Raw genomic sequence first — 144,179 nt, 5'->3', positions numbered from 1 at the left:
TCTCGTGAACAGGTATCGACAAGAGGTCCATGAACTTATATATATATATATATATATATATATATATATTCCTTACTGTCATTTCTTGTTAACAGTATTAGCTTATTTCCAAGAATAAGCAGCTTTCATTCGGTGAATACTCGGCAGAAATGAAACCAGCATTTTGATCGGACTTCCTTAACTCTTGTGCAAAAGGCGAGTAGCATACTGCTGCCTCCATTTTCAATAAGCTACCGCTCGAATTCAAAAATCTTAGCAGTAATCCAGGCGCTGTCAAATCGAAACTGTAGAGTTTTCTCATGGCCCACTCCTTCTATTCTGCGGAGGAGTTCCTTGAAAAATTAAGCTGACTCTTGTTGTATTGTTGATTGTGTTTACTTAAACTTATGGCTTGACTTTTTTCGGGTTCATAAGCATTTTATATTTATCTGTTTTTACGTTTATTTTGTAATTTAATGTACTGACATGTTCCATGACCTTGGAGATTTGCTCCTCAATTAGGTCCTACGGGACATGACACGTAAATAATTAAATAAATTAAATGCTCTTATCAGATGGCTGTCAGTGATAGAGCTCACACATATAAGAATACTCAATGACAAATACTACGAAAGGTATCAAAACACACACACACACAAACACACACACACACAGTCACACACAGACTCGGTCACACTGACACACACACACACACACACACACACACACACACACACAGACACCGTCACACACACAGACACACACACAGACATGGTCACACACACACAGACACGGTCACACACACACAGTCTCTCTCACACACACACACACACACGGTCACACAGAGACACGGTCACACACAGACACGGTCACACACGCAGACACAGACACACACACATACACACACACACACACACACACACACACACACACACACACACACACACAGTCACACACACAGTCTCACACACACACACACACACACACACACACACACACACACACACACAGTCACACACACACACACACAGTCACACACAGACATGATCACACACAGACATGATCACACACACACACGCAGACACGGTGCCGGCCGGAGTGGCCGAGCGGTTAAAGGCGCTACAGTACGGAACCGCACGACCGCTACAGTCGCAGGTTCGAATCCTGCCTCGGGCATGGATGTGTGTGATGTCCTTGGGTTAGTTAGGTTTAGGTAGTTCTAAGTTCTAGGGGACTTATGACCACAGCAGTTGAGCCCCATAATGCTCAGAGCCATTTGAACCATTTGAACCACAGACACGGTCACACACACACACACACACACACACACACATACACACGGTCACACAGACAGACACGGTCACACACACACACACACGGTCACACAGACAGACACGGTCACACACACAGACACACACACAGACATGGTCACACACACACACACTCACACACACACAGAGACAGACACATACACACACACACAGACACGGTCACACACACACACACACACACACACAGACAGACACGGTCACACACACACACACACACACACACACACACACACACAGACACGGTCACACAGACAGACACGGTCACACACACAGACACACACACAGACACGGTCACACACACACAGTCACACACACACACACACCCACGGTCACACACAGACACGGTCACACACGCAGTCGCAGACACACATGCAGACGCGCACACACACACACACACACACACACACACACACACAGACACGGTGCCAGCCGGAGTGGCCGAGCGGTTAAAGGCGCTACAGTCCGGAACCGCACGACTGCTACGGTCGCAGGTTCGAATCCTGCCTCGGGCATGGATGTGTGTGATGTCCTTGGGTTAGTTAGGTTTAGGTAGTTCTAAGTTCTAGGGACTTATGACCACAGCAGTTGAGTCCCATAGTGCTCAGAGCCATTTGAACTATTTGAACCATTTGAACCACAGACACGGTCACACACACACACACACACACACACACACACACACACACACGGTCACACAGACAGACACGGTCACGCACAGACATGGTGACACACACACACACACACACACACACACACAGAGAGACAGACACCTACACACACACACTTACACACACACACACACACACACACACACACACACACGGTCACACACACACACACACACACACAGACACAGACACGGTCACACACACACACACACACACACACACACACACACACACACACGGTCACACAGACAGACACGGTCACGCACAGACATGGTGACACACACACACACACACGCACACACACACACACAGACACACACACACACACACAGAGACAGACACCTACACACACACACACACACAGACACACACAGTCGCTCAAACGCACACACACACACACACACACACTGACACACACACACAAACACACACACACACGGGACTGGGAAACACACACGACTGGCTTGTCTCGTGCTTACCTGGTTTCTACTGTTGGCTTCGACAGCAGGCTAGTCAGTTCGTCCATAACATTGGGATGGGAGCGCCACGCGTCAGACCAGCTCCGTGACGCCATCACCTGGACGGAGTGGGCCTTTATGAAGTCAACGGTGGCCTGCCTCAGGTTGACATAGGAGTTGCTGATCGCGAGAACCGCAGTGGCGGCTGCAGTCTCGACGGACAGCTCGGCGGCCACTTGCTGCTCGCACTGCGCCCTCAGGCCCGGCAGGCCGAACTTCTCAGCTGCTGCCAGCAGCTGCTGGGCCGTGCCGGGCACCCGGGGGGCCTGCAGCGTGTACAGGTAGGCCAGCAGCTGGCGCAGCACAGGGCCCTCCACACCCGAGACCGCGACCCGGCCGCCGGTGGCCTCCAGGGAGAAGCGGCGGAAGGTGTCTGCGAAGACGGGGCTCCTGGCCGCGAGGACGGCTCTGTGCGCCGCCAGCCGGGTCCCGCCCGCAACCAGGGTCACCACGGCGTCGGGCCCGGCGTCCAGCAGAGCGGCCAGGCCATCGGCTGCGGTGTCCTCAGCCTTCTGGTCTTGTCTCATTGTGGACGAATCTGAAACACCGTCGGTGCCCTGAGCAGCCCTTGGCCTTACACACTACCCTGCATTCTTGTATGAGACAAAGGTTGATCTGTACCCAGCAAACAACTGATATACAGTATGTGATCAAAATTATCCACACACCTGGCGGCTCCCTCCATCGGTTCAAAATGGTTCAAATGGCTCTAAGCACTATGGGACTTAACATCTGAGGTCATCAGTCAAATTGGTCAATTGCCTCTGAGCACTATGGGACTTAACATCTGACGTCATCAGTCCCCTAGAACTTAGAACTACTTAAACCTAACTAACCTAAGGACATCACACACATCCAAGCCCGAGGCAGGATTCGAACCTGCGACCGTAGCAGCAGCGCTGTTCCGGACTGAAGCGCCTAGAACCGCTCGGTCACAACGGCCATCTACCGCCTACGAATTTTACTATTGGCACTACACACGCTGGCAGATAATCTTCACCGGCCATTCGCCATACCCGCATCGGATCGCCACATTGTGCATCGTGATTCGTCACTCCACACAACGTTTTTCACTGTTCAGTCGTCCAATGTTTACGCTCCTTACACCGAGCGAGGCATCGTTTGGCATTTACCGGCGCGATGTGTGGCTTATGAGCAGCCGCTCGACCACGAAATCCAAGTTTTCTCACCTCCCGCCTAACTGTGATAGTTCTTGCAGTGGATCCTCATGCAGTTTGGAATTCCTGTGTGACGGTCTCGATAGATGTCTGCCTACTATATATTACTACCCTCTTCAACTGTCGGCGTTTCTGTCTGTTAACAGACGAGGTCGGCCTGTACGCTTTTGTACTGTACATGTCCCTTCGCATTTCCACTTCACTATCACATCGGAAGCAGTGGACCTACGGATCTTTAGGAGTGAGGAAATATCGCGTACAGACATATGACACAAGTGACAGCCAAATCACCTGACCAAGTTCGAGGTCCGTGAGTTCCGCGGAGCGCCCGATTCTCCTCTCTCACGATATCTAATGACTATTGAGGTCGCTGATATGGAGTACCTGACGGTAGGTGGCAGCACAATGTACGTAATATGAAAAACGTGTGTTTTTGGGGGTATCCAGATACTTTTGATCACATGTTGTTGTTGTGGTCTTCAGTCCTGAGACTGGTTTGATGCAGCTCTCCATGCTACTCTATCCTGTGCAAGCTTCTTCATCTCCCAGTACTTACTGCAACCTACATCCATCTGAATCTGTTTAGTGTATTCATCTCTTGGTCTACCTCTATGATTTTTACCCTCTACCCTGCCCTCCAATACTAAATTTATTCTCGTCAAGTTGTGCCACAAACTCCTCTTCTCCCCAATTCTATTCAGTACCTCCTCATTAGTTATGTGATCTATCCATCTAATCTTCAGCATTCTTATGTAGCACCACATTTCAAAAGCTTCTATTCTCTTCTTGTCCAAACTATTTATCGCCCATGTTTCACTTCCATACATGACTACACTCCATACAAATACTATCAGAAACGACTTCCTGACACTTAAATCTATACTCGATGTTAACAAATTTCTCTTCTTCAGAAACGCTTTCCTTGCCATTCCCAGTCTACATTTTGTATCCTCTCTACTTCGACCATCATCAGTTATTTTGCTCCCCAAATAGCAAAACTCCTTTACTACTTTAAGTGTCTCATTTCCTAATCTCATTCCCTCAGCATCACCCGACTTAATTCGGCTACATTCCATTATCCTCGTTTTGCTTTTATTGATGTTCACCTAATATCCTCCTTTCAAGACACTGTCCATTCCGTTCAGCTGCTCTTCCAAGTCCTTTGCTGTCTCTGACGGAATTACAATGTCATCGCCGAGCCTCAAAGTTTTTATTTCTTCTCCACGGATTTTAATACCTACTCCGAATTTTTCTTTTGTTTGCTTTACTGCTTGCTCTATATACAGATCGAATAACATTGGGGAGAGGCTACAACCCTGTCTCACTCCCTTCCCAACCACTGCTTCCCTTTCATGCCCCTCGACTCTTATAACTGTCATCTGGTTTCTGTACAAATTGTAAATAACCCTTCGCTCCCTGTATTTTACCCCTCCCACCTTCAGAATTTGAAAGAGAGTATTCCAGTCAACGTAATCAAAAGCTTTCTCTAAGTCTACAAATACTAGAAACGTAGGATTGCCTTTCCTCAATCTTTCTTCTAAGATAAGTGGTAAGGTCAGTATTGCCTCATGTGTTCCAACATTTCTACGGAATCCAAACTGATCTTCCCCGAGGCGGCTTCTACCAAATTTTTCCATTCGTTCCGAAAGAATTCGCGTTAGTATTTTGCAGCGGTGACTTATTTAACTGATAGTTCGGTAATTTTCACATCTGTCAATACCTGCCTTCTTTGGGATTGGACTCCTAGACTTAGAACTACTTAAACCTAACGAACCTAAGGACATCACACACACCCATGCCCGAGGCAGGATTCGAACCTGCGACCGTAGCAGCAGCGCGGTTCCGGACTGAGGCGCCTAGAACCTCTCGGCCACAGCGGCCGGCCTCTCCATCGGTAATACTCGAATTCAATATGGTTTTGGCCCCCCTTAGCCTTGATGACAGCTTCCACTCTCGCAGGCATACGTTCAGTCAGGTACTGGAAGGTTTCTTGGGGAATGGTAACCCATTCTTCACGGAGTGTTGCACTGAGGAGAGGTATCGATGTCGGTCGTGAGACCTGGCACGAAGTCGGCGTTCCAAAACATCCCAAAGGTATTCTGTAGGATACAGTTTACGAATCTGTGCAGTTCAGTCCAATACAGGGATGTTATTGTCGTGTAACCACTCCTCCACAGGCCGTGCATTATGAGCAGGTGCTCGATCATGTTGAAAGGTGCAATCGCCATCCCTGAATTGCTCTTCAACAGTGGGAAGCAAAAAGGTGCTTATAACATCAATGTAGACCTGTGCTGTGATAGTGCTACTCAAAACAACAAGGGGTGCAAGCCCCCACCATGAAAAACACGACCACACCATAACACCACCGCCTCCGAATGGTTCAAATGGCTCTAAGCACTATGGGATATCATCTGAGGTCATCAGTCCCCTAGACATAGAACTACTTAAACCTAACTAACCTAAGGACATCACACACATCCATGTCCGAGGCAGGATTCGAACCTGCGATCGTAGGAGCAGGGCGGTTCCGGACTGAAGCGCCTAGAACCCCTCGGTCACAGCGGCCGGCTACCGCCTCCGAATTTTACTGTTTGCACTACACACGCTGGCAAATGACGTTCATCGGGCATTCGCCATACCCACACCCTGCCATCGGATCGCCACATTGTGTACCGTAATTCGTCACTCCACACAACGTTTTTCCACTGTTCAGTAGTCCAATATTTACGCTCCTTACACCGAGTTAGGCGTCGTTTGGTATTTAACGTTGCGATGTGTGGCTTATGACCATGAAATCCAAGTTTTCTCTCCTCCTACCTGTCATAGTACTTGCAGTGTATCCTCATGCAGTTTGAAATTCCTGTATGATGGTCTGGATAGATGTCTGCCTATTACACATTACGACCCCTTTCAACTGTCGGCGGTCTCTGTCAGTCAACAGACGAACTCGGTGAACCGTAGTTGTGTCCGGCTCTTGGAAAAGTGCGCCAGGCGGAGTGCTTTCGCTTCGCGTCTAGTGTTTGCGGTGGCGCTTTCGGCTTGGCGCGCTGTTTGGATCGCTACCGCCCTCTGGCGGGAGGTGGAGCAAGTGTACGGTCACGTGACGATCGAAGAGTACAGACAGGGCGGTGCCCAAGAGAGGTGGTGGCGCGAGCGGGGCCCTGCTGTTTGGGGTCGTCTACTGCTTTGGCCGTCCTCTTGGCTGTCAGGGGCTGAGTCTGCTTTACCCACATGTACGTGGCTTACGAAGCTTAGAAGCCGTGGTGCAGGAGATCAGCGCGTGGGACCGTATGTCTCCTTATCGGCCGTTGAAGTCACTGGCAGCGGTTGGCTCTGACGAGCATCTGGAAGTGCTACGTGTTCCCGGCGCTGTGGTGGAGTGTGGGAAGTTGAGTACTGTATATATAAAGGGGTTTTTCAAGTTCTAGTGAAGTGTATGAGTTTCTTCACCAGTGGTTTTGTTGGGGTCTTCCCACCACAGTTTTCGTTTGCCTGTCCACGGGAATGTGGTAATTGCTTCTTGGTCGGGCCGTTTCATTCATTGGGTGATTTAGGGTCGGTGTCGCGTGTCTCTGTGGTTCGGAGTCTGTGCAGGCACCGCCCTTGCTACATCTTCTGGTTTTGGGTAACTCGGGGAGGTGGTGGCTTGTAATGGACGTTTTGGGGCTGATCTGCTGTGGCCCTGTAGACCACCAGTAACTATTCCGCATATTGTGATTTGGGCCTGTTTAGGCGTGTCACTCCCTCACCGAGCTAAGGTAATTTTTTTTTTTTTTTTTTTTTGTCAACTGCCTTTAATGTGAAGGTTTGTGTGCTGGCTTATTCACATTATTTATCTTGTAACAACTGACAGGTGTAATATTAGTTATTTAACTGGCGGTAGAAAACTATTTTAGCTTTAGTACAAACTAGCTACTTAAAGGTGTTTTTTTAGGAATTGTCTCATAGATATAACAAGTTTAAAAGCTTATTATGGGGAAGTTGTTAACGTCATACTTTGCAATAGCCTTTACATAGAGAAAATTTGCCATCTATTTAAAAGAGTTTTTTTTAATTCTTATCTAGTTAAAATCTTACTATTGGGAAGCTGTTAACGTCATACCTGGCAATCTCCTTTTCATAAAGAAAATTTGTCAGCTATTCGAAATTGTTTTTCAAATTGTTTTTTTAAATGCCAGATTTTAAAATTTATTATTGAGAACGCCTTTTAAAATAAAAAGCTAACCTTAGCAGTGTGTGTTATTTCACCAGCACCCTCTGACGGTAACGTTTTTGGAATAACATGTGTACTTGAGTTGTTGTTTGTGAACTGACGGTTCAACTATCTCACACAAGCAACATCTCTCACAAGCAACGATGTATGAGCAGGTGTACTGTCGTGATGCAAAAGCGATGAATTCTTTTTCCACAATTCCGGATCTTTTTTGCGAATTGCTCCTCACAAACGGCGCATAACGTCAACGAAATACTCCTTATTGACCGTACGACCTTGAGGCAAAAATTCATGATGCACTACGATGCAGTGATTGAAAAAAAAACAGTGAGGAAAACTTTGACATTTGATCGAACTTGGCGTGCTTTAATCGGTCTTGGCTCCCCGGGATGCTTCCATTGGGCCGATTGCGCTTTGGTTTCGACGTCATAACAGCAGAAGGAGACCCATGTTTCGTCACCATTTATCACCCCTTTTGAGCAAATCAGGATCATCACTGACGTCATTCAATATCTCCTCAGCGACGCTCATGCGACGTTTCTTCTGATCAAAACTGAGAAGTTTTAGATCAAACTTCACTGACTCTCATCTCATGCCCAAAACATCCGACAAAATTGCGTGACACGAGCCGACCGATATGCCAACATCCTCAGCAACTTTTCTTACGGTCATTCGACGATTTTCCAAAACAATTTTCTTCACAGCTTCGACGTTATCGTCTGTTGTTGATGTGTTGCGGCGTCATTGGCATCTTATCGACCATCTCGGAAGAGCTTATCCCACTTGCAAACTATTGTTTACTTAGAAAAGACTCACCGTATGCTACTGTCAACGTTCCAAGTGTTTTATAGCACCTGATTCCATTTTTCACACAAAATCTGATGTAAATTCTTTGCACCATTTTTTATAATAATCGAAAATCGCTGAGCACACTAAAACACGTCTAATCTTCCTATCTGTCAAAAACAAATGAAGTATGCTGTACACGAAACTGTGAACATATGTTCGGCTCAAGTGTACCAACATAACAAAAAAAGATCGATAATCGAATGCACGTTGCCAGCGCGATTTGGAAAGTCGCCTTACTTTCTGAACAGTCCTCCTACTTCACTAAAGGGAACTAAGTGGTTTCGGTTTTTCCCTGATTTTTTATCGTTATTGAGCACGAAGTCATTATGCGTACCGACGGTTCAATCCCGCGTCCGGCCATCCTGATTTAGGTTTTCCGTGATTTCCCTAAATCTCTTCAGGCAAATGTCGGGATGGTTCCTTTGAAAAGTGAACGGCCAACTTCCTTACTCATCCTTCCCTAATCCGATGAGACCGATGACCTCACAGTTTGGTCTCTTTCCCCAAAACAGCCCCAACCCATAATGCATACACATTCCATTGTGAGCTATTTAACTAATTTTAAAGGTAACTTTCTCAAATTATCTGTCATAATCTAGGAATAGTAACAAGTTCAGTTGTTGACTGTTCATGTATACACCGTATATGGGAATCTTTGTGACAATGGTACTGATACATTCCAAAACCAGGCTATGATTATTGCTTTAATGATCTGTGGAATACGTATGCAACAGATAAAAGAGATAATTACATGATTACACTATCACACAAGCCAGTTACTAAATCAAGGAATTATACTACCAGAGGGAAATAAGCGAGAGACACTTCCTGGCAGATTAAAACTGTGTGCCGGACCGAGACTCGAACTCGGGACCTTTGCCTTTCGCGGGCAAGTGCTCCACCAACTAAGCTACCCAAGCACGACTCACTTCGCACTTTTTCCAAAGCTGTTTTACAAAATGGTAAATATCGAAATAGACAACAGAGGGATAGAGAAACAATTAAAATCGCTCAAAAGAGGAAAGGCCGCTGGACCTGATGGGATACCAGTTCGATTTTACACAGAGACGCGAAGGAACTTGCCCCCCTTCTTGCAGCGGTGTACCGTAGGTCTCTAGAAGAGCGTAGCGTTCCAAAGGATTGGAAAAGGGCACAGGTCATCCCCGTTTTCAAGAAGGGACGTCGAACAGATGTGCAGAACTATAGACCTATATCTCTAACGTCGATCAGTTGTAGAATTTTGGAACACGTATTATGTTCGAGTATAATGACTTTTCTGGAGACTAGAAATCTACTCTGTAGGAATCAGCATGGGTTTCGAAAAAGACGGTCGTGTGAAACTCAGCTCGCGCTATTCGTCCACGAGACTCAGAGGGCCATAGACACGGGTTCACAGGTAGATGCCGTGTTTCTTGACTTCCGCAAGGCGTTCGATACAGTTCCCCACAGTCGTTCAATGAACAAAGTAAGAGCATATGGACTATCAGACCAATTGTGTGATTGGATTGAAGAGTTGCTAGATAACAGAACGCAGCACGTCATTCTCAATGGAGAGAAGTCTTCCGAAGTAAGAGTTATTTCAGGTGTGCCTCAGGGGAGTGTCATAGGACCGTTGCTATTCACAATATACATAAATGACCTTGTGGATGACATCGGAAGTTCACTGAGGCTTTTTGCAGATGATGCTGTGGTGTATCGAGAGGTTGTAACATTGGAAAATTGTACTTAAATGTAGGAGGATCTGCAGCGAATTGACGCATGGTGCAGGGAATGGCAATTCAATCTCAATGTAGACAAGTGTAATGTGCTGCGAATACATAGAAAGATAGATCCCTTATCATTTAGCTACAAAATAGCAGGTCAGAAACTGGAAGCAGTTAATTACATAAATTATCTGGGAGTACGCATTAGGAGTGATTTAAAATGGAATGATCATTGATCGTCGGTAAAGCAGATGCCAGACAGATTCATTGGAAGAATCCTAAGGAAATGCATTCCGAAAACAAAGGAAGTAGGTTACAGTACGCTTGTTCGCCCACTGCCTGAATACTGCTCAGCAGTGTGGGATCCGTACCAGATAGGGTTGATAGAAGAGGTAGAGAAGATCCAACGGAGAGCAGCGCGCTTCATTACAGGATCATTTAGTAATCGCGAAAGCGTTACGGAGATGATAGATAAACTCCAGTGGAAGACTCTGTAGGAGAGACGCTCAGTAGCTCGGTACGGGCTTTTGTTTAAGTTTCGAGAACATACCTTCACCGAAAAGTCAAGCAGTATATTGCTCCCTCCTACGTGTATCTCGTGAAGAGACCTTGAGGATAAAACCAGAGAGATTAGAGCCCATACAGAAGCATACCGAAAATCCTCCTTTCCACGAACAATACGAGACTGGAATAAAAGTGAGAACCGATAGAGGTACTCAAGGTACCCTCCGTCACGCACCGTCAGGTGGCTTGCGGAGTATGGATGTAGATGTAGAGCTTTTGTGAAGTTTGGAAGGTAGGGGACGAGGTACTGGCGGAATTAAAGCTGTGAGGACGGGGCGTGAGTCGTGCTTGGGTAGCTCAGTTGGTAGAGCACTTCCCCGCGAAAGGCAAAGGTCCCGAGTTCGAGTCTCGGTCCGGAAGTTTCACATCAGCGCACACTCCGCTGTAGATTGAAAATTTCATTCTAGAAGCGAGAGACAATTTCTTGAAACGTGAAATGTTTCTAAAAATAATGGAAAAATTTTTTACCTCGACTGTCGGTTCTTAACGGTGAGACTGTGACTTCTACACCGGATCCTAAAAAGAAATTCATACAGATCAAATGAATAAACTGAACACGTACTCCATTACATACTATAAAACAGTTATTATATCCGCACTTGTATCAGCTGAAAACAGTAAAGCTTTTACCTTCAGTAGAATCTCGGCCAGTGTGGTCAGCAGCTACGACTACTGCCACAAAAACGCAAATGAGCCAACCAATGCCCCCGCGGAACATAACGGAAGGACGGAGGCGTCTGGTCAAGTAATGGAATTTTCCCTTAAAATATCTTCAGCACTGTTGGAGACTGTCGAATAACCTGTAATTTTATGAAAGAATATAGTTACAAAACTCATTCCCTTCCAATAACATATACAGGGTGAGTCACATAACGTTACCGCTGGATATATTTCGTAAACCACATCAAATACTGACAAACCGATTCCACAGACCGAACGCGAGGAGAGGGGCTAGTGTAATTGGTTAATACAAACCATACAAAAATGCGCGGAAGTATGTTTTTTAACACAAACCTACGTTTTTTTTAAAATGGAACCACGGTAGTTTTGTTAGCACATCTGAACATATAAACAAACACGTAATCAGTGCCGTTTGTTGCACTGTAAAATGTTAACTACATTCGGAGATATTGTAACCTAAAGTTGACGCTTGAGTACCACTCCTCCGCTGATCTGACAACGTCGCTCGAAAATGTCCCACTGGAAACGTGTCGACGTATGTGGTATCAGCATGATGGTGCACCTGCACATCCCGCAATTAACACTAGGCTGACCCTTGACAGGATGTTCGACGGGCGTTTCATAGGATGTGGAGGACGCATAAATTGGCCAGCCCGTTCTCCTGATCTTACACCTCTGGACTTCTTTCTGTGTGGTACGTTAAAGGAGAATGTGTACCGTGATGTGCCTACAACCCCAGAGGATATGAAACAACGTATTGTGGCAGCCTGCGGCGACATTACACCAGATGTACTGCGGCGTGTACGACATTCATTACGCCAGAGATTGCAATTGTGTGCAGCAAATGATGGCCACCACATTGAACATCTATTGGCCTGACATGTCGGGACACACTCTATTCCACTCCGTAATTGAAAACGGAAACCACGTGTGTACGTGTACCTCGCCCCTCATGGTAATGTACACGTGCGTCAGTGAAAAAGACCAATAAAAAAGGTGTTAGCATGTGGACGTAATGTGCTGCTCCAGTCTCTTCTGTACCTAAGGTCATTCACCGTTCCCTTTGGATCCCTACGTAATTCGGTGCTCTCCGATACACACGATCGAACAGCGGAGGAGTGGTACTCAAGCGTCAACTTTAGGTTACAATATCTCCGGATGTAATTAACATTTTACAATGCAACAAACGGCACTGATTACGTATTTGTTTATATGTTCAGATGTGCTAACAAAACTAACGTGGTTCCATTCAAAAAATGTAGGTTTGTGTTAAAAAACATACTTCCGTGCATTTTTGTATGGTTTGTATTAAACAATTACACTAGCCCCTCTCCTCACGTTCGGTCTGTGGAATCGGTTCGTCAGTATTTGATGTGGTTTACGAAATATATCCAGCGGTAACGTTAGGTGACTCACCCTGTATACCAAACTAACAACTCTTAATTAATTTTCACACTAACTTGAGCTACATCAGTGTATTAGATTAATATCACTTCGTCCCGATTCAGCTAAGCTAGTTAGGGTGCGCACGGAGAGAACGTGGGCCACCTACGCAGGCAGGTTCAGCTCGAGGCAGCGCCATCCGGCGCAGAAAACATCCCCTTGCTATCTAATGAGGAGCAGCCCGCAGTTCGTGGTCTCGGGGTCGCGTTCTCCCTTCCAGAGCACGGGGTCCGGGTTCGTCCCCGCGGGGTCAGGCAGTTTCACCTGTCACAAGGTGACTGGGTGTTTGTGTCGTCCTCATCATTTCATCATCATTCATGAAAGTGGCGAGATTGGACTGAGCAAAGGTTGGGAATTTGTACGGGTCCTGATTACCGCGCAGTTGAGCGCCCCACAAACCAAACATCATCATCGTCATCACTTAATTAGGAGCAGACATTGGCGACGACTGGTGTGGCCCCGCATCTCCCGGCGAGACATTCTTTGCCCACTTTCGGCAGGCCAGTTTGATATACGCTGTGTTCGCACCCTGCTGTTTTTCTCAAATGATTTTACAGCAACTAATTGGTTTAATAAAATTGATTTCCACTTTACTTATAACTTTAATTGTCAGCTACATGATGAAGTGCCCAGAATTTCAATAATGGGCAGACATAACGAGATATTTCTGTTCAAATACGATCATAGCTAACACTTGGTTCGAGAATCATAAAAGAAGGTTGTATACATGGAAGAATCCTGGAGATACTAGAAGGTACCAGATAGATTATATAATGATAAGACAGATTTAGGTTCAAAATGGCTCTGAGCACTATGGGACTTAACATCTGAGGTCATCAGTCCCCTAGAACTTAGAACTACTTAAACCTAACTAACCTAAGGACATCACACATACATCCATGCCCAAGGCAGGATTCGAACCTGCGACCATAGCGGTTGCGCGGTTCCGGACTGAAGCGCCTAGAACAGAGACTTAGGAACCAGGTTTTAAATCGTAAGACATTTCCAGGGGCAGATGTGGACTCTGACCACAATCTATTGGTTATGAATTGTAGATTAAAACTGAGGAAACCGCAAAAAGGTGGGAATTTAGGGAGATGGGACCTGGATAAATTGACTAAACCAGAGGTTGTACAGAGTTTCAGGGAGAGCATAAGGGAACAATTGACAGGAATGGGGGAAAGAAATACAGTAGAAGAAGAATGGGTAGCTCTGAGGGATGAAGTAGTGAAGGCATCAGAGGATCAAGTAGGTAAAAAGACGAGGGCTAGTAGAAATCCTTGGGTAACAGAAGAAATATTGAATTTGACTGATGAAAGGAGAAAATATAAAAATGCAGTAAATGAAGCAGGCAAGAAAGAATATAAACGTCTCAAAAATGAGATCGACAGGAAGTGCAAAATGGCTAAGCAGGGATGGCTAGAGGAAAAATGTAAGCTTCAAATGGCTCTGAGCACTATGCGACTCAACTTCGAGGTCATCAGTCACCTAGAACTTAGAACTAATTAAACCTAATGACATCACACACATCCATGCCCGAGGCAGGTTTCGAACCTGCGACAGTAGCGGTCGCTCGGCTCCAGACTGTAGCGCCTCGAACCGCACGGCCACTCCGGCAGGCACAAATGTAAGGATGTAGAGGCTTAGCTCACTGGGGGTAACATATATACCGCCTACAGGAAAATTAAAGATACCTTTGGAGGAAAGAGAACCACTTGTATGAATATCAAGAGCTCAGATGGAAACCCAGTTCTAAGCAAAGAAGGGAAAGCAGAAAGATGGAAGGAGTATATAGAGGGTCTATACAAGGGCGATGTACTTGAGAACAATATTATGGAAATGGAAGAGGATGTAGATGGAGATCAAATGGGAGATACGATACTGCGTGGAGAGTTTGACAGAGCACTGAAAGACCTGAGTCGAAACAAGGCCCCGGGAGTAGACAACATTCCATTGGAACTACTGATAGCCTTGGGAGAGCCAGTCCTGACAAAACTCTACCATCTCGTAAGCAAGATGTATGAGACAGGCGAAATACCCCTCAGACTTCAAGAAGAATATTGTTGTGGTTGGCGGGAGAGCCAACACCGTGTTACTAGAGGAAGCCGAAAGGCACGCGTTTTAGCTCACGCAGTCTGGCGTGAGGTCTGGAACAGGACAAGGAAATAAGAATTTAGAAAAAACGGACGTAGCTGGTGGAATACTTAACTTTAATCCATTAATGGTGAACGTCGCTCTTGACGTTACATGATTCACAGTATCAATAGTAACTGGTAATGGCGCCTTGCTAGGTCGTAGCAAATGACGTAGCTGAAGGCTATGCTAACTATCGTCTAGGCAAATGAGAGCGTAGTTTGTCAGTGTAGCATCGCTAGCGAAGTCGGCTGTACAACTGGGGCGAGTGCTAGGACGTCTCTCTAGACCTGCCGTGTGGCGGCGCTCGGTCTGCAATCACTGATAGTGGCGATACGCGGTTCCGACGTATACTAACGGACCGCGGCCGATTTCAAGGCTACCACCTAGCAAGTGTGGTGTCTGGCGGTGACACCACAAATATAATAATTCCAATCCCAAATAAAGCAGGTGTTGACAGATGTGAAAATTACCGAACTATCAGTTTAATAAGTCACAGCTGTAAAATATTAACACGAGTTCTTTACAGACGAATGGAAAAAACTGGTCGAAGCCGACCTCGGGGAAGATCCGTTTGGATTCCGTAGAAATGTTGGAACACGTAAGGCAATACTGACCCTACGACTTATCTTAGAAAATACATTAAGGAAAGGCATTTGTAGACTTAGAGAAAGCTTTTGACAATGTTGACTGGAATACTCTTTCAAATTCTAAAAGTGGCAGGGGTAAAATACAGGGAGGGAAAGGCTATTTACAATTTATACAGAAACCAGATGGCAGTTATAAGAGTCGACGGACGTGAAAGGGAAGCAGTGGTTGGGAAGGGAGTGAGACAGGGTTGTAGCCAATCCCCGATGTTATTGGCTCAAATAGCTCTGAGCACTATGGGACTTAACATCTATGGTCATCAGTCCCCTAGAACTTAGAACTACTTAAACCTAACTAACCCAAGGACATCACACACATCCATGCCCGAGGCAGGAATCGAACCTGCGACCGTAGCGGTCACACGGTTCCAGACTGAAGCGCCTAGAACCGCACGGCTACACCAGCCGGCCCCGATGTTATTCAATCTGTATATTGATCAAGCAGTAAAGGAAACAAAAGAAAAATTCGGAGTAGGTATTAAAATCCATGGAGGAGAAATAAAAAATTTGAGGTTCGCTGATGACGTTGTGGTTCTGTAAGAACTTGGAAGAGCAGCTGAACGGAATGGACAGTGTCTTGAAAGGAGGATATAAGATGGACATCAACAAAAGCAAAACGAGGATAATGGATTATAGTCGAATTAAGTCGGGTGATGCTGAGGGAATGAGATTAGGAAATGAGACACTTAAAGTAGTAAAGTAGTTTTGCTGTTTGGGGAGCAAAATAACTGATGATGGTCGAAGTAGAGAGGATATAAAATGTAGACTGGCAATGGCAAGGAAAGCGTTTCTGAAGAAGAAAAATTTGTTAACATCGAGTATTGATTTAAGTGTCAGGAAGTCTTTTCTGAAAGTATTTGTATGGAGTGTAGCCATGATGGAAGTGAAACATGGACGATAAATAGTTTGGACAAGAAGAGAATAGAAGCTTTCGAAATGTGGTGCTACAGAAGAATGCTGAAGATTAGATGGGTAGATCACATAACTAATGAGGAGGTATTGAATAGAATTGGGGAGAAGAGGAGTTTGTGGGACAACTTGACAAGAGGAAGGGACCGGTTGGTAGGACATGTTCTGAGGCATCAAGGGATCACAAATTTAGTATTGGAGGGTAGCGTGGAGGGTAAAAATCGTAGAGGCAGACCAAGAGATGAATACACGAAACAGATTCAGAAGGATGTAGGTTGCAGTAAGTACTGGGAGATGAAGAAGCTTGCACAGGATAGAGTAGCATGGAGAGCCGCATCAAACCAGTCTCACGACTGAAAACCACAACAACAACAACGATACTGCGCTCAATTCGAGGCGTTTGCTATGAAAAATAGGTGGCGCTATGATTTTGCGTTTGGTGCGTATTACGTGATATGTTGCTGCAAAGGAAACTGAGCTGAGATACTGAATTTTTCTTCAGGCTTGGGAGGTGGGCTTTGTCCATGTCCAGTCTAGAAATTTGAATTTATGTAGCATTTTCGCTTCCGACCGCGTGTTTGTAAGAATAAAATATTTACAATATGCCCCATACACCCAAAACCATTCGAGATATCGATAACAGATTTTGGCAAGTGATAACACACAAAGAGGAGAGTATTTGGCTCTATAGTTAACATACACGATTTTCCTATCTACGTCGATACAGCAGAAGCTATAAATATATTTTTTTAATTTTTTTTCCAATCTAGTATTGTAATTTTTTAAGTCTTCGACAGCTATCGAAAAGAGCATGAGAATTAACCTGGAATTTCTCCTCTTATGTTAGTGCAAACCAAAAGAATAAGACTTTCTGTAAGCTACTGACATCTCTGGTCACCAGTTGCTTGTTTAATGTAGCAGTGTTTCAGAATTATATATCAATAGTTATTGTGAGTCGACTTTGTCCAAACTATACTGTGTTTTGGCAAAAGAAGCAACATTAAGCATGTCAACAAGAGAAATCTAACCATACTCATAAATGCATCTTCAAATGAGAAAAGTTTAACAATTCAGACAAAAATAACTCGCAAATTCTGATGCAACTTTTCTAGAATCCATAACTCATCTTCTCTGCCTCGTGATGACTGGGTGTTGTGTGTTGTCCTTAGGTTACTTAGGTTTAAGTACTTCTAAGTTCTAGGGGACTGATGACCATAGATGTTAAGTCCCATAGTGCTCAGAGCCATTTGAACCATAACTCATCGTATTGTTGATAGTGAACGATGAGAACAGAGGCGTACCAAAGGATTTTCTTCCTGTTCTTCATCAGAGAAAAGTCGCAACGCTGAAAAATTGTAGTGAAACGCAGGACCTGCAGGCAGTGCCAACTGACCTTCAACACGACAAATGTAACGTACAACGAGTCCACGGACAGAAATATCCTTTACTGCATCACTACACGATTCCAGAACACGCACTGGAAGCAGTTACTTCCACAATACATCTAGGAGTGTGCGTTAAGGGCAGTTTGAAGTGGACCGGTCACATAAGATTAATCGCAGGTAAGGCACATACCAGACAGATTCTATGGTAGAGCTCTCGAGAAACGTGATCCGTCAACAAAGGAAGTAGTCTCTAATACATTCGTGTGACCAATACTTGAATATCGCTCGTCTGTCTGTCCGTACTAGATAGTTTTGACAGCGGAAACAAAGGAGAGCCAAAGAAGAAAAAAATTGGAAATTTGTGGTAAGGACTACGGGACCAAACAGCCAAAGAAGAACAGCACGTTTTGTTACAGGTTCATTTAATAAGGAGCCATCTGCGGTGACGGACGCTGCAGGAGTGGCTTTCTACGACACGGCGTGGTTTACTGCTAAAATTCCGGCAACGTTCGTTCCTATAGGAGTCAACCCATATAGGCCTCTGGGTTCCTTCTACGTACATTCTGCGAAACCACAGTTATCCGTCTAACTTCACTTACAATGTGTGCAGAAAAACTCATCATAGCACGATATACCGTGTGATCAAAAAGTCAGTATAAATTTGAAAACTTAATAAACCACTGAATAATGTAGATAGTGGGGTAAAAATTGACACACATGCTTGGAATGACATGGGGTTTCATTAGAAGCAAAAAAAAAAAACACAAAGTTCATAAAATGTCCGACAGATGGCGCTGGACAGCAAAACGTCAGTGACTACGCATGACAATCGTGTATAAAAGGAGCTGTAATGAGAGAGAGAATCAGATGCGCCAGCAGTCGCAGCATGTTGACGTTACCCGAAAAGACGCTTTTAGTGAAGCTGTATTATCAGAATGGGGAATGTGCTAGTTCAGCGTTACGATCCTATCGCCATAGGAAGGGGATTCGAACGGGTAAAGGTCCGTTGACAAATGCAGCTGTGGCGAGAATGATTTCGAAGTTCGAAGCCACGGGTTGTTTAGACGATAGACCCCATAGTGGCCGACCGAGCACAAGACGTAATGCTGCTGAGACAGTTCAGGAGCCGGCCGTGGTGGCCGAGCGGTTCTAGGCTCTACAGTCTGGAACCGCGCGACTGCTACGGTCGCAGGTTCGAATCCTGCCTCGGTCATGGATGCGTGTGATGTTCTTGGGTTAGTTAGGTTTAAGTAGTTCTAAGTTCTAGGGGATTGATGACCACAGCAGTTAAGTCCCATAGTGCTCAGAGCCACAGTTCAGGAAGAAGTGGAGACGGGGAAGTCAGCGCTCGTGCAGTCGCACGTCGCACCGGCATTCCGTACACTACTGTTTGGTTGGCACTGAGGCGTACCCTCCGATGCTATCCGTACAAAATCCATCGGCATCATGAACTGTTACCTGGCGATTTATTGAAGCGGAGGGCATTTGCGGTGTGGGCGTTTCAAAAGATGGCGGAAGATGACGATTGGTTGAGTGACGTGTTGTGGAACGACGAAGCTCATTTCACGCTCCAAGGGTCTGTCAACGCCCATAACTGCAAAATTTGGGCTACCGAAAATCCTAGAACTGTCGTGGAAACTCCATTGCACGACGAGAAAATACATTATTCCTCGACTACAGCTATTGTTGAGGAATGATGGTGGACATATTGAGCATTTCCTGTAAAGAACATCATCTTTGCTTTGTCTTACATTGTTATGCTAATTATTGCTATTCTTGTCAGATGAAGCGCCATCTGTCGGACATTTTCTGAACTTTTGTATTTTTTGGTTCTAATAAAACCTCATGTCATTCCAAGCATGAGTGTCAATTTGTACCTCTCTATCTACATTATTCCGCAATTTATTCAGTTTTCAAATTTATACTGATTTTTTGATCACCCGGTAGCTCTTGTTTTAATATGTTACACACTATCGCGTAGTTTGTATCTTGTGATGCAACAGAAGGACTGTGATGAATACAAGATTATTTTAATGCAATGGATGAATGAGAGAATAGCTTTAATTCTGAATGCTGGTGAGCATTACACTTGGATTCACTGGTACTTCAGGGAGTATTTAGGGCCGCATATTGGCGTGCGCATGTCCCTTGCGTCTTACGGATTTTCGTGCTATCTCGAGCGGGTTCGGCAGCTTTCTTTCTTGGTGAGCCGTTCCAGTGAATATTGTTGGCTGTCTAGTCGGCAGGTCAGACGCACGAGTTAACACCAACTTCCTCTTTGTGTAAAACACTACACTTCGCATAATTCAACTGAGCTAAGGCATACATGAGGTCGCCATTCGCTGATACTTCCTTCAGTAATGTCGTTAAATATGAATGAGTTTAGGATTATAGTCCTATCGTCTCAGTCAACATTATTAGCCTTATCGTATTTACCTGTTGAATCCAATTTTCAACAGTTCGCTAACCTGTCTATAAATTATTAGGCCTATAGATACGAGAGTAAGTCAATTATTACCGCACAGTAGTTATAAAATTTTATTATAATCACATAGGAAACTTACAAGAACATCATTTTTCTACATTGTCTCCTTGCGTTTCAACGCACTTGGTCCATCATTGTACAAGCTTCCTAATGCCCTCATGAAATATTCAAATGTGTGTGAAATGGTATGGGACTTAACTGCTGAGGTCATCAGTCCCTAAGCTTACACACTACTTAACCTAAATTATCCTAAGGACAAACATACACACCCATGCCCGAGGGAGGACTCGAACCTCCGCCGGGACCAGACGCACAGACCATGACTGCAGCGCCTGAGACCGCTCGGCTAATCCCGCGTGGCTGCCCTCATAAAAGAAGGTTCTCTGTTGAGCTGCGAGCCAGGAATGCACCCCTTCTTTCACCGCTCGTCCGAGGCAAGGCGACGGCCTCTTAATGCCCGGACTATATGGAGGATGATCCAGTGCTTCAGATTTGAGTTTCTGGAGCGTTTCAGCAGTATGGGCAGCAGTATGCGGACGGGCATTGTCGTGCAACAACACAACACCGCCGGCCGGTGTGGCCGAGTGGTTCTAGGCGCTTCAGTCTGAAACCGCGCGACCGCTACGGTCGCAGGTTCGAACCCTGCCTCGGGCATGGATGTGTGTGATGTCCTTAGCTTGGTTAGGTTTAAGTAGTTCTAAGTTCTAGGGGACTGATGACCTCAGATGTTAAGCCCCATAGTGATCAGAGCCATTTGAACCATTTGAACACACCTTTCGACAGTAATCCTCGGCGTTTGCTTCGAATTGCAGGCTTTAGGCTGGCAGTAAGCATCTCACTGCAACGTACGCTGTTTATTGTTGTGCCCCTCTCCCCATAATGTTCCAGTACTGGACCTTGTGCGTCCCAAAAAAACCGTAAGCAACAGTTTTCCTGCGGACGGTTTTTCAGGCACGGCGAATTTGGATTTTCCATACTTTGCCGTTGATTCTCCGGCTCGTAATGGTGGATCCATGTTTCGTCACCAGTAGTGATCCTGTCTAAGAAGTTGTCCCATTCCTTACCATAGCGATCCAATTTTTTTTTTTTGCGGGTGTCCAAGCTCGTTTGTTTATGCAAGTGTGTGAGTTGTTTTGGGACCCATCTTGCACAAACTTTATGAAACCCAAGTCTGTTGTGGATGATTTCGTAGGCAGAACCGTGACTAATTTGCAGACGATGTGCCACTTCGTGAGCAGTTAATCGTCTGTCCAAGAGAATCATTTCACGTGAACGCTCAATGGTTTCTTGATTAGTGGCGGTAAACGGTCGTTCGGCTCCTTTATCGTGCGTAACACTTGTGCGACCATTTCGGAATATTTCAATCCATTCGTAGACACTCCGCTGTGGCAAAACACTGTTCGCGTACTGTACCGAAAGTTTTCGATGAATTTCGGCCCCTGATACGCCTTCCGAGCACCACTGAACGTTGCTCTGCTTCGGTGCAAATAGATAGCGGAGCAGCCATGAGTAACAGCACGGAGCGATAACGAAACTAACCTACCAGCTTGAACATTTCAAGGATACAACAACAAACAAATCATGCGTCATCAACATAAAACTACAGTGCTACTAAAATAAACAAAAATATAACTAAATTGCTGATAATAATGGACTTACCCTCGTAGTTTCGTATGTGTATGCAAGCGCATTATTTAAAGCACTAGTGAACGACCATCCTCCAAGACACACAAAGGCGAACCAGCCGCTGCTGGAAGTCATACGTTTGCCCACTCTGTCTCATTACCTGGTCTCACTACATCCAGACACTGTTTCCAGAGGACAAGGTGACAGTGTAATGCAAATAATGTTTAGAGCTTACGATTTCTCTCTTTGAAACCGACTGCTTTCTTATACGTAAATTCGTGAATCCACTCGAAAACAAGGAAATACGAAGGTTTATACTCTGACAGAATAGAGTTAAATAGTTTGAAAAAAGAAAGTTATTTCAGGATGAAGAGAAAATAAATCGTCTACTTTCTGAGAGATCTATGGACAAATGAGGCTAAACTGTGAGGTTCAACGAATTCAAGAAAAAAATTCATATACTAACATGACCCTAAGAAAATTTCGTCTTATATTGGATCAGTATACGGATTGAAACCATCTGTCCAGACACATTGCGACGATAATGGCATCGAAACGGATGACAAGAGAGGATTAAAAAACCAAAATGGAGCAAAAGTGTATCGCCTATAATTATAGATATTATTACAGAAGTCTTACAAATAAACGAACAGGAGTAGTAAGAAATTTCTTGTTGATTCCAGGGCACAGTGGCATCTTTCGAAACGAAACAGTAGACAGCTTAGTGAAGCGGCCAATGAACTTAGGCGACATCCTAGATGAGATACTGCCTTATCAATGTAAATACTGAGCATAATCAACGAAATGTTAGTAACGACAGGCAGACGCAATGGGATTCGACCATGACATCAAAACGAGAACAATATGGCCAGATGGACCCTAAAATAGTTTTCTCTCCTCGGTTTACTGACTGTGGTAGGGCGCTTCATCACAACTTCGTGCACGCGCTTAAATCGTGGCAAATTCGCAACCCACCTGATCCTAATAGAATTGAAGGAACTCCGTTATGTGATTAGTGCAATGAAGAAGGAACGGGAACCATCTACTGTTCTCCTGTACCAGATGCAAGACAACTAAAGTCCTTTATTAACGCGTTGGTTAACGAAAATATTCCCCTTTCAAAGTCGACTGTAGTGTTGTTGTCAACGCAAGATAGTGCACTGGTTTTAAGTGTGATGTTCAGTCACTCAAATACGTGTGACCTACCTATATAAACACTGTGTACATGTGTGGATTTTTATAAGTTATGTTTTCCGTTTTTATTATTTTGGTATAATCATTTTATGAGTACTTCATGGATTGACATGTTTCAACCATTTATTCATACCCTAAATGCTTTTGTCAATAGCAATTCACGAATTGTGTAGTAGAATAACCATTAAGAAAGATACTTTCAAAATGTGATGGATGGATCTATGGTGATGGCCTAGTGCCAGTTAAAATAAATAAATAAAGCAAAAGAAAGAGTGTGAGAGAGAAGAAGAGGGTCGAAATACTAAACACTGTTATTTCCAAAGTCGTTTCACTAAGGGAGATCGTACCGTGTTTCATCCTTTAAACTGTCGCACGAACACCTAATAAGCGACGACTTTTTCTTCAAGAGTTGGGACTACAGCTCACGAAACCATACATTGAAGAAAGGGCTACGAATATTTGAGGGCTACCAAAGCCTGCAGTTTCAAGTATGGAAGGTATTCTCGAGCGGAAGATCAAGCAGAATTTCGGTGCAAAGGAAGCTCATGGAGGTAAAGACCGATGTCATTTGTGTGTTAGTGAAAACGTTCAAAAGCAGGAAAGTACAACACTGTGAACAAAACCACAATAATCGGCAACAGTTGTGTAAGAGATACACATGTGGTAATAACAGCAAAAAAAACTGTTGTACGTTCCAAGTGTGAGGTAGATTCCGAAGAAAGTGGTGAATAATTCTTCTAACAAAACTACACTCCTGGAAATTGAAATAAGAACACCGTGAATTCATTGTCCCAGGAAGGGGAAACTTTATTGACACATTCATGGGGTCAGATACATCACATGATCACACTGACAGAACCACAGGCACATAGACACAGGCAACAGAGCATGCACAATGTCGGCACTAGTACAGTGTATGTCCACCTTTCGCAGCAATGCAGGCTGCTATTCTCCCATGGAGACGATCGTAGAGATGCTGGATGTAGTCCTGTGGAACGGCTTGCCATGCCATTTCCACCTGGCGCCTCAGTTGGACCAGCGTTCGTGCTGGACGTGCAGACCGCGTGAGACGACGCTTCATCCAGTCCCAAACATGCTCAATGGGGGACAGATCCGGAGATCTTGCTGGCCAGGGTAGTTGACTTACACCTTCTAGAGCACGTTTCGTGGCACGGGATACATGCGGACGTGCATTGTCCTGTTGGAACAGCAAGTTCCCTTGCCGGTCTAGGAATGGTAGAACGATGGGTTCGATGACGGTTTGGATGTACCGTGCACTATTCAGTGTCCCCTCGACGATCACCAGTGGTGTACGGCCAGTGTAGGAGATCGCTCCCCACACCATGATGCCGGGTGTTGGCCCTGTGTGCCTCGGTCGTATGCAGTCCTGATTGTGGCGCTCACCTGCACGGCGCCAAACACGCATACGACCATCATTGGCACCAAGGCAGAAGCGACTCTCATCGCTGAAGACGACACGTCTACATTCGTCCCTCCATTCACGCCTGTCGCGACAGCACTGGAGGCGGGCTGCACGATGTTGGGGCGTGAGCGGAAGACGGCCTAACGGTGTGCGGGACCGTAGCCCAGCTTCATGGAGACGGTTGCGAATGGTCCTCGCCGATACCCCAGGAGCAACAATGTCCCTAATTTGCTGGGAAGTGGCCGTGCGGTCCCCTACGGCACTGCGTAGGATCCTACGGTCTTGGCGTGCATCCGTGCGTCGCTGCGGTCCGGTCCCAGGTCGACGGGCACGTGCACCTTCCGCCGACCACTGGCGACAACATCGATGTACTGTGGAGACCTCACGCCCCACGTGTTGAGCAATTCGGCGGTACGTCCACCCGGCCTCCCGCATGCCCACTATACGCCCACGCTCAAAGTCCGTCAACTGCACATACGGTTCACGTCCACGCTGTCGCGGCATGCTACCAGTGTTAAAGACTGCGATGGAGCTCCGTATGCCACGGCAAACTGGCTGACACTGACGGCGGCGGTGCACAAATGCTGCGCAGCTAGCGCCATTCGACGGCCAACACCGCGGTTCCTGGTGTGTCCGCTGTGCCGTGCGTGTGATCATTGCTTGTACAGCCCTCTCGCAGTGTCCGGAGCAAGTATGGTGGGTCTGACACACCGGTGTCAATGTGTTCTTTTTTCCATATCCAGGAGTGTATGTTATGTACATATGCTATTTGTATATTACCTCAAGTTTTTGTAATATTTTTTAATTATAGGAACAGTACTATAACGACTTTGACTACTCTTTTTTTTCAAGATAATTAGACTTAGTAAACTTAAATGACGAAGTGAGTGAAAGATATTAAATGCATTTCTGAAAATAGTTTTAAAAGAAATATTCAGGTTCTGGATCCTGGTTATGCACCAACAGATCTTTCAAAAGTATGTTATTAATGTAATTCAAGAACAATTAAATAATTTTATTTATTTTTTAAATATATTTATGATGGGCACAAAGTAATCCACACCCCCTCGGCAGTACACGTTACTGAAAATGGCTTGGTATTGCGAGGGTTAAAGTAAATGAAGTGTTTATTTAGAAGATCGTAGAATTCTTTTGTGGTTGCTGGAATTCTTGCTCACTTTCCAACACCTTTACTCCTTAATGGTTTCTGTCTAGATCTACATCTACAAGGATACCCTGGAAATCACATTTAAGTGCCTGGCAGAGGGTTCATCGAACCACCTTCACAATTCTCTGTTATTCCAGTTTCGTATAGGGGGTTGGGTTGTTTGGGGAAAGAGACCAGACAGCGAAGTCATCGGTCTCATCGGATTATGCAAGGACGGGGAAGGAAATCGGCTGTGCCCTTTCAAAGGAACCATCCCGGCATTTGCCTGGAGCGATTTTAGGGAAATCACGGAAAACCTAAATCACGATGGCCGGACGCGGGATTGAACCGTCGTCCTCCCGAATGCGACCAATCTCGTATAGCGCACGGAAAGAACAAACACCTATATCTTTCCGTACGAGCTCTGATTTCCCTTATTTTATCGTGGTGATCGTTTTCCCTATGTAGGTCGGTGCCAACAAAATATTTTCGCATTCGGAGGAGAAAGTTGGTGATTGAAATTTCGTGAGAAGATTCTGTCGCACCGAAAACCGCGTTTCTTTTAATGGTGTCCAGCCCAAATCCTGTATCATTCCTGTGACACTCTCTCCCATATTTCGCTATAACACAAAACGTGCTGCCCTTCTTTGAACTTTTGTGATGTACTCCGTCAGCCCTGTCTGGTAAGGATCCCACACCACGCAGCAGTATTCTAAAGACGGACAAGCGTAGTGTAGGCAGTCTCCTTAGTAGATCTGTTACATGTTCTAAGTGTCCTGCCAATAAAACGCAGTCTTTCGTTAGCCTTCCCCACAGATGTCCCATGCAATGAAAGGCGGTATCAGCTGATTTGCGATTTACACAATGACGACACAAGATACAAAAAAATTATGTTCATCTGGAGTTTGATTCCTCGTCCACGGCTCAGAATTGAGTTAAGAATTCTGGTGAGAAAATATTCAACATTTTTCCGTCTAACAAAAACCAGAGAACTGGGAAACGCTTCCATAATTTCAAAACACTTTTCATGAGCCAGCCGTTCTACATGCTGTCGGATGTCTATATTCAAGAATTAAAAAGCAGCGTCAGTTACATTAGTTGTAGTAGCGATCGCTGAAATGTTGCTTGATAGGTAGTAGCGTGCTATAAATAGCACTCAGTAGTTACAGGTGTTGCTAAATAAGGGTTTTGAGAAAAAAAAACTCTGTGGGGAAGCAAATTTTAAGCTTTCAATAGCAGAAAAACAACAGCTGTCTGAATGAGATTTTCACTCTGCAGCAGAGTGTGCGCTGATATGAAACTTCCTGGCAGATTAAAACTGTGTGCCCGACCGAGACTCGAACTCGGGACCTTCCGCGGGCAAGCGCTCTACCATCTGAGCTACCGAAGCACGACTCACGTCCGGTACTCACAGCTTTACTTCTGCCAGTATCTCGTCTCCTACCTTCCAAACTTTACAGAAGCTGTCCCGCGAACCTTTCAGTTCTGCAAGGTTCGCAGGACAGCTTCTGTAAAGTTTGGAAGGTAGGAGACGAGATACTGGCAGAACAGCTGTCTGGTGTAACTGAGGTGGCTGCATCTTTTTCCAAAGTAGCCGCATTCTCTCCGATTTACTCGATTAAATTTAGATGCCACGAGAGTGAAAGCATTAAGCAGTATAGTGATATTTCTGTGAGTTTCCTGTCTTCTGTTCAAAATGGTTCAAATGGCTCTGAGCACTATGGGACTCAACTGCTGAGGTCATTAGTCCCCTAGAACTTAGAACTAGTTAAACCTAACTACCTAAGGACATCACAAACATCCATGCCCGAGGCAGGATTCGAACCTGCGACCGTAGCGGTCTTGCGGTTCCAGACTGCAGCGCCTTTAACCGCACGGCCACTTCGGCCGGCTGTCTTCTGTTAACGTATACCTTAACTCATCCAACACCCCGGTAGGTTCACTTTCCTGACGCGGAAGCTGCATAAATGTGTACAAGTTGTCAGTGGCTGTGGTGGTGGTGGTGGTTAGTGTTTAACGTCCCGTCGACAACGAGGTCATTAGAGACGGAGCGCAAGCTCGGGTTAGGGAAGAATTGGGAAGGAAATCGGCCGTGCCCTTTCAAAGGAACCATCCCGGCATTTGCCTGAAACGATTTAGGGAAATCACGGAAAACCTAAATCAGGATGGCCGGAGACGGGATTGAACCGTCGTCCTTCCGAATGCGAGTCCAGTGTTGTCAGTGGCTGTAAACGTGCAAGAGGTCTAGAGACCCTGGAAGATGGACAAACAGGGACCTGCTGCCTAGAACAATCATCGTGATCGGGAGACAATAGTACATACTATTTTTCTGTCTGCCATGCACATTCTATTATATGTAAATACTTCCTACACTCTCTTTTTTATAGTTTTCGACTTGCAAAGTAAAACGTGGAAGAAAGAAATAGTACGTTCAAATTTCCTCCACATTCTTACTTACAAGGGGAGGTCACGACGTTTGGAACGCGGATTTACTGCAAACTTCGCACACTCTTAGTACTCCATGAGGATAACAGAATGTGTAAGCAGTAGCGCGTACTTTTCAACCGTTATTGAGAAAATCATAAGATAATTTCGGTCGCCCAATATATATATATATGTGCGTGGCCATTTTTACCATGAAGCGGTGGCAGCCGAGTGGTTAGCGTTCAAGCCCCGTAATCGATGGATCGAGTCCCGTTCGTCAGTTTTTTTTTGTTTTTTTTCTGGTTCAAATGGCTCTGAGCACTATGCGACTTAACTTCTGAGGTCATCAGTCCCCTAGAACTTAGAACTACTTAACCCTAACTAACCTAAGGACATCACACACAGCCATGCCCGAGGCAGGATTCGAACCTGCGACCGTAGCGGTCACGCGGTTCCAGACTGTAGCGCCTAGAACCGCTCGGCCACCCTGGCCGGCTTTTATTTCTAACACAGTTATTATCTTTACTATCTATATTACAATTAATATAATGCGAAAAATACGTGTAATCGGATGAACTTTTACTAAATTTACAATTTTATTTGGCAATCTAAACACTTTAATTATCACAAACAATATAATTTTCATAACTATCGACTAAGAAACGACCAAACGTATAAAGTGATACTGAAAATATATGCTTGTTCGTGATTTGAGAAATCCCTTATACCTGGATGGAGCCCTAAACGACTTGTTACCTCCAAGTTTTGACTGGCACGGACTGCTTTCGAAAGATGTACAATTAATCGTCGCTTTCGACATTACAAGTTTCAGATGGTATTTTTCGTAAAAACATGGAAAACATAAACGACACCAGCTGAATAAATACTATTTTTCCGCATTCACAAGGTCTTTTGAGGTTTTCAAAAATGGTTCAAATGGCTCTGAGCACTATGGGACTCAACTTCTAAGGTCATCAGTCCCCTAGAACTTAGAACTACTTAAACCTAACTAACCTAAGGACATCACACACATCCAGGCCAGAGGCAGGATTCGAACCTGCGACCGTAGCGTTTTGAGGTTTTCCTTGGAAAAACACCTCGCTAACATTTTCAAAAACCTCCCTTTCAGACGATAATTTGGAAGCAAACCTTGCATAACGCAGCATTTCCTTAAATATCGGCGCTGATGATTGGTCATGCAGTATCGACTGTATTTTAATAGCGTCTTCACGAGAAGCAATTTCTCGATCTCTTTTGATTTAATACGAACAATTTTTAAGACGCGGACAAGCATTCATTTTCAGTATCACTTTATGCGTTTGGTCGTTTCTTAGTCGATAGCTGTGAACATTATATTATTTGTGATAATTAAAATTGTTAGACTGCCAAATAAGATTGTAAATTTAATAAAAGTTAGACGTATTTTTCGGATTATATCAATTGTAATATAAATAGTAAAGAAAATAACTGTGTTAGAAATAAAAAAAACTGACGAACGGGACTCGATCCATCGATTACGGGACTTGAACGCTAACCACTCGGCTGCCGCCGCTTCATGATAAAAATGGCCACGCACAGGTATATATATTGGTCGACCGAAATTATCTTGCGATTTTCTCAATAACGCCTGAGAAGTACGCGCTACTGCTTACACATTTTGTTGTCCTCATGGAGTACTAAGAGTGTGCGAAGTTTGCAGTAAATCCGTGTTCCAAACGTCGTGGCCTCCTCTTGTTAGTGTAGCAAAAAATATTGTTGTTCCCTGGGTACCTAAAGTTCTGCCAACTAGCATATGAGGCTAACGTATATTGCCAATTCAAAGAAGTCTGCACTGTTGCCATTGTCATTCGGATCTGACAAGCTTCCTGCAATAACAGCATTCTTCCTGGAACCTGTTTCAAATACATACAACATACCGCAATAATAAATCATCAGACGATCAATTCCAATTACAAAATGATCTAGAGAGAATTTCTGTATGATGCGAAAAGTGGCAATTGACACTAAACAAAGAAAAGTGCGAGGTCATCCACATGGGTACTAGAAGAAATCCGATAAATTTTGGGTATACGATAAATCGCACAAATTTAAGGGCTGTCAATTCGACTAAATGCCTAGGAATTACAATTACGAGCAACTTAAATTGGAAATACCACATAGATAATATTGTGGGGAAGGCGAAACAAAGACTGCGCTTTGTTGGCAGAACACTTAGAAGATGCGACAAACCCACTAAAGACACAGCCTACATTACAATTGTCCGTCCTCTGCTGGAATATTGCTGCGCGGTATGGGATCCTTACCAGGTAGGATTGACGGAGGACATCGAAAAAGTGCAAATATGGGCAGCCCGTTTCGTGTTATCGCGCAATAGGGGTGAGAGTGTCACTGATATGATACGCGAGTTGGGGTGGCAGTCACTGATACAAAGGCGGTTTTCTTTGCGGCGAGATCTATTTACGAAATTTCAATCACCAACTTTCTCTTTCGAATGCGAAAATATTTTGTTTGACAGCCACCAACTACGTAGGGAGAAATGATCATGATAATAAAATAAGAGAAATCAGAGCTCGAACGGAAAGATTTGCGTGTTCCTTTTTCCCACGTGCCATTTGATTGTGGAATGGTAGAGAAGTAGTGTGAAAATGGTTCGATGCACCCTCTGCCAGGCACTTAAGTGTGAATTGCAGAGTAACCATGTAGATGTAGATGTAAGTACTACTAGTAGCGCTATTATTAAATTATCCTGTAAGGAGCAGTAGTCTGCTAAAACGCAGAGATGACGCGAACAGATACAGCAATGCGTGCCACATGTCGCGGAAAATAGTTGAGAAAAGGAAAGGAAAACTTCGTTTCACTAGTTTTCTCAAACATTTTTATGAATTAGTAACACTGAGAACAGGAGACTGTCACTTTGAGAAAAGTGTATGCACAGCTCACCGCACGGTGACGGAAGACTTACCAAACACGTTCCGTTCCACGCCGTAGCAGCCTCTCCAGTACTGTCTCTGAACTCCAGACCGTCTTATCGTGGAGGCGGCTGGGCTGGACTCTGTCCACAGTCTCCCCCTGCTCCAGAACCCCCTGATCCCGTAATGTTTGCACACGTCTGACGTTCAAAGTACTGCTCCGTGACGTTTACTGTGTCGCAAGATACGCCCTGTGTCTGTTGAAAACGACTCCCCTTCTTCCCAGTATAAATTTTAATTACTGCACGGACAGGCAATCTTAAGCAATATAACGTCTGATGCGTACATGTACGAAATAAATTTCAGGTTACTTTTAAGAGATTGCTTGTACGTGTATTACTTTATCTAGTCCTATTAAAAGTAAATTAACGTCGAAGTGTATAGATACACAGTATTGCAATGTAATATGGGCCAACACAGTTCACGTAAATACGGTAAAACCTGTAAGCATATAATAACATTCACTGCTTTTTATACGTTAATGTAACATCAGCTATACTGGCTGCTAATTCCGATGATTATTATAACTCTGTAATATACAGTAAGAGCAACTACACAGTTCAAGAGATTGCAGCTTTTACTTCATCGCTGTGTACTTCGTAAGCCTAGATCAGTTAAATACATTTACTAATACATATGCACCACTACGAACTTGGAAGTCTGATCGCCCCAGGAAATGGAAAAATAAATACTTTTACTGCTCATTTACAGGTCCTGAACTCAAAACATTACGTCGCTTAAGCGTACCAAAACAATAATTATATCTTTGGCTTTGATTTGTAGTTACATTTTTCTGCGTTTTTCCTTCTTAAACACCTTATAGTTTTATTACCAAATGAAATGGTTATCGTAGACATAAGTCTACTATAGTAATTAAGTCGTCACTCGATGACTAACGTCAAAACTCTTACTTGCCTATTTTTTTCTGCAATGTTGCTATCAAGAAAGCAGAGACTATCTAATTGCAACTTGAGCTATACAATTTTGCAATCCGTTAATCTATTACTAAGTACGGTAAATATCTTTTTCTTTATGTTCCCTTCCTTCTTTTGCTTACTTTTTTTAATAATGATTTTTATAGGGAAAAGATTCAAAATTATTAAATATTTTTCGTTCTTTAAGGTTCTGTAGAAAAACAGGTACATCAATGTATGCTGTCTTGACGATAAAATTAAATTTAATGTTAGAAATAATCTACGTTTTTCTTCTAAACATTTTAAGTAATAATGGAGCTAATAAAAGTATCTTTTTCCTTCATGCAATTACGAAGTTTGCTTTAATACTGGTCACAAACCATTCGGATTAAGTACGATATAAAATGAAAAGCCGGGAACTAAATTTTGACTTTTATGTAACAAAGGTATATTCATGAAATTTTATAGTTCTGTACATAGCGCAGCTGCTGTGAACGAAGGCCAGTGTAACCCAAACTAACAAACAAATCTGACAGGCCAGAAAGAAAAAAAATTAATAGTGCTATCGCCACTTTTAACCTAACATTAAAAATATGCCAACTAAGCTATTCGGGTTTTGGTGGCCAGCTATCGCTATAGGCCTATATTACAGTATGTAGTGGTCAGTTGAGAGTATGGTAACACTGAACTCTGACCAGTAACTGGAGAATTTGTATTACCTGGTCGAATCTTTACTTTAAGATCTCTCGCTGTGCAACAAGTCTCACTGGGCTCTACCCTACGATCTCAATGCAATTCGCCAACCAATCTCAAACACAATAAACAGCTACTCTTCCTCACGAGAGGCTTCGGCATGGGTCCACTAGTATTGAGTGTTTCAAAAAGAATATACGTATTACAAACTATTATTTTGTCCAAACATACGATCGCTGCGCCTCGGCTCGGCTATTGAACAAACGAATACATAGTCGAGTTGGTATTAATAGCCGCTAGATGCATAGAGTAAAATCTCTGGAGTGAGCATTGCGTTCTGCGCATGTTGTCAACATTAAACCAGGGTTGTCACGTGTTTTCGGGACTTCGCTGTGCGCGTGTGCTTTCTGCAGCGTTTGAAGTTTATAATATCAAGAGTTTTTGTTGTGTTTCACCGTTTATTGATAGTGTAAGAGCGAGGGTGAATTACTGTTGTTGCTACGGATGCAAAGAAAAATATGTGAAAGGAGGGATAGTAACTTTTCAAGGGTACATACCATGTAGCTGTAATTATAGTTATCATATTAGTAAGAGACACTGTATGTGTTTAAAAATTTCGAGACGCCGTATAATTAAGGCTTGATTCTGTAGACCAATTTTTCTGCGATTTTATGACTATATAACAGATATTACGGCTCGTACAAAAGCTTAAAAACAATCGCCTCCTCTCGTAAATTTACTAGTGGAACAGGAAAGGGAATGGTTAGTTGTTTCAGTAAATACTATCCTCCATGCATTTATCAGTGACTTGTCGATTATGTATATAGATTACTCAGTCTACTATTTATTTAATAAGCTGGGAGTAAGTACTTAAAATGCGTTAAATAAATGCCTCAAAGCGCCACCAGTAAGAAAAATTGTGCTTTAGGTCGCAAAAACGAGATAACAAATACGCAGAAGTACAAGAAAAAAGGACGAATTAGTAGGGATATGGTCGCTAATGTGTGGCAAATTCGGTGTTTTTCGGACACTTGCGAAAGTACTAGTGTACTGTCAAGTCGTTTTGCAAGACTATCACTGCAAAAATATACGTCAGGCTCTGTAATACTATAAAGTGCCGTATCATACCGAAAACTACCAAAAATCGAGTGACACCTATCGCAAAGAAGCAGAATGTAATATCACTTGCCCTTAAAAGTTACGTAGCTGGTTTATTCCCGGTATCAAATGGCTACTGTTAAAATGTCTGCGCAACATATATAAATATTCCACGACACGTACGAAAAGAATCCGTCTGTAAAGAGATGTAGTGACATTGTAAATATATAGGGCGCTATACGGACAAAAACACGACGTCCCGAGATCACGTGACCAGGCCGGCAATGTATGTTGACAATACAAAATCTGTTCTGCGCATGTGAATGCTCACTCCAGAGATATTTACTCTATGGCTAGATGTCAGTTTTCTTCTGTTTTGCTTGGTAACCGTCATAAGTTCAAAATGGCTACTCCGCAGCATAAATAATTTTATGTTCTAGAGTTTGCGAAGTGCAATTCCGTGATTACAGTGCAAAGACATCAGGTTGAGGTACTAAATTGATCCTCCGAATGGGCGGAAGATTCGTAGATACAGGATGTGTATGTAGAAGAAAGAGTTCTGGCCGCCCTCGTGTTCCTGATAACACTTTCACACAACGCACCGTGTTCAGTGATGAAGCGACTTTCCATGTTAGTGGTCATGTAAACAAACTCAGGGTCCTACTTTGGGACCTACAGAACCCACATGCAGCCATTGAACATGTACGAGATTCGCCCAAAGACAATGTGTTTTGTGCGATGTCCCGATCATCTGTTTATGGCCTATTCTTCGTTTTTTCAAAGAAAATTCCGCACTGGCTGTATGAATTATTTTTATTAAATCTGCGACCGGTTTCACACCACTTATCGGTGCATCCTCAGGCAATCTGTACAAAATATAATAAGAGCTCACATAAACTATTCGATCCCCCAATTCTGAGGTGTAAATTAAACTTTTAAACAGCTAGTTTTTGAATGAAACAAGAAAGTACTCACATACATATTTATAACATAGTAACGTTTAACATTGCCCTGTAGCCACTCCCCACCATTCACGTCAAATATACCGTCATCTGGTGAAAGCGGTAATTAAAGTTTAAAAATCTTTTTTAAAAAAGTTTTAAATGATGGGAGCGGCAATGACCTCGAAAATAAAAATAAAATACGATGCTGATAAACCTCCCTTAACAGTTGCATACCAATGATGTATGTTGCACTGGCCAATGCCAATGGGAGGGGTCAGTCGCTGACTGACCCCACAACCGTCACACATTCTCTATCTAGGATAAATCACATTACTTATGTGTTTCCATAATTTTGCCAGATTAGAAGATTAAAATGTTGATTATTATTACTGGGAAAGGGTTCCTGGGTCATTTTTAGTAAAAAATAAATAGTTTTTTACATTTATTTGTATTAATTTCACAATTACAAGGAATACTCAGATTCACATCCAGAACACTTTACAATACGAACTACTTCGTTCTTGGTGTGTGCAGGGCATATATATTTCCTGCAAGAAGTGCAAGCCTTCATGTACTTACGGTCTTTGCTTCTGGCAGATTATGCACAGCTGCACGTGCTACTTTCCGTCGCGGCTCCGTAACGTTGTTTCCTCGGCTCACAGCACCTTGATTTTGATTACACTCATACCCAAAAGTTGATAACGCTGTAGTGTATTTTGAGTGTAGTCCTACAGCATTTTCAGCGCATCTTTTCATGTTAAGGTCACAAAGTTCACGAGCAAGATCTTTCAGGTACTTCTTTCGAATGGTTCAAATGGCTCTGAGCACCATGGGACTTAACATCTATGGTCATCAGTCTCCTAGAACTTACAAGGGAACCTCCCCATCGCACCCCCCTCAGATTTAGTTATAAGTTGGCACAGTGGATAGGCCTTGAAAAACTGAACAAAGATCAATCGAGAAAACAGGAAGAAGTTATGTGGAACTATGAAAAAATAAGCAAAATATACAAACTGAGTAGTCCATGTGCAACATTGGTTCAAGTCTTCCCTCAAGTGAAAATTTTAATATCTTTATTTTCGCGAAGTTATGATCTGTCCGTTCGTTCATTGACGTCTCTGTTCACTGTAATAAGTTTAGTGTCTGTGTTTTGCGACCGCACCGCAAAACCGTGCGATTAGTAGACGAAAGGACGTGCCTCTCCAATGGGAACCGAAAACATTTGATCGCAAGGTCATAGGTCAACCGATTCCTCCACAGGAAAACACGTCTGATATATTCTATACAACACTGGTGACGGCATGTGCGTCACATGACAGGAATTTGTTGTCGACTCACGTAACTTGTACAGTTGGCGAATGGGTAAAAAGATTCTTCTACTTTGCCCGATTTAGGTTTTCTTGTGGATGTGATAATCACTCCCAAAAAACTGATGAGAACATAATAGTTTGTCACATAAACTGAAAATAAAAAATTAAACTTTTCCCTCAAGGGAAGACTTGAACCAAGGACGTCTCGCTCCGCAGCTGCTCACACTAACCACGGGACCACGACGCTGCGGTGCTTATATTATCCTTGATGTTGCCTATCTTCCGCATGGACTACTCAGTTTATATATTTTGCTCATTTTTTCATAGTTCCACACAACTTCTTCCTGTTTTCTCGATTGGTCTGTGTTCAGTTTTTCAAGGCCTATCCACTGTGCCAACTTATAACTAAATCTGAGGGGGGTGCGATGGGGAGGTTCCCTTATTAGAACTACTTAAACCTAACTAACCTAAGGACATCACACGACACCCAGCCATCACGAGGCAGAGAAAATCCCTAACCCCGCCGGGACTCGAACCCGGGAACCCGGGCGCGGGAAGCGAGAACGCTACCGCACGACCACGAGCTGCGGACAGGCTACTTCTTTCTTGTAGAACTCTCGGAGGTTTCGGATAGTTCACCACTAAATTCATTGTCTGAACTCTCAAGCAAATTTTTAATTTCGTCATCTGTCAATCTCATCTTCTTGTACATTGTGTCAAATGCCACAAAGACATTACCTTACACTCACCACACTGTTTACCGGTTGATTGCGAGTGGTGATTGTTGACCCGCTACACCTTCAGTTATAACAATCGCTATAACAGTGAGTGTAAACCGAAAGCTGTTCTTATTGTCGATTGTAGCAATTATAATTACGATAAATGTCGTGTATTTATTAAATAAACTACTGAACACGACAGGAGTTTTAGCCTAAAAACTTCTTTGGGGTCAGTTACTGACCCCACCCATTGGTATGGAGGAGGAGGAGGAGATTAGTGTTTAACGTCCCGTCGACAACGAGGTCATTAGAGACGGAGCGCAAGCTCGGGTGAGGGAAGGATGGGGAAGGAAATCGGCCGTGCCCTTTCAAAGGAACCATCCCGGCATTTGCCTGAAGCGATTTAGGGAAATCATGGAAAACCTAAATCAGGATGGCCGGAGACGGGATTGAACCGTCGTCCCCATTGGTATGCAACTGTTAAATACGAACGACGAAGAGCGGAACATTAGCATGAACAAACAGCGAAATCAGGGCCATGTAAACATATCAGAACATACCGTGCAAGCAGGGAGGAACAGCGCGGCAGCGGACACGGCCTGACTGACTGGCCGAAACCCGAAAAGCGCTCACGCAGTGGCGCGACTATCAAATGGTTCAAATGGCTCTGAGCACTATGGGACTTAACTGCTGTGGTCATCAGTCCCCTAGAACTTAGAACTACTTAAACCTAACTAACCTAAGGACATCACACACACCCATGCCCGAGGCAGGATTCGAACCTGCGACCGTAGCGGTCGCGCGGTTCCAGACTGTAGCGCCTAGAACCGCTCGGCCACACCGGCCGTCGCGCGATTACCGCCAGAGGCCAGGTACTAGGTGTGAAGAGTGGGGGTTATTGAACATAAAATAAAAATCATTCATACAGCCAGTGCGGAAATTTCTTTGAAAAATGTCGAGGTCTGACTGCGGTTGCCCGCCCTACAAAACAACATGTTACCATTCTTCTTTGATGGAAACACGGTTAATGGTCAGCAGTATCTCGCTATGTTACAAAACTGGTTGTTTCCGAGGCTGCACGAAGACAACTTCAGTTTTCAACAAGACGGGTCACCCCCTCATTGGAGTCGCCAACTGCGTGAATATCTGAATGAAACTCAACCGAACCGTTGGATTGTTTCTCAAGGAACTGGCGACTTAGCATGTCTCAGCTGGGCAACACGGTCACCAGATTTGACACCCTCTGACTTCTTCCTGTGGAGTTTCGTTAAAGACAACGCTTATGTACCTCTACTCCCATAGAACCTGGAAGAGTAGAAGAACCGGATCCATACTGACATAGCATCAGTGACTAAGGACATGCTTGCCCGAGTATGGGAGGAATTTGAGTGTCGATGTGATACTGTTCGTGTCGCTGATGGAGGACATATTGAACATTTGTAATCTGAACTTGAGAGGTTCGTAAATATGTGTGTTAAGTTTCATATTCGTATCTCTTAAAGTTTGATAAATATATGCATTCGAAATACTCATATTCTTTTTGAAACGCCCTGTATAATAACCCGGAACAAAATCGGAACCACTTTCCGAATGGTCATCACACGAAATATCCGCAAAGAACTGATTTGTTGATGTACAGCAATCAACATACAGTCCCTCCCCGCATTCAACGACTCATTCAAACCTTCTAAATAGTATCGCATTAACGAGCATCTCCAGCTCCATCCACCTCCGACTCGCCGTTGAACCAAACTCTTCATGTACCCCCGTGTTCCTGTCCCACTATCTTTCGAAGGCAGCAGCAGTACAGTTATTGAACTACGATATCCACCAGCAATGAATCCATCCCGTTGACTTAACAACCTCGAACAATCAAGCCCGACTCTGAGTTAACAAACATCCAAGATCAGATAATGTTACTACACTCTCGTCAAAATTGTACTTCCCATTAGAACCATGTTAAACACTTCTGGGGCCGGCCGGAGTGGCCAAGCGGTTCTAGCGCTACAGTCTGGAACCGCGCGACCGCTACGGTCGCAGGTTTGAATCCTGCCTCGGGCATGGATGTGTGTGATGTCCTCACATTAGTTAGGTTTAAGTAGTTCTAAGTTCTAGGGGACTGCTGACCTCAGAAGTTAAGTCCCATAGTGCTCAGAGCCATTTGAATCATTTTTAACACTTCTGGGACAGCGCCTAAAAAGTTAATGCATAGTGTGAATTTGCTGTCGTATCCGCCTCCAGCGAACAGCTCCAGTTCGATGCAATCTTTCTTCCTCTCAGGATGTTGCTTGGCTGTAGACACCCGATACAATTAATAAAATATTCCAGTCTATTATACCGAGGTCGAAGCGATTTCACTTTAAAACCCCGATGTTGCAGGATTGTTTAAAATTGCCCCACAACCACATATATCATATAGAACGAAGAGTTGTATGAACGGACTGATGGTGTCGCTATGGGGATCACCATAAGCCCCGTTATAGCGAATTTCTTTATGGAAAAATTCGAGGAACAGTCATTGAAAACTGTGAACAAGAAAACGAATATTTGGTTCCGTTACATGGACGATAAGTTTGCTTTGTGGCATCACAGCATGGTGGAACTGGATCGTTTTCACAGACATCTGAACGGGATGGACATCTTAAATCGTTGGAAAAAGCACTGTTGAATTGCACTTCTACTGCCGCTGGAGACTTTCTCAAACATGTCCCACAGCAACTTCCACAATCCTGGATGGTTGATCCTCCAACTTTTCAAGAATTCAGCAAGGCACTCTACAGGGTGGTCCATTGTTCGTGACCGGGCCAAATATCTCACGAAATAAGCGACAAACGAAAAAACTACAAAGAACGAAACTTGTCTAGTTTGAAGGGGGAAACCAGATGGCGCTATTGTTTGCCGGCTAGATGGCACTGTCATAGGTCAAACGGATATCAACAGCGTTTTTTTTAAAACAGAAACCCCAATTTTTTATTACACATTCGTGTAGTATGTAAAGAAATATGAATGTTTTAGTTGGACCACTTTTTTCGCTTTGTGATGGATCGCGCAGTAATAGTCACAAACATATGGCTCACAATTTTACACGAACAGTTGGTAACCGGAAGGTTTTTTAAATTAAAATACAGAACGTAGGTACGTTTGAACATTTTATTTCGGTTGTTCCAATGTGATACATGTACCTTTGTGAACTTATCATTTCTGAGAACGCATGCTGTTACAGCGTGATAACCTGTAAATACCACATTAATGGAATAAATACTCAAATTGATGTCCGTCAGCCTCAATGCATTTGGCAATACGTGTAACGACATTCCTCTCAACAGCGAGTAGCTCGCCTTCCGTAATGTTCGCACATGCATTGACAATGCGCTGACGCATGTTGTCAGGCGTTGTCGGTGGATCACGATAGCAAATATCCTTCAACTTTCCCCACAGAAGGAAATCTGGAGACGTCAGATCCGGTAAACGTGCGGGCCACGGTATGGTGCTTCGACGACCAATCCACCTGTCATGAAATATCTTATTCAATACCGCTTCAACCGCACGCGAGCTATGTGCCGGACATCCGTCATGTTGGAAGTACATCGCCATTCTGTCATGCAGTAAAACATCTTGTAGTAACATCGGTAGAACATTACGTAGGAAATCAGCATACATTGCACCATTTAGATTGCCATCGATAAAATGGGGGCCAATTATTCTTCCTTCCATAATGCCGCACCATGCATTAACCCGCCAAGGTCGCTGATGTCCCAATTGTCGCAGCCATCGTGGATTTTCCGTTGCCCAATAGTGCATATTATGCCGGTTTACGTTACCGCTGTTGGTGAAACACTTCGTCACTAAATAGATCGCGTGAAAAAATCTGTCATCGTCCCGTAATTTCTCTTGTGCCCAGTGGCAGAACTGTACACGTCGTTCAAAGTCGTCGCCATGCAATTCCTGGTGCATAGAAATATAGTACGGGTGAAATCGATGCTGATGTAGCATCTTCAACACCGACGTTTTTGAGATTCCCGATTCTCGCGCAACTTGTCTGCTACTGATGTGCGGATTAGCCCGACAGCAGCTAAAACACCTACTTGGGCATCATCGTTTGTTGCAGGTCGTGGTTGACGTTTCACACGTGGCTGAATAGTTCCTGTTTAATTAAATAATGTAACTATCCTGCGAACGGTCCGGACACTTGGATGATGTCGTCCAGGATACCGAGCAGCATACAAAGCACACGCCCGGTGGGCATTTTGATCACAATAGCCATACATCAACACGATATTGGTCCATTTTAACACGGGTAATGTATCACGAAGCAAATACAGTCCGCACTGGCGGAATGTTACGTGATACCACGTACTTATACGTTTGTGACTATTACAGCGCTATCTATCACAAAGCGAAAAATGTGGGCCAACTAAAACTTTCATATTTCTTTACGTACTACACGAATATGTAATAAAAATGGGTGTCCCTATTTTAAAAAAACGCAGTTGATTTCCGTTTGACCTATGGCAGCGCCATCTAGTGGGACAACCACAGCGCCATCTGGTTTCCCCCTTCAAGCTAGACAAGTTTCGTTCTTTGTAGTTTTTTCGTTTGATGCTTATTTCGTGAGATATTTGGCCCGGTCACGATCAATGTACCACCCTGTATAGTATGAAACCTTTGGGCTTGACAACATCCCGTTGGATGTTACAGGTTGGCTCTTCTCACTCATACTTTCAATGTGGGAAACACACAAGGCACCAGCCGACATGAAGAACTTCGTCCCCTCTCCCCCTTCACTTTTCCTCTCCTTCCCCCCCTTTTTTTCCCGTCATCTGACCAGTTTCCCCCCACGTGCTCTCGGGTGTGGTATGTCATATTTGTGCCAACTTTTTAGTGCAGTGTTTAAGTGAGTGTTCAGTGTTGTGCGTCTTTCCACAGTGCTGCGAACAGAAATCATGCTGTTGCTGGGTGTGCATTTTATATCTCTTGCGAACAGAACCCAGACTGTCGCCGTGTTTTTTAATTGTCTGTCTACTATTTTTCTGCTTCCTGTGTATTTTATTAGCATCATCAACCCTGTGTTTTATGTTTTAAGCTCCAGAACTTTCTGCCATTTTACCTTAAGTCACCGATTTTACCGCCAACTGTTATTATTTTTTATTATCTTCATGTTTTTAAACCAAATTCTGTAGGCTGAAGAGCGGCGTAATAAGCTGCTGCCAGCCCGCCCCCTTTAGGGGGAATCGAAACTCAATAAAGAAAAAAAAAAAAGGAGAACTTCACAATTGTCACCACCTTCAAGAAAGGCGATTGAAGCATCTGTAGCAGCTACCGTGGAATATCCTTGCCCTCTGTAGCTGGTAAAATTTTTGCCAGAATCCTTTTAAATCGCCTTCAGGCACTTGCAGAGACTGTGCTTCCTGAGTCTCAATGCGGATTTCGCCAATCAAGAGGGGCAATCGACAGGATTTTCTGTGCACAACGACTGCAGGAGAAGTGCAGAGGACGACGAAAGCCTTTACTATTAGTTTTTTACGACCTAGAAAAGGCCTTTGATACAGTTCCTAGAGAAGCCATGTGGATGGTCTGCCCTGAACATTTTGTTGAGCTGATTAAAGCTCTCCATGATGACAACACTGGGCAGGTCATCTGCAGGAATAAAACATCTAATGAATTCCCAATAAGGAGTGGGCTCAAACAAGGGTGCGTTCTTGCACCAACATTATTTGCCTTTTACCTGGCAGCAATGCTTTATGAGACGTCTGTGAAAAAGGCTGGGGTAGAACTAAAGTACAGGTTCCGTGGAGGATTATTTAACCAATCCACTCAAAAAAAATTCACAAGTATCACTCGGATAGCAGAGCTGCAGTCTGTTAATTGTTTCAGCAAGGCATACAAACGATTTGGTCTTTCCATCAATATTCAAAAGCCAAAGGTGCTAGCACAGCCAGCTCATGGCTCTTCCCTTCCCGATTTCGGCATACCCATTTCTGATACATCCTTGGAACAAGTTGACCATTTCCTTTATCTAGGAAGCATATTGTCCTCTAGTTGCTCATCTGAAAAAGACGTGGAGAACAGAATACGTGCTCCTCATGTAGCATTTGGTCGTCTGAGAAAACGTGTCTTCCTGAATAAAGACCTAACACTATACACGAAACTGATGGTGTATAAAGCTGTTGTCATCTCAACGCTGCTCTATGGTTGCGAAACCTGGACATTATACCGCCGCGACCTGAAGAAACTAAAACGCTTCAACCACCAGAAGCTAAGATACATCATGACCATGAAATGGGATGACTTTATATCGAATACCGCCGTTCTTGAGAAAGCGAATACAGAAGCTCTCATTATTCGGCACCAGCTAAGATGGGTTGGGCATGTCCAGCGGATGAGAGATGACAGACTTCCACGTCAAATGCTGTACAGTGAAGTGAGCACAGCTAAAAGGCCGCGAGGTGCCCCTTTTAAATGCTATAAGGATCAGTGCAAGAAAAATCTATAAAAGAAACTTCCTGGCAGATTAAAACTGTGTGCCGGACCGAGATTCGAACTCGAGACCTTTGCCTTTCTTGGGCAAGTGCTGCACCATCTGAGCTACCCAAGCACGACTCACGCCCCGTCCTCACAGCTTTACTTCTGCCAGTAACTCGTCTCCTAACTTCCAAAAAAAGCTGTGAGGACGGGGCGTGAGTCGTGCTTGGGTAGCTCAGATGGTAGAGCACTTCCCCAAGAAAGGGAAAGGTCCCGAGTTCGAGTCTCGGTCCGGCACACAGTTTTAATCTGCCAGTGAGTTTCACATCAGCGCACACTCCGCTGCAGAGTGAAAATCTCATTCTGGAAAATCTATAAACCTTGAATATCGATCCAAGCAACTGATCCACCATAGTAGAAGACCGCAGTCGCTGGCGCTCAACTACCTCAAATGCTCATCAGAACTTTAACGTCGAAAACTGGAGAATGACAAACTCCAGAGACAATTTCCTCCAGGCCCAGCCTCGTCCCCCACCATCCATTACTTGTAATTTCTGTGCTCGCATGTTCCATGCTAGGGCCGGCCGCGGTGGTCTCGCGGTTCTAGGCGCGCAGTCCGGAACCGCGCGACTGCTACGGTCGCAGGTTCGAACCCTGCCTCGGGCATGAATGTGTCTGATGTCCTTAGGTTTGTTAGGTTTAAGTAGTTCTAAGTTCTAGGGGACTGATGACCACGGCTGTTAAGTCCCATAGTGCTCAGAGCCACTTGAACCATGCTAGGATTGGACTATAAGCCATCAAAGACATTTGCACGCCTGAACTGTGACTACGGAAATCTCAGGAGAGAAACGAAAACTCGGATACGAGTTTCAGCCGACGACGAACGGTATCAATCCAAACATTCAGTTTACCAAGGACGAGAAGGCAGGCGGAAGATTAAATTTTCTTGGTGTGCTAGTTTTCAAGGAAGAAGATGGTTGCTTGGGCCACACGGTTTATCGAAAACCCACGCCCCCAGAACGTTACCTGCACCGGAATTCGAACCACCACCGATAGCAAAAGAGCGGTATCACAAAAACGTTGAAGGATAGAGCAAGGAAAACCTGCGAACCAGATCTGCTTGACGCAGAAGTAAAACATCTCACCACTGCATTGCCCAAGAATGTTAATCGTTCGCTGAGGTGAAAAAAGCATTAAGACCGCAGCCTAGAAATCGTAGCGATGCTCAAGCGCCGGAGAAATCGAAAATTTTCCTACCATTTCTGAAGGATGTCACTGACCGCACAGGAAAAATCCTGAAAAAGCGGAACATCGCGGCAATTTACACACCCACAAGGAAGAGAGATCACTTACAATCGGCCAAAGGTGCTAGCCAACCGCTGGAAAAAGCTGGAATTTATAGAGTCCCGTGCAGTTGTAGGGAGGAGTACGTGGGTACTACAAAAAGAACTGTCAAAAACGGCTCGAAGAGCACAAGGGCAATTGCAGAAGAGGGGAAACTGACATATCCATTTTGATAGGACTCAAGTATTAGCAACCACAAGCGGATACCACGAAAGGCTATATAGAGAGACCATTTTTGATGCGGCCCGCCACGAATTCCTTTCCTGTGCTAACCTCTTCATCTCAGAGTAGCACTTGCAACCTACGTCCTCAATTATTTGCTTGACGTATTCCAATCTCTTCCTCTACAGTTTTTGCCCTCTACAGCTCCCTCTAGTACCATGGAAGTCATTCCCTCATGTCTTAGCAGATGTCCTATCATCCTGTCCCTTCCCTTTAACAGTGTTTGCACATATTCCTTTCCTCTCCGATTCTGCGTAGAACCTCCTCATTCCTTACCTTATCAGTCCACCTAATTTTCAACATTCGTCTATAGCACCACATCTCAAATGCTTCGATTCTCTTCTGTTCCGGTTTTCCCACAGTCCATGTTTCACTACCATACAATGTTGTACTCCAGACGTACATCCTCAGAAATTTCTTCCTCAAATTAAGGGCGGTATTTGATATTAGTAGACTTCTCTTGGCCAGAAATGCCTTTTTTGCCATAGCGAGTCTGCTTTTGATGTCCTCCTTGCTCCGTCCGTCATTGGTTATTTTATTGCCTAGGTAGCAGAATTCCTTAACTTCATTGACTTCGTGACCATCAATCCTGATGTTAAGTTTCTCGCTGTTCTCATTTCTACTACTTCTCATTACCTTCGTCTTTCTCCGATTTACTCTCAAACCGTACTGTGTACTCATTAGACTGTTCATTCCGTTCAGCAGATCATTTAATTCTTCTTCACTTTCACTCAGGATAGCAATGTCATCAGCGAATCGTATCATTGATGTCCTTTCACCTTGTATTTCAATTCCACTTCTGAACCTTTCTTTTATGTCCATCATTGCTTCCTCGATGTACAGATTGAAGAGTAGGTGCGAAAGGCTACAGCCTTGTCTTTCACCCTTCTTAATACGAGCATTTCGTTCTTGATCGTCCACTCTTATTATTCCCTCTTGGTTGTTGTACATATTGTATATGACCCGTCTCTCCCTATAGCTTACCCCTACTTTTTTCAGAATCTCGAACAGCTTGCACCATTTTATATTGTCGAACGCTTTTTCCAGGTCGACAAATCCTATGAATGTGTCTTGATTTTTCTTTAGCCTTGCTTCCATTATTAGTCGTAACGTCAGAATTGTCTCTCTCGTCCCTTTACTTTTCCTAAAGCCAAACGGATCGACACCTAGCGCATTCTCAATTTTCTTTTCCATTCTTCTGTATATTATTCTTGTAAGCAGCTTCGATGCATGAGCTGTTAAGCTGATTGTGCGATAATTCTCGCACTTGTCAGCTCTTGCCGTCTTCGGAATTGTGTGGATGATGCTTTTCCGAAAGTCAGATGGTATATCGCCAGACTCATATATTCTACACACCAACTTGAATAGTCGTTTTGTTGCCACTTCCCCCAATGATTTTAGAAATTCTGATGGAATGTTATCTATCCCTTCTGCCTTATTTGACCGTAAGTCCTCCAAAGCTCTGTTAAATTCCGATTCTAATACTGGATCTCTTCTAAATCGACTCCTTTTTCTTCTTCTATCACATCAGACAAATCTTCACCCTCATAGAGGCTTTCAATGTATTCTTTCCACCTATCTGCTCTCTCCTCTGCATTTAACAGTGGAATTCCCGTTGCACTCTTAATGTTACCACCGTTGCTTTTAATGTCACCAAAGGTTGTTTTGACTTTCCTGTACGCTGAGTCTGTCCTTCCGACAATCATAGAGATTGTGAAACACCCCAGGAACTTCAGTACGAAGGAGGAGGGCGTGAAATTGAATGAAATTTGGATTCCGGTGCTGAAGAAGATGTGCACCAGTCTTTCACCATGGGAAGCAACAGCAGTCCGACAACGCCCATTGCGCTCTCGCACTCAAAGAGGCCTCGTTTCAAAGCATGTTACGTTACGCCACTACGCGGAATCGGAAATTTTGCTGTAGTCAGTAGCGAGCCAGGGTCATTCAAAGAAGCTACGATCCCCCTCGAAAATGTTCTACGCAGATGGGGACGAAACGTTGGGTTTTATCGTGAAATCAGCATAATAGCCCGCAACATTTTATTAATTCTGACAACTGTGGCAGTGAAAGTTTACAGTTTACAATCAGACACCCAATAGCCAACATTTCGCCAATACCTCTCTTCCAGCCCTACCTCTACAATATTTTCACACAATACACAAGAAAAAATAATAACGACCTTACAAAAAACTAGCAGTTATTTAACGATCACCATGCAGTTGATACTTGACGATTTTACATTAGCCAGTGATCACAGTTCTGCTATCGAACAAGAGTATCATTCAGAGGAAGAGAATCAGGAAAGTTATGATGTGGATCTGTCTGTTTCTTCAATGAAATACGTAAAGTGCCTGTTAAAATCGAATGAATTTTGAGTGGTGAGAAGAAAAATGTATTTCCTATCAATGAATGTCAGTTTGACAGACTTGCTTTTTGTATCTATCGGGTGGAATTTCTATGCGCGAATTTAAACCCTGGAATTTAAATTTATTTGGAAATTTATTTGCTACAGAGATTAAATAATTTTTCAGAATTTGAAATTCAGTACTCTAGCAGTCCATTTATGTGTACTATTTGAAAGAACCACACAGAAGTATGTGCTTTTGTGTTGTTAACAGTAAAATGCTGCAATCTTTGTTTATAGCAATAAAAAACTTGGACCATTTAAACGACACTTAAATAATTGAGTCTGTTATTTTGAAAAGGGTACGAGTCACATTTTTTTGCCATATTCAGTTATGCTTGGATTCGGTATCTATAGATGGATACATCGTCTTGTGTGAAAACGGCGTCAGTCCAATGCATAACATAGGCAGGGGAAGGCAATGAGTTTGTTAAATGTTTTGAAAAGGTCATTAGTCATGGACTCATTACCCTTTCAAAACAACTACGGTGCGGCTATCTGGTGACCATTTTGGTAAACTCTTCAAGCAGCTGGTTCAGTGTAGTTTTATTGTTGATTTGCGTGCAAACGTGGACAGTGATACTACCGAATCACCTCGAAAACGCAAAAATGGCCAACGAAACCCAGAAGAATATAAACAGAATAAAAGGTGTAAAGTAAAGGGAATTGAACACGTCAGCTATTCGGGGAAAGTCATTGCAGAAAGGTCAACAAGACCCGATTGCAGGTAAGTTTCTAACGTAACTTTTATGTAGGTTATATCTTATTAAAAATACAATCTAATACAACATGAGCTTTCAACATAATGGTCAGCAGAACAATAAAAATCACATTTGCATGGGTCAAACATTCACTTCACCTTCACTGATGAAAATCTATAAAATAAATAATCAAAATTTTAATGTAAGCTTATTCTGTTTACTGGTATGAATCAATGAATTTCACTGTAATTATTGATCTTCATTCACATAGCATAAATACAGTCTCACGTGTATGTAAGCTCAAATAAATTAAAAATCTACAGTACTAAATTTATATTTCCGCGGATTTATGCAGATAACACAGTTGGCCTAAATACCCATTACAAAACACTAAAGCCAAAACTAGTAGCATTTGTTTCTTTTCAGATGAAGTATGCAGTGTTTTACGAAATTCAGTGACCTAGATAAGATAATTTTGAAAAATTTCCATGAATTTGAAACTAAAACGGAGCAAGATATTTTCTCACAAGGCCAGCTGACTTTATCTGATGTTCATCACCGTAGACCATGGAAGGATACTCCAAAGGGCAGACCCCACAATGTTTCGTACAGAATTACTCTTACAGGTAACAGACATGTGTTCGTCAGTCTGTATGTAGTATCCGAAAATAGAGTGAGAAGACTTGTTGATTGCTGCAGATGAGTCTCCAAAAGAAAATCGAGGAAAATCAGGAAACGCTAGAAACAATTCTGTAGCAGGAGCAGTCTGTGAAAAAATAAATAAGCGTATTTCCTCTTTCCCAGTAAAGGAAACATTACGCAAATCGAAATATCGAGTATTTGAATGCCGAGCTAACAGTAAAAATCATGCATGCACTCTTTTGCAAAAAGTAATTAAGTTACTTAATCATTTATTTGAAGTATTAAAAGGAGAACTTCGGATATGCATTTGGAAAGTCACAAAAGGATGTGTGGGCTACTTGCGAGGAGCACGGTCAAAAAATTAAAAGAAATTTTCTACATGATAACGCTAAGCGTGTTGCAGCCGCAGGGCTGTTGGTAGATAAGCGTAGATCACAAAACTTCTACAGCAAAATGAAGCAAGTAACAGCAAATTGTGTTGAACTAGATGACGTGGTATGTGTTTGTTTTGATTACATGCAGAATCTGCCTCGCCGCACATTCCAGCGCAAGAGGTATTTTACATGAGAACTATGGGTGTACGTGTTTTGCATCCATGATTTGTAAAAGGGAACCTCAGTACATCATTTATATCATGAGGGCTTGGGCATAAAAGGACCCAATGAAGTGTGCTCACTTCTGAATCATCACATATGTAATAACATAGCCGGCCATGGTGGTCGAGCGGTTTTAGGCGCTTCAGTCCAGAACCGCGCGACTGCTACGGTCGCAGGTTCGAATCCTGCCTCGGGCGTGAATGTGTGTGATGTCCTTAGGTTAGTTAGGTTTAAGTAGTTCTAAGTTCTAGGGGACTGATGACCTAACATGTTAAGTCCCATAGTGCTCAGAGCCATTTGAGCCATTTTGTAATAACATACCTAATAGCACCAAGGAGCTTCATTTATTTTCAGATTCCTGTGGTGGTCAAAACCGAAACCACACAATCACACGCTTTATCATGAGTCTGGTCGCAACAGGAAGATTCAACAAAATTGTACAATATTATCCTACACGGGGGCGCTCTTTCCTCCCCTGTGACCGTGACTTTGGAGTAATTAAAAGATATATAAAGCGGAATGATCGTGTGTACTCGCCTACAGAGTATGCAATGAAAGTAGCAGAATCAAGTTCAAAACGTGAATTTACTAAAGTACCGCATGAAAAATCGTTCACTATTGATTATAAAGGTTGGTGGGCAAAATTTCACAAAAAGACAGATAAGTCGACTGAATCTTTGGGAAATAGGGTGCCCAAAAAGGACAAAATTGATTTTAATATATCAAATTATTTCATGTTGCAGTGTGAAAAATATAATACTTATGAACATGTTGATGGGTTGAAAGTATACCACTTTACTCTGGCTAATGCAGGGAACATTTCCTTACAAACAGAGGAGGCTTCCCATAACAAGTGCCCAATCAACCAAAAGAAAGTCGAAGATATTGAAAAGTTGGTAAAATACATTCCTCAGGAGCATCTCCCCTTTTATGGAGAAATATGTGAATGGCCGACACAAAACAAAGAACTCAATGATGACTGAATATTAAAAATAACCTTAAAATGCACTTATTTTGCTATTTTTTATTGTTAATCCAAGTAAGTAATGATTTTTGATACAATGTTAACATATTGAAGTTCATTAAATAAAAACACATTTTCTTAGAAAGTGCTATTATTCAAATTTCCTTTTTTTTATCAGAGTAGTTTCATGGGTAAGACAAGGCGGCAACCTGTCTCCACTGTTGTTCATATTATTTATGGATCATATGTTGAAAACAATAGACTGTCTGGGTGAGATTAAGATATGTGAACACAAAATAAGCAGTCTCGCATATGCGGATGACTTAGTTGTGATGGCAGATTCGATTGAAAGTTTGCAAAGTAATGTTTCTGAGCTAGATCAGAAATGTAAAAACTATGGTATGAAGATTAGCATCTCCAGAACGAAAGTAATGTCAGTGGGAAAGAGATATAAACGGATTGAGTGCCAAATAGGAGGAACGAAGTTAGAACAGGTGGACGGTTTCAAGTACTTAGGATGCATATTCTCACAGGATGGCAACATAGTGAAAGAACTGGAAGCGAGGTGCAGCAAAGCTAATGCAGTGAGCGCTCAGCTACGATCTACTCTCTTCTGCAAGAAGGAAGTTAGTACCAAGACTAAGTTATCTGTGCACCGTTCAATCTTTCGACCAACTTTGTTGTATGGGAGCGAAAGCTGGGTGGACTCAGGTTACCTTATCAATAAGGTTGAGGTTACGGATATGAAAGTAGCTAGGATGATTGCAGGTACTAGTAGATGGGAACAATGTCAGGAGGGTGTCCACAGTGAGGAAATCAAAGAAAAACTGGGAATGAACTCTATAGACGTAGCAGTCAGGACGAACAGGCTTAGATGGTGGTGTCATGTTACACGCATAGGAGAAGCAAGGTTACTTAAGAGACTCATGGGTTCAGCAGTAGAGGGTAGGAGGAGTCGGGATCGACCAAGGAGAAGGTGCCGGATTCGGTTAAGAATGATTTTGAAGTAACAGGCTTAACATCAGAAGAGGAACCAATGTTAGCACTGAACAGGGGATCATGGAGGAATTTTATAAGAGGGACTATGCTCCAGACTGAACCCTGAAAGGCATAATCAGTCTTAAATGATGATGATGATGATGATGATTTGAAAAGTGTATAAGTCTACTTACTTTAAAATTTTTTTTTTCGAAAACAAAAAAAGATAATCACTTGCAATTTAAGTGCACAATAGATGTTAAATATATACATTAATGAAAAATTCTTAAAAAATATAAATCACAAACCTTTTTTAAAAAACAGTTTCAATCGATTTCCCGAAGTTGCTTCTTGTGGACTCTTGTCCTTTTCAAAACGACTGATTCTGTTGTAAAAAATTAATATTGTATAGCATAAATTTAAAATTTCATATGATTTTTGTCTTAAATCTCGGTGTAAACATTGGGTTCCCAGAGACCGCACCTCGTGGTATACGTTACAGAAAAATCACTTCTCGAGTTAAGTGTTATATCAGTGGCACACACCACACACCACAGACACAAGAGGCACGTGACAATACGGCGGTTGCACTTTCCTCTTCTTGTGGGCTGCTGCTGACCCTACTGCATCACGATCACGTACAGCCCACCACAAGGCATTCCCCTCAGCGGCCTTTCTGACCCTTCCTTTGAGATACGCACACCGGGCAAATAATTTTTCACCTCAACAAGGCGTGACGTGTAAGGCCGCGTTCACAGTGGCACCGACTACGGTCGTCAGACACGGTCGCCAGAGGTCGCCCGATAACATGAGCCGACGGCGTGGTCATAGTGCGTCCGATATCCGTCGTCAATTTTGGCAGAGTCAAGGAAGTTAGGTTAGGTTAGAGTCTATTCTACGTGTAAATTAGATTGGATTTTAACCTCTCAGGGTGGGATGGAATCCATGATGCCACTGTGCTTGGCTACGAGTGCTGCATAGCCTGACATATTCGTATGTTCTTCAACAGACAACATAAGTTTCTTTTTGCCGTATTTATGCTTGCCACGTTCTTTATCCTTTGCACGCAAATCAACAATAAAAAATTAATATTGTATAGCATAAATTTAAAATTTCATATGATTTTTGTCTTAAATCTCGGTGTAAACATTGGGTTCCCAGAGTCCGCACCTCGTGTATAATTATTATTTTCCAAGATTTTCATCCTGCTCTTGTCTATATCCGTGTAATTGTCACATTCCAACCGTGCTGAACTTTTAGCTTAGTTTAATATATTGTAGCTGGAAGCCTTATTTGCACAAAATAAAATTTGTAGGAATTAAAATTTGCCGGCCGGAGTGGCCGAGCGGTTAAAGGCGCTACAGTTTGGAACCGCACGACCGCTACGGTCGCAGGTTCGAATCCTGCCTCGGGCATGGATGTGTGTGATGTCCTTAGGTTAGTTAGGTTTAAGTAGTTCTAAGTTCTAGGGGACTTATGACCACAGCAGTTGAGTACCATAGTGCTCAGAGCCATTTTTTTAATTAAAATTTCGGTAATTTTTCTATAAAACTTTTGCAATTAATAATATGAATAGCTGAACTTCACGAATCTGGAAACATGTCCTGGTATCTGAGTACAATAAATTAAATTTTCAAAAACGGATAAGGTTAATATGTAGAATGAAAGCGATGAAGTTACAGCAGTGCAGTAAATGCTGCGGCTACAACTTTGCTTCCGCCGTTTCAAAGCTCTATTGTGAGCATCTTACAAAAAATTTACGTCACAAAGTATTGGCCATCGCTGGCCACTACTTTCTCACATCTTTCGGACAGCATACGGATCCCGCGGCGGAAGAACTGGGCGTCTTTCGAAAAGATCCATGCATCGAGCCAATTTTCATATGACAGGAAGCGCTGGGCAGCCAGGTCGTGTGCCATTGATCTAAGAAGTTGGTAGCCAAAGGGAACAATGTCTGTAGAATACGGCGGGTGGGGTAGGACATCCCATTTCAACGTTACCAAGTATGTTTTGGCGGGTTTTGCGACATGCGGTCGAGCATTGTCATGCTGCAAAATCACCTTTTCATGCCTATGGCTGTATTGTGGCCGTTTGTCATTCAGTGATAGCACTTCAGTTGCTTTCGATAGTCCGCAGCTCGTGGTCGTGCGGTAGCGTTCTCGCTTCACACGCCCGGGTTCCCAGGTTCGATTCCCGGCGGGATCAGGGATTTTCTCTGCCTTGTGATGTCTGGGTGTTGTGTGCTGTACTTAGGTTAGTTAGGTTTAAGTGGTTCTAGGGGACTGATGACCATAGATGTTAAGTCCCATAGTGCTCAGAGCCATTTGAACCATTTTTTGCTTTCGATAACGATCTCCTGTGATTCTTCCCGTCGGTTGCAGTCGCATCGAAAGCTTTCTCCCTTTGACAACCATGTCGGTCTTCAACGTCAAAATCACCGTTCTTGAAGCATGGAAACCAGTTCCTGCAAAGTTCTGTCACTAACAGGCGTCTCATCATAGGTCGTACCCAGCTTTTTATGAGCCTCAGCCGCAGATTTCTTCATATCAAAACAGAACATTAAAACCTACCGCAGATGACGAGAAGTGGGTTCGTAAGTTCATATATTCAGCCGAGAATAACTTCAAGATGCAATCAAAAACGACTAATATTTTGATGGCGTTAAGTTCTCAAATGCCTAAGCTTACTGTATTACACTACTGGCCATTAAAATTGCTACACCAAGAAGAAATGCAGATGATAAACGGGTATTCATTGGACAAATATATTACACTAGAACTGATATGTGATTACATTTTCACGCAATTTGGGTGCATAGATCCTGAGAAGTCAGTACCCAGAACAACCAACCACCTCTGGTCGTAATAATGGCCTTGATACGCCTGGGCATTGACTCAAACAGAGCTTGGATGGCGTGTACAAGTACAACACGACTTCAACACGATACCACAGTTCAGCAAGAGTAGTGACTGGCGTATTGTGACGAGCCAGTTGCTCGGCCACCATTGACCAGATGTTTTCAATTGGTGAGAGATCTGGAGAATGTGCTGGCCAGAGCAGCAGTCAAACATTCTCTGTATCCAGAAAACCCGTACAGGACCTGCAACATGTGGTCGTGTATTATCCTGCTTAAATGTAAGGTTTCGCAGGGATCGATGAAGGGTAGAGCCACGGGTCGTAACACATCTGAAATGTAACGTCCACTGTTCAAAGTACCATCAATGCCAACAAGAGGTGACCGAGACGTGTAACCAATGGCAGCCCATACCATCACGCCAGGTGATATGCCAGTATGACGATGACGAATACACGCTTGCAATGTGCGTTCACTGCGATGTCGCCAAACACGGATGCTACCATCATGATGCTGTAGACAGAACCTGAATTCATCCGAAAAAATGACGTTTTGCCATTCTTGCAGTCAGGTTCGTCGTCGAGTACACCTTCGCAGGCGCTCCTGTCTGTGATGCAGCATCAAGGATAACCGCAGCCACGGTCTCTGACCTGATAGTCTATGCTGCTGCAAACGTCGTCGAACTGTTTGTGCAGATGGTTGTTGTCTTGCAAACGTCCCCATCTGTTGACCCAGGGATCGAGACGTGGCTGCACGATCCGTTATAGCAATGCGGATAAGATGGCTGTCATCTCGACTGTTAGTGATACGAGGCCGTTGGAATCCAGCACGGCGTTCCGTGTTACCCTCCTGAACCCACCGATTCCATATTCTGCTAACTGTCATTGGATCTCGACCAATGCGAGCAGCAATGTCGCGATACGATAAACCGTAATCGCGATAGGGTACAACCCGACCTTTGTCAAAGTCGGAAACATGATGGTACGCATTTCTCCTCCTTACACGAGGCATCACAACAACGTTTCACCAGTCAACGCCGGTCAACTGCTGTTTGTGTATGAAAAATCGGTTGGAAACCTTCCTCATGTCAGCACGTTGCAGGTGTCGCCACCGGCGCCAATCTTGTGTGAATGCTCTGAAAAGCTAATCATTTGCATATCACAGCATCATCTTCCTGTCGGTTAAATTTCGCGTCTGTAGCGCGTCATCTTCATGGTGTAGTAATTTTAATGGTAAGTAGTGTACTTTTACGACCTACGACTTGCGCCACTACTTTCCACTAATGCTGTCTAACGCGAAACGGCGGAAACAAAGTTATCGTCAGATAACCAGACAATGTGTTACTTGACTGTTTTCCCCTGTAGCAGAGCTCCTTTCTTAGAAGAACGGTAACTGATTCATTTAGCAGCAATATCGGAGGTTGTTTTATCAGTGAGTGATTATTTGTACGGAAAACAGTGAGACGCTCACGGGACGGGGTCGAGGGTCGTGGGTCGTGGGTCTCTGGGTCGCCGGCTTTTGATACGGCGGCGCTCGCCAGCGCGGCGCACGGCCGCAGTGACGTCTTCCATGTGTGACGTCACACCGGTGATGCGCGTGGCCAGCGATGAATATGGGCCTGCGTGCACGTTGTGTGACGTCAGCAATGTAGCGTTACGGCCGGCCGACACAGACGCACGCTTTGTCAAAGGTTTCGTCAGACTTCTTTGACCGAAGTACTCCACTGGAGCTATTACATGATCGTGGCTGTTCGAGAACGGCTGCCGAACAGGTAACGACGGAACATGTTGGTGGTGAGGGCACTGCTCGAACAGAAAGGGTAATGGAAACGATAGTGGGTCAAACTGTGGACAGCGAGAGGAGAACCTGGAAGAGTTCACCAGAATTGGCTGCGTGACCTACAGTGCGACGATATAAAGAAAAACGAAAATTATTTGAAAATTGACGAATAAACATTTCGGTTTGCCGTTTTGAAAGTGGACCCTGATATTTGGATACCTTAAACTCATTTAAGAAATGTTATTTCTTAATTTCATTCGTCATATCGATGCTTGTGGAAAGCCTGCAATTGTGTCATTTTTTTTTTTAAATTTTATCCATATTTCACAGCTTCAAACGTGACTGAATTCGATACACTGGAGGTACGAATTAAAAAAAAAAGGCCTTCAGTCACAACTTTTCATGTTTTATTAAGTACACGATGCATTTCGGACCCTGTGGGTCCATCATCAGGTGTAATTTGTCTTAATACACCGCCGGTCGCGGTGGCCGAGCAGTTCTAGGCGCTTCAGTCCGGAACCGCGAGACTGCTACGGTCGTAGGTTCGAATCCTGCCTCGGGCATGGATGTGTGTGATGTCCTTAGGTTAGTTAGGTTTAAGTAGTTCTAAGTTCTAGGGGACTGATGACCTCAGATGTTAAGTCCCATAGTGCTCAGAGCCATTGGAACCATTTGATCTTAATACGTGCTTTATTTTTTCTCTTGAATGAGGTGAAATGCGTATTCCAGTCCCGAAAATGTTTGATATTAGGTTATGAAATTCGCGTTTCACTTACGAAATTTATAATCTAATATCAAACATTTTCGTGACAGGGATATACATTTCACCTCATTCAAGAGAAAAAGTAAAGCTTGTATTACGACAAATTACACCTGATGGTGGACACACAGGGTCCGAAACGCATCGTGTACTTAATAAAACACGAAACGCTGTGACTGAAGGCGTTTTTTAATTCATACCTCCAGTGTGTCATTTATGATTTACATATGAGACACTGCTTTAGTTACGTAGTTTTTTCATGCTTAATATGACGCTTTTCGAGAATTTATTCTCATTACCGAAAGGAAATATTCACATAGATATTTTATGCGGTGTCTGTGTGTGTCTTGGTCTGCCTGGTTTACTGCAGTCGGACATTTCGCTTGTCCGACTTTCCAAAAGTCACATAAAATACCTATGTAAATAATTGTGCTTGATCGTGAAAATAAATTCTCGCAAAGCACCGTGCTATAATACGTGCAGTGTTTCGTTGTTTAAACCGTGAATGTTATTTCTGCCAAAGATCATCTCATGGCTATGTTAAGGTTTTTAGCAACAGGCGGAAGAGATTACAGCTTGCAACATAGTTATCGAGTCCCCATGTTCCATTTTACATATTATTACAGAAACATGTGAACCAATATACAAATCACCTTCTGAGGAATTGATGAAGGTTAAGTAAGGTTATTTACAGAACAAATAAATACATTTATTTCGCTTAGGTAGACTGTGAACACACTTCTTTTATTCACAACTCCATCTCCTTCCATATCCTTTCCTTCTGTATGTAAGGTTCGCATCATCCACAATGCAATGCAACCAACACCATTATTTTTGTGATTTTTCGTGCTATTGATTGCATACGAAATAATAGGGAAAAATACACAAGTTTGTGTTGAAAATAGTATTTGTTTACGTTTTAAAATTTCGCATAGTATTTGGTTTCCTAATCTCCTGCCGTACGTTCATGCTGGTGAAAACGGTTTTTGAATATCTATTGTTGTTCCAGAGACATTTTAGGTGGCATAGTTAGGTGAGACACCCTGTATAATATAGAGCATATATATAAATGTCAATTACTGCAAAAGAAGCGAGAAATGAGTAAAGTAAGTGTAAGGAAAATAGGAAAGTTAGTAATAGATAACTAATTTGAATGGTACTTCTAGCATGCATGAGATTAGTGGGGTCTATTCGTGCAAAATTCGAAAACATTGAAGGAAGGTAATGTTGACTTCGGTGCTTGTGTTGACATGCGACTCATTGCTCTACAGTACATCAGTACTTAGCATCAACAGGTTAGTGTTCATCACGAACGTGGTTTTGCAGTCAGCGCAATGTTCACAAATGCGGAGTTAGCAGCTGCCCATTCGATGTATGGATTAGCACGGAGCAATAGCCGTGGCGTGGTACGTTTGTATCGAGACAGATTTCCAGAACGAAGGTGTCCCGACAGGAAGACGTTCGAAGCAATTGATCGGCGTCTTAGGGAGCACGGAACATTCCAGCCTATGACTCGCGACTGGGGAAGTCCTAGAACGACGAGGACACCTGCAATGGACGAGGCAATTCTTCGTGCAGTTGACGATAACCCTAATGTCAGCGTCTGAGAAGTTGCTGCTGTACAAGGTAACGTTGACCACGTCACTGTATGGAGAGTGCTACGGGAGAACCAGTTCTTTCCGTACCATGTACAGCGTGTGCAGGCACTATCAGCAGCTTATTGGCCTACTCGGGTACACTTCTGCGAATGGTTCATCCAACAATGTGTCAATCCTCATTTCAGTGCAAATGTTCTCTTTACGGATGAGGCTTCATTCCGACGTGATCAAATTGTAAATTTTCACAATCAAAATGTGTGGGCTGACGAGAATCCGCACGCAATTGTGCAATCACGTCATCAACACAGATTTTCTGTGGACGTTTGGGCAGGTGTTGTTGGTGATGTCTCGATTGGGCCCCATGTTCTTCCACCTACGCTCAATGGAGCACGTTATCATGATTTCATACGGGATACTCTACCTGTGCTGCTAGAACATGTGCCTTTACAAGTATGACACAACATGTGGTTCGTGCACGATGGAGCTCCTGCACATTTCAGTCGAAGTGTTCGTATGCTTCTCAACAACAGATTCGGTGACCGATGGATTGGTAGAGGCGGACCAATTCCGTGGCCTCCACGCTCTCCTGACCTCAACCCTCTTGACTTTCATTTATGGGGGCATTTGAAAGCTCTTGTCTACGCAACCCCGGTACCAAATGTAGAGACTCTTCGTGCTCGTATTGTGGACGGCTGTGATACAATACGCCATTCTCCAGGGCTGCATCAGTGCATCAGGGATTCCATGCGACGGAGGGTGAATGCATGTATCCTCGCTAACGGAGGACATTTTGAACATTTCCTGTAACAAAGTGTTTGAAGTCACGCTGGTACGTTCTGTTGCTGTGTGTTTCCATTCCATGATTAATGTGATTTGACGAGAAGTAATAAAATGAGCTCTAACATGGAAAGTAAGCGCTTCCGAACACATGTCCACATAACATATTTTCTTTCTTTGTGTGTGAGGAATGTTTCCTGAATGTTTGGCCGTACCTTTTTGTAACACCCTGTATTTGTCCAATGAATACCCGTTTATCATCTGCATTTCTTCTTGGTGTAGCAATTTTAATGGCCTGTAGTGTATTTATTTATACTGAGTTTTGTGTGTGAAGATAAAGGAGAACGGTGATTCTTACTGAATGAATGTTTATATACCTTGTGACGCGAAAAGGAAGTCGTGTTTAATCTCTGAGTTGTCGAGTTTACGAAAAGTTACATAAACTGTGAATCTAGGAAAGAATTTCAAACCACATTGATCTGACAGGGTATATCAGTTAAACAATTTTAGCTTTATTAGTGAAGAGGCTTCTAAATTGAACACAAATTATTTAATTTCCGGCATTTAAGAATTTAAATACGCTTACCAGAGGTAATTGTGCTTATGGATGTTGGCGTTAACAGCCATTCTTGGTTTGCATAGTAACGGATAAACGAACAGGAGTAGCTCTTTGCTTTTAACTCACGTAATTACGCAAAAGATAATTTTTTCTGGAGCATTTATACTATTCAGTGCCCACAGTTCGACCGCTGAGCGTAGTGAACCTTTCTAAATAACAATTTTACTAATCTTCGGATACAATAGAGGTGTGGTCAGGCGCGGTCTCTGTGAGGAAAGTAGTGGAACTTACTTTGCCTATGAGTTACATAAGATGCACTCGGGCAGAATAGTTTTTAAATGTCTGATCACTAATGTGTCTATAGAGAGATTGCAATGTGACCCACCCTGAGATGGTAACATCTCACACTTTTTTGCCAAAGATGCAAGAATGGAGTGGTAGTGCCCATATTACGAGGTGGAATCCAAAATTTTCGGGACTGGTGCTGCCATCTGTAAAGTAGGAGTAGTATATCTTTGCACCGCTAGGTGGCGAGAGCTGCATAGCTGATGAGTCAGTGTGCGGCATGGGATTCAGCCGGGAGGACGTGTTGCGTGTCCACAGTGATTTCCGTAATACTCTGTGTTTGGTGTGTGACTATTTTACAATGTGTCGAAGTGTGCACGGACTTTTGTAAGACCGCATCTGATGATCCAACCTTCTTATCACGGGTTATCACCGCCGACGGGAGCTGGATTTTCGGTTATGACCCAGAGACAAAGCAACAATCATTCCAGTGGAAGAGCCCGGGCTCTCCAAGACCCAAACAAGCGAGACAGGTGAAGAGCGTAATCATTGTTTCCTTTGATACTAAGGGAATTGTACCCAAAGAATTTGTTCCACTCAACCAAACAGTGAATTCCACATACTACTGTGACGTTTTGCGACGGCTCCGTGAAAACGTGTGGTGACAATGGCCCGAACTTTGACGTCAAGGGAATTGGCTGCTGCATCATGACAATGCGCCCTGTCACACGTCCTTGCTCACCACGACCTTCTTGGCAAAAAACAACATGGCGGTTTTACCCCACCCACCGTACTAGCAAGATTTGGCACCTCGCGACTTCGAGCTATTCCCAAAACTGAAACTTAAGTTGAAAGGCCAATGGTTCGACACTCTAGACAGGATTCAAGAAGTACCGCTGGCGTTGATAAACACCCTCAAAGAACAGGACTTCCAGAAAACGTTTGACCAGTGGCAGAAGCGCTGGGACTGGTGTGTACATGCGGATGGGAACTACTTCAAAGGTGATGGTGACCATTAGGCCAAAGGTAATGTTTTCAACAGATGGCAGGGCCAGTCCCGGAAATTTGGATAGCACCTCGTATGTATTGTCCTACTGTAAGAAGAGAATTTCCACGGATTAAGTACAAAAGGACGATTCAGCTGTGGAGAGTAGAGTACCTGCTGAAGATACACATTATGAATTGTTGTTTTGACTTCCCAGTATCAGAAGCAAGTGTTTTGTATGCCACTTTAGACCTCAGAGGCGGAACCGAGTTTTCTACATCATCTTCTTCAATTCCTTCAGCAGAATCTGCACGAACTCAATGAGTAAAAAGTTTAAACGGTGCATACTCCAAGCTGGAATATGACCAATGTAAGGAAACGTGGTTTGGGTTTCCCGCATCGTCCTCTACGCTCTGTCAAGGAGTATGGGACATCATCATCAACAAAAAGTAGATTGCTACCTACTGTATGGATCGACAGCAAAAGAGAGAAGAAAACCACACACACTAATTAATTCATTCATTCACACAAACAAGCACACCTCACACACACGACTATCATTTCCAGCAGCTTGGGTCGGACTGCAACTTTAACACGGAATGGAAGCAGCAATCTGGAGAAGGTGGAGACAGGAAAGGGATAGGGGGGTCGGGGGGGGGGGGGGGGTGCTGTCTGGTGGAGTGTGCAGGGACTAGACGGCCAACAGGCACAGCATCAGGAGGCTGTGATGCAGGGAATGAAGAATGGGGAGAAAAAGGAAAGGAACGGCGAAATATGGGCAGGTGTGTTGGCAGAGGGTGGTACACTAAGCGGGTCGAAGATGAGAATAAGAAGCAGATGACAGTACAGACAGGTTTGAAACTGATGGGTGGAGGGTGTGGGGAGAGTTGGTTACTGTAGGCTGCGGCCATGATAATTTTGGGAGCGGAGAATGTGTTGTAATGATAAGTCCCATCAGCACAGTTCAGAAAAGCTGGTGATGGAGAGGAGAATCCATATAGCTTGGGTAGTAAATTATTTATTTATTTCATTAACAGTACAGAGTAACCAATAACCTTGAAATGTAAGGTGGGTCAGATCTAACAACATAGACTTCTTATTATTACAGTATTATTGCCATGCAGCTTTTAATGCTTTTTAAATAATATAAAAAACATAATATATAAAATATTTTCTAAGGTGACACAGAATTGAATGTTAAAGTGGTTCTATCTGTTTCTGCCTAGTTGAGGAGAATGTAATTTATATAAAACAAATGTAAAACAAGTAATACAATAAACGAGGTGAAAATAAGTTGCAATATGTAGAGGGAAGGGATGTACTATATTTGGATGCATAATATAGTCTAAGTAGCTTGTTGGTTGATTATTTCTACCTTCAGGTGAGAAGGTCTCAGCAGAACCTCCAGTTATTCTCATCTGAAATGGTTTGTGTTTATGTGTGTTTGTGTGTGCTGATATACTACGTGGAGTGTTACATGTCAGGGCACTACATGACATTGAATAGTTATTTGTTTGTCTTATTGTCGGTAGTCATAGTATATCCTGTGCGATACCTTCGATACATACACCTGGCATTATACAGATTAAATACTCATTGAGCATTTCAACATGGAATACATGAATTTTAGCTTTACATGAAGAATACACATACTGTTGCAAATTTGTTAGCAGAAATAGAATGAAGTATATTGCTACTCAAGTGCAGTATTCCTTAAATAACTTAATACATTATATATTTTTTTATTTTATACATAGTTTATACAGAAAATACATTTGGTATATAAAATTCACCGAATGTAGTTTTACATAAAGAAGAGAATATACTTCTGTCTACACATAATAAGACAAACAATACTTTAAGTCTTGTGTACAGCATACTTTAAACAATATGCAATGTGTCACTGGGGAGGAGGAGCCTTGGAATAAAAGTTCTTCAAGCCTTCTCCTCCCAAGCAACGTTACATTATGACTAGAGTCTTAGTATGTGGTGTCAGTGTTTGTTTGTTTTATGATCGTTACTGCCTGTTGAGTTGTTTGTGACTGTGTTATGGCATGCAGTGTCGTGTGTTGTTGGTTCAGGTCCCTTACATGTAGATTCCTTCTGAGTCATGTTCACTTAGTGTTCCATATGTGTTTTGGTGCTTGTATTCTTCATGCAATGTGTTTGATACAATATTGGCTACGCTATTTATTGAGTTCCGATCATTGGGATTACATATTATTCTGGCAATGTCACTGTCGTTCTGTATAAGTCTCACGTGAGCTAGTGTGTTGCATAGCAGTGTGACATGTTCTGGCGTCCTAGTTTCCCTGCAAATACATATTTCATTGTTAGTCCCATGCAGTTTAAGCATACTGAGTACAGCCTGACTTTCCTGTTAGGAAATGGACCATCCCCTGGCATGGGTTGACATGCTGTAGTTGCGATCTTTCATGCGTGTCAGGAAAGGAGTGTACCAGGTGATCCTTGTCAGAAGCCTCCCACTCTCTCTGCTGTGTTTGAAACCACCATTGTTTCATTTGTGTTTTGTTTATAGTGTTGGTTCCTGTAATTTCAGTGACTTTATCAAGCCTGTCCCTCTTAATCCAGTAAAGTGCAGCTCTATAACGTATTGTTATGTCTATACGGCAGGTCCCCAACACAGCCTCTAGTGATGTGGTGTTGAAGGCTCCACTCATTCTCAAGAGTACACTTCATTGATATCATCTTGCAATTGTCTGGTTAGTCTGTATGTTCAGTCTGTGAACCCAAACACTTGCAATGAAGTATGTGATATGTTCAAATATCACAATGTGGTACATCCTTGTCGTCTTAATAGGTAATTTGTACTGAGTTGTGTTGAGCCTTGCTGGTTTGTGCATAATATTGGAGGCTGTGTCAATTGTCAGTTTGATACGTTGATTGAAAGTCTGTTTTTCATCAAGGTGCAGTCCTAGATAACATGTGGCTTGCTTGCTCTGTAATCTAGCACTGTCTGATTTTAGAATTGAGTTCCTCTGTTGTGTCCCTCGGAACAGTAAGTATACAGTTTTGTTGGGCACTATTTTTGGTTATTTTCTTTACACCAATTCTTCATTTTATGAAGCAATTGCATGCCTTTTGCCTCTAGTGCTGTTCTTGAGTTCGCTGACACCTATATGAGCAGGTCATCTGCATACGTCATCACCCCTCTTACACTGTCATCCCCACGTAGGGTGTTCAGAAAGGGCTCAATTGCGATATCCCAAAATATTGGTCTGCAGATACATCCCTGTGGACATCCGTTTATTAGTCTCTTGACAACCTTGTGTGTGCCAGCCCTCCACTCCGCCTCTGCAATAGTCGAGGAGGCTGCTGTAAGAGGGAACCTGATAGCCTCGTTTCCCTTAACCTGGCAAAGAGTGACGGCCACCACAGGTTGTCAAATGGCCCGGCAATGTCTATTGGTATGGCGGTTACGTATTTGTCACTGATGCTATTTGCTACTGTCAGTGCTTGATTGACAGTGTCTTCTGTTGATCTACCTTCCCTTAAACCGACTTGATGGGAGGTTAGGCCAAGGAGGCATCTGTGCGATTGTAAGTGGTCACACAAGAGCCTTTCCTGTAACTTGGCGAGAGTGTTTAAGAGGCAGATCGGTCGGTACATTTTGGGGTTTGTTGGCTTTTTTTCTTTCGATTTACTGATTATTATTACATTAGCAGCTTTCCAGAGGTTTGAAATTCTGCCTGTTAGTAGGGCCTCGTTGAACATGCTAGTAAGAAAAGGTGTCATTTGTGTTACTGTTTTTTTTTGTTTTTTTTTTCTGAGAGCATTTTGTCTGGGCCCGGTGCTTTTCCGTTTTTAAGTCTGCTGACTGCTGTCGCGACTTTTTCTTGTGAGAAGGGTATAGTTACACTGTCACTGATGTATAGTTGCCTCATCCATTCCTTTACATCAGTGCGGTGTCACTCATCTTGTGTCGGGTTGTCATCTAGGAGGCGCCTATTCAGGAGATATTCTGCTGTGCTTCTCCATCCTGTGGTCATTGTGTCATCCAGTTGTTTTAGTACTGACAGAACTGTCAGTATCTTATGTTCTGTTTCTATCTTGAATGGTCGTCCCCAGATGTCCTGTAGCTGGGTTTTGACGAAATTTGCCTAGTGGTCTTGCCTTGTTGTCTTTAGTTGTTTTTGGTATTTCTGTTCAGCATCACGATACAGATAAGAATCCGTCTCTCAGGAGCTGTTTTTGCTTGTTGGTACTACTTTCTTTTGTCGCGTGCATACTTCCTTAATCTTGCCAGTTCTGTCGACCATAATTGTTTCTGTCCCCCAGTTTCTGCCAATGGTATAGCTGCTGCCTGTGCTCTTTGTAGGACCTCTGTCAGAACATGCATTTTGTAGTCTATACTGCCTTGAACAGTGTGTAGTGACGCCGCCTCAATGTCTCAAACTTTTTAGCAGTCGACCCTTCCTGTGAGCAGATGCTACTGTTCATGGTCCATGTAATGTGCATTGACATATCTGTCTGTGGTTATGACAACTGCATTGTGGTCGCTGTGTGTGGCTCTATCTAGTACCCCCATGTGCTGACAATTGGAAGAGATTTTGCTTTCCCTAGAGAAAGATCTATGTTGCTTATACCACCAGCATCTCCGCAGTTGATAGGTGGCTGTTCTCCCTATTCAGTATGAAGATGTTGCATTCAATTACCATGTCAAGCACTAATTGTTTTCTGTTGTCAGTTCTATTTGACTTCCACAAGGGAGATTTTGCATTGTTATCGGTTAGAATGAGCAGCCCTTTTCTTTCTCAGTGTAGTGTAATGCCTTATTTTGTCTAAGAAAGGTTCTATATCATCCAAGTATTGAGCATATACAGATGACATGAGCTGTCATCCTGCCCATTTGTTACTTCTGCTGTGGCGATGTGTTCAGAGGAAAACTAGGTGATCAGTGTTACTATGAGGTTTTTATTAACTACTACTATAGCAGCTTTCGCGTTTGGTGCTCCTGCTACTGTGGTGCAATGTAGGGAGAGCCCTGGAATCTTCCCACCTCACAGAAAGGGTTCCTAAATGCAGGTGATGTCTGCTTTTGTTTCATCTAAGGGCCTACCTAGTTCCATGCATACTAGGGTATTATCCTGGAAATTTAGTTGTATTACATCCAGAGGGTGTATCTAGTGAAGTAAAAACACTTGGGTGTGTTTTCTTTAAAATCTAGAAACACACGTCCTTGCGCTCTTATGAAGTCCTTGTATATTTCCCCTAGATTTAGGCCCTCTCCTCTTTGTGCACATGCCTCCCCTGAAAGCTCACACAATTTGTTGGGAGATTTTCAACTCTTAGGATCATCCTGTCAGTTCGTTATGTAGTTGGGAAGCAGATTTTATCCTCATTTTCATCCTTAGTTCGTATTACAGAGCGAAGAGCTGTTTGAAATATATCTTTGTTTTCTATCTGCTAAGCTGTAAGTTAGAAGCTAAGTTTTTGTAGTTTACGTGATTATCGGCATTCAGCTTGAGGTCCTTGGTTGTGTGTGGTTGGCGTTCTTGACTGGATACAGCTCATCTTACTGACCCCGAGCTCCTGCCCGTCAGAGTTGCATCACTGTTTCGATGTCCTCTGACTGATGTGTAGCTCATAATTGATTCCAAGAGCACGTTCGGCATTCTCGAAAGTAGCATCGGCTGCCACCACAGTGGGCCAGGTTCTATATTCCAGTGTGTGTATATTTGCAGATGTGGAGCTTAACTTAGTCAAAAGCCGATGTACACCTCCCAAATACTTCACAAAGTGGAGCAAAGCGAGTGCACACCAGACTAAATTTGCCATACAGCAGCCGACTCCCACATTATGGATCCATTGCACGAGTAGTTCGGCTCTAAACAGAGTACAACCATTCCATCAAGCTCAGTACAGTCTGTGATTTGCTCCACAGTTTGCCGCACTGTTTCTAGGTAATGCCAGGATATAAGAGTCACATGCCAGTTGACAGTACCTGCAGCCCACTTTCAGTACATGGCATCTGCTGAGTCTACCACTGCTGCCTGGGACGCCTGATGCAATGAACTGCTGTAGCTCACACAGTCCGTCTGCCGCAAGATGCGATGTCAGCACCATCCGCGTCTGACGTCACCAGAGCCCACTGCATGCCACACATCAGCAGAAGGCGCACTGTGTCGCAGCTGACAGAAGATAATGGCCTCCCACTCCCCTGACGAAACTTGCCAAATGGCATGCAAGAATACATTAACTCTCGTGGAAAAAAACCTGTCAAGGCCAAACTACAGTCTCCGAACTAGTCTTTATTGCATAATGTGACATTACACCTTTAGCTATCTGCGCAGAAACTTGCACTGCACTCTGACCATTTCTTCCCACCACAAACGCGAAAACAAGTGGAGCGCACACCAAACATGTCCTTACATCATGCCACTACAGAGTGTTGTTGTTGTTGTGGTGGTGGTGGTGGTGGTGGTAGTAAAGCAGCCACTGAAATCAACCATGTTATGTTCTGCTGCATGTTGTACTACAGGATGGTCTGCTTTGCTCTTGGTCAGTTTTGTGGTGTGTTCATCTTGGTGGTTGGTAGTCATATCAATGTAGAATGCTGTGCAATGATTCCAGCAGAGCTGGTATATGACTTGGCTGCTTCCACAAGTAGCCTGGCCTCTGATGGGAGTATGATAAGCCTGTGACAGAACTGAATAGGAAGTGTTGGGTGGGTGGATTCCGTCGGGTTGGTCTTCCGTACAAATATGAGTCTTATGGTAAGAGATTGGGACTGGGAGATGTATAGGAATGGACTAGATAGTATGTCTGTCATATCAAGGCACAATGATAGGTAATCAAAGCCCTGGCGAAGGAAGTAGTTCAGTTATTCCAGTCCGGGGTGGTATTGGGTGATGGAAGGGGCACTCCTTGGGGGTGATGGAAAAATTGGAGATGTGAGGGGAAATGGTGAGAGAGATCAGTTTGCATAGTTGGTCTGGGTGGATAGTGCCTGTCTGTGAAGGCATTGGTTAGGCCCTCAGCATACTGGACAAGGGAGTTCTTGTCACTGCAGATATGCCATACTTGGGGTGGTCAGGCCACATGGGAGAAATTTTTTGGTTTGGGAGGTACTGTAGCTATCAAAATGCTGGTACTGTTGCTGGTTGTTGGGTTTAATGGGGACAGAGGTGTGGATGGAGCCATCGGAGAGGAGAAGGTTAACATCCAGGAACGTGGCACACTGGATTGAGGAGGACCAGGTGTGGATGGGAGAGCTGTTGAGACTGAAGCAATGAAGTTAAAGTGTCTTGGCTCTGAGTCCAGATCATGAACATATCATCAAGGAAACTGAACCAGACTCAGGGATTTGGGAGGCCAGGAAGGTCTCTAGGTGAACCATGAACTGACTGATATAGGTGAGTGCCATGCGGGTGCTCATGGCTGTGCTGTAGATTTGTTAGTATATCTTCCCTTCAAAGAAGAAGTAGTAGTGTGTTACGGTGTACGAGGAATGAGGTAGTGGATTTGGAGTCTGAAGGATGTTGAGGGACGTGGTGTCAACATTTACGAATAGGGATCCAAGATGTAAAGGCATGGGGAAGTCAGAGTCGGTGAAGAAAATGGTCGATTGATAGGGAGGCAAAATTACAGGCAATTGGTTGGAGGTGTTGGTCAATGAGGGCCAAAATTCTTTCAATGGAAGTACAATAACCAGCCACAGAGGGGCATCCAGGATTGTTGAGTTGGTGGAATTTGGTATACATGTAGAAGGCGGATGTGCAGGGTGTCATAAGGATGAGAAGGAAACTGGATTCAGGGGAGATGTTCTGGGAAGTGCCTAAGGGGTTAAGCAGGGATTGGAGGTTGTGTTGGGCTTCTAGGATGGGATCACTCTGGAGTTATAATTGGCACAGTGAATCCCTATTCTAGTCTCCCACCCTCTTTGCAAGCCACCCTTTGGCAACATACCAGCCCATTTTTCTCCACTCCTCTCCATTTTTGCTCTGTTCTCCACCTCACTGCCCCACATGCTGCACCTGTTTGTAGTCTAGCACCCGCCAGTTGCATTCTGGCCCAAGCTGAGAAAGATGGCACTTGTGTGCTTCAGCTGTGCTTGCTTCTTTAAATGTGTGTGTGTTTTTCTTTCTTTTTCTGATGAACACTGTGGCTGAAAACTTATGTGTAAATATCTTTTAATTGTGCCTACCTGCAACTTAGCATGTCATCTTTATGGTAAGTAGCAATCTGCCTTTTCCTTACATTGTTGAATAAAAAGTCAGACAATATGAGCATGCATTCAACCTTGGTACACGACATTTTGAAGTAAAGTTTCTATTGAAAATATTTCTGCACTGTTATTTAGTCCAATGTCCTTCTGAACAAGTACAGGCATTTTGCAGAATTTCTAATCTGAGATTAAACAACAATTGAGGTGTTTATACTTGGAATTGTGTACCCGTGGTCTAGGGGTAGCGTCTTTGATTCATAATCAAAACGTCTTCGGTCCCGGGTTCGATCCCCGCCACTGCCTAAATTTTGATAAGTAATCAGCATTGGCGGCCGAAGACTTCCAGCATAAGAAGTCAGCCTCATTCTGCCAACGGCCTTGTCAAAGAGGGCGGAGGAGCGGATAGAGGTTCAGGGCACTCTCTTGTCCTAGGGGTGGGAAATTGCCCCTAAAGACGGATGAATCAGCAATGATCAACGACATGAGGATGCAGAAGGCAATGGAAACCACTGCATTAAAGACACGTAACTTGTATCCACAGGACATGTGGCCTGTAATTGAAGAAGTGTCATGATGATCTCTCCATTGGCAAAAGATTCCGGAATAGTCCCCCATTCGGATCTCCGGGAGGGGACTGCCAAGGGGGAGGTTACCATGAGAAAAAGATTGAATAATCAACGAAAGGATAACGTTCTACGAGTTGGGGCGTGGAATGTCAGAAGCTTGAACGTGGTAGGGAAACTAGAAAATCTGAAAAGGGAAATGCAAAGACATGAGGGAATGACTTCCATGGTACTAGAGGGAGCGGTAGAGGGCAAAAACTGTAGAGGAAGACAGATTGGAATACGTCAAGCAAATAATTGAGGACGTAGGTTGCAAGTGCTACTCTGAGATGAAGAGGTTAGCACAGGAAAGGAATTCGTGGCGGGCCGCATCAAACCAGTCAGTAGACTGATGACAATAAAAAAAAATTCTTGGAATAGTAGCTTTCATGCCACAGAAACAATTCTGTCTGTTTCTTCATTAAGTCTCTGTTACAATCCAAATTCTGCAAGGCCTGTCAAAATGTGTTCCTTATTTCCCTTAGAGGCATGAATTTCTCTTTAATTTGTTGATCACAATTTGCCCTCCACAAAGTTAACACATAAAGCATTATGTAGTGTCTTTTGACAAATGTGTATCTTACCAATTTCTATGTGCAATGTTATATAAGTGAACAATGACAAGACGAACTCTCATCTGTTGTAGTCTCTTTACATCAGCCATCCCAGTGAACTGGAAAGCATTGTGTCTGTATGTCATAACTGAGAACATAAATTTCCAATAGAGCTGCATCTTGTTATATGGTGTAGATCTCACCATGAAAAATAGGCATTATGGTAAAACATTCCAGTTCTGAGTAAGTGTTCTACTACATTAGAACTCTGCAAATATTTAACACACACAACTTTTTTCGTATGTGAACTATCACAAACATTTCTTCATTACGCGTAGGATTACATTTTTCCACTCATCCAATTACGTAACAATTTTTTCAGAAACAGGACCATTTTCCCGCAGTATGTAAGGGCATCTGCTACACCTCAGTACCTTGCAATTACTGTCTTTTCATCACAAATGTTAACTTTATACTTACTTCCTTTATTTGAGTGCTTTTATCAGTCAGCTCGTTCTCGCAACATGCGGTGCATCACCCACAATTCTTTCACTTACCATCGTTTGCCACAACAGTTCTGTGGTTTTGTCAATGGCACTAAAAATAGTGTGAGGCAGGAATAATTTAAACAGTAGATGCAGGGTGTCAGAATGCTATTTCAGCTTTGCTTCTGGCGAAGCTATCAGTTACAATGTTGTTTGGGGGAAGAATTCAGCTATTACCAAATGGAACAGTTAATTACCAAATTTAGAAATATAATTTGTAATAAAATTAAAATTTTTATTTTTAATTCAAAATAAAACTTGACATAAGACATGCAAATGTCTCAGTGTTAAACGATAATACATCAATAATACTGCACAATCTTTGGAGATAAAATACTTTCTTTATTTTCTATTTAAGGTTTCACATTTTTGTGCCAAATTTTTGTTCTGAATACTTTTGATTTTAATGTGATTCATCGTTATAACAACCAGTGGGAATTTAGTCAGTGACCTCTCAATTACAGGACATATGCTACGTACTGTGGTCCAAGATATCACTTTGATAATGTGAGTGATTACCCAACATCTATCTAATTAGCAAATGATCTAGCACGTAAACAGATGGTGAGGCCAAGCTTCTTCGAAGTGCAATGATGTGCTTCACAGTACCTGCTGAGGCATCCCGGTTCAGAGTAACAGGGCAGGCCATTGACCAGTCACAGTGGTGCTTACGCCAATCATGATAAATGAAGCTTAGTTATCGGTCAGATTTGGACAGAACTGTTATTTGTTAATGTCAGAAAGGACTGATGTAATGTCATAAATGTATGTACACTAATGGTATGTGAAGTGTTACCCTATACACATGGGTTGTAATGGAAGGAACAACAGTGTTTCAGAAGAAATGCTTTCTATTACTGTATTTAGTAGAAAGTTGGGAACTGATCAAAGTTTACGATTCCAGCACGCAACTGCGATGGTGGTGTCCTCATTAATGCCAAGTACACAGTTTGTTCGTATATTAGTTCAAGACACAGCATTTGAGAATTTAAGAGTAACTGATCATAACCTGAAGACAAGCATTTTGATCTGAACATACGCATTTCTAAAAATAGAGTGAGTTACACTAAGGCATTCAGTTATCCGCAACTGTATTATAACAGCTAAAATATTGTGTATTTTACTGATGTCAGATATATTCAAATCTTTTCCAAAGGGGATAGCAGAAGAGCGGAAGGAGAAGAATTGTGTTGCAAGACTTTAGGTAACTTACGCTAACTGCAATATTTGTTGAACGCTATCTGCGTACGTACTGTTAAATTTTGGGAGAGAATTGTAACAGAAGTAGCGCATTAGAGAAGAAACTGTGATTGGAGAAATGGATAAGATAATAACATACAGACATGAAACTTTACAACTGGTATATCCATGTAAATGTTTATAACACAATCGACTACATATCTGGCAAGCAAAATAAGATGTACTTCTGACAACAACACAACAATTTGGGAGCTTCAGTTTATTAAGACAACATATTGCACATTAACAAATGTTTCACTCAACAGAAATATTTAGGGCAAATCAGACAAGTGTAAAACTATTGAAAAACTTAGTCTCTGTTTCACAAATTACTAGCTAGTTTAAGAATTCTAAGAGCACTTCAAATTGTTTGCAAACTATGAGACGGAATTCCAAGATTTCTACAATTATGTGCACATATTCCAATCACGACACTTTAAACTGTGTTCTTGTTATACACACTGTTGCTTCCAAACTATAGCCATAATACAAAACAACAGTACACAACAGTCTTTAGAGCTAATGATTGTTATAAACTGTCACCTTGTCATAACAAGATAGTGAATCTGCACTCTCTGGTTTATTTATGAATGACGCTTGGAAGAATGCTAGCAACAAGAGTACAGTGTGAATACATAAATCAAACAAACATCCCCTTTCTTTCAGATCTTACACTACACACTCTTACCAGATAACTGCTTGTGGATATTTTTGCACTGTGTTGGATGTACATATCAAAACCCAAAAAAATAAAATCCACTTGATACTATGGAGAACTTTCAGAGTGTTAGATGTCACTTGTGAACTAAGTTACAGGAATGAAATGAAACATGGGGTACTTAGGAATTTGTACCTCAGATTCTCATCATAATGCTATGTCATCTCTTGAAATGAGTAAGATCATAGTCTCACTAAAAATGTGCAACACCCGGTATTTGACTCAATAGAAAAAGTAATGGGAGATATACTCTAAGCCAGAAAGTACACTAGTGCCGCATACCGCTAAATATTTAGCGCAGCATGGAGGTAAATGACTGGATGGTTTTAGGTTTACAAGATTAAGAACCAATACATTCGATTAAAATCTTTTCGAGAGCTCGATCGTGTCAAGCAGTGTACTGAAATGGCGTTTACAAATGAAACGCATACACGGAGTCAAACCCCTCCTTTTTCCATGTGGTACGTTAGCCTCAAAAGTTTTCAAATCTAGTCACATCCTCAATATTTAGCTAGAAGTATATCTAAAATGCCTCTGGAAAGTGTCAAATTTAAAGCTACGTCTAGCTGAAACTTGTAAATTGGTCTGTAGAAACAAACATCTGCTTAGTTGCTTTGCAATACTTATCAAGCAGTCAGCTGAAATACATACTGCAATGCTGAACAGTTCACATGGTACATCATGTTTTGTCAAACTTTCTACGGACTCCCATTTTTTTACCATTTTCAAGAGAGACACTTGGAATCGAATCTCGTACGATGCTACGGAAATAGGCAACTCTATTAAAGGGGAAGCACATCCCAGACGATAGTGTCAGGTGTTCGCAGAGCACAATTTTTTCTCAACATGTTAAGTATCTCGTCTTTCCTCTCTTACCTAAGATTCATATAAGAAATGTACCTCTAAGTGGACACTTTCCTCAGAGCCAACATTTTTTTCCATAGGTGCCGTCGAGCTCTAGTCCAGTCGCTGTCTCGTGTAAATAGAATGCCACCGTAAACATTAGTGGTAAAAAAAGAAAAATGACAAACTGAAAAACTGTCCCACACATTCAGATACAGTCATCTGACGGCAAACTCACACGGGTGCCACACTACTTCTTGCGGGAGGCCCGTGCAGCCCGCTTGGAGTCCGAGCCCGAAGAAGATGGACCGGACGATGATGATGAGCTGCTGCTGCCACTGCTGCTCGAGCTGCTGGAGCTGCTGCTGGAGCTACTGCTGCTGGAACTGCTCGAGCGCTTGCGGCTCCTGGCAGCCGCGCTTCCCCGTCCAGCTTTCGCCGGACCCTTCTCGGCCGTGGACGCCTTTGCCAGGGTCGGTGTCACCACCACGGGACGCACCTCCTCCTTCGACAGCTCCCGCTCCGACCGCTTGCCCCTGTCCCGGTTTCCGCCCTCCGAATTTGTTCCGGCGTCCTTCGCAACCTGCGGCTTTTCTTCCTTTATCTGTTTTTCTTCCTTTATCTGCTTCTCTTCCTTTATCTGCTTTTCTGGCCTCCTCTCCTTCACCTTATCTTTCTCCCTCTCTCTGTCCTTCTCTTTCTTTTCCCTGTCCCTCTCGTGGCCGTGTCTACTGCGGTCACTATCTCTCCTCCTCGACTGCGGAGATCCCCCGCGACGGTGGTGAGACCTCGACCGGGACCGCCTCGACTTCCTCTCTCGCTCTTTCTCCCCCTTCTCTCTCTCTCTCCTCCTCTTTTCTTCGTCCTTTTCCCTGTGCTTCTCTCTCGACTTCTCTCTGTCTTCACGTTCTCTTTCTTTCTCCTTCTCTCTCTGCTTTATTCTGTCTTTACCACCCTCCTTGTCCTTCTTCTCCTTTTCCCTGTCTCTGTCTTTTTCCTTTTCTCTCTGGCTCTTATGATGACGTTCCACGTGCGCAGGAACTGACCTGTTGTGGGAATCTTCACGGTCTCTACTACTCTCTTTCGTTTTCTTCGATTCCGTATCCTGTGGGACTTTTGAAGATCGTTTCAAATTATCCTGTGTAGGCAAACTTTTACTCACACCTTTTGTTTCAGAAAGAGACCCCTTTTCCGTTTTCCTTTCAGCCTTTGTCTTGATGATATCACCTGAAGAAAAACAGTATAGTTTTTAATTGACACGTTTAGTATAAACATTTGATGTCAGAAATGTTAAAGAAGTGTGTGTGTGTGTGTGTGTGTGTGTGTGTGTGTGTGTGTGTGTGTGTGTGTGTGTGTGTGTGTGCGCGCGTGTGTCATGAGGCATAACTGTGTGGATGGTGTTTATACTTAAGTGCTGCCTGCTGACATGTATGAAAGTACAAATATTGTCACATAGCTTTTGGGAATAGTAGTACTTTCCTATGGCAGACAAGAGGGAAGTGCAGCTCACTCAGCCCAGATGAGCCCCTCCCCCCTTTTCTCCCTACCACTTCTATTCCTCTCTCCTGCCCTAGGATACAACTACTATTCCCAAAAGTTACAACAGTGTATGTACATTTATTCATGTCAGTAGACAGTACTGAGATTTCCTCTGTTAAATGTCTGTTGTTAAACAATATTGTTGTCACAGAAAAATTACGTACGGAGACGAGTCTTCGTCACCTCCTCAAATAATAAAAAATATTAGCACAAGGTTTTCCTTTCTTCAGAAATGTATGACATTTCACTGAGTCAGTCATCTGTGAAGTGGCATACAACAGTTCGAAGCGTATAAATTTCTGCTTACATTTGCAAATGCCTCTTCTGTTAATGTTTAAGAGTCAGTCTGCCTCATTTTATGTGTTTGCCATGAACCAAAGCTGTTTACATAGCAATGGATAACTACAGTGCCACCTACAGGAGAAAAACAACTATTGCGAGAAATTTTTCATTAAATAAATTCACTAAACTTTGTACATTGGGCTACTAGTAATGATTCCTCAACTTCAGAGTTTTGTATTTTTATGTTATTTTTGCATCACCTCTTAGATGCTGGTGGTAGAACCTTTCCTTTCATTTCGCAGAACTAACTCATTAAAAGAAAGTCTGCAACATTTTCTGCCAAAATATCATTCAATTACAGTCAAGAACAACATTTTAATACACTGTAGATATAAGTAACAACCATCTTCAAGTTACCTAAAAAAACTACCTTATATTCAATTTATGTAGAGAATGCAATCTAAGAGAAAATTTCTACTAGGGTAACCAATAACATACCCGATACAAAATTAATTATGCAAAATATTGTCTTCAAGCAGTAAGTGAGAAGAAATAGATGGTCTGCACAGCTCGAGCAACAAATTTGTCTGCAAATGAGCTCAAAAGAGCGACAGCACGATTGTGTGTATCTCGACAAAAATAATCAGTTTATGAAAATATAATCTAATTGTGTAGATAAAAAGTCTAGGTTTTTTCATCTATCTAATTACTTTTTTAAATGAGACACTATGCTCCGGGGTACAAAATTTATCGGTTCTCTCTCCAGTTACCCCACCTCTCACCTACATGCAGGTCTCCACACTTCTGATCAGGCAAAGACCAACTACTTGCTTTGATAATTGCAATCTTCTGCATTAGGTACTCTTCCACAAGTCGGTGGACTTCACACGAAACAGAGTAGTCAGATAAGCACATACACTAAATACACCAGCACACTGTTTGTGCTGAGGATGAGAGAAGGGGTACCCCAGAAACACTACGTGCGATGGGACACCAGGACCGCTACTGACCAGTCCTGACACCCATACCATACCATCATCACAATACAACTGGGACAACACAAGAGGAAGAAGATGCAATAAAAGGGGGAAAAAATCAGCACAACAGACAAGACAAAATGTAGGGAAAAGGTGGGGAGAACCTGACCACTGTGGAACCAAGGTCAAGGCCATAACCAATGCCTAAGCTAACTGAAGGACTCAAATTCCAAGGGAAAATTCAAGGACTTATACCTAAGAGTACAAACCACCTTCACAAAGAAAACTGAGGACGGATGGATGTAACCGTGTGAAGGTCATCCGCTAAAACCAGAGACAAGGATAGTCAGAGGTCATATTTAGTGTGACGGGCCAACAGGTGGGAACATTCCAGCAAAATATAAGCCCAGCAAAATATAAGTCCAGCAAAATATAAGTCCAGCAAAATATAAGTCCAGCAAAATATATGGATCTCAACAAGTATAAGTGAGAGGGGGGCAGGGGAGGGGGAGGCAGCGCTCAGTGTGGAATAAAAAACAATGGGTCAGTTTAGTAAAAACAAAGGGCTGATAGACAGCCTCCAATTCCGCAATAAACACTTCACACGTGGCAAGCAAGAGATTGTGTTCTGTGCCACCAAAATGCGTGAAGGCATATTCCACACGATCATAGGATTTGCAGCAATTGGTGTAACAAACAGTGGCCTCCTGAAACTCCTGTAAGAGCAATAGGAAGAAATGACTGAACAGTATTGGAGTGACTGAGGCATTTGAGCCCCGGAAGAGATCTGTCTGAACCTGTGAGGAACTAACCAATGTGGGGTGGTCGGGAGATAACGTGGGGAAAAGGAGAAGGTCGGGAGGTGGAAGTCACGGCAGAGGGAAGTGAGGCGGAGCCCAAACAGTAAATCCCTCCCAATGGCAGGCAGCACATGGGCGACAGCCCGAAGTTGCAGAAAGACTAGCAGGGGTAAGCAGGGGAAGAGCATAAAGGATTCTGGGAGGGAGCCCCATCGCCAACTGGCTCTGAAGAAGGGGAGCACTTCATCAGCTGGGTAGGTGGACTGGCACATGGAAGGGAGGGTGTGAGAACCACAGGGGAGGGGGAGGGGGGACGGGACTGGGGTAAGGAAGAGGGAGAAGGGAGAAAGGACTAACAGTGGCAAAAGTAGAAGTCAAATTTCTGACAAGCCTCAATGTAAGATAAACGATCCGTGGACTTATACTCTTGTATCTTCTTTCCTTTTTTATAAGCTGGGCAATCTGGTCAGCATGGAGATTGACGGTCAAGATAATTTACATACACGGGTGGCAGGACACAGGGCATCATCCCATGGAGTGGATGTCCACAGTCATCACGTAGAGTGTCTGCCATACATCAGGAAGAACACTGGCCTGAAAAGCAAGCACCAAAAGCACCTCACGGGTAGCAGGACAGATTACTTCACATCACACCGATGACACACAACCTTAACTTTCTCTGGGAGGGCATCTCGCTCTAAAGCCAGACTAAAGGTGTCACTATCAGTGTGACTGTCCCTACGACCTTTCTGCGCATGCCATAGAAAGACCACTCCGTCGTTCCAGATTGACCCGGAGTTCCTCTTCAGTTTGAACGTCGAGGAACCTATGGAAAATTACTCCCTGGACCATACTGAAAGACTGGTGAGGTACTAAGGACACCAAGATGTTGCCAAGATGACCACAAAGACAAAGAGCTGCAGACTGGGTGGCAGAAGAAGTTTTGATTAACAGGCGACCTGACCACATCTTACTGGAGACTCCACTTCGCTGAACTTTTCTTCGATATTTTCCACAAAAAAGTAACGGGGTTGTGGAAGTGAATGTGTCCCCGTCCATGCTAGTAGAGACCAGGCAACAGGGAAAGTGTTTCATCCCACGCCAGCGAGCCTGGCGCTCTTCCCAGTAGTGTAAGTGATAAAAACACTACAAAGTGAAGACCTAAAAATGCTATGCCTACACAATAAGTGTTTTTGCATTCTCTGCAATACCTTTTTTTTAATTCAGACACATGCACAGCAGTAGTGCTGTAGGTGGGATTGCTGCTGTTACCCCTCTGAAGTCTTCATCCCTATGTCTTGGTTGTGAGCCAACCATGTAGAATTGCAAGGTGGGTAATTTTGAAGAAGGAAGCAAACCTACGCTAGGTTTTATTAACAAGTGGCAATTTTACAATATATGAAAAATGGAGCTCAAAGCTGTAACACAGAATAATCTATACTGTACGAGACTTACTTATGCAGTTCGCATGACTAGACAATACGGACACCTGTACAGAGGGATATCTGTCAAGAGGCAGCACGAACTTGTGGGCCCTAAAGAGGTATGACTGACTCGTACCATAGAGGAATGACTGACTCGTACCATTAGCCAAAATTGCTTCAGTATGTAGGTACTGCAAATGGCTAAAAGCAAGGGAAAACTACAACATTATATCTTCCACAGATGTGCAGCTTTACTATATGGGTACAAGCTGAAGGCATATGTTTGGGTAAAATATTCCGAAAGTAAAATACTCCTGTCATTTGGATCTCTAGGTGAGCACTGCTCAGGACAATGTCACAAAAAATAAACCTGGCATTCTATGTGTCCGAGTGGGGAGCTTTAAATATCTTTATCAGGGTAGTAGTTGAGAGAATTTAAAAAGGGAAAGGAAAATGGAAATGTTTAAGTTGGATGTAATGGGAAATAGTGAAATGCAGTGACAGGAAGAACAGAACTCCTAGTAACTTGAGTATAGCTGTGAACACAAAATCAATGAGCACCAATCCAGAAGTAGGATTAATTGTCAACGAGAAAACAGGAATGCAGATTAGCTACTATGAACAGCACAGTAAACACATTATTGTCTCCAAGTCAGACAAAAAAGGTAACAACCAACACAACAGTACTAGTTTATGTGCCCACTAGCTCTGCTGCAAAGACATTGACAGAATGGATGATGAGATAAAAGAAATTATTTAGTTTTCTTCTTTGTTTTTAGATATATTTTTCCCACGTGGAATGTTTCCCTCTATTATATTCAAATTATTTAGTTTGTTACAAAGGATGAAAAATTCAATGTGTCAATCACGAATTATATTGTACACAAAATAAGATAAGTAAAAATAATAGGAGTACGTGGACTGAAAGGAAGGAATGAAAAGAGAAGCAATCTGGTTGAATTTTGCACAGAGTGCAATTTAATCATTACTAACACTTCTTTGACGAATCAAAAAAGTACGTTGTATACATGAAACAGACCTAGAGGTACCAAAGGACTTCAGATAGTTTATATAACGGTCAAATAGGGAATTCCACATCAAACTTGAAACTGAAAAACATACCAACAATGAATGATGGCTGACCATAATTTATTGGTCATGAACTACAGATTAAAACTTAGAAACACTTATTGTTGACAGTTTCACGGAAAGGGTTAGACAATGACTGGCAAACAGGGGACAGGAGTCAACTGAAGACTAATGGGTAGTTGTGAGAATAGTGAATGCAGTAGTGCGAGCGCACAAAATAATGAGGCCTATAGAAATCTGATACCACAACCAATATTGAATTTAATTGGCAAAAGGAGAAAATATGAAAATGAAGCATGCAAAAAGGAATACAGACACAAAAAAATGACACAGAGAGCACAAACAACAAAGTGGGAATGGCTGGAGAAGAAATCCAAAGCTGTATGACTCATCAGGAAGACAGATGTCTGTAGGAAAAGTATAGAGGATAGAGAGGTGCTTGGATTAATATTGAGAATTCATAACTAAATGAAAGAGGGAAGCCTGGATGCTGAAAGGACTAGACAGAAGAATGTAACTTAAATGTAATATTACGGAAAGGAAGACTCAATAATTGAAATCAAATGTGCAAGAAGAATTTGATAAAGCACTGAAAGACCTTTGAAAATGAGGCCCCAAGAATAGACAACAACCCTTCAGCATTATTAAAATTTTTGAGACAACTAAATTATCCAACTGGTATGCAAGACTGACATCCTAAGATCACACAGCGACCTGAAATAAATATGGCAATAAACCGAAAAATCCGTGTAGGTGCTAGAAGGACTTGCACACCGAAGGTTCTGTACAAACTTAATTATGAATACAGATAGTTCATAAATCCTGAGAATGGAGACTCTCGACAGTTTCTGCCTGTTATTGATAATGATACTGCAAAATATCAAAATATGTGACAAACAGCTGTACGTCTTGATGGCATAGACATAGAACCTTAAATTTATTACACCGTAGACCTTAATACACGACAAATTGCAACTTGATATGTCAATTTATTCTTGAGAGAAAGGGGTCCTTAGGCTGCAGACAGTTGGATAACTAAAGATAAAAAAATATTTTTTTTGTGTGATTTAATTACAAATTAAATTTTTGGATTTTCCCCCCTTACTTGTGCTGTGAAACCTTGCTTCTTGCAAAATTTCACAATTTTTTAAGTCAATAGGAAGAACCCTATGGCTTTTGATGAGTGAGTTGGTGAGCATCAATATGTGTGACATGAATCATCATATCTTTCGATTTTCAACTTGATACATCTACTCATACCTGACATAATGGATTCTTAACTGAAAGAAAATAAAGTTACTCTATAAGGGTTCCATTTTCACTGAACCCTAATAAAAAAGGAAAACAACTCCACTTACTTTCTGCAGACTCCTTTGGTTTCTCGGAAGTCTTCACGCTACTCGCAACAGAAGAGAGCCGCTTCTGGCCTTCCTCTTCAGAACCTGCACCCTCGTCGTAGTCCAGGGCATTGTAGTCGACAGGCCCAGCAGTACGCATTTCCCTGCTGCCCGTCTGCCGAGACGGTGACGTGCCGTTGCGGACCTCACTGTTAGCCTCATCCGGGGCCGTCGGGCCCTCGTCGTCCGCTACAACCTCTCCTTCTTCCGGCTCCGACGGAGGATCCCGCCGTCGCCGCTGTGACAGGGGAGGCGTGTGGCTTTCTTCATCTGAAGCAGTCCCTTTTCTGTCTTCTCGCCTGCACATAAATAAGCAACTTAGTGACAAATACATAAATACTATAAAGTTTGATTTGCGATAAATGCTCCCGACAACTGAAAGTGGGTACTCGTGTCAGCAAAGGATCAGATAAGTGATAGAAAAATAATGTGTTTAAAAACAGTTCAAACTCAACTACATATGACATTTCGGCAACTGTCGGCTTTGCATGTCACTTCTCATTTGCTAGACTTAGTCATCTCAACATAATATTGTCTGATGGCTAAAATCGATAGTGGCCAGAAACCAATTGATACCTGCCGATATCCTTCCAATTTCTGTCGATCTGACTGCTCCCAGCTGCACTGTGTCTAGGATCTTCCCGGAGTGTGCAGACAATACTAAGCCTCGAGGCTATTTTGATTGAAGGTAGGATTGGAAACAAGTTACGTGAGACTTCCCACACAAATACGTTTATTAAGAAAAATAAAGGTAAGGAAAAGACAACTTTCAAATTGTCTACTGTGTAGGAAAACTGATCATATTTTTAAATGGGGATCAGTCCATAATTTCGTGAGAGTTTGCTATTGCTTCAGGTATGACATTTGTAACAGCACAAACTGGCACCAAAAGGATATCGGTCCATCAGTGGGTACAACATTCTGTAGGATTCTGAAAAACAATGGTATTTTTATAGGGCCATCTGTCCACAACTTGTGCCCTTTCAAAAGTAAAGAGGTATCTGTCGTTAACTCGTGCCCTTTTGAAAACTAAACTTCGATAGCACTGACGATGCTGCAAATGTTCGCAACCCTATAGTGTTATCAGTACTGTTCAGAAAAAAAACAAACAATGTGCTGTAATTGTTTTGACTGTTGTCTTTATTATCCACAAAGTTAAATGTGCATTACAATATGGGTCGACAGCAGAGTTTGCCGAATATTTTTGTAATATGATGAATGCATCCAAGAGTACAGCAGAAGAAGACATAAAACTTGGTCTAATCTCAGACAACTGCTAAGCTCAGAATAAGAATCACACCCTCAGCATATCTCTGTTGTATTAAGTGACTGTGGGAAATTTGACAATTTCCAATGAGAAGGCAGTTTTTTACCCTCTGATAGAGATTTTGGCATTAAGAAAAGGAAACTAAGGAAACTGGGCAGACTGTTTACTGTGCATGGTGCCAAAGAAGTGATTCTTACAAGTTCTAAACACACAAATTTCTCCTTGAGGGGTTGCCGCTACTAAAACACAAGACTTCAAGTGATGACAACAGCCATTTTACAGAAGTATTGAAGATGAAGGAAAGTTTATCAATAGCTTTCCACATTCTGGTTTTGATAACACAAGAAAGGGTTCTGATACAATTTCTACAACAATGGACTGATTAGTCAGATATTCCGTCTGAGATTCCTCCACAACACGTCGAAAGCGCTAGAAAACTAGCTTGTGCATCAGGAATGTTTCCAATGAAGCCTAATACAATCGGGACTTTGAAAATCTCTGTTATCTGCCTGACAAAAACCTACCTTTCTATGAAGAAATTATGAAATAGCCTGTATAGAATAACAGCCAAGGCAAATGAATAGATTTTTATAGATTAGTATTGTGAAATGTACAACTGTACGAGCTCGATTGCATGATGATATCACTACTTAAAAAAAAGAGGGAGGGAGGGAGGGAGGGAGGGGGGGGGGGGAGAGGAGAGAGAGAGAGAGAGAGAGAGAGAGAGAGAGAGAGAGAGAGAGAGAGAGATTTCAGTACCTTGTACAACCCAAGACATCAGTTTTCAGTTTCCAGCTTGTAATGATTAATTTCATTACCATAAAAAAACACTCAATCTCTTGCATGACAAACACATTTTCATCATACAACATAACAATTCCAATAAAGATCACCATATAACATTATTAAACATTTCTCTCAATTTCCCAAAAGTGTGTCTGTAGACTTAAGCCCCTTTAAAAATATACAATCCAATTTTTGTCACAGGAGTCATCAAAAAAGTTAAAAATTATACAGTACAAACAGGTTAAGGAAACACACAAATATCACAAGGATGTTGCACAGTTTGCATATGACAAACCTACTCTGGCAGCCATGTGTGCGTCATTTTGGGGCTTATAAAAATGAAAGCTATGGAGGAGATGATGTTTCTTAGATTTCAGGTTAACATCAAATGTGCACCACAAATAAAAATATTTTATTGCCTTTTCGGTGCTGCCATTTAGTAAGCACTACTTCATAAGGAAGATTCTGTATTCCCTGCTGTTCTACTTCTTCATACATTTCCAAAACGTAAAATTGCAGAATTTTTAATGAACAGACAAATATGAACAAAAAGATGTGAAAGTTATCCTTAAATACATACAAAAATTACTTTTCTAATGATTAAGGACAGAAATTACACAAACCCTGCAGCCCAGCATTTATGCTAGAGAGAAAGAGAGAGAGAGAGAGAGAGAGAGAGAGAGAGAGAGAGAGAGAGAGAGAGAGAGAGAGAGATTATTTACAGGTTTTTGTTTTAACCTAAGAGAACTAATTACCTCAAAAACGATGGACCGTGTGAAGAAGTGTTCTAGGTGAAAAGTTATAAAGGGGACAACTGTCTGTGCTACAACTGGCGATGGTGGTTGTTTGTATCCTGCAGGTATCTGCATAGCAGCTAGTGAAAGAGTTATCGAGGTTGGCATTCACCCTGATGGCAGAGTTCGAGGGCAGCCACTGAAATCTAGCATTCCAATGGTTTCCGGTCTCACCACAATCCACCCACAAAGGAACCGAAAACTATATTACCACAAAAGCAGCTTATGTGCCAGAAATGCCGATGTCTAGCTATGTTATTTGTACTATTCAGTCACATTTGTAGCATTCAGAGCTTATAATAAAACTGTATGCCTTTCTGAGCAGAACGTACAATATGGACTTCGTTACCTTCAAGTCCCGGATTTTCTTTTCTTCCCGAGATGTGGCCACAACTTTTACTCCGTACTGAAAGTCTGCTCACAGAATGCAAAGAGGCTTCATGAAATTATGTGCTATTTCATCTGCCCTTACAGTCAGTAGTGCACATCACTATTTACATTCAAAACAATTTGGTTTTAATGTTTCCAGGCAGTACTGCTGATTCAAGCTGGAAGTAAGTGTGGTAAGCATACAACCTGTGTCGTTTACAGATGTCACATACTTCAGACACTCGCTCATCTAAGAACTCTCACAAGACTGTGCGAACTCGACACCCATTACTGCAGCTCTTACTGAACCGTTTCTGCAACCGGGGATGTGTGTCATTTCTCCTGTTGCAGGGTCTTCTACACTTATTGCTGACTTCCTGCAATATTCCTGTTCCCCTGAACAGCCTCAAATGATTTGGAAGACCTTGCCATTATTTTAGACATCCTTTCACACAAATTACACATCGAGAGGAAAAACTTTTCACATATACTCACTTTCCTTTTTACCACACCAACCACCACCTCATTTCAAAGAATCGGAAAAAGTTCGGGAACATCTGCTCTCATCTAACTTTTTCCTCTCACTATCCATTTGTCAGATACTGTGCACCTTCCCAGATTTCTGAAAGGTATTCTTACATTACCACCGAGATACACGAAGCGAAGGTACCACAGAGGAAGCAAAATAAGAATGCTACTGCTGTTAGTGTAACAATTGTTTTACCATGTATGGGTCAGGAAACTACATCTAAAGAAATACAGTCTTCGTTAACAGGCTGGGAAATTTTTTCGTTGACCTCAAGACAACCTTTCTTCTTAGTACATATAGTATGAAGGCGAGACAAATGTAATATGACAGAAAGCTTATATCTGACACTTGTGCTAAACATTCCAGACTGTTCTCTATGAGCACCTGAAGGCTGCTGCCGATGGGACCTTCCTAGCCCCTGCTTCCTCTTCCTCCTCCATGATTTTCTGCTCTCGCTCCATGTGCCTCTTACGCCTCTCTTCCTCACGTCGCTTGATCTCTTCCTCGCGCTTCTTACGTTCTTGCTCCATTTTCTGAAAACAGACAAACTGAATATGTATCACAGTTACTTGTAAGTGCTATTAATATCGTAATTTTGGAGATTATGATATCTATCAAAGAGTCCCCTGTAAATGTAGTATTAATAATCTTTGGAACAATTCAGATATAAGGAAGGAAGGAAGAAAGATTACTGTTTGACACCATGACAGTGTCCGAGACTGATTTGGAGAAGGAAATCGACTGCGCCTTTTAAAAGGAACTTTAACCAACTTAGGAAAATTGGGAATCTGAACAGCCATTCACAACACCAATTTTGATGCCTGTCAGACAGAATGGGGTGGGATTATGCGTGAAAGAAGTCTTTTGCTGAGCTCCACTGTAATGGTAGTTTTACAATAAAGTTGATGAGTCTAACACAGGCTGTCGCCAGAGATGGTCTGTGAAGTTTTAAGCTTCCTGTAAATGGCAGTTTCAGAAATTAAGGAACACCTCTGAGGAAAGGAGTTCAGAGGCTAGGCAGTGAAATATAACTTCAGCAAATGTTTTACTTAACTGACACTGTCTCTTTGAAGACATACTTTTAAATCCAAAAGATTATTCATTAAATGTCAAAGAAAAACTTTCAACCTCAGTCACAAATTGTGGTTCTTATTAAAAAGTGAGGTGTATTTCAAGATCTGTAGGCCCACCTTAAATGTTCGACACTGATGCGCCATTATCGATGCGTAGACGTTCCCACTGCCCTGGTTCCACTTTCAGCAATTTTATATTTTTGTCTCACACACAGCTACTTAAATAGTTGACTCGTGTAAAAAACCCACAAAATGTGCACCATCTTCAGTTTACTGTGTCGATTACCCTCACTTTGAGACCGTACAACTAATACGACTGACTGTCCAGAATTGCTATGTGTAAATAATAACAACAGTGACGATAAGCATCTAAATGTGGCCTTCAGAATTCAAAAAATACATTGCACTTTTTAAAGTGTGGAATGCAGATCATCTTAAGGCAGAAGTTTTTCCCTCCTTTATACGAATGTGACTCAGTCACAGCTTCAATATTAACAACTACAAATAAAATTAAATTATGTACTCATTTCTTTATGGTATTTGAGAAGCTTAATAGCAACAATTGAACACTTCCAAATGTTTAAACATTTACAAAAATTTTACTTATGTGGGCAATCCTTAAATTTGTCACTTCTGAAATACACTCATGTTCAGAAAAAAACAGAACACCTTGAACGACTAGAGATATGATGACCATTTTCACAGGACATGTACATTAGTATGTTCAGCAGAAACAATTATCATTTCATCACCTCGGTTCAGCATGTGTCCTGTTGCCTAGTAGGCACAGGGTCCACGTGAGTGTACCAATGCGTATAAGGTGTGAATGGCATCCTGTGGTACAGCCGCCCATGCTGCATTCACCGGTTTCCAAAGATCATCTGTCATGGTTGACATTGGGCACAGCGCTGCACCTGTCGTTTCACCATATTCCACACTTTTTCGATTGGTGACATGACTGGTGATCTGGAAGACGGGAGGAGGGGGGGGGGGGGGGGGGGGAGGGCAAAAGGCTGACATCCTGTGACACCACCAAGAAAGCACATGTGGCCGTGCATTGTCTGGCTGGAAAATAGCATCTGGGTTGTTGTACAGAAAGAATACGGCTACAGGTCACACAATGTCATTTGCATAAGTCACACTGGTCAGTGTCCTGGTCATGCACCAACCATGATTTGTAGTTGTACCCAATAGCACCCCACACCATAAGACATGGAGTTGCCACTGTATGTCTTGTGTGAAAGCAGTCACTGTGATGTCGCTCCCCGTCAGTGGTGAACCAAAATGTGGCCACTATTTTCAAACAAATAGAACCTGGATTCGGCCAGAAATGCTATTTGATGCCATTCCACTACCCAGTCACATCGTTCAGTACTCCATTGCTGTCTAGCATGTTTCAGCACATTTGTCAAAGGTAGACGGAGAAATGGACAACGCGCATGTAACCCGTGCTGTAATAAACGGCAACGGACTGTCACCCCTGATAGTCTACAATGTGTTGCATTGTTCCACAAGTGACAGAACTGAGTAAGATGCAGATACGTCCTGCGATGCCACTTGGATGAGGTGTTGATCTTCTCGGTAGTCAGTCTAGGTGGTGCGAACTGACCCATGCCGTGGTGTTCTACAGCCTTCCCTGAAATGTTCTGCACACTTGTTGCACTTCAAAAACACTTCATCCCATGGATCTGTCATATGCCCTCGTGCCAATAATGTGCCCTCTTTCAAACTCAATGATTTGATGGTATGTTTCACACATACATTTGTGAGGCATCCTGTATGTCTGCTGAAGTCAGACTGATCCATTACCTTAGGTTTATAGTGACAACGAGAGCCACAGGCATATTTTACTAGTAGGTGTTTTTGTGCCACAGTATCTATGTTCACTTTCAACCCAAGGGCGGACATGGTTCAAACGCCAATCATTTCCGCAGACCATAATAATGTACATGTCCTGCAAATATTTAAGTCCTTACCTCTATTCATTCAAGATATTCTGCCCCTCCCCGAACATGAGTGTATATTAACAGGAGTGTAACATGTCCCCCCACCCCATGAACCATGGACCTTGCAATTGGTGGAAAGCTTGCATGCCTCTGTGATAAAGATGGCCGTACAACCACAATGGAAGGGTATCTGTTGAGAGGCCAGACAAACGTGCAGTTCCTGAAGAAGGGCAGTAGCCTTTTCAGCACTTGCAGGGGCAACAGTCTGGATGGTTGACTGATCCGGTCTTTTAACGTCAACCAAAATGGCCTTGTTGTGCTAGTATTGTGAACGGCTGGAAGTGAGGGAAACTACTGTCATATTTTTTCCGGGGGCATGCAGCTCTACTATATGACTAAATGATGATGACATCCTCTTGGGTAAAATATTCCTAACAGTCCCCCATTTGGATCTCTGGGCGGGGACTACTCAGGAGAATGTCGTTATCGAGAGAAACAAAAGTGACATTCTATGGATCGGAGTGTGCAATGTCCCTTAATTGGGCAGGTAGGTTAGAAAATATAAAAACGGAAATGGATAGGCTAAAGTTAGATATAGTGGGAACTACTGAAGTTCAATGGCAGGATAAACAGGACTTCTGGTCAGGTGAATACAGAGTTATAAATACAAAATCAAGTAGGGGTAATGCACGATTAGGTTTAATAATGCATTAAAAAAAAATAGGAATCCAGATAAGCACTACAAACAGCACAATGAATGCATTATAGCAGCCAAGGTAAACATGAAGCCCACACCCACCACAGTAGTACAAGTTTATATGCCAACTAGCTCCGCAAAAGAGGACGAGGTTGAGGATATGTGTGATGAGATCAAAAAAATTATTCAGATAGCTAAGAGAGACAAAAATGTAATAGTCATGGGGGACTGGAATTCGAAAGAAGCAAAATGAGGAGCAGGAAAAATGGAAGATGAATATGGACTGGGGGAAAAGGAATGAAAGAGGAAGCCACCTGCTAGACTTATGCGTAGAGCATAATTTAATCATAGCTAACACTTGGTTTAAGTATCATGAAAGAAGGTATATGTGTAAGACACCTGGGGACACCGGAAGGTTTCATATCAATTATATAATGGTAACACACATTTTGTCCGCCACTCGTGGTCTCGCGGTAGCGTTCTCGCTTCCCGAGCACGCAGTCCCGGGTTCGATTCCCGGCGGAGTCAGGGATTTTTCCTGCCTCGAGATGTCTGGGTGTTGTGTCGTCGTCATCATCATCATCATCATCATCATCATCATCATCATCATCCATCCCCATTACAGTCAGAGGAAGGCAACAGCAAACCACCTCCATTAAGACCTCGCCTAGTAAGGCGGTGCGGGTCTCCCGCATCGTTCCCCTACGCTCTGTAAAGACGCATGGGACTTCATTTCATTTCCAAGACACATTTTAGAACCAGGTTTTAAATTGTAGGACATTTCCAGGGGCAGATGTGGACTGACCACAATTTATTGGTTATGAATTGCAGATTAAAACTGAAGAAACCGCAAAAAGGCAGGAATTTAAGATGGACCTGGATAATCTGAAAGAACTGGAGATTGTAGACACATTCAGAGGGAACATTAGGGAACTACTGACAAGGACAGGGGGAAAGGAATACAGTAGAAGAAGAATAGGTAGTTTTGAGAGATGAAATAGTGAAGACAGCAGAGGATCAAGTAGGTAAAAAGACGAGGCTAGTAGAAATACTTTGGCAAGACAAGGGTTAATGAATTTAATCAATGAGAGGAGGAAATATAAAAATTCAATAAATGGAGCAAGCAAAAGGGAATATAAACATCTAAAAAATGAGATCAACAAGAAGTGTAAAACGGCTAAGCAAGAATGGCTAGAGGAAGAATGTCAGGATGTAGCAGCATACATCACTAGAGGCTACCTACAGGAAAATTAAAGAGACATTTGGAGAAAAGAGAAGCAGCTACGTGAATACCAAGAGCTTAGATAGAAAACCAGTCCTAAACAAAGAAGTGAAAGCAGAAAGGTGGAAGGAGTATATAGCGAGTCTATAGAAAGAAAGGCAATATTTGGAAATGGAAGGAGACATAGATGAGCATGATAATGGAGATATGAAACTTTGTGAAGAATTTGATAAAACACCGAAAGACCTAAGTCGAAACAAGGCCGCACGAGTAGACAACATTCCGTCAAGAGTTACTGATAGCCTTAGGAGAGCCAGCCATGACAAAAATCTTCCATCTGGTGAACACCTTGTCTGAGACTGGCAAAATACCCTCAGACTTCAAGAAGAATATAACAATTCCAATTCCAAAGAAAGCAGGTGCTGAAAATTATCAAACAATCAGTTTCATAAGTCACAGTCGCAAAATACTAACACGAATCCATTACAGAAGAATGGAAAAACTGGTAGAAGCCACCTCAGGGAAGAATAGTTTGGACTCTGTAGAAATGTAGGAACATGTGAGGCAATACCAACCCTACGACTTCTCACAGAAGACAAGTTAAGGAAAGGCAAACCTACATGTATAGCATTTGTAGACTTACAGAAAACTTTTGATAATGTTGAGCGGGATACTGTCCTTCAAATTCTACAGGTGGCAGGAGGTAAAATTCAGAGAGCGAAAGGCTATTTACAATTTGTACAGAAATCAGATGGCAGATGTAAGAGTCGAGGGGCATGAAAGGGAAGCAGTGGTTGAGAAGGGAGTGAGACAGGGTTGCAGACTATCCCCAATGTTATTGAACCTGTATCTTGAGCGAACAATAAAGGAAAAAAAATGGAGTAGGAATTGAAATCCATGTTTGCCGATGACGTAGTTCTGACAGCGGCAGCAAAGGAGTTGGAAGAGCAGCTGAATGGAATGGACAGTGTCTAAAGAAAGATATAAGATGAACCTCAACAAAAGTGGAACAAAGGTAATGGAATGTAGCCAAATTTAATCAGGTGATGTTGAAGGAATTAGATTAGGAAATGGAACACTTACAGTAGTATATGAGTTTTGTTATTTTGGAAGCAAAATAACTGGTTATGGTTGAAGTTTGTAGGATAGAAAATTTAGGCTGATAATGGCAAGGAAAGTGTTTCTGAAGAAGAGATATTTCTTAACATCCAGCATAGAAGTAAACATCAAGAAGTCCTTTCTAAAAGTAATTGTATGGAGTGTAGCCCTGTATGGAAGTGAAATGAAGACAATAAACAGTTTAGACAAGAAGAAAATACAAGCTTGTGGTACTGCAGAGGAATGCTGAAGATTAGACGGGTAGATCACATAACTAATGAGGAGGTACTCAATAAAATTGGGAGAAGAGGAATTTGTGGCACAACTTGACTAGAAGAAGGGATCAGTGGGTAGGACACATTCTGAGGCATAAAGGGATCACCAGTTTAGTACTGGAGGGAAGCGTGGGGGGTCATAATCGTAGAGGGAGACCAAGAGATGAATACACTAAGCAGATTCAGAAGGATGAAGGTTGCAGTTACTTGGAGATGGGTAGGTTTGCACAGGATAGAGGAGCATGGAGAGCTGCATGAAACCAGTTTTTGGACTGAAGACCACCACCACCACCACCACCACCACCACCACCACCAACAACAACAACAACAACAACTCTTTTCAAAATAAAATGGCATATGCTGTTATGCTATTAAAAAACTTCATGTCGTCCTATACAACAATTAACTGCTCTGCCAGTCACAACAACTCCGGAGTTCAAAGGAGAAAGCAAAGCAAATGTTAATAGCTTAACGTAAGTGGAAAAAGTGAGTAAAGCAAAGAACATAATCTGGATTCACCACCCTCTCAGCAGAAGATGAGAACTTTTCATTACTAAGTTTGTGGACTGCTATTGAACACTGTCAATTGCTATACTTTAGAAAGTACAGCAATTACTACCACCTCATTCTTCTGCGGATTTCCAAAGAATCTTCTAGTACGTGTGTCGAATATTTTCCCAACATCATCAAGACTTTAAACATTCTTCCTCTGATAATCTCACTTCATTTATTCCTGCAGTATAATGTGTATGTCACATTAGCGTATTTTAATGGCTAATGTGGAATAAGGAAAATGAGGAGCAGGAAAAATGGCAGATGAATATGGCCTGGGGGAAAAGAAGGAAGGCTCAACAGTACCACTGCTGAAGTAAGGTAATGAAATTCTTTGAGCATCCAACTATAAGCCATACAGTGGATGTTGAAGGATAAAAAAGGTGGGGGAAGGGCTGTGAGGAATATGTATGTGCCATCTAGAGTACACAAGTGCATGAAATTTGAAATTGTTGATCAAGTCACTGAAATGGCTAACCATATTTAATTTTAATGATAAGAGCACCGCAGTCTGTACAAATAGTGTCCTCTTGTTATATTCACGTCAATGCGATAAGGAAGAAAGGTCCAGGTTTAACATTCTGCTGATCACTACGTCATTACAGATTGGACTGATCAAGGATGAGCAGGGAACCTGAGCTGAGTAACAGTTCCCACACTAGTACTAAGATATTTAGGCTAGCTGTATTCTTGCTCCAGGGTCTTAACCGATATGGCACCTCACTCATTATCAGGGTAGGAAGTTAAAGCGTGGCACACAGACATATTACTGTACTTCAAGCGCCAGACTGTATATACGCAGCATGGAAAAATAAATTCTGCACTCAGTTATTTAGTCAGGGACACTGCGAAATAGGGAAAAGTCGATAGCAAGGATTTTAAATTGTGGGAAGACTTTAGGAAACAATCAAAAAGCAAATACTGGTAGACGAGTGGACCGTACAAGACTGAGTATAACACATGCAAAAGCAGTATATCTCGTAGACAAACAACAGGTCAAGATAAAGGTCTATGTAATATTTATACAATAAAACAATTTAAATCTTCAGGAAAACCAGCTTTCTAAGCAAGTTCAGCAGGATGACGTCTGTCAGGCCCCGAGTTAACGGCTCTATTATTTATGCTTTCATTTAATGTAAAACAGCTTTTTGATTCTTTTTTTTATCCTATAATCTTATGAAAGTTATTATCTTAACTATCCTATTCCACAATTAGATATACGAGGGCTGGAACTTTAATAATGGCAACAATTTGTTTACAGCTCGTACAAAATAGATATGTCTTTCAAAGTTTTACTGACCTTCAAAGTAGTCACCTGCATTGTGTACAGCCCGTTGCCAGCGATGTGGAAGTTGTAGGATACTCTTAGCAGTGCCAGTTGTGTTGACAGTTCGAGCGGCGTGGTCTATTGCCCAACAAATTTGTAGCAGTTCTGAAGAAAATGCCGTGAAGTGTTTCCTTCAGTTTAGAAATAAAGTTGAACTTACGAGGGCTTAAGTCAGGAGAGTGCAGTAGGTGGTATAGCACTTAGCAGCCCCATCGGTCAAACAAATCAGTAACAGCTTGCACTGTACGTGCTTGAGCATTGTCCTGCAAAATGATGGTCAGGACCTGCAGAAAGTGTCATCACTTCTGTCTCTAAGCTGGTTGTAGGTTGTGTTCCAAAAACGGACAGTGCGAGATGTTACTGATTTGTTTGACTGATGGGGCTGCTAAGTGCTGTACCACCTACTGCACTCCCCTGACTTAAGCCCTTGCAAGTTAAACTTGATTTCTAAACTGAAGGAAACTCTTCACAGCATTCACTTCAGAACTGCTACAAATTCATCGAGCAATAGATGGCGGCGCTCAAACTGTCAACACAACTGCCACTACTAAGAGTATCCTACGACTTCCACATCGCTGGCAACAGGTTATACACAATGCTGTTGACTACTTTTAAGGTCAGTAAAACTTTAAAGCATGTATCTATTTTGTACGAGCCATAAAGAAATAGTTGCCACTAATAAAGTTCCAACTATTGTATGAAACACACAAGTCAGACCAGAGTGTGTATGTTGTGTACAAGAGTACACACAATCACTCACTCATAAAATGATACCTCATATACATATGGATAACATTTATACTAGTTAAAACTTGTGAGTCATTTCAAATCTGTGTGTTACATATTGTGTATGAATGGTTTTTTTTTTTTTTTTTATTAACGTGCAATAACTGATGTATATTGAAAAGGTATACCAGCTAACATGACAAACTTTTATGACTGATAATTATGTGTCACATGTTGTCGGGGAAAGGGTTCGTACAGCATATCAACGGGAAAGGAGATGAAAGAATGTGCACACATCACACATCAATTATGGTAACAGTGGGAACACAGAAGAACTGCAGACATGTACCACTTAGTATTTATTCTGATAAGTACCTGTAACAAGTTAGATTCAAAATAGGGAAAGGGTGAAAAAGAAGTTCAAATACAATGACCACAGACCAAGATAAACGGGTGGAATAGTTACTGGCAGAATGTACTGCGTGAGGAGAAGCATACAACAAAGATATTCAACCTCTACTGTGAAGAGGTGTAAGTATTTATGTAAGGCAAGGCTTGAGAAAGGCAAGAATGTATGCAAGGTAATGATCACTGGAGTCAAGACAGGAGTAACGTCATCATCTCAGAAGAGGATAGGGTACGATACTTTGTATAGGAATTGAAAAGTGATGATGTGGTACGCCCGAAGGCAATACGTTAGGAAGATAAAGGGTTAATGGACCTACAGAAAGAATGACTTACACCTTCAGTCGGATATATCTGAAAAAGAATGGACCTGTACTGCTTTTATGAAGGAGTTATAAAGGGACACTGACATCTCAAATCGAAAGATAACTGAGAAGTATCTGCCCTTAGAATGAGGTGTAAACGTGCACAAGAAGGATGCTGATGTTATGGGCGCATTCTCCAGGCTAGTGTAGTGTGGTATGGACTAGGCTGCTTAAACTTCATAAATATGGGTACATTTCTACTATGGTTTAGGGAAGCAAGTATCTGAGGTTAAGAATAATTAAATAGATTGTTTATTTCAATCCAAGAATCTCTCTTCAAGTAAATGAATGAATTAAGAGAAGTAATTTAAAAAAGTTAGTAAACATGATACAAATATCTCTGCCAAGACCTGGAGAACGTGACAGTACACTGGTGTCAGCTGTATACAGAAAAGAAAGCAAGATAGATAGTCTGGTGCAATATATCGAGGAACTTACAGAAATGTTTGTGCATGTTGGAATGCCCATACCTAAGGAAATTAGAGATCATGTAGCTCGAGTAAGAGCAGAGGTGAAATTATACGGTGATAAATACTGTAATGAAAAAGGAAACTGTACGAGAGACCCATAGGGACCGGATCTGTATGTTACTTGGTGTTGGGTAAAGTAATGATGGGAGGTAACTGTTGAAAATGAGACGAGTTGAGTGGAACATTATGCAAAGTCCTAGAGGGAAACTTAACTGCAAAGAACCTTAATATTTTGTAGAGTTGTAAAATTACAAAAGTGTTTGAAAATTTATATTCATTGCAATTGTGTGGAACTTTTAGAACTAATTTTATGAGCATGGAGTCTTTCATCTCAGTGAGAGAATATGAGGTGTAACATGACATTCACAGATGTTCCACAGACATTATATACATTGGCCCACAGAAGCTGTTTGTGGGATAATGTAGTCAGTTAGTAGGAAGCACCCCACTATCGGGAGGTTTTTCGACAGTTTTTGCAGATCGGAATTGTACCAATCCTCTGCAATCGGCGATGCGAGCTGCCGACAGGTGCTTCTATCTGCTGGTTGGTGCCGTTCGCTCTGTGGGGTTGTGAGGCAACGGTATGGAGCCAAAGAAATCATCACGGCATTGATACTCTGTTCTGACTCTCGTGTGAGACTGATGCATGACAGCATCTTCCTGGAATGTAATGCATGTGTAGCTGATTCATTAAGAGAAGTTAGACTTGCACTTTACAGAAAATACATTGCATTCAGCTTCTCTAAGTGTGTTATTTCACTAGAATAACACACTCGGAGAAGTTGAGCTCTGATTTATTTCCTATTATGCTCAAGTCTAACTTCTCTTAATGAATCAACTACAGATGCTTTACATTCCAGCTGGATGCTGTCATGTGATCATCTCATACGAGACGCAGAACGATAAAAACAGAACATAGACACCGTGTGATGTCTTTGTTGTCACAGAAGTCACATGTGTTCGATACCTTTGCCTCACGGCCCCACAGGGCAAATGTCAACATCCATCAGGCAGAAGTGCCAGTACGCCGCTCACATCGCTGACAGCACAGGATCAGTACAATTCGGAAGTGCACAAATCATCAAAAAACCTCCCAAAAGTGGGGTGTTTCCTACTAACTGACTACATGATCCCACAAACACCTTCTGTCGGCCATTAGATATTGAGAGTATGGAAAATCTTGTTCTACGAATGATGTGTCACACCTCAATGTAACAAGATACGTAAGTTACAGATCAACTGCTGGACTCTTTACTACTTATTCCTGACATCCACATTAGGGAAATAAACACCGAGCAAATATTTCCGGATGAGATTCCTTTTATCAGCACAACTAATCCCACGACATTTAACAAATATTGTACTACTGGTACCACAAAGTTTGTAAGAAATCTGAATGTTTCAATACAGCTGCGGATAGAAATGGCTGACCCTTTATGTCAATATCCACTCACCTCGTACTCACTGTACTTAATAATTCTGTTCTGGGCTTGTTTCCAGTGTGGTGGAGTCACACTCCTTGATCTGCTTCTAGATGGTGTCCTGTAACGCTGAAAAGAACAGAAATATTTAAAGTCGAGAAAAAGTACAGCAGTCAGTCACTAGTAATCTGTCGCAGATCTAGATTTCGACCACAGTGTGGCTATCCTCAGTGCTAAAAACATAAGAATACATTACAACAAGAGACACATACAAATCGTAACAGACTGTAGTTGTATAAGCTTAAGTACATCATAATGGTGTGCAGTGTCCTCTATATGTATGTAGTTTAGATTACAGAATTTACAGGTCCCATTTTAACGTGTAGGCAAATACCTGGCTAACACCAAATACAGTAGATAAAAACATTGTTAAAAGTAACTTCCATACGCTTTATGTAAAAGGCAGTCGCAAACTCATTTGCTGATCAACTTGTGTGGTGGTTGGTGTGCAAACTAAAGGTAGTTGCTGTTTGAAATGCTAATAAATAAAAATTATACAAATGTTCATGCGTACAGGAATATAACTTTACTAAAATCCTTTTATTAAAATAAAAAATTATACACTTTTATGTGCTTTCAGAAATAAAACTTTAATGAAAACCTTTTATCAAAAATAATTAGCTTCCATTTAATGCTACTTCCAAATAAATAAATAAAACAAACACCAGAAGCTTTAGGAACTTACGTACTGGTGAAAGTACACTGTAAGAAACAAGAAACACTTCACTTTACCATATATTCACACATCCTTCCCATAGGAATGTAAAATTATTGGTTCAGTTTAGTGCTAAATGCACTGAGCTTTAGAGCAAGTGACTACATACCAAACAAGTTATTGTATGTGAGCCCACAGAAATACTATTATAAAGGCCAATACTGCCAGGTCAAATGTACCTGCTGGCCCCCTTTACTGATACACACATTTAATATCCATTTCTTATATACATTTGTGAAGAGCCACTCTAACAAGAGACTCCAAGCACCACTACAGTTGCAAGAACTGGCAAGTAAACCCAACATAGGAACAATAGTATATAATATCAGTTAACAAAACACTGCAAGTATATGTTACAAGTTAGCTGAGACACAGGAACCGAGCGAGCTAAAGAATGCCAGAAAGGGGAAGTTCCGTGACGAGGACTGAACGTATAGTCTCTGCACGTGCTGCTACAAAATGTTTGAGATTCTGTACTGGTCACACAGAATGATTCTACAACTACATACACACTCTACAAGACAATGTGACATGCACAGTAGAGGGTACTCAGCACGATACCACACGTCAGGATAGCTTCCCCCCGCAATCACATACAGAGTACAAGATGAGCGACTGCTGAAATTTGTCTGTGCATGCTGTCATTAATCTCAATTTTTTCTTCACAATCCCTAATGGATAAATACATCAGGGGGCTAACAAATATATCTCATTTTTTTACGTAATGCAGTTTTTTGAAACCAGAAGCATTAATGCACAGGCTCGCATTACTGCACACGGGATTAGCAGGACCATTCCCTTTCTGTGGAATGCCTACTGGAGCATCGTACAGTTAATTTTTAACCAAATGTTTAAATGTTTTGCTGGAAGACGTCTCACTTCACTTATGTGAGAAGGTGCAGTTCACACACACGGTGTTTCCCAGATAAACAGATAGATCTTGGAGCAGTAACATCTTGTCCTGGTCCATCTCCTGATCTCAACTCCACTGATCCTTCATTTTTTGGGGGCGTTAAAGGACTTACAATGAATGTTCATGTTCTTCGACAACATGTTCGAGGAGGATTTCAGTAGACACAGCAGACATCTGGGGTATTGGAGCAAGTAAGACAATCCAAAATGTGGAATTCAGGAGCTTGTGTTAGAGTTAATGGTAGGCATTCTGCACATTTCATTTAGCCAACAGGAAACAATATTTGAAAATAAGAACCCAGCTGGAGATCTGAATACAAAAAGGTATACAAAAATAAACTGTGTGTAAGAAAGAAAATGAAAAATATCCATATTTCTATATGAACTTTTTTGCTTACACACACGCAGATACGGGGAGGGGGGGGGGGGGGGAGGGAGAGAGAGAGAGAGAGAGAGAGAGAGAGAGAGAGAGAGAGAGAGAGAGAGAGAGAGAGAGAGCGCATTGAAGAACTGTATCTCACTTCCCTCTACAGCTCTACAGACAATCCACTGAGTAGTGGTATTTAACATCACATTTAGAGTACAGAATGTTTCAAAATGAATATACATATTACAAAGCATTATACTGTCAAAACTACCTACCACTGCACCCCGGCCCAGCTTATGTAACAGACACAGTGCCTAGTTTATATACATTGCCACTAGATGTCAGTTTTCTTCTGTTTGCTCGCTTACTATCACAATGTTGCAAAACGGCTACTCCGCAGCAGAAATACTTTTGTGTTTTCAAGTCTGAAGTGTAATTCTGTGATTACATGACAAAGATGTTTTAGTCTGAGGTACCAAACTGATATTCTGAATAGATGGAATTGAAAGATTTGTAGACACAAAATGTGTATGTAAAGGAAAGATTCTTAGCCACCCTCTGTTTCCGATGAAAATGTCAGCACAAATTCAAACCGCCTTCCAACATAGCCCTATAAAATCAATCCCTCGTGCCAGTCTGGTGTTACAACTGAGTATAATAACAATTTGGTGCATTTTGAGACATCGGTCAGTTATGAAACCATACAAGTTACAGCCTCTATGTCACGACAACAAACACAAACTTGTCACATTTTCTGGCGAGATACAGAATGCTGTTGACAGTGACAGTAATTTCGCACAACACATTGTGTTCAGCGATGAAACACCTTTCCACCTAAGTAGGAAAGCAAACAAGCAGAATGTCTGAATTTGGAGCCTTCACAACCCCCCATGCACACACTTAACATGTATGAGATTCACCCAAAGATATTTCTTTGAGGGAAATCCAGTTAACAGTCAGCAGTATCTTGCTATGTCACAACACTGTTCATTTCTGAAGCTAAAAGAGGACAACTTCATCTTTTAACAAGACAGAGCACCTCCTCAATGAAGTCGCCAAGTGCGTGAATAACTGAATGAAACTATCGAGCCTCTGGATTGGTCATCTAACAGCTCTTAAGGCAGCACTTCTCAGCTGACCTCCATTGTCATCAAATCTGTTGCCCTGTAACTTCTTCCTGTGGGGTTTCATTAAGGTCAATGTTTATGCACCAGCTCCACCATGGAAACTGCAAGAGTTGAAGCACCAGATCTGCACTGCCGTAACATCAGTGATTATGGACACACTTACCAAAGTACTGGAGGGATTATTGAGATGTTATTTTAATGATTTGGCAGTGACCAAGTGCACTTGGTCTTTTCAGTTTGTGTAGAACCCACAAGGGAAGGGCCCAATCTGACATGTTGAAACATGCTATGGAATTTTTTATACAGAAAGAATACTTCGAAAGGAATGCACTGTCAAAATTTTAGCTCATAAGACACACGGCAAATATTGTAAAAACAATGCCAAATTCGTAATCTGTCAGCTGGAGGCTTACTAATTATGCACGCACTGCAAGGCAGGCGTACAGCCTCTGTATATGGTAAATCCGTAAACAGAAAACATGACACAACCCGATCATCATTTGTAATGCAAGATTTAGTTCAAGTTTACATTTCTCCGACACTATTCTTCACAGTTACTACTCTCTTAAATTTGTAATTCATTTAAGATCCACAATAACTGTTAGTAGCTCTTTGAGCTAGCAACTGAAACACTGTAAAACGAATTAACATTCATTTCATTTTTGTAATAAATGGCTGTTGATAGCATCTGCCTTTGTCTATGTTCCACTTATGTGGAATGTCCTCAATATTGTGAAAACAACTCTAAGACCAACATATGTGTCATTTGGTAGTTTCTTGGACATTCATTCGAATGACTTTGGCATACCTTCCTAGCCCAAATCAAACCCATATTTCAATGGCTTTCAGTGACAAAGGAAAAGCTGTTAATTTTTGGTTAGACAAAGAAGGGACAAAACGCTTGAAGCTAAGCAGTGTGCAAAGAATTTTGTTTCGTAAAATCTAACCACGAATTACAAAGAGTGACACAAATTAAAAAAATATGCGACAAAATGAAGCTCGAGAAAGTCTGAAAACTTTAGGGCTGCTCGTGAGAGACAATGCACCACAGTGTGAAGATGAAGCTTGCTGCTACCCGTGCAACTGTTGTTTACAATGCCGATCAGTTGGGTTCCATGAGAGACCTGCACGAACACCACACTTAATAATTTTAGAGTAAAAAAAGGAAAGGCTCAGTTGTGCAATCAACAAATGCTGACACATTTGTCAGTGATATGTACGAGTGGATCGCTCTTTCCACAGCTTCATATCTGTCTTCAGGAACCTTGATGATATAGGACCAAAAATTGAAAACTGGCTGTTTAGTTACAAAAATCTTAACTGGAAAAATGAGAAAGAATGATTTTCAACATTTCATTCAAAACATCTTCCTGACACTCGCAGAAAATAAGTCATTGCTTCTGTCAGACTCTCAGCCCAAGCTCTTCGATGTGCAGCAGCAAAATGTACGCTGCATATTTTCATGTTACGAAGACATAAATCTGAATTCCACCAAACACCGCATGTTACTTTCCAAAGCACTGAAATCTAGATTGTGACGTGCTTTTGTAAGCTCATGTCATGTGATCGCGCCAGCTGATAACAGCATAGGGCACGAGATGTAGTCAGCCAATAGCAAGATCACTCTTAAGTAGTGCGAACACATAAATAAGAAAAGTTGATGATTTAAATTAATATACATAGTGCTGCTACAAGAAAAACAAGGTTTCACATATAATCGTGGTATCTAAGATTAATAAGCAGCAAGAGAAGCTAAGCTTCCACATATAATGTTGATCTATTTTGCGCATGTTACACTTTAAGATATATCACACAAATATGCCAGTAAAATTTTTACTAACGACGTAAATGCCTGATCTGGGCTCGAAATTCTTCTAGATGGTCAACCTCAAAGAGTTGATTGTTAATTGAGAGTCAAACGCTCTGAGATTTAAGAAATTCTTCGTACATTCTCGAATATAGTACAAGGAAATTTACTTTGAAATTAACGCTTTTCAAACCACCATCCGCAATCTTTTCCCATGACCTGTTGGAAACTGATTTGTTTCAGCAGTTTCCAGAGACTGCCAGATAACAGGCGCCACCGCTCTTGCGCAGCTACAATGACACGGGAAACCCGTATGTTCATACATGTAATACATTAAAAGATCTTGTGATCTGAACAAGACATCAGAGGATACTTCAAGTTAATCGGAATTTCGTGAACCATACTAAAATGCATAATTCAGCTCAAAGTGCACATTTGTATGTCCAGATTCGGATGTAAATTTTCTTGAGTAGCAGTACTGGATTATCTCATGTTTGGTTCTTTATTATGGCATAATGCCATGCGAGCTAGAAAATGGAAAATGTGCATTTGAAATGCAGCGAACAGTTGAAACTAGCCAACAGTGTGAAATTAAACACTTCGTTTCAAATAAATTGACTGCCTCAGTGCAAAAGATTAATAAAAGCCAAATCTCTTTAGCAAAGCAACAAAAAAATAACTTCATTGTTCTGCAAGGGGACTAATGCTTTAAGTCAAAGGTAGAAATAAAACCTGAAAATAATATTTTAGCCTTCCGTAATTATGCGATGTATTTTAATTCATTTGATAGCTCCTGGCCATAGAAATCCGCTTTGTTTTCATTTGATGTGAGAGTAATAAATGAAGAGGAAACAGCAAAATCACAAAACGTAAGCACACGTCACGTGGAGAGTTGATTTTTAATGTGGAGACTACCCACCTCCCCACTACAACTCTGTGCATCAGCCCCGGATTTATGATATATCCGAACTGGGGCAATACTAGATAGTGGTGCCCAGCCACACATCCGTAGCCAGCAGTGGGAGAAGGAACTATCCATACGCGACTCAACTGGACATGCACAGGAGTCCGCCCGCGACTGCTCAAACGAATCTAATGTCAACAGCTGTCACGTCACGCTCATTGGAGGCAATTTGTCATTATGAATCATTGCACAGTCTTTCTAAAACCTTTGACACACTTTGCTGTTGGCAGACACTTGTATGAGCGCTATGTTTTGTTGGTTTGTATGACAGACTTTCTTTGCGACTTAAGTTTTATTTTCGTTTTTTCTTCCTCTTTTTAATGTTTTGTTGCTGCAGTATTATCCTGCAGACGCGAGATAAAGTAATATCCTTTGTTGGAGTATTGGTTCTTACCAGTCAAAAATCACAAACATTTAACTGAAAAATAAAACAATGAAACATTACTGGTTTTTCCCGGTTTTCTCCCGTATGAAAAAATTCCTGGGTTTTTCCCGGATCTCACAGTTGTCCCGGGTCGTATACACCCTGTAATAAGGTGAGCAAGATTGAATAATACAAAGTCTTAGCCCCCAATCTGACTGTACATCACCACCCAACATCACAGCAAAGAAGCAACAGAATATCACACTACTACAAATGCTGCACTTTCTCAGTGGATTTTTTATGACGTTGGAATTTCGAGACCTCTTTCTCACACATTATCTTTTCGAGAGATACGGCCTTGTCTGGATGCAGACACTTATTCGTAACTGTAGAAACAGTGATTCTTGATAACATATCAGCTTTGTATGAATTGCTGTCATTTCACTTTTTTCCTTATACACATAATTGAGGTTGTAGTAGAAGTACGAGAAAGAATTATCATGAAACCCTTCATCAGCAATGTACATATTATAACCTGAAAATCATATTTCATAATCACACAAAATGTTAATGCCAGGAGTAGTACTCTAGGATGTCCTTAAATGAAAAATAATCACAACATCGAAGAAAGTCCTAAGAACTGCAACGTGTGTCTCGCAAGTGAGGCCCACACAGATTCCACTTACAAATACTCCACGGCCTTTGATGAGACGGCCACTCTTGGTAATACCACGTATGCGCGCCTTCCGTCGCCGTCTCTCACGGTCGCGGTCTCTATCCTTGTCCTTCTCTTTGTCCTTCTTGTCCTTGTCGGCGGCCACGTTGCCACCACGAAACAAAAACTTGTTGCGTGGCACGTCCGGTATCTCGTCGGGATCGATCTTCGTGAGTGTGACCAGAGGGTGCGGCTGCCCCTCCGGGCTGGAGACGTCATCTTTCTCTGCGCTGGCGTCGCTGTCCTCCGAACTGGAACTGTGGCTCTTCCTGAGGGCGCACACAAACAGTCAACGACAACTCACAAAGCCCGAATATGAATGGTGCTACATCCACAACTGTCATTTGTTAAGACAGGCAACAACGAAACAATTTTAGTCAATAAAACTTTACCCAAACTATGTGTACAAACATACAATAATCAGGTAGCCAGCAAAATATAAAATTCAGAAATAACATGAAGACCCACAGAAGTCACTTACAGATTATGATTCAAGCAAACTGTATCAATTATAAGAGGTTATCCACATAATATACAATACTGGCTCTGAGCACTATGGGACTTAACATCTATGGTCATCAATATACAATACTGTTTCTTATTAATAAGGAAGACAGGGTTTAACATCCCACTGACAATGAGGTCGTTAGAGATGAACACAAGCTCAGGTTGACAAAGTATGGGAACGAAAAATCTGCCACGACTTCCAAAGGAATCATCCCAGCATCCCCTACAGCAAATGTGCTTCAAAACATTGTTTCTTTCTATATTCGATATGTCTGCATTTTATTTCTATATGTAGCAGAGTCTATGAACTTTGCCCTCTTAAACAAGAAAGGCAATTTGTATGAACCCCACTAATTTTGGAAATCCTCATTGTCATTTATAATGTTTTGAGACATTAATGTGAAGTGATTTAGGAGAAACTGCTGATGAACAAACTCGCCAAATCAGGAGCGTAACAACTACGCGACTTCATTTATATGAATGCGTGGTGTGTATTCTTTCGGACACATCCAAAAGAATAGACATCATGTGGAATCCGCAGCGGTCATAAGTAGACTGAAAGTGGAGAGGTAGAAAGGAAAGAAAAGGAGAGAAATTGGCAATATCAATTGAATCAGGATTTTTTGCAGAATTGGTGGCGACAAGTCAAAGTGTGAGCCAGACTGGGACTCTAATCTGGGATCTTTTTCTTACTAGACAGCTGCATTAACCACTGCACCATCTGGACACCGTGCTCAGCACAAATGCATGGACTATCTCTGAACACTCCCCAGCTAACCCACATTCCCACCTAGTGCCACCTAACCATGTCCTCCACAGTCACTAATTTTAGATTCCCGGCAGATGTCTAATAATATTGTGCATTTGCACTGAATGTTGTCAATTCATTTCCCATCGAGGTAAATCAATTATACAAATGTGTGGTGTCTCTTCTTTCAGGCATGTCACCGCTCTCCGCAACCTCCCCTGCCCCACCCCCCCCCTCCCCCACCGCCCGTATCTTCAATGTACATAATATGTATCACAGCTGCAGTTTCGGACATGCCTTGCTGGGCAATGAATTGACAACCTTCAGTGCAGATGCACAATACTGTTAGACTTCCGCCGGGAATCTAAATTAGTGAGCACAGAGGGCGTGGACGGGGACTGTGGATAGGTGGCAATACGTGGGAATGTGGGTTGACCGGGGAGAGTGTATTTGCACTACACACACTGTCCGAATGGCGCAGTGCTTAACACAACCGCCCAGTAAGCAGGAGAACCCGAGCTAGAGTCCCTGTCTGGCACACATTCTCACTCGCTGCCGATTCTGCTTGAAGTCCCGATGCAGCTGATAGTTCCCTCCCTTTCTCCCTCCACCTTCAATCATACAATATGTGACTTCACTTGGCTGTATCTTTGAGAGGGAAACCAGAAGACCGTGGTTTTCAGTTAAGCCCTGTGACAATTACTTAAACCTCGTCTGCTGTTTTATGATGGGAACATACCTAGTCTCCCACAGACTATGTAAGTAATAAAGTTACAACACCATTCAACAGTTTCTCAGGACTCAAATTGTACTAGCTACTCCTTCAAAACCTCAGATAATCTATTTTGTTGAAAACTGACATTTTGAAACTGTGAGTGCATAAAAAACACAAGCCGATTGTTGCAAAGAAGAACCAGCAAGCAACCAATGTTAACGATACTACTCATTTACACGAACAGCGCCACAGCTAGTTCGATTATTGATGGCCCAGATATCTCGGTCTCAGAATCCTTCTCATCCACTGCAATGCCTGCATCAGCCAGAAAAGTTTGGCTATTCTTCCTTGAAATACACTCCTGGAAATGGAAAAAAGAACACATTGACACCGGTGTGTCAGACCCACCATACTTGCTCCGGACACTGCGAGAGGGCTGTACAAGCAATGATCACATGCACGGCACAGCGGACACACCAGGAACTGTGAAGTTGGCCGTCGAATGGCGCTAGCTGCGCAGCATTTGTGCACCGCCGCCGTCAGTGTCAGCCAGTTTGCCGCGGCATACGGAGCTCCATCGCAGTCTTTAACACTGGTAGCATGCCGCGACAGCGTGGACGTGAACCGTATGTGCAGTTGACGGACTTTGAGCGAGGGCGTATAGTGGGCATGCGGGAGGCCGGGTGGACGTACCGCTGAATTGCTCAACACGTGGGGCGTGAGGTCTCCACAGTACATCGATGTTGTCGCCAGTGGTCGGCGGAAGGTGCACGTGCCCGTCGACCTCGGACCGGACCGCAGCGACGCACGGATGCACGCCAAGACCGTAGGATCCTACGCAGTGCCGTAGGGGACCGCACCGCCACTTCCCAGCAAATTAGGGACACTGTTGCTCCTGGGGTATCGGCGAGGACCATTCGCAACCGTCTCCATGAAGCTGGGCTACGGTCCCGCACACCGTTAGCCCGTCTTCCGCTCACGCCCCAACATCGTGCAGCCCGCCTCCAGTGGTGTCGCGACAGGCGTGAATGGAGGGACGAATGGAGACGTGTCGTCTTCAGCGATGAGAGTCGCTTCTGCCTTGGTGCCAATGATGGTCGTATGCGTGTTTGGCGCCGTGCGGGTGAGCGCCACAATCAGGACTGCATACGACCGAGGCACACAGGGCCAACACCCGGCATCATGGTGTGGGGAGCGATCTCCTACACTGGCCGTACACCACTGGTGATCGTCGAGGGGACACTGAATAGTGCACGGTACATCCAAACCATCATCGAACCCATCGTTCTACCATGCACGTCCGCATGTATCCCGTGCCACCCAACGTGCTCTAGAAGGTGTAAGTCAACTACCCTGGCCAGCAAGATCTCCGGATCTGTCCCGCATTGAGCATGTTTGGGACTGGATGAAGCGTCGTCTCACGCGGTCTGCACGTCCAGCACGAACGCTGGTCCAACTGAGGCGCCAGGTGGAAATGGCATGGCAAGCAGTTCCACAGGACTACATCCAGCATCTCTACGATCGTCTCCATGGGAGAATAGCAGCCTGCATTGCTGCGAAAGGTGGATATACACTGTACTAGTGCCGACATTGTGCATGCTCTGTTGCCTGTGTCTATGTGCCTGTGGTTCTGTCAGTGTGATCATGTGATGTATCTGACCCCCAGGAATGTGTCAATAAAGTTTCCCCTTCCTGGGACAATGAATTCACGGTGTTCTTATTTCAATTTCCAGGAGTGTAGATGTATTTAAATCCCATTACAATGTGCACATTGCATTTTTAACAACTGCTTACAATCCCAAGTCATACAACATCAGCCTCTTACAATGTCTCTCGTGCATCAGGACTCTCGACAGGTGGCTAACTTTGTTCATAAAGACAACAGAAATGTCTCCAATTCCTGAGGGCTGTGTAGACCACAGCATATCTCCTAGGCGGAACATAAGTGGCACAGTAATTGCACGCAGCAACAAGTGCTGCAAACACAACGTAATATTACCGTCCCCTTACCCATTTCAGAAATACACTGCGTTCACCTCAGCTCAGGGGGCACGTACAGAGAAGAAAAAAAAACTGCACACACGGAAGGTAAATGTCTACTAAACTACAACGAAAATTCTTTTAAAAATCACAGACAATGTTCATTGGTTTGAAAGAGCAAAGTGACGTGTTACACCTCAGTTTTTGGGCGTTTTTCTCTCCCTTGTTGCACAAGGTAGTTTGGGTGATGGTGCCCTATAGTAAAACACTATATGTGAAATTTCCTATTTAACTGAAACGGTAAGTAATAAATAAAACAGCTTCAACAAATTTCTAAGATAGAACTGATGTCGGTTTAGGTTACTTATGTTGAAATTCCCCATTTCTTCATGTTGCACTGCTATGTAAATATATAAAAAAATTGCTTTATATATTTTTTACTATTTCGTGAACACAAGCAATCAACAGTGTGCAACATAATGAAGTGGGAATTTTAACGAAAGCAACCTAAACTGCAAACAACATTGGCTTGGAGATTTTTTTTTACATTGTTTTCACCCGTTATTAAGTACCATTACAGTTAAGTAGGATACTTCTCCTATACTTCTTGATGTAGGGCTCCATCACTGAATGAAAATTTGCCAAAAGGGCTAAAAATAGCCAACAACTAATGCAAAAGCTGATAAATGGAATATAAAAGTGAGCAACTGTACAAAAATTATCCAGTAACAGCACTATTTGAGTAAACAAATAACGCTATTAAAATAGCTGATTGCTGTTTTTTTCTTTGCTAGAATTAACTTTTACTTCAGATGTTCTCCCTATGGGTGTGTGTAATGAGATAGGTTTGTGTTTAATATTCTACATGATCAGCTGCTATCTATGATAGAAGCACTACTGCAACAATAATGTCCTTTCATTTGAGTCTTCTCTGATACCAAACATTACCACACTGCATATTTTTCACTAAATTATACCTGTCAGCACTGATGACAAATGGTACCTTGAAAAAGTAACCTAGCCGTACCTAATAAAGACACATCAAAGCCACTAACGTGTTTCAAAATATTCTTCAAACTGTATTTATTCTGGTTTAACATTAAGACAATATTCATAAAGGTTATGAAAGATCGTCACCTTTCAATTTGCCAATGGCACTGAAGTTAAAGTGACTTCGTACAATGACAAAAAAAGACTATCAGACATTCGCAACTAAGTATTTGAAAGCTCTACCTTTTCTCTTTCTTTTGCTTCTTTCTTTTCTTCTTCTTTTTCTTCTTATCTGCATCAGAATCACTACCTGTTTCAGCAGAACTACTTGACACCTTTTTCCTTTTCTTCTTCTCTGCAGCAGAGAAACAAGTACAATTAATTTCTCAAGAATTGGGAAATAAGTCCTACAATAGTTACAAGTTACAAATAGCATATTCTACATGGCAGAAATATTAAAGTGGTTATATACTCCCATACCTTGATAACATTAACTCATGCAACTTAAAATTGAAAAGTATATTAGGTTATGAGCACCAACGACTTCATTTTTACGTCAGCATAAACTGTATCTTAATTAAGGAATAATTTGTAACTTTTTATTTCTGTAAATTTTGCACAAAACATTTACCAAAAATAAAACACTAGTTTCCGTACCTCAGGTGCCTGGGCGAGGGGATAACCGATATGACAAAGGCCAGAAAATGTACAGCAACAACGGAATTGAAGCACGTTGCTACCACAGCAGAGTTGCAGGCATCTGGCAATCCACGTGAATCAGTTGTACACAGCAGACAGGTGCACACAAGTGGGCAGTGCTGTGAGAGCACGGGAAGGTGACAGGTTGGGTAGACGTCCCTCCTCCTGTCACTCAGATTGTAGCAATACTTCGACAGAGGACAGGGCGACGAGAGCCGAGCTTACGATACTCCAAACATTAATACTTGCTATTAATACTGCACTCAAAAGTCTGGGTTCGAATAGTGAAACTGAACAGAAACACACAGACACACAAAATAATGTAGTTCTGTGCGAGTGTGTACATATGCAAGGTTTTCGATCTCATGTCCGAGTACATCGACTGTTAGACAACTTAACTGTATGGTGCAAAAAACTCGCATCCGGCTTCACTGCACAGGCAGATGTATCAATTCGGTATCAGTTAGAAAAAAGGGAACACAATATCTGTGTTCGATAGTAACAAACAAACCCGGAACACGATCGCAAACTCACTAACTTCCGCAACCCACTGGTACTCTCCTCGTGACTGAAAATGCGGGGTAACTCTCTGTTCTAAAAGTTTCCGGTAAAGTCGTACATTCTGTTTGCAACGCTTTTCTCGCGTTACCAGCCACTGTCAAAAAGTTTTAAAAAGGCGAACACAGAAAACAGTTCTGTGTACCTGAACATTAGCTGCCTGATAGCAAAGTAATATTTGCAAATCTCCTACAAAATACATTCTCTCAAATAAGTACTTTGAAGATTAGTTGGTACCATTACAAAGAATTAGTACATTTGGCGATCAATGAACAGCTTTCATTGGCTTTTAGTTGCATTTTGTAAGAAACTGGACTTCATTTCCTCCACCCATCCCCTCCCACAAAACTCTGTCAGGTACCTTCCCCCTGCCCTTTAAGTGCAAATTTTGGATTCGCACTCACACGAGCCAATCACAATTATACTACGGGGAAACGAATGGGAAATGGACTCTGAGGCAATATTATAGAAAGGGAAGATGAAGTATGTGAAAACGAGTCTCGAGATACAGTCAGTTGAAACGAAGCTGGTGAAGCTGACAGCAATCCCATAGAATCTTCTAGGTACTCAGGAGAGCCAGCCGTGACTAAACTATTCCACCTGATAGGAAACACACATAAGACAGGTGAATACCACCAGACTTCAAGAACACAATTCCACCTGCAAAGAAGGCAGCTGATGAGAGATGTGTAAATTAGTGAACCGTCGGTTTTGTAAGCCACAGCTGCAGCATACTACCAAATTATTACAGAAGAATGGGAAAACTGATAAATCAGATTGGGCTCCAGAGAAACGTTGGTACATACAAGGCAATACTGACCCTACAACTTATCTTAAAATATAGGTTGAAGAAAGGCAAACCTATGTTTAAGGCAGGGAAAGCCTTTAACAATATTGACTTCACCACACTCTTTGAAATTTTAAAGACAGCAGGTTAGGTTAGGTTAGTGGTGTTTAACGTCCCGTCGACAACGAGGTCATTAGAGACGGAGCGCAAGCTCGGTTTAGGGAAGGATGGGGAAGGAAATCGGCCGTGCCCTTTCAAAGGAAACATCCTGGCATTTGCTTGAAACGATTTAGGGAAATCACGGAAAACCTAAATCAGGATGGCCGGAGACGGGATTGAACCGTCGTCCTCCCGAATGCGAGTCCAGTGTGCTAACCACTGCGCCACCTCGCTCGGTACAAAAGACAGCAGGGATAAAACACAGTGAGTGAAGGTTATTTACAACCTGAACAGGAACCAGACTGTACTTATAAGAGTCAAGGACATGAAAGGGAAGCAGTGTCTGAGAAGGGGGGTGAGAGTGTCATAGCCTATTCCCAACGTTCATATGCACACTGAGAAAAAAAAGGAAAAAACAACTGAGGTCTAATTTGAAGGAATTTAAGTTCAGGGAGAGGAAATAAAAACAAATGAGGTTAGGTATTGTAAATCTGTGAGTGATAGCAAAGTACTTGGAAGAGCAGTTGAAGGAAAGAGGTCTGGAGGTGAACACAGACAAAAACAAAATGAGGCTAATGGAATGTAGGCAAACTAAATAAGGCGATTTTGAAAGAATTACATAAGAAAATAAAATGCTAAAATTAGAAGATAAGTTTCGCTATTTGGGCAGCCAAATAACTGACGACAGCCGAAGTAGACAACACAATATAAAATGCAGACTAGCTATAGCGCAAAAGTGGTTTTGAAAATGAGGAATTTGTTAAACTCTAATATAAATTTAAGAGTTAGCAAGTCTTTTCTGAATATATTTGTCCAGAATGTAGTCTGATACAGAAGTGGAATGTAGAGCCACAGGAAATTGGAGACAATTAGATGGGCAGGTCGAATAACCAATGAGATGGTACTGAATCGATCGAAGAAAATAATGACAAGTTGATTTACGGAAGGGATCCGTTGACAGAACACATTCTGAGACCGAGTCACAAATAGAATAAGACTGTATTGTTGTTTATTTAATTACAACCCAGGTTTCGGCCTTTTATGCCATTTTCAAGTGACAGAGATTATGTCATTTACATTTATTGCAGAACATCAAGCTTAAAATTGGTCATGAATTAAGAAAAATATTCACTCCTCATGAAATGCCAGGTGTAAAATCATCATCTCTTTTTTTATTTACTGACTTTTTCACAAGATGATTTTACATCTGGTATTTGGTGGGGAGCCAATTTTAAGATTTATGTCCTGTAACATACATTAATGACATAAACTCAATCTCTTGAAAATGGCATAAAAGGCTAAAACCTGGGCCATAATTAAATGAACAACAATACAGTCAAATGGTAGTCTTTTCATTTAAAAATTACTGTATGACTGTTGCTCAGCAACATCAAAAACTGTTTAATGCAATAACAGGGTGTATATGCGGACAAGAAAAAATAATTCCTGTCTTTTTCCCAGATTTTCCGGTTAAAAATACACTTTCTCCCGGGTGAAAAAACACTTTTTCCATGTCAAGTGACAGTATACCTTTCCTTGAAACTGTAAAACATATCAATGCTTTGATTATGGTTTTATACACTGGTGTAGAATTTCCCAGCACTTTAGAAACAAAACTCAGGGAAAAAAAACACGTTTTGGAAAGATCTTTGATGTGCAGCAACACATCCAGTACATACTTTTGTATTACAAAAGTGTAAATTCAAATTCCTCCAAACACCACATGTTACTTTCCGAAGCATTGAAATCGAGATTGCAATGCTCTTTTGTAACCCTGTCATAGTTCACGTCACATGATATAACCAGCCAATGACAGTGGATACTCAGAGAATATGGACATGTGATGATGTCAGCCAAAAGCATCATCACTGTGAAGTAGCGCTAACACACAAACAGAGAAAGTTAATGGTTTAAATTAGTATATATACTGTTGCTACAAGAAAAGAAAAGCTTTCACATATAATATTGGTCTGCAAGATTAATAAGCTGCAACAGAAGCTAAGCTTTCACATATAATGTTGATCTTTTTTGCGCATGTTACATTTTAAGATACATCACACAAATGTGCCAGTAAAATTTTTAACGACATGAATGTCTGATCTTCTAGATTCGAAATTCTTCTAACGGTTGTCGTCAAAGTTGCTTTTTAAATGAGAGTCAAAGGCTCTGTGATTTTAGAAGTTCATTGTACATTCTCACACACCGTTCATCTTGCGTAAAAGGAAATTTACTTTGAAAGTAATGATTTTCAAACAACCATTCGCAATATTTTCTCACAACCTGTTAGAAATACATTTGTTTCAGCAGTTGCCAGAGAGCACCAGATAAGGGGCGTCACCGCACTTGCGCAGATATGACGACGCAGGAAGCCCGTATGTTCCTATGTGTAAAACATTAAAAATCTTACATTATGTAATAAAAGAAACATGACAGAGTATACTCCAAGAGCATCAGCATTTTGCGAACCATGCTAAAAATGCATAATTCGGTTTAAAGTGCAGATCCGTAATGTCCAGATTCGGAAGTAAATTTTCGTGGAGTACCAGTACTGTCTTCTCTCATGTTTGGTTCTTTATTATGGCATAATGCCGTACATGCCAAAAGATGAAAACGTGCACTTGAAATGCATTTATTGCGACCGTGAATTTGTTAAATCTCTAAATACAACCAACCTGAGTAGCAGTCTCGCTTTTAGGAAATCTTCTGAAAGAATACACTGATGTATTAGTAAACGTTAGCAGCTTTGAGTCTTGATAAGTCAAGCACAGAAAATTTGAGTCGTAAGTGCTAACACTGATTGCGATGAAAAGTCAAAAGAAGAAATTTCAAAGATCCGACAATCTGGACTTGGAGGTCTGCACACGGAACGTGTTGTCTGCAGTGAAAGTGCCTGGTGAGCATTAAAATTTGGTTATTCCAGGCTTTCGTACGTGGATGCAGTGGAGCTGTTCTTGCTGAAAAATGTACCTCTATTCCTCTCCCACCAACACTTACCAGTTGTGGTATAGTCAATGTCCCAACATATCGTATAATACAACCTCTGACAAAGTTCGGTGAATAGTCCTGTAACATTAACATAGATGAACTACGAACTACAGTTACCTTACTGTCCTTCAAACTAGTCACCTCCCATAACCATGCACTGCTGAGCTCTGTGATGCATATCCTGGAAACTTTGCACAAAGTCTTCTTTTGGGATGGTGTTCAGAAGTCGCATCACATTTTGTCAGATGTCAGCAATATCATAAAATCTCTCCCCTTTCAAAGCAAGTGAGTCGAGGGAATAAGTAGTAGTCTGGAGGATTGAGATCTGGCAAGTATGGTGGATATTCAAATTGCATCATCCCCTTTTCTGCTAGGAACTGTTTGACGATATTGCTGTGTGGGCAAGTGGTGTTGTAAACAAAAAACCAGGAACCTTGTTGTGAATACTGGGGCCATACCCTGTGTAGACGTTGCATGAAACAGGTCAAAATTTCAACTTACTGCGCAGCGTTCAACGTCGTTCCTTCAGGCAGAAATTGAGGATAATACCTTACTATCAGAAAAAGTGATGAGCATTGTTTTGATCCACGATTTTTCGGCTATGACCTTTTTCCGACGAGGTGATGAAGAACGCCATTCCATGTTTTGCCGTTTCATTTCACGGTCATACCGGAGACACCAGGTTTCATCCTCAGTGATAACATGGTTCAAGAAGTAGGGTGTTGCACCCACCGTTTTGACAAAATTCTGTGAAGCCTCTAAATGTGCCTACTTCTGATTGTCAATTGAGTGATATGGCACAAGACAACACGTCTTCCTCTCCCCGAACTCCTGCGTAAGGATTTTTCGCACAGATTCGCAGTTCATTGGCTATCTTGCACACAGTTAATCGACAGTCATTCACGACTGATGTCCTCACTTTCTCAACGTTTTTGTCACTGACAGCAGTCGCCAGTTGTCCAAAACGGGGATTGTCAAACACACTTTCCCGGCCTCATCGAAAATGGGAGAACCCCTCGTACACACACTTCATGGACAGTGCTCGATTCCCATAAACATGCAGCAACATAGCATGTGTTTCTTTCAGTGTCTTGCCAAACTTAAAACAAAACTTTAAATTGATCCTTTGCTCATTCATTGTCCTGTTGTCAGTTCAGAACCAATGCACCCAATGCACTAATCATGGCACTTTGTCCAACAGGTATAGCACAGAATACACACGATGCTCAGCTGAACTACAGCGGGGACAGGTCGTCAACTCCGGCTGCTACACAGATGCAGCGTTGTGAGTCACCAGTATTGCCCAATCGACTGTTCTGACTTCATTCACCCAACTTTAGTGTCAGAGGTTGTAGTTCTCTTCGTGGAGATAAAATGGGCATACTAAACATTCCTTTTAGCCTTCACTTTTGGGCTGCCACATCCGAATCAATGACAACACTGTTGCTCTGATGCTCTGGACACTGTGCTTACAAATAATTCCAGATAAACGAAATGCAGTACCATTACTCATAATGATGCTCTAAAGCAAATACACACACTGTTCAGTAATGGTCATAATTCTCACAAAGCACATGCCTCTTCACGAGATATTTACGGTGAAGTCTGAGTATCTCGCTGCTTATGACAGTAACTGCAGTAAGTGGTCAATTCTCTGCAGTGACTTCTGTGCAGTACATAGGAGGCAGTCACAAACTCTGTCAACTTGATCTTAACTTGCAGCTGTCTAGGCATCCTTCAAATGCCCAAAACACTAAGTTTATGCACACACCAGTAACGGTCAATTCACAAGGATGAGATCAGATTAATTACACTATGTACAGAGATACTTACACAGTCATGCTGCCTCTGCTCCGTATGTGAATGGAAAGGGAAGAAACCCTAATAACAGGTGCAATGTGAAGTACCCTCTGCCGAGCACTTCACTGGGGTTTAGATGTAGGTAATAGCATTTCCTCTCGAGATGACAAACGCAGTAAATTGCTGACATTGGAAATCAAACTCTCATTCTTTCGAGTACTTATGATGGCTCTGAGCACTATGGGACTTAACATCTGTGGTCATCAGCCCCCTAGAACTTAGAACTACTTAAACCTAACTAACCTAAGGACATCACACACATCCATGCCCGAGGCAGGATTCGAACCTGCGACCGTAGCAGTCGCGCGGTTCCGGACTGAGCGCCTAGAACCGCGAGACCACTGCGGCCGGCGAGTACTTATGAGCTGGAAACTAACCTGAAATGAAAATATTCCCTCTGTGAGCCTCACCTTTGCCTCTGATCTTCAAAACAAGCTCTCCACAGTTTGTGACGCGTGCGTCCTGCAGGGGGCGGCACATGCGGTCGACCGGCAGGCCCTCGATGTGAGAGACGACGTGCTGGCCAGATAGCACGTGGCCAAAGACCACGTGTACTCTGCAACACAACATAACACAATAATCTAACAGCGGAAAACAAATCAACTGCAACAGTGAAAACTACACAAGCTCCTTTGCTGGAGACAGCTTTACAACTGAGAGCAGTGTGGCATTTAACGTTAATCTATATAAATGTCAACTTTTGCAGCATCCCAGGACTGGAATTCAAGCGGGAACCAACCCACACAGACGAGGAACAGATATTTTGAGTTTTATTGCAATTCAGAACTATTCTAAAATGGAAGAGTAAACGTGGCTAATAATTATTCATTTCTTATGAGAAAATAAATACACAGGGTGTCCACAATGAGACTCCAACATTTTAATGTCCTATATCTTTCTCATTTCAGATGGTGGACCTGTGAATCCTGAAGGGGCAGACAGAGCAACTCAACAAGTTTGTGGCGCGCAAATTTGATACGCCAAGTGGCCGTAGTGGAGCTGCAATCAACTGTTTTAGCAAAATGGAGGATATGAAGGAGCGTGCACAAGTGATCTGGTGGTACGCAGAGACAAAATCGGCGACCCAAGTGCAAAGAAACTTTCGTCGGGTTTATAACAAAGACTAGAAAGAAGTGGTGTGATCAGTTTTTGGCTACTGGGAGTGATGCGAAAGGGCACGGTGGTGGTAAGCCTAGGATCAGCGAACATCATGTGGAACAAGTGCGGCGGTCATTCGAACAAAGTCCACAGAAGTCAGTGCGACAGGCAGCACGAGAACTTCGTATGAAACGTTCAACAGTGCACAAAGTGCTTCATCAGCAATTACATTTGTATGCTTATAAAGTGCAGGTTGTGCAAGAAATCAAGCCTGATGATCGAACAAAGCGAGAAGAATTTGCACGTGTCATGTTATATCGCATTGCCGCGGACGAGACTTTTTATCACGCGTGATGTTTACTGACGAGGCAATCTTTCACGTGTCAGGGGCTGTCAATCGTCACAATGTGCGCATCTGGGGGTCCGAAAATCCACATGCACCTAGGGAACACATGCGCGACAGTCCGAAAGTTAATGTGTGGTGTAGTTCGATGATAAATCGCATTGTTGGGCCGTTTTTCTTTCAGGAGCCGACTGTGGATGGAGCCATCTACCTGGACATGTTGGAACAATTTGCCGTGCCACAGATGAAAGACCTGCAGCCAAATGTGATGTTTCAACAGGATGGTACACCAGCCCATTGGAGCCTTGATGCCCGAAAAATTTTAAATGACACGTTCCCGCAACGATGGATTGGCCGTGGAGGTCCAATTCCTTGGCCGCCACGTTCGCCTGACATACCCCCCCCCCTCGATTTTTTCTTGTGGGGTTATGTGAAAGACCGGGTATACACTACACCAGTAAATGACCTGCAAGACTTCAAACACTGCATAAGAATTGTCATCAACTGTGTCAAAGAAAAGTTGTTCCGCAACACATGGCACGGAATCGATTATAGACTTGATATTCTTCGCGCTACCTGTGGCGCCCATGTTCAAGTGTACTGAACCGTCCACCTGTGTATGAAAACTTGATAAGCTGCTGTATGATTTGCCTGTATTTGTTCGACAGTAAATTGTGTTTTCTCTCAGATTTTATGAGTTCAAATGTTGGAGTCTCATTGTGGACACCCTGTATAATAGTACTATCTAAATATACCAGTAACTTATTTTCAACAATTTGCGAATTAGCTACCTCTCGCATTCTAGTGCACAATTTTACACAGTATTTTTAACAATTGTTGATCAGCCTCAAGACGTTAAATTTTGAGGAAAAATCATATAACTTACAAGGACAATACAGTCTGTTTCGAACAATTAAGCTATCAACAAGACAACTACCTGTTAGCACTACATAACCGAAACTGCTACTGAGACAGTACTTATTTTTTTCGTACCTATGTTAAGTATCGAAGTACTCTAACACCTGCGAGAATATGGAGGTTCTGAATGGGGACACTTATTAATGCCTTTGACTTTCTTACAAACTTGATAATATGAGACCACAGTGAGAAAAACGGGGTTTTCAATGGGGATGTAAAGACAGCTTCAAAATGTAATACTTAAAAAACAGATTGCTATTACGCCACCTCTTAACCGAACTCTGACCTTCCCAACTAACTGATACCTTGGGCTATACTACTGATCAGTATCACCACAGCCTTTACTTCACAGAAAGCACCGACAGTTACATAACTGCTAAAAACAGAACAGCAGTACTGCGAACTTTACTCAACCCACTTAAAACTTTTTTTTCACGAACTTTCATTGTGTGACACTACAAATATTCTCTTTCGGAGTTAATTTCACTAATGCATAGGTGCAAAATGAAAGGTGAATACCAAATATACAAAAACAATGTTCTACATCACACACAATGAATACAACCATAATCACAGGCTATCAACTTCAGACACAAACATGTATACAGCCTGCTGTAGAGCCCTCTAGTCTTGGAAAACAGTGTTCATTCATCACAAAAGATGTTGCCAGTACTGTAGACCAAGCCAGAAGTTGTTCTCCCACACACAAGGTAGGCTCCTTGTGTCACATTGGTCACAAGAACTAGGCAGTTGTCAACCATTCCAAGATCACACAGAGTATTGTGTGAAGCATAGTGCCGGAAGAGCACAGTGCCTCACCTAACAGCACAAGAAGTCTCAGTGATCTGGATATGGCCTCCATTGTTCAGTCTCCTTTCACGAACACCAAAGTGAACTATGACCTTTGCTACAGAGCATCAAGTGACATTATACAGAGTGCACTATCCGAAAATTACCTCAAGCAATTTAACAGAGAACTGACTCATGGATATAACATCTTGGACCTACTGATAACAAACAGACCAAAACTTTTCGACTGTAAGTGCAGAAAAGGGAATCAGTGATCATAAGGCCGTTGCAGCATCCCTGAATATGGAAGTAAATAGGAATATAAAAAAAGGGAGGAAGGTTTATCTGTTTAGCAAGAGTAATAGGAGGCAGATTTCCGACTACCTAACAGATCAAAACAAAAATTTCTGTTTTGACACTGACAATATTGAGTGTTTATGGAAAAAGTTCAAGGCAATCGTAAAATGCGTTTTAGACAGGTACTTGCCAACTGTGAGGGACGGGAAAAACCCACCGTGGTTCAACAACAAAGTTAGGAAACTACTGCGAAAGCAAAGAGAGCTTCACTGCAAGTTTAAATGCAGCCAAAACCTCTCAGACGCACAGAAGCTAAACGATGTCAAAGTAAGCGTAAGGAGGGCTATGCGTGAAGCGTTCAGTGAATTCGAGAGTAAAATTCTATGTACCGAGTTGACAGAAAATCTTAGGAAGTTCTAGTCTTACGTTAAATCAGTAAGTGGATCAAAACAGCATATCCAGACACTCTGGGATGATGATGATGATGATGGCATTGAAGCAGAGGATGACACACGTAAAGCTGAAATACTAAACACCTTTTTCCAAAGCTGTTTCACAGAGGAAGACCACACTGCAGTTCCTTCTCTAAATCCTCGCACGAATGAAAAAATTGCCGACATCAAAATAACTGTCCAAGAAATAGAAAAGCAACTGAAATCACTCAACAGAGGAAAGTCCACTAGACCTGACGGGATACCAATTCGATTCTACACAGAGTACACAAAAGCCCTTGCCCTCCTTTTAACAGCCGTGTACCGCAAGTCTCTAGAGCAACGGAAGGTTCCAAATGATTGGAAAAGAGCACAGGTAGTCCCAGTTTTCAAGAAGGGTTGCCGAGCAGATGTGCAACACTATAGGCCTATATATCTGACATCAATCTGTTGTAGAATTTTAGAACATGTTTTTTGCTCGTGTATCATTTCTGGAAACCCAGAATCTACTCTGTAGGAATCAACATGGATCCCGGAAACAGCGATCGTGTGAAACCCAACTCGCTTCATTTGTTCATGAGACCCAGAAAATATTAGATAAAGACTCCCAGGTAGATACCATTTTCCTTGACTTCCGAAAGGCGTTCGATACAGTTCCGCACATCTGTTCCTTGTGGCACAATCTTTTCTTTGGGGTATTTACGCACAATGTACAATGGAAGCAGTAGAACTGATCTGCCGTCAGCTTCAAATACAGGTTCTCTAAATTTTCTCAATAGTGTCCCTCAAAATGAATGGCCCTATTTTTGTGCCATTTTGTCTACTTTTGTTGTTGAATGTATATAATGAGGAAACATTGAATCTGTAGATACCACCCATTGACTTTGCCTCCTTACATCATAAAAATCTACAGATAATTATGTCACAACAACTAACACTATCTTCACATTTGTTTCAGAAAATAATAAAGAAGCAAAATAAATACTGCCGCTGTTCTGATCTCTCTTTCTGTGTATGTATGAGAACATTCCACATCACCATCATGCTACAAGTCAAAGACAATGCTTGGTATCACTAAGTTCAAGCCACTCCAAATAGATAACACTAAAACATTACTGTAACTTTACAAAATACTTTTCATTCATTATGAGAAATTTGTATAATTACAGAACTACATTCAACTTACCCGTCGAGATGAGGCGCCGGTTGTGTCGTACTAGAACAAAACATGATTAAAGAGCAAGAAGTCGGCCACGGCTAACGGGTCCCGCAGTGGCGCCCACATCTCAACTACACAGAAACAAAACAGCAGTTCACATCTGGCACTGTAGCTACATATCTCTAATCAGAACCAACTCCAGCAGTAACTGGCAATGACAAAATTCGAGCGTCACTTACAAATGTTGAAAACCATTCAAGTTGTGAAACAGCGCAAGTGATGAGTTTAATCATTAAAAAAGGAGTCTCACAATATAACATGAAAATGGCCAGACTCAGTAATGTGTCCATCAATATTAACTGAAGAATTTTATATCACTGTATTGACACTTTTCTACAAGTCACAAGTAATCAACAGATAATTACAAACATATGTTTTCAGCAGTGCATATGTCTATGGACAAGATTCACAACACAATACTACATAAAAACAATGCAAACTTAAAATTTATACAATAAATTTTTTAAAAAGTTGTTTCACTGGTTGTATAGTTTTCAAAAAAGTTAATTTGTAGTCTTTCAACTGAATAACTAGAGAGTGATAAGTATTTATCAAAAGCATGAGCTCTCATCTCAAAAAGAAAAAAATTATCTTATTGCAAAGTAACCATAAGCCTTGCATACATTAATTGCACAAACTTGCACTTTTAATTTAATAAATGTCAGAGAGGGAGAGCACTTAACATTCCTCACACCCACACTGCATAATTATGATACAGTATCATATTTCTGATATCAGTGTAGTCAAATTTCCTCATCAAATTAAAGACAGCTACATGGCAATGGCAAGATTGTGGAATTACGTGAATATTAACCTTTCTGTTGTAACATTACACTGGGACACTATGCAAATACAGTACTTTAAACCACATGACAAATGCTGTGCTGACACACACACACACACACACACACACACACACACACACACACACACTGGAAACTCCCTCTCCTTGCGATTTTTAGTATGGCATTGACACAAACATTAAGCTGCACTATCAGTTAACCTGTCACTGCAACTTTTACTTAGCTATCAAATTTGTTTGTTTTGCCAAGTCACAACGAAATCATCACTTTGCAGACTAACCTATACCTCAGGTCGTCCTGCAGATCAGTCTGTAGCCACACCAAAAATTTCAGGTGAGGGCAAATGGTCCAATACCACACTTTAATCTAAAAATCTCTAGCTGAAAACTTCAAATTTCTATCCATTCACATGATAGTTTTACATTCAATACACTACACACTCCCAAACCATTTCCCATTGAATATAAAGTACAGTACTGTCAACTGGGATGAGTCTGACCCCATTGGTGCAACATTGATCCAAGGGTCAATTTCATCCTTTTCTTTCCATTTGTGGGTCAATGTATATCTTCTTGAAAACAAAAATTGTCATACATTACAATGGAATTTGTTGACCTGAACTCACACACATTAAAATAATTTTTTTTTAAAAATATTGTAGTTCAAAAAATTAAGCACATCATACATATCCGCTTATAAATTCAATTGGGAAACACTTTCTTGGCCCAGAAGAAATGGTTAATCCTATCATCAGATTCCTTTGTGTTCAAATTCACATATTTTAATGCGGTTGTGTTACTTTGTTGAATTACTGGAGACTGGAATACCACTCGTCTAGTTTTACCAATGGCATTATCACCATGCTGAAAACCCCAATTTTGAGTGTATCCAACACTGTGACCAAAACACCGATCTTAACACCCGCAGGAACGCAAACATGCAAACCCATTCAGTGACTAAAACCAATTAAATTAGTGTAACAAGTGCCATACTCATACTGCACATCAACGTTTATCCCAGGACCATTCTACACGTGTTTATAGTAAAACAAATCTGAGGAATCACTGCAACCCAAAATCATGGGAAAGACTCTGACCCCCTTCAATTAATTTTATTCTACTACCCTATGCAAAAAGTAACATACATAATGTGCTACGGGTGTTTGTATAAAAATGTACAATAATACTAAATAATGATAAAAACCAGCATGAATAGGAACTGATTCTACAAGAACGTAAAAAAGAAGGGGCCCCATCTCACTCCAGATGACGGTACACATACTGCTCTTTAGTTATTTCCTGCCCATCAAATATCTGTAGTTCAGAAATGTAAAGCATAAAATAACACCCTCTTCAGACAACCCTCACTTTCTTTTTCTTTTTTAACAACAATCTCTCATTTTCTTACTTACACATCTTACAGTCTAGAGTAAATGCAAGTCATATTTTACATTATCAGCTCCAATTACAATGTAAAACTATTTTCAATTTCTTATACAGTGAAGTATTATGAAGTAAATAATGCATTAACAAATGGCATCCACTGACAATTCCGGTATTTTCAATTTCTTTCATCAATTATACTCACATGAAAAACTGAGACCCATTTGTATCTTTACCCCTGTTTGCCATGGACAGCAAGAACGGCTTATCATGTTTCAGCTCGAAATTTTCATCTGAAAAACCATAACAACACTCATTGTGGGGCTTCAAATATCTAGATCATCAGGAAGTAACACTACATGTAGTGATTTTTCTAATAGTGACATGTTACCTGCAAATGTTCCTCCATAGATAGATTCGCCACCGGTACCATTTCCTACTGTAAAATCACCTCCCTGAATCATGAAATCTTTCACTACTCTGTGAAAGATAATTCCCTTGTAATGTAAAGGTTTGCCGGTAGTTTTTCCTTCACCTTTTTCTCCGGTGCAAAGGGCTCTGAAGTTCTCGCATGTTATTGGGCATGTATCAGAGAATAACTCGAAAACAATTCTGCCCATGGGCAACCCCCCAACTTCTATATCGAAGAAACAGCGGGGCCTGTATTGCTTCGTCACCGTCATTTTTACAGCTTGCACTTCGCCTGTAACATATTGAGAAAGAAATGTACCTGACGTTATGTTAATCAGTCGCTTACTATCAACATAAAGCCCATATCACTGAACATTTACGAACACGATGATAAGCAATGCAATGGACATAAAATCTTAAAAGCAAACAAAACACATTTTAGTAGGCAGCTATCCGTTGCTTTAATCACATGCTTCAGAAATATGCATCAAATGAAGACACACTCCAATAACACACCTTAAATGCAATGTACTGCTACTTATTTTGAGCCGTATCTGAAGACGAAAAAAATTCTCCGACACGCTACGATATTTGTTCCCGAAAAGCGAAAACAAACACTTTTCCTACCCCAACACTATTCACTTCACACCAAAGATAACCAGTAACTAGCATTGACCCCCATTTACAACAAATGGACGTCACGTACCGTCAAAGATTTTACGCTACATACAATTTTCTTAAATGTACCAACATCCTAAATGCAGACCAGCATGTCATTAAAATAATTCGAATGAAATAACCAAAAAGTTAGTTTAGAAAACCATACGCCAATTAGTTAGTCAGTTACATGTCCCATGTTCCTTGATCGAAATCATGTGGAACGGGTCAGGTTACGGAATACATGTAGACAGGTACATGATTAGCGTTAACATTTTTTTAGTCTTACCGAAGTCACTACACTGTAAACACTAGAATTACATAGTTTTTAGTTCTTTTTCCTGGCTACCAGTTTTAAACAGCATTTTGTCCCTGTAACAGAAGGAGTTGTTCGGGAGAAATGATTTTAGGTTAAATCTAAAATTTGATTTGCTGACTGTTAGACATTTTGGGTTATTGGGCAAATGATAAAAGATTTTCGCTACTGCATATAGAACTCGTTTCTGAGCCACCAACAGCTTTAATGAAAGCTAATGAAAATCATTTTTCCTATGAAATTGTAGGCGAGGATATCACTATCCACCGAAAATCGTAATGGATTATTTATGACGAATTTCATTAGCGAATATATGCATCGTGACGGCGCACTTTACAATGTCTAGCTCCGTGAAGAGCTGGCAACATGACGTCTGTGTTTATGAACACCACATATTATTCTTACTGCTCCCTCATGTGCAATCAGTACTTTCTATGTGGTGAGTTACCTCAGAAAATTATTACGTAAGACATTATTGAATGGAAATACGCAAAATACGTCAGGAGGTTAATGCTTCTGTTTCTAGAATTGGAAATTACGGTCAATTCACACTGGACGTCACATTACGTCACGTCAGAATATTCCACAATGCATTCTAAATGGTGGCATTCACATAGGCCGTCAACGGACCGTTACGTCACGTCACGTCAAAGTTTCTCGGGCAGTACGTTTTGACGGTGTGGTCATCTGTTGACATCAAAAGTTACCCCATTTTCGCCTTCTCACGCATGTCGTATTTCGTGGTTCAGTGCCTTCTCAAGCTCTATTTATATTATTATACTTTACTTTCGGGGCTAATTGGGCTGTTTTTCCATTGAGTGTTCTTCTACGAGAGAGACCAGATATATGAAAGCGGAAAAGTAATAAGGTTTTAAAATAACAGAACAGATCTAACGACCAGACTGTATATAAATAAGAACATGATTTGATAATGTAATTCTCACTAAATAACATTTCAAGTTAAAGAGCTCTAATGAGGGAGAAGAATGCAGCTGTCTATCATGTCATTAACTATGTAAAACAAAAAATTTAATAGGCCAGATTATTCCTTTATAGATATTGTTTGCTGTGTTTCTATGTATATATTATCTCTATCAAATGACTGCAATGCTTTGAAATGTTATGTCAATTCTGAGCTCTTTACCACAAAAAAAACGGATCAAGAACATATGTTATAAAGTTTGCTTTGGCTGTTAATGAATTTTATCGTTGTTAGTTTCTCAATTCCGATCCTATACTCCAACTTTTTGTGTCACAGAAGGTGACTAGTAACCTCACTTCATTCATCCCATACAGGGCTAAGCAAATTGACGTCAAGTGACATGACAGACTGTGTAAATACATCCTGACACGACGTGACTGCCAGTGCGAATTGGCTTTTATACGAAGAGCAAAACCAGTTGATCTTAAATGTTTGAGACGCTAATCCACACTGTCTGTCACATCATGTCACGTCCTGCCCCCTCAAAACATTCTGCGATGCATTTCAAATGGCCGGCCGAAGTGGCCGCGCGGTTCTGGCGCTGCAGTCTGGAACCGCGAGACCGGTACGGTCGCAGGTTCGAATCCTGCCTCGGGCATGGATGTGTGTCATGTCCTTAGGTTAGTTAGGTTTAACTAGTTCTAAGTTCTAGGGGACTAATGACCTCAGCAGTTGAGTCCCATAGTGCTCAGAGCCATTTGAACCATTTCAAATGATGGTATCCACAGTGGCCATTCGGTCACGTCACATAACGTCACAGCATCGTCAGTGTATCTCAGGAAGAAAGTTTTGATGCGACCCCCAAGTTCATTTCCTCCTGAGTCCCGATGCACTGCCAGGTCTCTATATTCCATTTCATTGTTTTTGTTTTTTAGTTGTTATAAATTGTTTCATTCTGCCATTTCTTTTGTTAATGTTAAAGGACTGTAAATACTATTACAAGTTCATATTTGTTTCTCTTATATGTGTGGAAGTATCTTTGATGCAAAGTTAATGTTTGATGTATTTGTTCTCTGTATTAGAGATCTGTAAAGTTAAAAAAAAAACGTATAATTGTTCTGTTGTTGATCTTACGTTCAGTTTTGGCACTTTAATAAATCTTTGCGCAATCATTTAGACGTTGGATATGTAACATTTTATCCTAACAGTTAAAATTTATAATAAATGATGAAAGATTAATTGAAGTCGAGAGGTGCCGGTCTGAATTGTACTACATCAGCATACTAAATTGCTAGCTCTCTACCACATTTATAAAGTGGATTTTTATACATACCAGTACGATATTTAATATTTTACAGTAAAATGCGTTGCAGTGTGGCTGCAACTTAAAGTGGAAAAAGTAATGTGGGTATAATCAGAATAATTAGTAGGTGGAATTTATTTTACTTTTGTTAGGCATTTGCAGCGTTCTGTAAAGAAATAGACTGAAACCTTCAGACACTGCAACTTGTTTATTTAAATATGAGTTTGTAACAGGCTTATTTATTGTTCATTAGCTCTCTGGATTGTGTGAAAAACAATTTTGCAAGCAACAATGGTCAATATTTATGTGCCTTCAGTAGTAACTCCAGTACAAATAAGGCTCTTACACTATTAAAACCCACATATAAGACATAAAGGAAACCTACAAATCTCTAATTAAAAGATACTGAGGGAGAAATGACTATTGCACTAAAATTTGCACTGGACTAGCAACTAAACTTAACTTTAAACAAACCAGTTTTAGTAATTCTGGGTGCAATTTGACATAAAAATTTAAAAAAGCTTATGCTTTGACTTTCTAAAATATAAAATGAAAATTCCTCTTCCTTGAGCTCTTTGTATAATGTGTGAAATTCTCCTTCTGTACCTCGTAATGACATTTTTTGGACCCACACCCTTTTTTGTGTTGTTCTGCACTTCTGTCTTCCGCCTCTAATATAAAAGCTATCCCTGCAAGCTGCAAACCATTTGAGTCCAATAAATATCATTTAAATACAAATGTAGACTCCAGCATCCATGTGTATAAGCTACCATACTGTGTATGTGTACTTTGTGCATAAAAACAGTTGGAAATCATCTTTCCAACACCGAATTTCCTCAGAAAAACAGTTGAGGACACCCATACGCATTGAGATTGCATGACTTGATGTGCTGTGACGTGACACACGGAGAATATGAATATACCTGGATGTGACGTGACGGTGCTGTGATGACCAGTGTGAACAGGTCTGTAAGCCTCTTCCAGTTCAGTGATACATCAATACATATATAATAGTATTTGCAGATTTCTACCCTATTAAATGACTACTGTTCATGGTAGCTCCATTTGTTGTACAGAACTCAATATAGTATGTTTTTATCAAAATTTAGGGAGAATCTATTATCTAAGAACAACTTAATAGTTTTTTGGAAACCATGATTTACGATCTCCTCTGTTGCTTTCTCTCTAATGGGATTTACTATAACACCAATATCATCTGCAAAAAATACCAATTCTGTTTATTGTATGTTAAGTGGGGGTTCAATCACATATATAAGAATGGGAAGTGGGCCCAAAATTGTATCCTCTAGAACGCCCTTTGTGATTTGTTCCCCACCACTAAAATTTTCTATCCTTCCAACATTGACGTGGCTTTATTTATATTCCACTCCTCTCAATGAAACACTTTGGCTTTCTTCAAGGTTTCATTAGATGTCTGTTGTTAAGGTAAAGATATTGTAGTTACTGTAGCAGCCATTGTAGTAGACGAATTAAAGCAGAAGCTCATTATGTGTTCAGCTATTTCATTCATTACAAATTTGATAACTTTCGTTTAAAGTGAGAACAGCCAACTTTATATACCAATATGTGTATGAAAAACATAAGAAGCTCCTTCAGTGCTAAATAAAGGGTGCTGGTTGTGTGATGAGTGTTCTAATTTGTGTGAAAAATTTGAACTGAGACCATGTCAGCAACATACTTGTTATTTATATAGTGAATGTATTACAAAAAGAACTTAAGGAGAAGTCCCCACGCTGTTAAATAGATGTGCTGGTTGTGTGAAGAATGCAAATACAAATATTTTATTTGACCTTTGAGCATATTTACATGCAATTGTTGTCATCAAACTTAGCACAATAGCAGTAATAATAATAATATAAATTCGGCAAATGTCATGAACTAAAAGAATATAGTCAAAGATAGATACACTACATATTTAAATAAATGCAAATAACCACAAGAGGTTTCCTAATAGAGCAATTACTAGATAAATGACCTCCACAGTTAAGTGAATTGCAAAGATACTAAGTAATCAAACAAATAATAAACCATAAGAATATGAAACAGTAGTAAAATAGTTACACAGTGTTGCAAATATAAAATTTTGTAGCTAATTTATTGTTCATTATCATAAGAAATGTGGGTGATTTGACACACACTCAAGGAACTCTTGAGCAGAGTAAATTACTTTACTTTCCATCCGTATCGAAAGACTAATTCTAAATTTATTTACTGGGACTGTGTAAGGTAAGTTTTTGAAGTAGACATTTTCAACATATTCGTAGCTGGTATGAGTTCTTGCAGGTACAGCATATGGCACATTAGTTGTATGTCCACTTCTTGTGTGATGAGCGTGAACGATCCTGCTTAGGTCAAATTCACATAGATTTTCGTTAACAAAGACAAGGCAGTTGTAAATATATGGGTTAGGCTTTGTCGTTATATTTAATTTCTTAAAACAGTCTCGACCTTATTCGTATGGGCTACTTACTGCAACTCACCTTAGAGCTTTCTTTTGCCATTTAAACCCTAATTTCGAACGTTCAGAATTACCTCACAATAGTATCCCATAACACAGGTATGCAACATACAATTAACACAAGTTCTTGACTGACACTTCTACTGGGGTTGCACAGCAGACAGAAGACATGTACTAGTCTGCAACATAATTTCCCTGTGTGGGTATCCTGGCTGAAATTTTGATTTATGTAAATCAAGAAAGCATATCGTGTGCATGTGGGAAAATGTATAATGGCTGTATGGATGCAATTGAAATGTACCGTTCAAACCATGAACGAAAAATGTTAGAAGCATTGCAGAAAGACGTGAAAAACGCAAAAGAACACGTAAAGCTGCTGGAAAATACAGTGAAATACCTATCTACACCATCACAAAAAGAACTTGGAAATTCCCAAACTTACAACTAACAAAAGAAATGTACAAACCCCAAACTTAATTCAGAAGGATTCCAGTTACCCTTAAGAAACTGTTTTCAGTATCTTCCATTGGACAGTGAACTTGAGACGAAAGAGGTTGCCAATCCAGATAAATCATTTCGATATGAAGAAGCAGCAAAGAAACGTACAATGTATTCATTATGTAGAAATACAGCTTCATAAAACCACCCATTACGAAATGAAAGTAAACAAGCAGTGCAACAACGTAAACTAAGGGTTATCAAAAAGTGTTAGTATAGTGTTGGTCTCTGACAGCCACAGTAGAGGAATAGCAGAAATAATTCGTTACCAACAATACCTCAATACATCAAGTGTGGTGAAACCAGGAGCAGGATTACAGGAAATACTGAAGGACCATAAAAACAGTAACTATGTGTGTCGTAAAACTAGAGTATCGTGACAGTAGGCGGCGCAAATGACGTATATAGAAATGAACTGAAAGTAGCAACAAGAGTATTAAGACAGACACTTTGTACATTTGTGGATCAGAAAATGATTATGCTAGGCATACCATATAGGCATGACCCTATTGAATCGTCATGTGTAAACAAAGAGATCCACAAGGCAAACAAGGCTTACAAAAAGATAGGTCAATCCACTTTAAATACAGTGTTTCTCACCCTAAATGACATGGAAGGAAAGCACTTTACAAGACACAGAATGCACCTAAATAAGTGGGACAAATCATTAACCTGCTAGAGGTTCAAAATGTGTCTGACAAGTGTTTTTGTAGAAGTGGGAAATATGACAAAATTACACTGCCAACAGCAAAACAGGCCTGCAAAGTATCTGCCACAAGCAAGGCTGGCAATGTCGTGGAAAACCCTGCCTGCCTAACGAATCCAGTTGTAGCACTGCTACAACGTACAGAAGGATCAGATATAGAAGTAAGTGTCAACAGGAAAGCATTAGTAACAACAGCAACAGCAGCAACAAAAGATCCATAACCAATGTCTACAGAGGTGAAGAAAACGATCACAGGTACATCTACACAACCAACAACAACAGCAATAGATGACTCAGGAGCAACTCCACCAGAAGGAAAGGAAACAACAGCAAGTGAAACATACAGTGTAGCAAGTAGGCAGAAAACAGTGCCTCCACACCTTCTGAAAGACTTTGTAACATCAACTGTGAAAAGGAGGAGGCCACCAAGATAAGTACAACTAAATGTTTAACAGTGCTTCACCAGAATATACAGTCCACAAAAAATAAATATCAGCAAGTAGAAGTAAACTTACAAACACCAGACAGCTCAGTTGTGTGTTGTATGGAACAGTGGTGCACAGGGAATGAAATCTCATATTTAACCTTAGCCTCATATGAATTTGCTTGTTTCTACAGTAGACTCTCCATGAGAGGTGGGGATTCATGTATTTATGTGAAGAGAGGTATTTCATTTAAAGACAGAAATAACCTTACTGCTTAAATGTTGATAAACATTTTAAACTCTCAGCTACTGAAATAACAGAGTACAGCATTTCAAGAAAATTAATGATATTGTGTGTACTGATCACCAAATGGTAATGTGGATATTTTTTTCTCAAAACTAAATGAGACACTAGCTAATGCATCATGCTCAAAATCAAGCATAATCGTCTGTGGGTACCTCAATATCAATACAATGAAGTCAGATTATGCTAGCCAAGCCTATTTAAATGTTTTGTACAGTTATGACATGACTTCACTTGTAAATTGTTCCACTAGAGTACCCAAACAATCTTCTACATTGATAGACCATGTAGTAAAAGATATAGACAGGAAATAATGCTGTATACATGTTCAAGATCTAGGCTTATCAGATCATTTGTGTCAGATATTAAAAGTAAATTGTGTGTAGAAAAGCCCACTAAATTAGAAGTGTACAAAAGGCCCTTCTCAAAGTCAAACGTCCATGAATTTTCATCGCAGATACAATGTGAAGTGTGGGAGGAAGTCTATGCAGAAATGAATCTCAACATAATGTTTAATACTTTCATGTCTATTTTTAAACTAAAATTTGAGGAAGCATTCCCAAAAACTTTACATACCATTGCTAATTCAGAAAAAATATATGGATAACCAGAGGTATCAAAAAATCCTCTGTATCTCTTACGTATCTCGCTTCAATCAAAAATAGACAGACAGATCCAGCCTTTCTACAACTTTATTAAAGCTACAAGAGAACCTACAGAAAAGTATTACTAGATGCTAAAAAAATCACAAACCTTAAAATACTATTGCAGGCAGAAAACAAAAGCAAACCACTGTGGAATATTATCAAATGGGAAACAGCAAACACAGGGCAAAAACATTTGCACTCACGAATTAAAAATAAAAGTACACAAATGAACCACCCAAAAGAAATAGCTAACTTTGTAAATGTGTACTTCAACAGCATTGCTAAGAATTTACAACAGAACTTTCCAGACACATATGTCTTACCCATCCAGAACCATCCACCAAACTCAATGGCACTCTATCTGGCAACTGAGAAAGAGGTTGCACAAGTTATATATAAATAAAAAGATAAAAAAATCAACTGGTATGGATGAAATCCCAGTTTGCATTCTTAAAGATTCCATAAAGGTACAATGAACAAAAATAATCAATGGATCATTCAAATCTGGCTGTTTTCCTTAGCACCTAAAACAAGCAAAAGTAATACCCATACTTCAAAATGGTGATGCAGAAAATGTAGAAAATTACAGACCAATCTCTCTACTGTGCACCATTTCCAAAATTATTGAAAAAGTTATGAAAAATAGGTTAATGTAGTAGCTAAATAAGTTTAACCTTCTTTGCAACGAACAATATGCTGTCTGACAAAAAAAAAAGAGACAGAATTGGGTATTGCGCAGATTACAAAGGTCATTCTTGAGGCACATAACGAAAGTGACCATGTGAATGGAATTTTCTTGGACTTATCAGAGGCATTTGATAAGTGGACCATATAATTTTATTATATAAATTAGACTTACTAGGAATAAGAGGTGTGGTCAAGAAGTGGTATAAGTCCTACCTATAAAACCGATTACAGTGTTTTGAGATTTCACATAATTGACAAAGATTTCTGGTAAAACACTTATCATGTCCAAAAAATATTAATATAGGCATTCCGCAAGGTAGTATATTAGGTCAAAACCTTTTTTTTTCAATAATGATTTTCTGTGGAGTATCAAAAGTGGGGAGAAAATGTGATTCGCTGATGACAGCAACATAGTGATCACAGCCAAAACTCTAACACAGTTGACAGAAAAAGGCTAATGCAGCCCCCAAAGATGTTCACAAGTGGTCTCTGAAAAATAAAGTAACTTTAAATGTAAAGAAAACTAACTGTATGTACTTTTGGTTGAAGAAAAGATGCAATGATGGTAAATTAAGAATTAATGATGATGTAACAGAATATGTAATGGATACCAAATTTTTGGGGTTGAAGGTAGATTGTCCGTTGAAATGGACAGAACATGTAAAAGCTTTAACAAAGAGGCCATCCACAGCATATTATGCTCTATGAATACTTGTACCACTGTGCAATATTTCATGCCTCAAAATGACATATTTTGGATACATACACTCAATACATACATACATACACTCAATACATACACTCAATAGATGGGTAGATCACATAACTAATGAGGAAATATTGAATAGGACTGGGGAGAAGAGGAGTTTGTGGCACAACTTGACTAGAAGAAGCGATCGGTTGGTAGGACATGTTCTGAGGCATTAAGGGATCACCAATTATAGTATTGGAGGGCAGCATGGAGGGTGAAAATCGTAGAGGGAGACCAAGAGATGAATACCCTAAGCAGATTCAGAAGGATGTAGTTTGCAGTAGGTACTGGGAGATGAAGAAGCTTGCACAGGGTGGAGTAGCATGGAGAGCTGCATCAAACCAGTCTCAGGACTGAAGACCACAACAACAACAACAACACTCAGTCCTCAGTTATGCAATCATGTTTCAGGGAACAAGTGATGGGAATATTCAGTCTGTCCCCTAGGTACAGAAAAGAGCTTGTGGTGTCGCAACTAGTGCGCTATCGCCCATTTGTCTATTAAAAGCTTTACTTCAGAATGTATGTGGGCTGCAATGTAAGCCGGTAGACTATTATACGGTCAGTAACGGACAAGCTGTGCCCTGCAGACTGACGTCACGACCATCTGTTGCAGCTGCGCGTGTGAAAAGCAGTGGAGTAACGCTGGCAGGCCACTTACATCATACGAAACTAAAAATATTAATAACTAATAAAGGAATAACCTGAGGAACGTCATATTTGATGTACATCCTTCTGTTGTGAAAACAAACAATATGTCAAAGTCTGAGATCAAAAATAGTTGTATTTTGGAAGTTAGTAAAATTCCATAAAAAAACGTAATTTTCCGACAGTCAAGAATTTAAAAAAATACAGTGATGTAATAGTTCACCTTTAGTGACTATGTACGATGATCTGATAACACTTTCAGTGTTCATATGTAAATTTGAAAAGTTTTTAGTTTCAGAAAACCTCTGTGACTTTTCTATAATAATAATTTCAAGAATTCTAAGTAAATATGTGTATTGTGTGTTAGAGTGCGTGTGAATGAGAATGCGTGAGTGAGAGTATGTGGGACGTTTGGCATTATTAAAATCATTCATGTAATTCTCTACAGGAACTGGCAAGTGTTCCAACTCTGTAACATGGGATAGAATCCACTAGTGGTTCCCCTACTAGTGAATGTCGGACGTCCAAGTATGTATGCCTATGCATAAGACAGCCAGAACATTCGCGACTACATAATAAATTTCCAGATGTAGAGTAAAGCTTATAGTTCATTTTGTTTTGTTTATTTAATTAGAGAGTTTTGTGTTACTTAATTTGATGACGTCAATGAGCCTAGAGAAGTGGTTGGTGCTTGCTAGATTTTGGCACGAGCTGCACCCTAGAAGTGAGTTCTCATTGGTCGTAAGTGCTGACAGCCAATGAGAAGCGAGACGGTTGGCCGCCTAGCGAGGAGATAGAGTTTTGAGTGTGGGGAGAGTGAGAGAGGGAATCGCGAGCTAGCTTTGATTGGAGGCGATTATGCTGGATGTGACTTTTCGCATTATGTCTAAGATGAAGTCTTGGGATGATTTCTGCGTTATGGTCCAATGTTAATGGTATCTGGTTGTGACCAGAAACTGTTTATGAAAACTTAAGAGTGTTGTGATAATTCGTTCCGACGAGAATCGCGAGTGAACTTTGAATTATATAACGTGGCGGTACTGAGTACATTCTTACTGACAAGGAAACCTCCCCATCGCACCCCCCTCAGATTTAGTTATAAGTTGGCACAGTGGATAGGCCTTGAAACACTGAACACAGATCAATCGAGAAAACAGGAAGAAGTTGTGTGGAACTATGAAAAAAATAAGTAAAATATACAAATTGAGTAGTCCATGCACAACATATCCATCATCATGGAGAATGCGAGAGCAGGAGCGCCGTGGTCCCGTGGTTAGCGTGAGCAGCTGCGGAACTAGAGGTCCTTGGTTAAAGTCTTCCCTTGGGTGAAAAGTTTAATTTTCTATTTTCGCAAAGTTATGATCTGTCCGTTCGTTCATTGACGTCTGTGTTCACTGAAATAAGTTTAGTGTCTGCGTTTTGCGATCACACCGCAAAACCGTGCGATTAGTAGACAAAAGGGCGTGCTTCTCCAATGGGAACCGAAAACATTTAATCGCAAGGTCTTACGATTCCTCCACAGGAAAACACGTCTGATATATTCTTTAAGACACTGGTGACGGCATGTGCGTCACATGACGGGAATATGTTGTCGACCCACCTAACTTGTACACTTGACGAATGGGTAAAAAGATTCTTCTACCTTGCCCGATTTAGGTTTTCTTGTGGATGTGAGAATCACTCCCAAAAAAGTGATGAAAACATAAGAGTTTGTCACATAAACTGCAACAAATGAATGCAACTGTTTCACAGTCACACAGTTTTCACTGTGCTATGTCAAAACATATGTTTTTAACGTTTTCAAATTTTTCCGTGTGTAGACCGTCAAATCCTGCATATGTCCAAGCAAATCTGAACATGTCCTGGAATTTTGGAAAGCGAAGTTGATTATGTGTAAGTGCCTAAACTTTCATAATTGTCTGAAAATAAAAAATTAAAATTTGCACTCGAGGGAAGACTTGAACCAAGGACCCCACGTTCCGCAGCTGCTCACGCTAACCACGGGACCACTGCGCTCGTGAGCTCACATTATCCTTGATGTTGGATATCCTACGCATGGATTACTCAGTTTGTATATTTTGCTTATTTTTTTTCATAATTCCACGCAACTTCTTCCTGTTTTCTCGATTGATCTGTGTTCAGTGTTTCATGGCCTATCCACTGTGCCAACTTATAACTAAATCTGAGGGGGGTGCGATGGGGAGATTCCCTTGGGAGTATTTTATGGCGAGCATAAACTGTAACTAAAGACAACCACTGAATATCGTGTGCAGAAATAATTGGCTGATCATTGACTGTGTTATAAGTAATTGGTTTCGGAGTTTGGGAAGGTAAAAGTTCTGGCTGTTAGTACAAACTGGATCAGACTAGGGAAAGGAGTAAGACAAGGATGCTGTTTATCACCTACTTTTTTCAACCTGTACTTGGAAAATATGATTGACCAATGCTCATTAGATGACAAAGGAGTAGAAATTGGAGGAAGAAGAGTAGGGTGCTTGAGATTTGCTGATGACATGGTCCTTCTAGCCACAGGGGAAAAAGAATTACAGGATTTGGTGGACACTATTGCACTAACGGAAAAAAATATGGAATGAAAATTAACACAAATAAAACAAAAGTATTGGCAATAGGAGGAAATAAGGAAATAAAAATTGTGCTGAATGGAGAAACACTAGAACAGGTGCAAAATTTTAAGTATCTTGGAAGCAGGATAGACACTGACTGGAAGTGCGCCACAGAAATTAAAACAAGGATAGCAATGGCAAAAGAGGCGTTTTATAAGAAAAGGAGAATCTTCTGCAGCGGTCTGGACAGAGAACTCAGAAAGAGTCTCATAAAATGTCTTGTATGGAGTGTCCTATATGGCGCTGAAACATGACAGAGAAAGGCTGGACGCTTTTGAGATCTGGACATGGCGGAAGATGGAAAGAATAAGTTGGATGGACAAATGAAGAAGTACTGAGAAGAGTGGGAGAGAATTGCAGTTACTAAAGAGAAGAAAAAGAAATTGGATTGGGCATATATTAAGAAAGAATGACGGACTGATAAAAACGGTTTTAGAAGGTTATGTAGAAGGGAAAAGGAAGCGAGGAAGGAAGAGATTCCAGATACTGGATGACATGATGGACGGTACAAGATACAGCAGCCTTAAGAAGGAAGCAATGGATCGCAGAAAATGGAGAGGCAAGGACCTGCTAATATAGCAGATAACTGATGATGATGATGATAACTGTGAGCAGAAACTTTAGTAATTTTCGTAAATGTGGGCTGATGATCTTGCTTAATGGCAATAAAGATCTATTGAAGGTTTGAATTTGAACTTCATGTTTAAAGTACGAGTGACATCCCCTTTCCAAATCATTTCTTTAAAGTACATAGACAATTTTCAGCAAATTTTACTTATAGCAGCCTCTGGCGTGTAGCTATGAGGTTACAGTTTCCTCAAACCTGCTTTTCTGTGATCTCGTAAGTAGCTGCAGTCAGGAGTTTATGTGCGAAGATCTACCGCTGTAAAGAGGTAGGTGAACAAAAAATTTTAAAAGAAATTGCATTGCAGCAGCAGCAACGTATAATCCATTGCAACTGGTGCCTCGCATGCACGCACGTAAGAATCTGTCACAAGCTGTACGGGTAATAATGGACAGCAGCAATAGGGCCCATTGTACTGATATACTCAAAAAACAAGAAATCCTGTCTGCCTTATGTGAATACATTTTCCAGGCTGTAATGTATGTAACAAAAAATATGCCACAAACAGCTCAATAAGTGCCATGAAACTAGATCCAGCCACACCTTATGCATAAACAAAAAAACATCAAAAACACTGAACAGTATGCTATATAATGGCATGAAACTGTACAAAAGGCTGCCACAGGATGTAAAAGATGTAAATGAACTTCATATCTTCAGCCAAAAGCAAATAACATATTTATTAAGAAAAGATGTTACAAGGTAAATGAGTGTTTAGAATAACTGTAGATAGGTATTTAGTAGACATATATACCATATAGCGACAGTCTATTATAAATATTGTACGAATCGACGCGTAAAAATTGTAATAATTGGACTGTAAACCTTCTAAGAACCCATTTACATTAAAGTTCATAAGACACAATTAACGACATTCATACAATTTGTGTTGTTATACAGATGAATAAACATAACGATCAATCAATCATCTGAAATTCTATTAATTTCACTGTTTTGTTATCATGATTGGGAGCATTCAGACTGAATACAGTGTCTCCAGTTTTACTATCATTCTTCTGCACTTCATTTGCCTCAGACCAAGTAATATATCTCACCACTGCCACTACCACCATGTGTTGCACAGCTTCAAGGTAGGTACCACGTGTAATGAGTGTTGTATCATCTGCATATAGCAATACATCATATGCTACAACTGTGGCTACATCATTTACGTAAATAATGAAAAGGAAAGGTCCAAGAATAGATCCTTCAGATACACCCTTTACAACTGGAAAATGATCTGTTATTTGATTATTTATCTCAACTAACTGTTTTCTATTGTCCAAGCAAGACTGAATTAGGCATAGAGCATTCTTTCTCACTCTGTAGTGGTGGAGGTCCAATTGTGTTGCACAGATAAATATCTTTATTTGCAAAATAACTGAATATTTTTGCTACCATGTTCTCTGAAAGCATACTGTAAGGAGGTAAGTATATCACTATGTTCAAAATATTAACTCATTTGTTTATGCATGCAGAATTCTATCATTTTTTATATTATGGGTATAAGTGAAATAGGTCAACAGTTATCTGGAGGCGCTATATCTCCTTTCTTATGTACTGGTTTAACTACAGATATTTTTAAACATGACAGATAAATTCCTTCATTATAAATGTTATTGATTATTTTAGTCAGTGGCATTAAAATCTGATTTTTGATGTATTTAATAACATAATTCGAGAGGTCATAGTAATCCTCTTGAATTACTGAGCTTAGCTATTTACAATTTCATTGGATAGATAAAAAACTACTCACCAAGCAGTGACAGAAGACATACATAAAAAAAGGTTATAATTAGACAAGCTTTCAGATACAGTGGCTCCTCCTTCAGGTAGATGGGTTGAAGGGGGAAGAGTTCTAGGAAAAGGGGTGGATTATGGAGAAGCCACCCAGGACTGCAGGTCATGAGAGACTTACCGGACAGGATGAGAAGCAAAGACTGATTGTTGGGGACTGCATCAGACGAGATTTGAAAGCCTGAGGGCTTGAAGGGGAAAGACAGGGTAACATGCAAGACAGAGATTACTGCTAAAACACCGTGTCAGAGTTAACAAGAGTAAAAAGTTAAGTGCTTTGTATGTAACACATGCAGGAGAGGGACAGCGAAAAATAAACAGGTAAGGAAATGAAAGGTGTAGAAAACTAAAATGAAGTGAAGGAAGGAGTAGTTACATTGAAGAAATGCTGAGTCAGAAGAAATTAACGTAAATTGAGGCTAGGTGGGTGCTATGTCCCGCCTGTGGAGCCTGAGAAACATTCGTTCGAAAGGCTGCTTTCTGGCTACCGTGCATGCGCAGAGCGGAAGTTGCGTTCGAAGCGCGTCTGGTCCTAAACATGGTTACTTGAAATGGGATGCCTGCTGTTTGAAGAGTGACTAGCAAGTAGCATCAAGTATCCAGATGTTACCTGAAGAAAATTTTCTGGCGCTGTCAAGCTACCAGTTTCACGCATGCACATAGATAAGTGGCTTGTAGTGAGGGTATATTGCCGCGTTTTTTCGATTGTCTTTCAATAGCCGATCGCAGTAGTTCACTGTTTGTGGATCTTCGATAATTGTAAGGTAAGCAAGTTATTTGTTCTTATGTTTTATTTTTATTTATGCTTATAAAATCACCTGTAGAAGTTCAGCTGATAGCCACTCGGTGACAGTCGAACAGTAAAATGCGTTTGAAGAGCCCAGACACCAATGTTGACGTGCATGCACAGTAGCGCCTGTTTACTGGTTCTTCAAGTAGCTTTCTGGCAGCTCTTCGAACGAACCTAAGGTTAATTGCTGCTGGTACTCAACAATGTAAATAACGAGTGCAAAAAGTAATTAAGTAAGGAACTCTCATACTTTATTTTCTAAAATTATGTTAAATGTATGAAAAATTGAAATGGTAATTTAACTAACTTCAATAATGCATGATACGGTATATTTCTATCACCATCGAGGACCAAGCAACTCAATGAAACACAAACTGCTTGTTATTATTCATTATTTGTCGAGTTCGTGTCAGAAGTGGCTGTGCTTAGTGCTTGTTCTTCTCGCCATACTGACTGATTATAGTTCTGATAAAATAGGTAAAGTTAAACCTGAATACACTCAAAAGTTTAGGGAAGAATGGTTAAAAAATCCGAAATTTGTCCAATGGTTATCACAAGCTGTAGGAGATAACACAAAGGCATCCTGTAAAGTGTGTCACTTTACTGTAAGAGCTTGGTTAGCGGATATTGAAGATCATGTGAAACAAAAAAATATAAATCTACAGTTTCTTCCTTTTCCTCCCAAAGACAGGCAAAAATTAATTTTAAACCATTTCAGGATTCAGTAGGAGGTCGCGAAGCTGAAGGGTCACTTGCCCTCTTTGTGTCTGCACATTGTGCTATATTGTCATGTGATCACTTAGGAGAAATGTGTAAAAACAGGTTCAAAGACAGTCTTATTGCAAGCCAGATTAAGTTGCATCGTACAAGGTATAGTGCTATTATGAAGAATGTTCTTGAGCTCTATTTTGCAAACGATTTGAGAAGTGATGTTGATGATGGCATGTACAGTATTTTAATTGCTATAATTTATCATAGTAAAACATCTCACAAGATTGTTTCGACATATCTTACACTAGTCGGACGTGAAGAATGCAATGCTGAATCTATTGTATCAGCTATTAAAGAGGTGTTGAAAGAAGTTAATTTAGATTTAAAGAAGTTGCAAGGAATAGGATTAATAACGCGGAGTGTATGAAATACTTGAAAGGGAGATACCGCATTTGGTACTTAAAAGGTGTGTCTGTCATTCCATTCAGTTACCAACCTCTGCAGCAGCTGCATAATGTTTTCCAAGAAATTTGGACGTTTTGGTTAGGAAAACTTACAACTGATTTTCTCGGTCTTCTTCACGACAGCTCTTTTACCGCCAGATTTTTCAGTCCTAAGTGATGAGGAGGAGCCACAGAAAATCTCCCATGCCTGTGACACAAGACGGTTTTCTATTGAACTTGCAGTATGTGGAATAATTGATCAATGGCTCGAGTTAAAAACTAATTTTGAAATTGTTTGGCAAAGCGAAAAATGCTACACAGCTGAACTGGTCTATTCGATGTTCAGTGACGAACTTTATTTAGTATATTTAGTATATCTTTTAATCCTATCCTTCCAAGTCTTCAGCGAGTCAGTAAGGAATTCAAGTCAAATGGTGTGGATCCAAGCAAGTTATTAGATGACCTGATTTTTCTTATCCAATCTCTTCTTAAGCAAGTTTTCATTCCCACCTATCCAGTTCAGAGAAAATATCTTGACAATGATTTCCAAAACTCCCAGATCCAAAGCCGTATCTTGGATACTTGCTTGAAAAAAAATTTCAGAAATGAGAAACAAAATAACCGAAGGCGAAGGAAAAAACATTAGAGAAAGATGTGTAAAATTTGTTTCTTCACTTGTCAAAGAATTACAGCAAAGATTGCCTGATAATATTGAAGTGTTGGGGAAATAATCTCTTCTTGCAGTTTCAAAGGCGCGTGTAGTGGTAAAAGAACTCTTAATTCCACTATTAGAAAGCTCTCACTTGGATAATAGAGAATTAAAATAATTGAATTACAGTGGGATAACGTTAACAATTCAGTCGATTTCTAGTGGGAGGTTTTTAGTTACCATGACGCCAGCGCCGAAAATCCTTTTAAAGAACTTGCAAAATTTGCATTATCCATGCTTGTACTTCCTTGCTCCAACGGGGAGCTAGAAAGTAATTTCACCCAGTTGAATCTCGTCATAATGAAGGTAAGGAATCGAATGCGTTCAGATATGGTAAACACCAGGGATTTGTGCAGGTCTTCGCAGAAAGAATCGGTGCTGTCATAATTACATATTTTCTGAGTTAGTTCTCGGAACAAATGGGAACAACTGAAGCATATAAATCGATACCATCAACTTCTAGTCCAGCTTCTCTTTCCCATGTGGAGGATGGCGATAATGACGAAGACGACATTCTTATCCAGTTTTAGGTAAGTTTAGCAAAAAAATATGTTACATGTAGTCTATATCTCGAGTAAGTGGGGTTTCACTGTCATTTCTGTGCTTCTGAATAAAAATTTGGAATCTAGTTCTTTTAAGGCATTTTAGTCCTTTTGCTCTCAATCTGGTTGGAAAAAGTTATGTAGTATATACTGTTGGCAACACTGATTGTGTATGCCGTTGTTCACTTTATGAATTTGAAATTGTAGTGTAGATTGTTGTTACACAGCAGTTTTCAAAAATACTCCCATTTCGAAAAATACCTCGTATATCTGCAATCTAAGACGTCTGTGGAATAGATGTCAGTTTCACCGAAATACCGCAATGCGTAAAAAAAAAAGTTTCACGTTAATTGTCTGAACACGTCCCAGCCAGCTGGTACAATTGCTTCACAGATTTCCATAGAATTTTATTATTTGTTCTTGCTGATGTTACAGAACTAAACTGCGAGCATCCGAATGTTCTGTCTGTCATCAGACATCTCAAAGTTACTCCTAATCGCTTGATCAACACGACTGCCTTTCTCAATATATATTTTGCTCCTCTATTTTATCTCGTATCAACACTAATGCAGAACTCACCGGAAAGTAATTTTTGAAATCTTTCGGGTCCTTGATTCTGATTTCAGACAGTAAATTCGCAAACGACCATTCACTCCTTCTTTCAACCACTCTGGAACCCATTTCTTCTTTTTCGTTGTCTTCTCATGCTTGCAAGCTACAGGTAATGTAATTGCAGCAAACACTTTATTTTGGCTATTCGACATGTTAGCCTTCTAAAATCGCGGTATCAACTGACAATTTTTGTCAATATTACTGGCAGTGTGAGCTCACTTTAAAACATGGTGTACGAGTTAAGAATGAGTGAAAAGCTAAGTGCATTGTAGGTAACAGATGTGGGAGGGACCGGAGAAAAACAAATAAGTAAGGAAATGAAAGATGTAGAAAACTAAAACGGAGTGAAGTTACTGTGAAGAAGTGCTGAGATGGAAGAAATTAATGTAAATTGAGGCCAGATGGGTGACGAACCCTAAGGACACATTGTAGCGCTAGGTCCCATCTGTGGAGTTCTGAGAAACTAGTGTCTGGGGGAAGAACACAGATGGTGCGTGTGGTGAAACAGGTGCTGAGGTAACGAATGTCATGTTGCTATGCCCATTCGTTGTAACTGATAATTTGGTGGTAGTCATGCCGATGTTTACTACCACTTACAGGGCTGGTATAGTTGGTGGTAGGAGGATGCATAGCGCAAGTCTTGCAGTGGGGAAAGTGACAGGGGTAGGAGCCATAGGATAGGGATCTGGGTGCAGAAGGAGCATAGCACCTGACAATAATATTGTGGAGATTGGGAGGGTGATGGAAAGCTATTCTAGGTGTGGTGGGCAAAATCTCAGACAGAATGGATCTCATTACGGTATATTAATAATTTTTACTTATGGACCGTCTGACAGCAACTGAATAAAACACAATTTTAGTGCCATACGCGTTTCGCCTTTATTTTCTGCAAGGCATCATCAGTGGCAGGTTGCGTGGACAATTTCCTACATATTACGCTCCTGTTGCATTTTTGGTGTTGTTCTTCTTCTTATGAACGCCAATTTGCGGTTTTTTCCCCCATTCCACACCACTACGCACTGAACGCTTGTTTTAAAGCAATGTTTAACGCTTGTTTTAAAGTAATGTTTTGGTTTCTGTTCAGTTTCTGGTTTAACAGAAACCAAAACATTGCTTTAAAACCACTATGCACTGAACGCTTGGTTCAGACCAGGACAATACTGGGTGACCAGTTGTGTGCCCCGAGGTTGTTTTTTGGAGGGATCAGCCGTACCAGGATTGTATGTGATGGCCCAGGAAATCTGCTTTTGAACTAGGCTGGTGCAGTGATTATATCCAGTGAATCTGTGGTGAGAATTGTCTTGTATTGCTGTGAAGAGTCTGCATTGGCACAAATACGTTTGCCTCAACTACCAAGACTATACGGGAGGGATGTTTGACATGGAAAGGATTGCAACTGTCAACATGTAAGTACTGTTTTTTGTTAGAGGTTTGATGTGGACAGAAGTGTGTAGCTGGCCTTTGATGAGGACCAGATCAAAATCAAGGAAAGTGGCGTGAGATTTGGAATACGACCATGTGAAATTTAATTGGGAGAAGAGATTCAGAGATCAGGACTTTTAACAGGGCAGCCTCGCCACGACTCCATCTGGTAACGATGTCACCAATGTATCTAAACCAGACCAGGGGTGGAAGACTTATGGACCCATGAAAAGGTTGGTTGGCATAGAAAGGAGCTGTCCTGGTTCCCATTGCCAT

General features: G+C 41.6%; 1 protein-coding gene across 2 annotated transcripts; it reads right to left on the bottom strand.

Moving 5' to 3' along the window:
- Window positions 1-72,328: 72,328 nt before the first annotated feature.
- On the bottom strand, window positions 72,329-123,940 carry LOC124552419 (peptidyl-prolyl cis-trans isomerase G-like). 2 transcript variants are annotated; one of them, XM_047126686.1, is made up of 11 exons: window positions 123,803-123,940; window positions 123,267-123,578; window positions 123,081-123,168; window positions 120,658-120,687; window positions 116,006-116,151; window positions 108,791-108,902; window positions 103,579-103,876; window positions 96,610-96,705; window positions 85,384-85,532; window positions 81,216-81,553; window positions 72,329-74,973 (listed from the first exon to the last, which is right to left on the bottom strand). In XM_047126686.1, exons 2-11 carry the CDS (start codon window positions 123,556-123,558, stop codon window positions 73,997-73,999), a joined length of 2,526 nt encoding a protein of 841 aa, XP_046982642.1. In that variant the 5' UTR covers window positions 123,559-123,578; window positions 123,803-123,940; the 3' UTR covers window positions 72,329-73,996. The 2 variants fall into 2 exon arrangements, with proteins under 2 accessions (XP_046982642.1, XP_046982643.1); XM_047126687.1 differs by lacking the exons at window positions 123,267-123,578; window positions 123,803-123,940 and having other exon boundaries at window positions 72,330-74,973; window positions 120,658-120,761; window positions 123,081-123,140.
- Between the last annotated feature and the right edge of the window lie 20,239 nt (window positions 123,941-144,179).

This window comes from Schistocerca americana, chromosome 10 (genome assembly GCF_021461395.2).
Source record: "Schistocerca americana isolate TAMUIC-IGC-003095 chromosome 10, iqSchAmer2.1, whole genome shotgun sequence".
Taxonomy (NCBI): Eukaryota; Metazoa; Arthropoda; class Insecta; order Orthoptera; family Acrididae; genus Schistocerca; species Schistocerca americana.
The sequence above is the reverse complement of the archived record's forward strand: the minus strand, read 5'-3'. Positions and strand labels throughout refer to the sequence as shown.

Bases quoted from the DNA above. Each gene is read 5' to 3' on its own strand.
- LOC124552419 (XM_047126686.1), bottom strand. From the start codon at position 123,558: ATGACGGTGACGAAGCAATACAGGCCCCGCTGTTTCTTCGATATAGAA. The intron at 120,688-123,080 runs GTGAGTATAATT...GTTTTGTTCTAG, and splicing joins AATGGGTCTCAGTTTTTCAT to TACGACACAACCGGCGCCTC. The intron at 74,974-81,215 runs GTAAGTGGAGTT...GTTTTTCTTCAG, and splicing joins ACCAAAGGAGTCTGCAGAAA to GTGATATCATCAAGACAAAG.